At 40.8% G+C, this 144,179-nt stretch overlaps 1 protein-coding gene across 4 annotated transcripts; it reads left to right on the plus strand.

Annotated features, from left to right (window-relative positions):
- Nucleotides 1–9,648: 9,648 nt before the first annotated feature.
- On the plus strand, nt 9,649–110,213 carry BCAS1 (breast carcinoma amplified sequence 1). 4 transcript variants are annotated; one of them, XM_030533494.1, is made up of 13 exons: nt 9,656–9,810; nt 16,296–16,377; nt 17,232–17,316; nt 37,308–37,897; nt 49,218–49,361; nt 50,178–50,222; nt 60,069–60,209; nt 64,597–64,632; nt 64,994–65,209; nt 80,210–80,377; nt 94,506–94,571; nt 101,912–102,163; nt 109,236–110,213. In XM_030533494.1, exons 2-13 carry the CDS (start codon nt 16,306–16,308, stop codon nt 109,308–109,310), a joined length of 1,890 nt encoding a protein of 629 aa, XP_030389354.1. In that variant the 5' UTR covers nt 9,656–9,810; nt 16,296–16,305; the 3' UTR covers nt 109,311–110,213. The 4 variants fall into 4 exon arrangements, with proteins under 4 accessions (XP_030389356.1, XP_030389358.1, XP_030389355.1 ...); XM_030533496.1 differs by lacking the exon at nt 60,069–60,209 and having other exon boundaries at nt 9,649–9,810; XM_030533498.1 differs by lacking the exon at nt 80,210–80,377 and having other exon boundaries at nt 9,652–9,810.
- Nucleotides 110,214–144,179: the final 33,966 nt, after the last annotated feature.

Here is a 144,179-nt window from a genome sequence, read left to right on the forward strand (position 1 = left end):
AAACCTTGGTAATGCCATTTCACTCAGGCTTCAATATCATACATGATAAATTCTGGCTCTTCCAGACAGGTTGCCAAAAGGATAGTGTGTAAAATGAAAAATTAAATTAGCTCCTGTCCAAAACAGAAACTTCAACTACTCGTTTGTGACACAGTAACCCAGTAAGTACAGAGAAGATAAGGTTCAGACAACCCAGGTAAAATGAAGGAAAGAGAAAAGCTATGAGGTTCTTAGTTTTCAGAAAATACAACCGGCTGTGCTGCATTAGAAAAGATCCGGTGAATAACATTGCAGCATCAAATCCAGCTGCAGTTCTCCCCTGGACTATATTGATATTCAGTCAGCATTTGAATTGAAACAACTACTGCTATGCTGAAGGAGAGAGCTTCAGCTTCAAAGCACAACATTTGACACTTGACTCATCATCTCAGTGCAAAAAGTCATTTCAGTGAATTTCATTTAAAAGCTAAATCTGTAGGCCAGGAGACTGTTTTTGTTTTTGTTTCTACTAGCTTTGCAAAGCTCTAGTTCAACTGTCAGTTTAGGTCAGAAATGAAAATCAGCTTGGTAGCTTTTTTCATCTCTGCCCCAACTGGAAATTGGCCCATATTGCAAATGTATCAGTGCACCATTGAGCACAGCTCTGCATACTGTAGGACAGTGCTTCTCAAAGTGGTGGTCCACGGACCAGTGCCAGTCCGCAAGCCATCGGCTGCCGGTCTGCGGCGAGTTTCCTCATAAGAGCTTTGAATAAGATAACAACATGTCACTGGTCCCTGGCACATTGGGAAAAAAAATTGCCAGTCCTCCTCATCAGATAGCTTGAGAAGCACTGCTGTAGGACGCAGCAGAAATGCTGCACTGGTAGGTTAGAGCTAAGCTGTGTCAGCGCTGCGTGTGAAGTCTGTGCCAATACTGTTCCTACTGGCAGGTAGAGGTAATAGTAGCCAATGTTATTACCTCACAGCCCTAAATACTAAAATCGTTCATAAAATGTATATTAAAAAGCAATTGTATCCCCTACAAAAATGACATTTATGTCAAATATTGGTGAATTTATAGTGAGCTATAGCCATTAGGTATGCCCTTTTGCTCATTAATTGCAATATAATCTTGGATTAATGTGAGAATATTATCATTCCTTTTTATGTCACTTTTGTACATTGGCAAGTTTTTTTCCCCTTTTTAATTGATTTTTTTATAAGAAAATGTCAGAGGGGAAAATAACTAAATAAAAATATATCTATGATGCATTTAAAACTGCAAAAGGGTAAAGTAAGCCTAGTCAGCTACATGTATCCTGGATTTTATACAGTACTTGTGTCATGTCCCTTGGGATGTGAAAACAACAGTTTCTGGAATTGGGAAGACTAGCAGAAAACTTTCTCGTCCCAGTTGTAAGTCCTCCCTTATTCCTCCCAACTCACTATTTATGATTATGTCTCAACGTTGGGCCAAATCCTCAGCTGGAACAATTCAGCATAGTTCCATTGACTTCTAAGGGGTGTCAGAAATAGATAAACTAAAATCCCAAATCCTAACAATAGTAGCAAAGTTATCTTCCTGCTTATAAAGCACTTTGTATCCATTAACTGAAAAAATATTCAAGTAATCAGTAATAAAGCTTTCACCTGGCCAGTGCACTACAGCTACAGTTGTCTTGTTTGTGTATACTGTCTTGTACTTTTCATTAGCTTTAACTTACTACACCAATATTTGAAGGGAAAAAATGGTTCCAGCAGCCTTGGCCTTCGGTGACAGTTCTCCACTCTGGTAGAAGAGAGATCCATAAATTAAATAACTATAGTATCATTTGACTGTATTAGCTCACTCTGCAAAGTATTCTGTGATAGTTTGTGCAAACTGCTTTCCTGGAGATTTTCAAAGCCTTTTGTAAGCATGAACTGTTCATCACTAGATCTTTCAGAGGCAGGTAAGTATTATCCCTTTGTGTAAAATGGGGGTAATTTTACAGAAGGGGAAACAAACTGACTTGCTGAAAGCGATGAAAGGAGTTGGTTGAAAAGCCCAGGTTAGAAGTCAAGACCTTGAAGCTGATAGTCTGGTGGTGCCTGTATGCACAGAACTCTCTTAGGTGTTATGTGCTTGTAGGCAGAAGACCCACGTTGCGGAGTTGAGAAAGTAATGCTGCTCCAATGACACCATACTCCTACATTCTTGTACATCCCATACTGTACTTGCACATCCTAAACTTCACAGACCTGGTCTTTTCTCAATGTTTCTTTAGCTTGCGTGCCTATGAGCCATACATACCAATGCAGTTATGATCTTTATAATCACCCACCCTTCTTGTTAATATTGCTGCTGCATTGCTCAATAGGAACTATTTGCCAAAAAGCTAGGTTCTCAGCAAAGTGCAGATTGATATACTGCAGCCTAGACATTAGTAAGCCATTTTTTCAGAAATTGGGTCTTTCATGTGTCATTCTGAGGGGGATGATGGAAGATGTGAAAAAGAACGCTGTAGTCATGAAGCTTCAAAAGCACTGACACCTGGTGAAAATAATTATTTGGGCTTTGCAGAAGCTGTATTAATGAAGTGAAATGTTTAACATTGTACTGTTATCGTCAGTGCATATTTGGTGGGAACATAAAATGCTCATACAGGAGAATGATTGTGGTTACAAATGCCTGTTCCACCCACTAAACAACTGTACATACAATGACTCCCTGTTTTGGTTCTGACACAGTAACCTATTATCTGTTCTGGAAGCTCCCACATGAAGAAATAGCTGGTTTATATTTTGTAACGCTGTTTTAAAAACAGAAAAAAAACTTTTACTCCTGGGGCGGAAGAGGAAAACAATCTATTTCCCATTTAACAGCAGAAATGATTAATTCTTACATGAAATTGTAACATCACACTCCAAACTGTCTGTTAAAGAACATTAGCAAATGATTTTTATTTTCAGCCATGTTTCAACTGAAATATCTAGGCCAAATTGTGCTCTTACCCCCAAAGTAAACCTGAAAAGACTTCCTTGAGGTCAGTGAAGTTACTTAGATCAGTGAGATCTAAACAGTTTGGCTCTTGGTTCCCACAGAGAAATAGTGGCAGTATGGCAATAATTACTGATGAATCTGGTTTCCTAGAGCTTCCTATGCTGAAGCAACTATTCTCTGCTTTTCATTACCTATTTAAATGGCAGTATTTAAATAAAATACATCATTAACAATGTTTATGGTGTCTATTAAAAAAAATCAACTGGTTGCTGAAAGCTGAAATTCCTCTGGTTATCATCAGGGATCACTAAGCATAAAAGCTATAGCAACTTTATCCATTGCATTTCATTTGGGTATCTAGAAGACTGTCCCAGGGTGGGTTAAGTACTAAGTAAGGGACGTATGTTCAACTGACAAAATTGTCTGACCCTGGGAGTTCCCAGTCTCACTCTCCTAGCAACAATGTTACAGCTGGGAAAAAGACAGGCCATTGTTTCTTACAATATAATTTGTAGGGGTTTATCAAGTTTAGATGTAAATGTTAGCAAGGATGGTGCCTCTACCACTTCTATTGCAAGACCAGGCAACAGCCCTCAAGGTGAAAGTGTTTTTTTCCCCCTTGATATTCAGTATAAAATTTCCTAGCTTTCTTAATCCTATGGGGCCAAATCTTAATGCCTTTAGTAGGAAAAAGTCTCACAGAGATATTCAAATACCTAGGCATTAAATGTGGTGTAGAAAGACTACATAGAAGTGAGTGGGGACGTTGCTGAGTTCCACTAGCTTTAGCCCACTATGACTAGTGATGCCTCCTTATTCACCCCTTGTTTTCCTTTAGCCCTACGCTCCGTTCAAATACTTGTAGATAGTGACACTGGAATCACCTAATATGTAACTAAAGCTGCTCAGGAATTTTTTGATGATTTTTTAATTGAAATACCAAAACTTTTCTTGGGAATATATGTTTGAATAAACTCTCAGAGAGAAGGTTTCTCACGTCCAGGAGAGAATCCCTGGTCTAAGAGAGTGACCCACCCCCAGAATAGTCAATAGCCCAGTGACCAGGACATTCAACTTAAACCTGGCTCTCCCACATTCCTAGTATGTGCTCTGATCACTGAGTTAGAGAGACATTTTCTGTATAAGTAATTAAATATTCATTGGTCCAGAGAGATTTGCTCCATATCCCTGTGGCTAGAGCACTGACATGGGATGTGGGGGATCCAGATTCAAGTTGAGTGCTCTAACCACAGTGCTATTAATTATTCTGGGGCTGTCATATCTTCTTGTGGAAAAATTCCAAATGGGGTTGGTTTCATTCCAACAGGAAAGAGTACAAATTTTGTAACTTCAACTTTTTGTGAAACAGAATTATTGTCCTCTTGCCGGACTATTTGTAACTATATCAGATTCATCCCAGTTAAGTTACTCTTGAGGAGTTTTGGGAATTTTAACTGGTTTTCTCGAGATGCGCCTAAAGGTGTCAGAAATGCCTACAGATTGCCCCATTCAAGCATCTTGGGTGATAATGCACTTGAACTCAGTGAACCTGGAATTTTTCATTGTGGAAATCTTTTTATTTTGTAATGCCCATTAGTAATTGTGAATTAAACAAGCATCAGTAGGGAGTTGACTCAGACTTCATAGCTGAACTCATGAGTCATGCCACAATAAACTTAGAGATCTATCAAGGGCCCAACGAATGTTGATTCTTCTCTCACTTCACGGTCAGTGACTTTGCTTAGAGAAGATGGAAGGCTTTCAGCACCACAGGATCCTGTCCTTTGGGGTCCCTATGCAGACTGGAAAACACAAGGGTTAACTCAACCTTAGCCCTACTGACAGAAGGGGAGAAGGTGAGATGCTCATGACCCCAGCCTATCCCTCTGCCAATTGGACTGAAGGGAGAAGGACAATTTATAGCCCGTGTTGCACTTTGGTTGAAATAAGCCATTAGTCAATAAGGATTAAACTGAATCACAGCTCCACCTTGTTTTTCTCCACCATTCTCCCCTGGATTCCTTACTTAGCTCCCCCTAGTGTTGGTATGTATGTATTGTTACCTACTTACTCCTGTTCATTCAATCAGCTTTAAATAGAATAGCCTGTTAACAATTCCTACCCCCATACCAAATCAATGGGCCAGCCCTGTTACAGGATCACAGACAATGCAGGCAACAAAATGGGTGCACAAATGGACTAACTTTTTAAACCTCTCTTCAGTTATAAACATTTGGTTTCTGCCTCCATAAATTTTGGCCCTGAATAAATGAAAATGACTAGGTAGTTGATTAAAGGTCCAGCACCCTTTTACAATGTAACAGGAAGGTTTATGAAGCTGTCAGATGCACAAGTTTGAGCTGCTCTGGGAAGCACCTCCTAGACAAGATATCAATAGCGACAGTCTTATTAAAAATTCCAAATAGAAAATGCAGCACTTTTGATTGCTGGGAGATAATTGAAGCTATTGTGCCAGGACAGTACACAGTTTCCTTTCCTCAAGATGGAATTCTCTCTGGCACTTACCTTCCTCCCCCCAGACCCTCTATTGAGGGTAAATAACTGAATAATTAGGAGCATTGTGCAGGAACCACTATCAAAACCAGGATAATAGACTATATGGGCCATTGGTCTGTACTGGATATCAGCTCCTATCTCTTTCAGTGTATGAATATTTAGAATATCTTTGAATTGGATATAAAAGGGACAATAAAAGTGGTACTGAAATATTTCTCAGAAGCAGCTATGGTCTGGCAGTGGGTAATGGTACGTTAAAAGATGTCTGTGAAAAATAAAACCCTTTTAACAAGAATAAGAGTAGATTTTGCTCTCAATTATGCGAGTGGGAATTCCACTAACTTCATAAAGGTTGCTTTGAATTTACAAGAAGTGAATCTGGGCCCTCACCAAGGTAGATTCATCCCCGGTGTAACTTCATTGACTTCAGTGTATATAGGACCTGAGCACCTTGTAGGATTAGGATGATCTAATAGCAAGAGAAAATAAAAGATAAAAGACAGCAAGGCTGAAAAATTGGGATGAGGGTGAGGGGTAATAGATGGCTATATAAGAAAGAGCCCTGAATACCGGGACTCTCCCTATAAAATTAGGACATCTGGTCACCCTATGTAGGATCAGTTTGTTTGTGAACATGCTGGGAATCTGAGAGAGATCCAAACTCCATCTTTTGCTTCCAAGATGGGAGGAATTAGGATTAGTTTGATAAGGGAAGCAGATTTAACCACTGCCTCATGCCGCTGATGTCTGCAGAGAAGCAGAAAATGAACAAGCATTTAGATTAAAATGTTATACGAGTTCCACCCAGATCAAACCAAATCCAGTGACACAGTGAGGAAAAATGCCTGGATAAGTAACGGTGAAAAGAAAATCCTTTGGTAAATAAAGCAAGCAAACAGCCTATAGTGTAAATACCATGGGTTAGAGGCTGAATGCGAAGAATGTCCTGCTTATTGACAAAGAGACAGGGACTGGTTTTGTCTCAGTGTGCTATACATGATGATGCAGATGACAGTCAACATTATTTTTTGGATAACATATAGTGAATTCTGAAAAAGACTGTGGTGTGGAAATCCAGCGTCCTTGCTCTGCTTCACCTCAGTGCTTACTCAGACAATCTATTAACTGAGACTTGCCTGAGTCAAGACAGAGTAAAAAGTAGACTTAAAAACTAAGAAAATCATTGCAAGGTAAGATCCTAGATCCGGGTGGGAAAACTACAACCCAGGGGCCGCATCCGGCCCTCCAGACGTTTTAATTCGTCCCTCAAGCTCCCGCTGGGGAGAAGGGTCTGGGGCTTGCCCTACTCTGGCTCTCCAGCCAGGGAGAGGGGTCAGGAGCTTGCCCTATTCCTTGCAGCTCCTGGAATAAGTGGCATGTCCCCCCTCTGACTCCTATGTGTAGGGGCAGCCAGGGGGCTCCAGATTCTGCCCTTGCCCCAAGCGCTGCCCCCACAGCTCCCATTGGCTGGGAACCATGGCCAATGGAAGCTGCAGGGAAGGCACCTGTGGACAGGGCAGTGCGCAGAACCGCCTAGCTGTGCCTCCGCATAAGAACCGGAGAAGGGACATGCCACTGCTTCTGGGAGCTGCCTGAGGTAAGCGCCACCTACAGCCTGCACCCCTGACACCTGCCCATGCCCCAACCCCTGCCCCAGCCCTGATCCCCCTCGGTCCCAGCCTGGAATACCCTTCCACACACTGAACACCTCATTTCTGATCCCACCCCAGAGCCCGCACCCTCTCCTGCACCCCAACTCCCAATTTTGTGAGCATTCATGGCCCGCCATACAATTTCCATACCTAGATGTAGCCCTTAGGCCAAAAGGTTTGCCCACTCCTGTCCTAGATTTTAAATCAGGGAATAAATGTTAGTGTTGCTCAGAAATTTTCTGACAACATTTTTCCATCACACTGCCAATTTGCCAAAAGCAAAACACTTTGTGGAAATGTCAATTTTGATGTGTTTTTTTCCCCATTTTAGAAAAAAAATCATGAACTATTTTAATGTCAAAACATTCAGTTTCAACATTTTTGGAACAGAAGTTTTGTTTTTCATTTCAAAACAGCTTTTTTTGTTTAAAAAATTTGTATTATAAAAATGACACATGTCCAAGTGGAGCAAAGCATTTTAATTTTATTGGAAAAAACATTTAATTTTTTTCCCAGAATTGTTTTATGGGAAATGTCAAAATGTTTGTCTTCATTCTGTTTCAGAACAGAGAAAACAAATCCAACTTGTGGCATTTCTCCCAGAACGGACAATATGCTTCCTTCCCAACTTAATAAATGTTAAGTTATACCTAGTGGCTCTTTGATAATATAGGGCAAGTACAGAGAGCCATACAGCACATGCTAATTGAAATTTTTCAGTTATAATCATAGACTTTAAGATCAGAAGGGACCATTATGATGATCTAGTCTGACCTCCTGCACAAAGCAGGCCACAGAATCTCTCCCACGCACTCCTGTATCAAACCTACGTCTGAGCCATTGAAGTCCTCAAATCATGGTTTAAAGACTTCAAGGTGCAGAGAATCTTCCAGCAAGTGACCTGTGCCCCACATTGCAGAGTAATGCAAAAAACCCCCAGGATCTCTGGGGGTTCAAGCTTCCCAGCTAGGTTTCATAAGTAGCCAGGTTCCTGGTCTAATGGTCATCCCACTAAAGCTAATGGAGACCAAGTGAAACAAACAGAGACTGACAGGTTATAATGGATGTAACTAGAATTTGGCAGTTGGTTTATACTGTAACTCTGTATTCAATTTACCATTCACTTTTGAATAAGCAGTTTCCAAATTGCTGTCCAGTGAAAACCTTTCTTTTGACACAACAATCAAATTATGCTCTCTACGGGGTTGTAAACCCAGGGTGCACAGTGTTATTTGGGCAAATAGCTTAGTAAGGTTATAAAAAGCTTTAAAAAATTGTTGTTTTTTAACAAAAACAGCACCTGAAGTGACATTAGCTGTGGTGAAATGACAATCCGAATGCTTCATTGTATGGGTTGATCACCAGCAGGGATCAGGATGTGTTCCTATCCACTCCCATAGACCTGGGCCAAGGGTATATTACACAGTTATGTGGGATTTTTACTTGTGTGGTTTTCTGGTGGATGAAGCCTCTGGCATTGACACTCTTGGGGACAGCATACCAGAGAAGTTAAACCAGGGGTCTCTTCTTGTATCAAGAATAATAATAAAAGGGAAATGAGCAAGAAGGGACATGGAAAGAAATGTATGTCATGCATTAGCTTTCTAATTCAGCTGAGTTCTGAAATCGGGTATTGCACAGACACTGCAGTGCTAGAAGCAACCTGATTAATAGAGTTGAACACTTGAAATTGATAGGTTATCTGTGCCATCCTGACAGAGCTGCAGAGGGAGTGTGAGAGAGAACCTCTGGGAATGCTCCCACATGATACTCCAGTAATAACTTAAGATAATTTTCACATTGTATGTCACACCACTACTTCTTGAAGAACCATCCAGCTCCTGGTTTTATACTGTTGCTTAAGTGAAGCAACATGGTTTAATACTCTATATGTGGGGCCAAGAAACTGAAACCTCTGAGTTCTAATCCCAGCTCTGAAACTGTTTTGCTGTGTGTCCTTGTGTGAATCTTTTCACTCCTGGGTGTTCCACTTTCCCCATCTGTAAAACAGGAAATACTTATTTTGCATTGTGGGAGCACCACAGAGCCTCAGTCATGCTCCTGTACTCCATTGTGCTTAGCCCTGTACAAACCCAGAACAAAAAGACAGTCCCTGTCCCAAAGTCTTTGTAAGAAAAGGAATACTTACCTAAGAGCATCATCAGGATTAAATAGTTAATATTTCACAACGCTCTAAATTGCTAAATATGATTGCACTTTCCAGATGGAAATTTAAGATCCATCTCATCTACCCTGAACAGAAAAGCAGTGAATAATTTTCATTTGCCCTATTTTGCCAATGTGAGGGAGAATTGTGCTTTTTTAAACAGTGTTCAGCAAACAGTTGTTATTCCCGGAAGGAGAGAGAATTTATTGTTGCTGGGACAGCCCAGTGTAAGAACTCATCAGGGGAAAAAATGAAGCAAATGGATGTAACTGAACAGGTTTGCATGTCTCTAAAGTCCAGGAACAGAAAATAGTTTGACAGGGCTGGTGGAGTAGCGCACTCCACCCCTCTGTATATTTGCACCTAGTGTTAGTGAACATTCTGACAGCAGATTACTAAAGGCACAAGCCACTGCTGGCAGCTGTTTGCTAAGGGACTGCAGCACCTCCACCTGAACAGCTCCAGGTTGGCTCAGTGGTCGTGGGACTCTTTGACAAGAACCTGTACAAGGTAACTTACACTGTTATGATTTCTCCTGTATCTTGGGCTGTGCTGTTGTTTTCATAGTGTACCATTTTTACCCCAGGATTCAGCCTAGATCTGTCTGTTCTCACGTGAACTTCTGCCAAGTATGCAGCTGCAAAGAAAGCTGTGTGTTGGCTTGTTTATTCTTCAACGTGGCTGTGGCTGGTGTACGTTTTTTTATTTCTGTGTATCAGCATTTTCTATCTGATGCTTAATGCAAATTGACAGAAAGACAAAAGGAAACAGACTTCCCAAGAGAGATTCTTACCAAATTGCATGGGACTATTAAACCCTTCTTCATACTTGTTGATTTGTCATTTCCCTGGTAAGATTTGCCATGAGAGCCTGAGGTGTGACTGTAAATGCCAGTCTTAGCTAGTTTACCATTCTCGTTTGATTAATGCATGTCTTGCAATGCACTCCTGTTTTGTAAAGATTGAATGTGAAACCTTAAGAACTTTAATTTTGCACTTTCTGAAGTTGCTGTTTGAATTGTTCTAGGGTGGTTCCTGTTTGTTCAGAGTGAGTAACTTCACTCCTCCCTTGTCCCCTCCCATCCCTTCCGTTCCCTGTAAGGTGGATAAACTCTCCTTCCTTAGCTGAAGTTCAAGAGTCCTGTTTCCCTTCCCCCCTTAGAACCCAACTCCTATCCCAGCTATCTTCTGCAAAGGGTGACTGGGAGCTGGATGACTTCTGTGAAGATAGGAGGGGGGTTTCTGAAGGCCCTGCCCCAGCCCTAGTCTTTCCTTGGTTGCATATGGCTCAGATCAGCAGAAAAACTTGCTGTTCCTTAGGCATAGAACATAATTAAAAAAGAGAACTGAGCCTGATTGATTGTAAAGAGATTTTAAGCAAAACATATGGGCTGCTTCACTGCTGTATTAACTGAATGCCTGCGCTCACTGTGTACTTTCCTGTATTATGGAATGCTATATGATGCAGCTTGCTGTAATAATCTTAGATTGGTCAATAAAGGGCATTTATTTAGAGGGTCAGTTTCAGACTGGTTTCACATAGCATGGGCAAGAGATCACTTTTTATTTATTGCTTTCTCAATCTTTACTTTGCAAAACCATATATACACACAGCAGAACCAAACCTATGATTTTTGGATGGTGGGGGAAGGGAGGGTGATATTCACCCTTACATAGAGAGCCACACAAGGACTGAATTTCTCCCTTGTGGAAAATGCTATGGTTAAAAGAAAAAAAGATATTTCTTTTGGGATTTCTTTTCCCTGTTCCCAGTAGAAGAGGTGAAAAACAGTTCAGAAGAGGAACTGTTTATGAGTTGTGTCTGACTTGGATGTTAATAGTGTGCTTTCCTTTTAAATCCGGTTTGACTACATTCCTATCCTCCAGGTTTGATTGATCCTCCTGCAAGGCTACAGTTGCAACTTGATATAAAAATCTGTATCCTCTTAAAAGAAACCTCCAGTCTGATGGCAAATTTACCTTTATACTCCCTCCACAGTATGGCAAGGACTTTATTCTACAACTTTATTCCCATGATGGTGTGTGTCTCTACAAAAAATCAACAGTCACCCCCACAACAACCTAGGTCTGGGAGAAGTTTGCTAGTAAATCACATGTGGAATCATGCTTTGCCTGCATGCCTGTATCTAAAAGGTGCAAGCTCTTTGGGGCAGGGACTATCTTTTTGTTCTGTATTTGTACAGTACCTAGCACAACGTGGTCCTAGTCCATGACTTGGGGGTCTTAGGTGCTACCACAGTAGAAATAACTATAATATATAATAAATAGAAAGTGATGCACCTGTAAAATGTGAAATCTGATTGAAGACATGAGGAGAACCCAAATGGGAGCTCTGAGAGAAAAAGTGTCCATAGTTAGAGAACAGCTCTCAGACAGCGACTGACAAGATCAGATTCTGCTTAAAAGAAAACTTACAGATGATCATAGAAGTTAAAGTAAAGTTCATCTGCGGGTTCAGGCATTCAGTTAGTTCAGCACCAAAACCTCACCTATACTCTGCTTAAAGTCCCTGAATAGTACTGAGCACTTTCAATTCACTTAAATCACTGTGAATTGCAGCTGCTCAGCACCTTTGAAAGTCATGCATTTAGATGACTCTTTTATGTAGGTATCTAAATGGATTCTGGAGCCTATCTTTAGGCAACCCAAGTTCAAAAACACTGGTCTAAGTAAGTTTGCTGGTGCTGAAAGGAGCTGGCATGACAGCCTTGGAGAGTAAAGTCCGGAGAACAAATATAGCAAAGAATGCAGCCGTGCACACGTCCTCCACCCAGCAACACATCAAATCACCATACCGCTGGCCTGGAGAAAGAGGGGTTCCACCTTAATGTCTTTATTTGGGATTGTACTTTGATTTTAGGTAATGTGCTGCAATACCAGACTGGCCCAACTGCTTATTACATGGTGTTCAGCAGACAGGCTCAGCCTGTCCTGAGGGAAGCAGGTATTCATAATGCTCCTAATTGCCATTATGAGGTTTTCCTCTTAGGCACACGTAAACTAGTGTGTGCATTTTCATGCCTAATTTGTGCATTTACTGAAATTGCATGTGCAAATAACTTATTTGCATGCACAAATGGCCGCTTGGACTGCTAACCAGCCAAGTCACCAGTCAGTCACGGTTTGCACCAATTACTTGTGCACATATTATGCACTCACATTTTGTTAATGGAGCTGGGATTCAGCTCTTTTGCTAACCAGCCTTAAAAATGAGAGGGTCTGCCTTAAACTGAGTTCTGCGTCTGTCATCTGAGCTGAAATAGCCTCCTGGGAAGATGTTATCCATTCTGACTAGATGTGTGCAAAAAGATCCTGCCAAACAAGCGCTTTCCTTGGGAAATAGGTTAGGAGAAGAGAAATGGTCCCTAAATGGGGCCCTGAGCCTAGTCGCCCTGCACCTGGAGAAATTCAGCTTTGATTTGAATTGCATAGCTGACTTAACTATTTTGATAATAGACCTAACCAACCTCCTGGAGGCAATTTACCCTGCCAGGTGATGGAAATATTTGGATATTTGAAAAAATACAGCAGCTCTTTGTGAAACCTTAAGTTTGACAAAATGCATGTTGGGGCCGTAGCATCTTCTGAGGCTGGCAACCTAGTTGTATGCTACTGTTTGGCAATCTAGAGTGAAGTCAGTGGGCAGTATGTATGCTTGCAAAGGCTTCAAAGCTGGACAAGTAGGTTTGCTATGATGAACAAAAGTCCTAAAAATGGGAGCTCTGGATGCTGAGCACTTCTGAGAAAAAAAACCCAAAACAACATGGCCATTTCATTTTGAAAATCTGGCTCCAAATGTGGGTGCTGAACATCTGTCATATCAATCTTTGCTGCAGTGATATCTAAACATAATGGCAAGATTACAGGAGAGAGGCAACCACAAGTCTGTACCAGACTGTTGTGGCAAATGTAAGTGATGCTGGTTTAGCATAGTTATATGCATATGTGTTAATATAATCATTTCTACTGATGCTTAGCTTTGTCTAGAGGTGGCAGTGACCTTTCGCTTGAATATCACTTTTTCTTGAATATCAGCAACATGTATGTTTGGTTGGGGGATGGGGGCAGGTTAAAGCAATATTGGAGAATCAGAGTCATGTCCTGACTCCAGGCAATGTCATTTTGTACCCAGATAGTAACTGCAAGAGACTCATTACTTAATTTTTTCAGTAACCACATTTCCGTTTAGATTGTAGAGCAGCCATTGGTAATACATAATAATGACCAATTGTTGTGACCTGAGATAAGTCTGAATGGATAATATCACAAACACTCACATGATGGAATTTTCTCTGGCTTTTTGTGTGAGTATTTTCAACATCATCCAAGCCAATAAGGTAACAAGTTAATCCCAGCCTTTTATCAAAAGCAGCTTTCAAATGAGCTTTTACCTCTTTTGGGTTTCCATGAGATAGACAGCTGTGAATTTCAGTGTGAACGTTATTTTGATTGCCTGTCACAACGGGGCCCCATTTTGGGTTGGCCCTGAGGCTCTAAAGTAATATACATGATTAATAACAAAAGATGTTTTATTTCAGCTGGAAATATATTTTTTCAATCATATTTATAAATTAAATTCTATGTGGGAACGTAAAGTTCTGAGACTAGATTCTGATCTCAGTAATATACCACTCAGATGCAATTGAAATCATTAGAGTTGTACTGATATCAAACTTATGCAAGTGAGATTACAGTCAGACTCCAGACTCTTGTGAAAATAACTAGATACTATGTTCTTTTTCTTTGAAACGCACGTTACACCTAACACATAGGAGGGAAGTGACACACACAGTTTGCAATTATTGCTTACACTGTATAAATTGTATCGTCTGCTTGTGTGAGCAGGTAAGCCTGGTAACATTGTGCATGGATAACAGAAATAAATTCTTCAGATTCAACTAGACCCTGAATTTCCCCACTAAGATTAAGCAGTAGGATTTTAAACCACTTTTTATCTCCAGATAGCATGCTACTTTGTTGCTAGGCAACAGAACTGCCCAACAAGGACAAGGGGCCATTATACATCCATGTGGAAATGTTGGCTGTTTTCCTCAATAAGTCAAAAGTTCTGCTATATAGTTGAAATATCAGCTGAAAAGATAAACTTCTTGTAAAACTTCTCTGCAGTCTGAAGTCAGGGCTCAGTGCTACTCACAAAGGTACTCTTACTGAAGTAAATATATCAGCTATGTTTATGGACTGAAATCAATGGGATGGATTATTTCAGTGTTCACTTCAGCCCAGTATCAGGCCTTTAACAAAACACAGTAACCAAGGAGGCTCAGCCATAATCTCACCAAATTTAGGAGTTTGCATACAAAAGGAACCAGTTGTGAACTATCCCTGGGGAAAAAACGTTACTTGATGAGGATTGGCAAAACTACCCTGGTTTTGGCTTCTCTAAGCAGAATTTGGGACCTAACTGTAACCAATTATTTGAACCTCCAACCTTGGTGGCTTCAGCTACAGTGAGACCTTTTTCTGAACAAGTTTTGCAGAACCAAAGGCTGACCAACAAAGTTTAACAACTCTGGATTTCCTCCCTCTTGAATACTGAATGATGGTCTAATTAAAACACCTAGAAAAATCTCTCCTCAGACGTATATCTGTGCAACATGACCAGGGTCATGTGGGAGTAAGTGAGAGCAACATTTGGTTCTTACTGCCTAACTAAAATAATAAACTGGATCCCACATTTTCAAAGAGGGAAACATGGAACTGCCTGCACTGTTTGACAATTTGGGCCTAAGATTGCTTTGTTGACTTCTGTGCGGCACTTAGATACCATCATTTAATGGATGGAATGGGATAAAGTGGAATGAACTACGAAGTTGGCCAATGACTGTAGAACTGAACAGTCCCAAAATACTGGAGAGTTTCCTGTTTTAAGGTCTGGTCCAGACTCTTTCCTTTTTCTTTGTTTAGCATGGGCAGCATATAGGCCCTGACTCCAAGCCCATGAAAGGCAATAGGAACCTTTCTATTGATTTCAGTGGGTTTTGTTTTAGGCCCAATGTGCTAAGCAAGCTGCTCTGAATAGCTTACAGTCTAAAGACCTGGAGAGTTCAGATGATATACTGCAGTCAAAGAGAGACCTCGCTGATTAACTCAAACTTATTGCCTGTGCCTAACCCACTCACCTAAAGCCTGACCTAAAGCCCAGTGAAGTCAATAGGAGTCTCTTCATTGACTTCTATAGATGTTGGGTCAGGTCCTTAATGAATTAAACTTATTACCTAACTAAAATACCCCACCTGGACATGACCCCCGCATTTGGAGCTGCAAGTGGGTCTACACTGCTCTTGTGCCAGGGGAATTCTCTCCTTGACACATCTGGTGCCTTTATGCTCTCTATATGCCATTAGCAAAGCATGTGAGGCTGTCCGGGAGGAATAGGGGAAGAACATCTCCTGTAGGATTTGCATACTGCACACACCATTCCTCTGGCAAGAGCCAGATTCTCAAAATGCCTAGGTGCATGCTTTTTTCCTCTTTTAATAGGCCATTGTGTGAAAGCTGTTGGGATAGTTTCTCCCACCCCCTGGTTGTTTCAGTACTAGTGTACTCTGGTGTTTTGCCTTCTGTCTTAATAATGAGCAATTCCCTGCATGCCTTATGCCTTCTTTCCAGCTAGCAGACACAGGCTCTGTGCTCTTATTTCACACACCTTAACAGTTCATATAGTCTTAACAAGCAACCCAGGTGTCAGCTGCAACTAAACTTTGTGAAGAAGCCAGAAATGTATGTGAATCTTTCCCTTTTTTGGTGAGCAGTTGTCAGTAGGGGCAGCTGTATCCAAGTAATGAGTCCTGTAGCATCAAAGAGACAGTGATGTAATAAAGAAGCAACTTTCTGCAAAGCAGATGCGACTTTCTAGGAATTCTAAGGTGCCTGTGAAAACCTGTGGTCAGTTACCTTCTCTTAATTTCACAGGCATGCATCAGCTTTGTATTAATAAACTGTTTTTCTCCATAGCACAGCAAATATGGGAAATAATTTGACTGTTCAAGAAGAAGCTGAAGACCAAGATAATGTGTGCACAACGGAGAATTATCAGGTAACCAAGAAATCTTCAGTCTAATGTTCCTTGGCTACTGTTACCTTAATAAGAATGGACAAGAATTTGGGTGCCTAACTCCCTTTTCTGCTTTTGAAAATCCCATCATTTTTGTGTACAACCTTCCTATATTAAGGGCTGGATTCTGGATTCCCTGTTCTCATGTGTATAGTGTGGGAGGAAAGGCTGCACGGACACCAGAATCTTGAAGTGCAATCTTGTCCCCATTGATGTTAATAGGGAAACCCCTATTGACTTAATTCATTGAGACCAGAATTTCATTCCTGTCCCCTTTGATGGGAACAACAAAGCAATACATTCCATTGATTTAAGTGCCTAAATGCCTTAAGATCGGGGCCTTAGGCATGAAAACCCAGATTTCTAAAGATATTTGCTCCACTCAGTTTCTAAGGTTCTAAGTCAATTTGAAAATGGGACAGCTTTGAAGTCACTTAAACGCTTTAAACATTTTTACCAGGTATCTTGTGCTACACTGGTGTGTGCAAATTATGCAAATGTTTATTCTAAGGCAGGGGTCGGCAACCTTTCAGAAGTGGTGTGCCGAGTCTTCATTTATTCACTCTAATTTAAGGTTTCGCGTGCCAGTCATACATTTGAACATTTTTAGAAGGTCTCTTTCTATAAGTCTATAATATATAACTAAACTATAGTTGTATGTAAAGTAAATAAGGTTTTTTAAATGTTTAAGAAGCTTCATTTAAAATTAAATTAAACCTGGGCAGTGCGAGTGCCACTGAAAATCAGCTGGTGTGCTGCCTTCGGCACCCATGCCAGAGGTTGCCTACTCCTGTTCTAAGGCATGCAGCTGAACAATATATTATTTGATGTTTCAGGTTGTGTCTGAACCTCCTACTGGTGCTAAAAATGGACCTGCCACAATTCAGGTTGCACAGACTCTTTCTTCTGAAAACGACAAAGGTAATTCCTGTCACATCCACTCTGCTTTTGCTAGCAGCTAGGAAGATACAAAGTTAAAGCTGATGCAATAAGAAGCAATGTTTAGTGTCAGATGAAAAGATTAACTCATGTGTGAGCTCAGACTTGTGAACCAGCACTTGTGGTTTTCAAAGCTTAGACCTTTCACAAAGATTAGTTAGCAAAGAGAGCAGCTAATTCAAATACTCTCATTAAGCTGTTTGTTTAATCAGATTAGGTGTTCGCAGCTGCAAATTCCACCTAAACTATAAAGAGCTGTATGGTAGACTGAATATTTAGGACCTGATTAATCATTTTCCTAAGGGGTTAAGCCTGAGTGTAAAGACCTGGCACAGGGACATTCTATGTCTCTACCTGAGCCCAGGGTGCAGGAGGTGTTCGGGGGTGGACTGAGGATGGACTGGAGTTGGTGTAAGTGGAGAAGACAAGGAAGGAAATGAATTAGGGGTGGGAAGCAGTGTGGTTGGGACATCTTACTTCCCAAGTATTTTGTGCCCCTGCATAGCCCCATAAGAGTCACGGCAGCAAGGGGCACAAATGAAGGCAGCCCCGAAGGCCCCACCAACCCTTGCAAGCTCTGGAAGAGAGGCCCAAACTGCCTTTTCTCTATGCCAGTGCTTGCACCCAGGCCAGTGAAGGGATGAATCCACCCTTAGAGATGCTCTGAGATTGTGGGTACATGATGGGAAGATGTGTCACCAAATGGAACGGAAGAGAACATGTAACATGTTGATGGGAGGAAAAGCTTCCTGCAAGCAACAGTCAGCAGCAGCAACAGTGACACCCAGTGTAGAGTTACCAAGTGATTTCATTGTGCTCTTATGCCATGTGGGGAATGCACAGGTCACTGGCATAGAAACTGATCATTAGAAAGGGGAGGCAGGAGAATAAATGGTAGATAGTGTCAGGAGGTTTACTACTCACTGCTGGAGTGCCTCCTGGGGACCCATCAGGGGACTAGCTCTCAACAAGTCTAATGCCTTCTCCTTTGGTTGCTTGCCATGCGGTGTGTGTCTCTCACTTTCTAGACTAGATTGCTCCTGCTTCATAGCTTGGCCCTCCTGCTAAGTCACTATAGCTCTCTCTTTCCAAAGTCTCAGTGTCCCCCTGGACAATCAGCAGTCTTCTGTTCTACTGCTTAGAATGTGTCACTTCCCCACTAGCTGGTAGGGGAACTGGTCCTATCCTTCACACCAGGTTCCATCTCAGGGATCCTATGTTGAGCAATCACAATGCATGCACTTTCCCTGGGCTCCATCCTACCTTTCTTCAGCCCCTCAGGCTACTATTGGAGCTCTCTCTACTCTCTGTGGCTAGAGAGTCTGCATTCAAAGGCAGGATGCCAAGGCTTACATTCTCTAGGACTCCTCCCTCCTCTTCTCTTTCCAACTCCCCTTCTCTCCAGAGTTCCTCCGTACAGTCTTCTCCCACTACCAACTTCCTCTTTGTACTTAGCCCAGCTCAGCTTCTTCAGCCATTAGGCCTTATCAGTCCGGACTCTCCTCGAGGTGCAGTCTATCATGGAGTTAATTGGCCCTTTTTTTCTACTCAGGCCCTTGTGTGGGGTAGACACTCCCACCCCAGCTGGGTTGGAAGAATGGGTTAGAAACATGTTAAGGCATTTGAAGTGCTCCTATCCCCCCATTTCTAATAGAATCAGACCTACCGGAAATAAAATGTTTGCCTAATCTGTGTCCCTCTGACACTCTGCCAAAAGTATTCTTCAGTGGAGGTTGCAGGTGCTCAGGGCTGCTCAAGAATTGGCTCATAACACATTTACAGTCATTGTAACATACACATAAAGATATATTATATATATGTTACAATGACTGTAAATGTATGATGAGCCATTTTTTTATAAATAAAAACCATGCCAATAAAATGCCCTGAATTTAAAAGTTTATTCTAAAATTGCTAGCTGAATTCTAATGATAGTATCAACATCAGTGTGGCAGAATCATGTAAAACCTTGAAAGTTAGGATGCACTTGATATTGATAAAAGCAGCAAAGAGTCCTGTGGCACCTTATAGACTAACAGAGGTATTGGAACATGAGCTTTCATGGGTGAATATCCACTTTGTTGGATGCATGTGATATTGATAGAGGCCAGTGAAATGAGCTGAAAAAATATTGCAGCCCTGTGACAATACTGACATGTTTGCTAATGAGTTATACAGGTTGATTATTTTGATCTTCATTCAGAGTGTATGTAAGATCAAGGCAAAGAAATCAGATGGGGGAAGGGCAAAGTTTCATGCCAGATCTTCAGCTAGTATAAATCAACCTAGTTTCAGTGGTCTGGATCTTATTCTGCTCAGAATGACTATATTCTGGTCTACCAACATCCACACACATTGTTAAAGTTTCAGGATTTAAGACATATTTCTAGATTGCTAACAAGACTGGGATGTAAGGGAGGGCAAGGTGCATGGTATTGCACAGCTACCAAAACATGAGGTTATTAGTATATATAAATGATTTAGGTCTGTAACAAGGCCTATGCTTGACTTAAACATCAAATCAGCCAGAGAACTCTGCTGAGTGCAATCCCCAGTGCTTTTTATTTTCGGTGTCAGTTTCCACCACCTTCTATTTACAGTCTACATCAAACCAGCAACCGGGGGAGGGGTACACAGCATTTAGCTTCTCCAGTCTTTTCCCCTCTCAACTTCCTTCCTGCAGCCCTATATAGCCCCTGGCTAATGAGGCCTGCAGGTCCTTCCCTTCTAGCAATTAGGCATGGCATACTCAACCAGCCCCAATTAATGCATCTTAATTGGAGCTGGGCTCAGGGGCCTGGCTCAGGACCTCCTGGCCAGAACCCTATTACAAGGTCCCAAAATAAAGTGGTGTTAAATGAAAGGAAAGTTTAGAAACCAAATGACTGTTCCTTAGGGATTTCAGTAAAAAAAATGTAAAATGTAAACATTCTCTTTTATCATCTCCTCTCAACTTTTGGTTTAAATCAAGTACAATCTCACACATTGGATGAGTTTTTTGTCTGGAACACAAAAGTCAGAGCTCCAGAAGCTAATAAAATTTTTACATAATTGGAGAAAAATCAGCACACTGATTGCAAAAAAAATCACCTTGCTGACACTAAAATACAAGGGGTGGGAATGTGCAAACTCAGGCTTAGAAGTGAGCTTCCAGAGCCCTGACTTCTTTGTTCCAGACAGAAAACACATCCAATATGCATTTTTATTAATCTATGTCTCTGGCTTGATCTATAACAATTTTAGTGAGTGTCATAGTAAGAATGTTGCATATGCTCATATCCATTTTCTGATTCCTGATTATGTTCTTGGTTATTCTTGGGATATTGTTTTGACTAGAAAAATTATTAATTATTTGTGTGTAGAAAAAACTATTAGAACCTCCTTTCTTTTACATTTGTATATTAGTACAAGCAATAAGTTGAGGCAAGATGTTTACAAGTCCTAACACCCTTAACACAGGAGATGTTAGTGGGTAAAAGACCAGTAAACTAGTAAATTGATGTTTTTGATGCTATCTACAGTACAGACACAGAATGTGCTGGGGAAAGTAGTAATAACATGACTGTCCCCCAGACCTGATTAAGACATGGATCTATTTTGCCACGTAGAGGTCACCTGACTATGATCCTGAATTGTGCCACTGACTGGCACTTTAACAGTGTTTTTTATTTACAGAGATCACCCATACACTTAGTTATTAAATAAAGTAAATTCTCCAGGAGAACACAGTTTGTGTCTTTCCTCTGTAACAGGCTGCTCCTGAGCACAACATAAAATGGCAGCAGCTTTCATTAGACGTCTAGAAATTTAAAGGTACAGTACACACAAGTGAATCATAATATACATAGCTATGTGTGTGAGAGACCAAGGGGGGGGAGGCAATATATTTTGAGTTGGTCTAATAAAAGATATTACCTCATCCACCTCGTTTCTCTAATATCCTGGAACAGACACAGTTACAACAACATAGCATAGCTACAACTGTGACCATCAGGACTGTAGCATGGTTTGAAAATATGGTTAACCAAGGATTCAGTCACACCTACACTGCAAGACCAAAGCCTGTTTACATAGAATCATAGAATATTAGGGTTGAAAGAGACCTCAGAAGCTTGTCTAGTCCAATCCTCTGCTCAAAGCAAGACCAACACCAACTAAATCATTTTATCTGTGTGTGGGGCCTATCATAATGTAATTCAGCCCCCTGACCTGTTTGACTGTAATAGTCTGCCCTGGATATGAGTTTACTATTTTGTGTATAACTACAGTACATAGGTGGAGCCTTTTTTTGTACATAGAACATATGTCAATATCATATATAAATTGTGGGTGTTAGCTCAATACTTGTATGATTAACACTATTTGACTTGGTTCAGCTCACATACAGCTGGCTTTTCCTTCCTGTTTTCCAAACTATATGTGAGAAAAAGAGAGAGGAGAGAGAGAGAGAGATGCACATGTATGTGTTGAGGGATGGGGAGGGAACCCACTGGTCAGTGTGTGCTACCCATATACCTTCATGACCAGTCCACAAAGACTCCTGTCCATGGGGCTCAACAGTAGAGCAAAAGCAGAGCCACCTGCCTTTATGACCTTGTCTCCTACATGTTCTCTGAAGCCTGCAGATTAAGTCAATGGACTTAATCCACAGAGGTTCAAATCCCCAGTGCAAGAATGTCAAAAACTTGGCTGGTTTCCTCTCCCTTATGTGAGTTATAGCCAGGGAGGGGGAAATGGAGCTTTGTTTAGTTACTGATACATGCATGGACAGTTTTCAAAATTGCATACGTGCACCTCTCTTTTGCTAAGAAAGCTAGATCCCCACTGGTGTAAATATGAATTGACTTTGTTTGTGGATCTCTCTCTCTCTCACACACACATGCACACACCTCCCATTGTTACCAACATGCAGCTTTTCTCCAAATATGTCTGGGTGATGAGCTGGCAGGCAGTTAGTTAAGGTATCAGCCAAAGGTGTGGTGAAATTTATGAAGCACGGAATTGTACTTATAATCAGATGTTATTTTTCCAGAGCAAGGGAAGATTACTCCATGATTTTGAATTTCATGATTTCCCGTATTTTTTTTTATTTTTGATTCTTGGTGAGTTAATATATGAGTGTAGTAATGTGCCTACAAACTCTGTGGGTTTTTAAAAAAATAACCTAATATAAAACTTTTGCTCTGAGCCTGACTGATGTTTTATGTCAGTTTTACATCCCTCCTCCCCCCAAAATTTCATTAAACTTGCAATTTCAACAAAATGGTTATTTTAGTACCAAAAACATGCCATTTTCTTAGATTTTCAATGTAGGAATATGGTTACACACATGCTCAATCACATCTATACTGCAAGATCAAGACTTATTTAACTGAAGACAACCAGCATGTAACCCAGTCACCTGACCTGTCTATATTGTTTAATTTTAATTTTCAGAGTAATCACTCAAAGAAAAGGGCCCATTTTCACTTAGAAACAAGACTGATTTTACTGTCCCACTTTTGCTCCATAGAATCAACTACCAGAGGTAATACATAAATCTTGATGTGCAGGTAGTTTTGCATTTCATCATATCTCTCTGATACATCTTTAGTGTATATCTATGAGACACAGAGAAAACAAATGACAAATGAAATAGTGACTGTATACTCCTAATTGTCCCTGGAGGCCCAAATCCTGCAATGAATCTCATCTAGATGGATCCCTGAACTGACATAGAGCCCCACTGATGTCAGGGATCTATCTAGAGACCATTGCAAGGCAGTAGCCTAAATGTCTGATGCATTAGAAAAATTAGAAGTATGGTATGATTTAAGGCAGGGATTTTTCAGAGCTGCCTTGATGATCTGGATATTCAGTTCCTATTAATTCTAATAGGAATTGGACATCCAGAATCCTTAGGCAGCTTTGTAAATATCATCCTGAAAAGAACCCAGCGATACGTGTGTGGTGGTAACGTGCATTTTCTCAAAAAGAAGCCATTTAGGGTCAATTTTACTCAAGGTAATGAACAGGAGCGGCGACAGGGTTTTTGGTGACGCAGGTGCAGGGCCGGCTCACCGGTCCCGCGGCTCCGGTGGACCTCCCTGCAGAGCTGCGAGCCCAGGAATGCCTGCGGGAGGTCCACCGGAGCAGTCTGCCGCCCTCCCAAATCCTGGCGCCCTAGGCGGTCGCCTAAATGGAAGCGCCGGCTCTGGTAATGAGAACTTTCCCTCAATTTCAACAGGTGAAGGATCAGATCCTTTGACTTCTAAAGAATCCCAGTAAAGATGAGTAAAGCCACAATTTTCAAAAGTGCTCAGCACCAACAACAGGGAACAGATTTTCAAAAGAGCTCAGCATGTTGCAGGGGGGGCATGCTGGGTGCTGCGCTCTTTTGAAAATCTGTCTGTAAAGATCACAGTGGCACCTTATGAGTGCTGAGCACTGTCATAAGTTGGCCCTTATTTAGATGCCTAAATGAGAGCTGATCTTGTTTGAAAGTTTGGCCCCAGTTCTGGGTGCAGAATGTTTGAAAATTTGGCTATGAGCTGTTTTGAAACTTTGACTGCAAGTGCTCAGGAACAGTTGTTCCATGCTGCCAACCACAGCTTTTAAATGTCTCTTTGCTTTTCTTTTGGGAACTGTTTAATTTCTCTTCCCACCTGTTATTTTTGAAGCCTTGTCAAGCATCCTGCTACGTGCTGAGAAAGCCCTGGTTGGTAGCCTTATTGTTTCAATTCACATCTTATACAGATACAGCAGAGTGAATGTTACTAATGTTTCTCCTGCCTGGGACATTACACATAGCTATTAAATGTTGTTTCCAGTCTTATCTAGAACTTTATTAGTAAGTGAAAACTACCAGTACGTTATAGCCAATAGAAATATCTGGCCTTTGAATGGTTTTCTAGAACAGTAAGAGAATGTTCAGCTGCATTACGGTGCAAAGCCTCAATTCCATACTGTTTAGCTGTAATAAATCTTAAATAGCCTGTTAACCCCGCTGCATACCACCCGAACTTTTCAATTGCGCCCCCACCAACAATTATACATCATCTCTACCAGGTCCAAATCTTTATCTTGTTAATTTCTTACTGTGCTTTCCAACAACATCCTTACCAGGTGAGAGTTGTTTGTATTTAACAGTATATTTGGTAAATAGGTAGACTTCACACACCCATCTGCTAATATAACAAAAGTAATCCAGATAGTTAAACTACCCCCGTGATATAACCAAAGGGAATAACATTATTTGGAAGGCTCCATTGCCATCTGCTACTCATCAGTGTCGGTGGGTCGGTGACCGCCTCCTAGGTATACTGCTCCGGTAGCTGGAGGCAGAGATAAAGTTACAGTATAGTTCTATTGGATTGTAAAGCTTTTCTGCATGAACATATTGATCTAGTTTAACAGGGACTGTTGGAAAGACAAAAGGAAAGTGACACAATGGTGCTCAATAAGCAACCTCCCAACAAACATTTCAGGGGAAATTGCAGGTCAGTGGCCTAGATCCAGGCTTCAGCCCAAAGTTACACAGCTGTTTTCCAAGTCTAGAGAGCAAAGAGACACTAAACAATTAAGTGATTTGACTCCTGGATGGGGTGATCAAAAGACTGAGCAGCTGTAAAGACCTCTCCCTCATGCAGACTGAGTGAACTGGTTAGTGACTTAAAGAAGCAGATTATGCAACCCAGACCCAAGCAGTCTCAGGGGCTTGGGGCAGGGGCGGTCTATGGGAAGCTTAGACTTACCAGGAAGATGATTGGTTCAGTATTTTAAAATCTCTGAAATGCTTTTGTTCTAAATACTTTGTTTTAAGAAGGCTGCCTTGTGACTGTCATTTCTACTGGAGAGAACAGAACTGCATGTTCTGAACCTAATTCAGATCTGCTGAAGTAACCACAGTTCATATACAGGCCACTGCCACCAAGGACTGGTCTGAGATTAGGAGAAACATACAGTTCTTCCTTCCCTTCCCCCATCCAAGAAGTAACAGCTCAAGGCCTGACACCTGAGGGGTACATTCAATGAGACCAGGAGGGGATCAGAAGTACAATTAGCTTGGTAACTATAACAAATGGCAGTCTCCTCTGCTTGTCCTGTAAAATGCTGCTGCTGAGTGGTCAAATAGTTATAACATTGCAACCCAAAAATGGTTACATATCAAGAGTGCTGCTTGCATATAGTCAGTAAAGAGCACTGCGTTTGGGGTGGGGCAGGATGAAAGCAGCTCATTCGTTAAATTCACGAAAACAAGAAAATTAAATAAAAAACCTCAGGTGTACATTGTAAGGAAGCAAGTTTTGATTTGGCTAGTTAATTCTAAAGTAAGTAACAGTCATGGAGCAAAGTCATCCAGCCACCACCAGCTTGAAACTTTGCCATATAACAGTGATTCCCAAACTTGTTCCACTGCTCGTGCAGGGAAAGCACCTGGCGGGCCGGGCCGGTTTGTTTACCTGCTGTGTCTACAGGTTTGACCGATCCTGGCTCCCAGTAGCCGTGGTTCGCTGCTCCAGGCCAATCGGAGCTGCTGGAAGCGGCGTGGGCCGAGGGACGTACTGGCCACCACTTCCAGCAGCTCCCATTGGGCTGGAGCAGTGAACTGCGGCCAGTGGGAGCCACAATCGGCCACACCTGTGAACGAGGCAGGTAAACAAACCAGCCCGGCCCGCTAGGGGCTTTCCCAGCACAAGCGGCGAAACAAGTTTGGGAAACACTGCCCAATAACATAGATTTCTCAATGAGAATTTAATGCTTTAAAGAAAAAACAATGAGGAGTCTTGTGGCACCTTAAATTTAAGGTACCACAAAGCTCCTCGTTGTTTTTGCTGAAACAGACTAACCCGGCTAGCCCTCTGAAATTCTTTAAAGAGTATTAGTTTTAAAAAGGAGAAAACAAATTTACTATGCTCATAAGTGAGGCTCTAATACCTTTGAAAATAGATGATCTTTTAGTCAGATCATAACTTCTCTTTGCAAACAATTGGGGTGTGCCATGTAAATACAAACAAAGTGGGTGAGGTAATATCTTTATTGGACCAATTTCTGTTGGTGAGAGAGGCAAGTTTTCAAGCTTACACAGAGCTCTTCTGCGGGTTTATGGAAGCTTGTTCCTCACAACAGAAATTGGTCCAATAAAAGATATTACTTCATCCACCTTATCTCTCTAATATCTTGGTACCAACAACTCTGCATATGTAAATACATATAGCAGTGGGGGGCTCTTAAATGTATAGCAATTTTAATACAATAACAATGACATTTTAAATATCTGTGAGAAGAAATTCACACACACTTAGATATACTGAAAATTAATGAAAAGGTGAAAATTTTAAATAGAAAAAATCCTGCTTGTATGACTACATATTTGGAGTCCTTTAAAATGTGTATTATTCACCAGAAACACTGTAGTGACTCATTCAAGGCTATTACAGCCCATCATGCTAGTCAACACTGATGGACTTTTAAAATGTAGAATGTTTTCTGGAGTCCATAATGGCCTCATCGCAGCCTTTAAACTCTGCTCTCTCTCTGATTTTCGGTGGACTCCTAGGAGCCAGATAATGCAACTGCAGTGCTGTAATTACATTTCTAAACAAAATGTCTACATTGTTGTCATGTGCTTGTATCCAAAATAGCCACACAATCCCCATTTCCCTCCCAGACACATTTTGAACTAAATAATCAAACCACATTTTAGACTGACATGCAAAATTTAGTTTAAGAACATAAGGATGTTTTTGAATTGTAGGAAAGTTGTAATATCTGAAACAATGAACTTATTATCCTACCATCATTGGTATGTTTTGCAACCAAGTAAGAGAGACAAGGTGAGCAAGGTAATATCTCTTATTGGACTAACTTCCGTTAGTGAGGAAGATAAGCTTTCGAGCTACCCAGAGCTCTTCTTCAAGCCATGTATAAAGACAAAGTCTCTGTGTTGAAGAGGTCACCACCTAAGGGTCCAGTCTCCTAGTGATGGGAGTAGTCATATTGAAGTCAATGGACAAACTGTGCAAACAGGGATGTCTCACTAGAACAAAGAACAGGAGTACTTTTGTCACCTTAGAGACTAACAAATTTATTTGAGCATAAGCTTTCGTGGACTTATGCTCAAATAAACTTGTTAGTCTCTAAGGTGACACAAGTACTCCTGTTCTTTATGCGGATACCGACTAACACAGCTGCTACTCTGAAACCTGACACTAGAATAAGTGTTTGCAAGACTGGGTTTTAGACTAGATAGATGCCACAGACAAATGTCAGTCATGAGGGCACATATAGCTCACCAGACCTGAGATGTGTGATTTAAGGTTGAGATGTGGGTGGGGACTGTTAAAGAAGGATCTAAAGGTGGTAGCTTGAGAGATGGGAAGTGGGAGAGGCAAGTACGGGAATGAGAAATACAGAATGCCTTATTCTCCACTAACAAAAAGGGGCCAAATTAATAGCAGACAGTGGGCCTTAGGTTAAGATTTAACCAAGATTCTGGTCTCAGATACACTGTGTTAAGCCAATATGTGTATCCAGTTAGAGAACTTGTATAACAATTTATTTTTCCAGCAGACTACTATTGTTTATGACTAGTTATAAAACTCTCAGAGTGGGGTATGTAAGGGAAACTTTAGTGACTGATTCTTCAATGGAGTACTATAAACAGCTCTTACTTCCATCAGTTGAATCTGAATGAACCTTTCCTGGCAAAGGACATGTAAACATTCAGTTTTGCTCTAAAACGCTCCCTACAAAGGATAATTGTCACAGGGTCCACTCAGCACTAGGGTGCCTTTTACTAAAAGCTGTGGAGATTATTTCCTTTCAGTTGTTGTGCCCTCCTCTAGCAGGAGCCCCAGAAGTTGCAGAGATGGAGAGACTTCTTCATGACTTGGTCCTCCAGCCAGGTCACCAAGCATGTTTTCCCCTCCCAAAGTATCAACATCTCTCAGGGCAAACTGTCCCAGGCAAGCAGTCCACACTCCACTGCCTGGTATGTGTCACTTCCCCAATAGCTAGTAGGGGAACCCAGGCCTGCCCTCTATTCCATGTTCAACCTCAGGGCCCTCTGCTCAGCAGCCAAGCTCTGCCCTATCCTATATCTTGCTACTTTTCTCCTGAGATTTTCCAATTCTCCCTCCTCTTGGGGTTTGCTAGTCCAAACTCTGTCCTCCCAGGAAGAGACTGTAGGCTACTTGCCTCTATAGCCCCAGACACAGCTGCTTTCTCCCAGGGAGTGGAGTGGAGTCAAGACAGCTTAGCCTCACACCCAGCAGCTGCTTTCAGCTATTGGGTTTTAGAGAGGCCCCTCCTGCTCCCATCCATCTGAACATCCATCTCGTGTCATTAATCCCTGCTCCTCCTCCAGGTGCAGCCTGGGCAGTTAACTGGCCAAATTAGCCAACTTAACCCCTCCAGGGCTTCTGGGTAGACACCCCATCAGATACACCATTAACCCCCCCCTCTAAAAAGCTACTTCATATGGAGTTCTCTGGCTTTATCTTATCATGCAGTGGCTTGCTCAACAGCCAGCCTTATCTTTTGCCTGTTCAAGAGCTACCTTTAGCATTGCTGCTGAAAATAGAGGTTTGTCAAAAATCCCATATGTTGTCTTCAGTTTTTGTCTGCTTATGATGGGGTCTACTTACATTATTTTAGGGCCAGATTCAGTAACTCTTACTCATGTTGCCAAATAAAGGCTTGGCTACACTTGTGAGTTACAGGGCAATAAAGGAGCCCCAGGCACACTAGCTCACTACCCGTCCATTCTGGCAAGGCACATAGAGCGCTCTGACTCCACGGCTACAGCGCTCCTGGTACTTCACCTCGGCAAGTGGAATAACATTTGCTGCGCCCCCAATGGAGTGCTTCAGCACCAGTGTGAATGAGGTGCTGCATTACTGCGCTCTGATTGATCTCTGGAAATGTCCCATAATCCCCTTAAGTCAAGCGGCCACTCTTGTCATTGTTTTGAACTCGCTGTAAGAATGCTGTCGGAATGAGGATATGCCCTTTCAAAGCTCCGTTTCTGACAGCTGGATGCTTATTTGCTCCGGGACAAAGGAATGCTGCTTGCTTTGGGTTAGTGAGAGAGGTGGGGGAGGGGGGGAGGTCTGCTGCTGTCTGAACTTACAAGACAGCATGCTGACAAGCGCTCATCCCCCCAAAAACCCACTCTCTCTCCCCCCACATACACACAACATACTCCCTGTCACACTCCACTCCACGCCCTGCATTTGAAAAGCATGTTGCAGCCACTTGCATGCTGGAATAGCTATCACAGTGCACTGCTCTCTTTCGTGTTGCAAGAGCTGCTAACGTGGCCACGCCAGTGCGCTTCCAGCTGAGAGTGTAAACACTCAGCAGCGTTTTCCGTGCTGCGGTCTCCGAAGGCTGGTTGCAGCACTCTGCAACTACAAGTGTGGCCATGCCCTAAGTATTTATATGAATGAGTATATGCTAGACTGACGGCTTGGCTACACTGGCAATTTACAGCACTGCAACTTTCTCACTCAGGGGTGTGAAAAATCACCCCCCTGAGCGCAGCAAGTTTCACCGCTCTAAAGTACCAGTGTAAACAGTGCACCAACACTGGGGAAGAGCCGTGCTCCCAGTGCTGGTAGCTACACCTCTCATGGAGGTGGGTTTTTTAGAGTGCCTGGAAAGCTCTCTCCCGGCACTCTGCTGTGACTACACAAGCCACGTTAAAGTGCTGCCGCAGCAGCGCTTTAGCATTGCCAGTATAGACTAGCCCTTAGTCCTTCTCAATGAGAACACTGCGGAGCCTGTCCCTTAACATTTCTTCCTTCCCTGGGTTCTGCAGCCACATGACTTCATGGGACTATGCAAGAACTGTGATTCGTTACAGGAGTTGCAAAAATATTGTCCAATCCCAGATTTAATGTCCATGTAAAGCAAAAAACATGCCTAAATCCTATTTTCAAACATGACAAGCACTTAGGCGGCCTCATTTTCATGAAAGTCAATGAGTTTGGTTCCTAACTCATGTAGGTGCTTCTGAAAATATTGCTTAAGACCTAATGCTTATATCTGAAAGCTCTCTGCACAGAAAATGTAGTTCATCTGCTGCTCGAGGATATGAAGCACTGAACTGACCCTCTCCTGTGGTTATAGGTTGTCTCAAGTGTTTCAGATCAGGCCACTAAATTATGCTGTACCACATTTTATTTAGTCTTGTGTAATGTAGACTTTTTTAGTGAGCACTTCTGTGATTTCCTGTCACATATTTTCCATTCATCTAAAAAATTAAAGACAACCCGAAGCTATTTTCTTCTGTACTTCTCCCCGCTCCTCTTCTCCCTCCCCTGCCTTCAGTAGGAGATAATTCATTTTCCTGTAATTCTGTCTGCAGCAGACAGAAAAACATTGGGGCCAGGATTCTATTCTATCAAGTCCCTATGGAGCCCCTTCCTGAAAGGGAGCAGTTCTGATCACACTGCTATTTTTTTAAGGTTTTATCTGGCAGGTGTGATCTGAGTCATACCTGGCTTGGTCGATCGCAGAAATGATACATCAGAACTTAAAAAGTGTGTGTGTGTTTGTTTTAAAAAAAATAAAATAGGTGAAATAAATTCAGAAGAGACCGACTGGTTTTTATTTCTTTCCCTCCTCCCCTCCCCTTTTTTTTCATTTATAACTTTGTTAAAACCCCAGTCTGGGTGGGCAGTGTTGCTAAGAACTGAGATCAGGAACCAGATCCTCAGCTGGTTTAAAAAGGTATCCCTTTAAGTCAAAAAAGGTATCCCCCCTTATAGAGGGTCTGGCACTATCTTTATAATACACTATAAAATACATGTGCTTAAAGAACACAACACTATGATCAGAGACCTTGATTCTGTTCCTGGCTTTCCCGTTGATGCACTATGTGACTTTGTTGTTGTTGTTGTTGTTGTTTTCTTAATGTTCTTTGGTTTCCTCGTCTGTAAAATGGAGAGAATACTGGCCCACTATTGCAAAATGTGGAGTGATCTTTGGATGAAAAGGGTTATGGAAATACAAAATAGTATTACTCTTTTTGTTCTTTATTTTTATTATTTATTATGTATTTATTAGTTAAGCCATCGTTAAAGTACTTTAAAGACTAACACCAGCATAGAAGTGCTAGCTTTTCTTTCAGTGTTCTCAGTAAAAAGGTTAGAGTTTACTCATCCTGCGTTGTTCAGGACCTAGAGCAGAAGTTTGAAAATTATCTAAGTCCCGTTGACCTTGATTTAAATGGAACTACTTGTATGCTTAAATTTAGGTGTGTGCTTAAAGTTCGGCACATGCTTAAATGCCTTGCTGAACTGGGGTTTTAAGAGTAACAAAAAACAAACAAACCTAAAAATTTCTTATGGCATTAGGTTCTTTTGTTAAGTACTTGCAACAAGTACAAGATATGTTGCAGGGTGAAATGCAATAAACATCAGTCACTATGTCCAGTGCTGTAGATCACTGTATATTGATTTCAGCCACTAGGTGATAAGGAGTGATTTTACTCAGAGGGAGTGTGCTGAAGAGAATAAGTGTACTTGGAGCACTGGACTGGGGCTAGGGAGACCCGATGCTATTCCCAGCTCTTCTACTGGCCTAATGAGTGATCTTAGGGTACGTCCAGACTACCCGCCGTATCGGCGGGTTAAAATCGATTGCTTGGGGATCGATATATCGCGTCTAATCTAGACACGATATATCGATCCCCGAGAGCGCTTATATTGATTCCGGAACTCCATCAACCCGAACGGAGATCCGGAATCGACACGGAGAGCCGCGGACATCGATCCCGCGCTGTCTGGACGGGTGAGTAATCCGATCTTAGGTATTCGACTTCAGCTACGTTATTCACGTAGCTGAAGTTGCGTATCTAAAATCGATTTCCCTCCCCTAGTCTGGACGAGCCCTTAGAGAAGTCACTTCCCCTCTCTGTGTCTGTTTTCTCTTCTGTGAAATAGGGATAATGATACTGACCTCCTTTGTAAAGCACTTTGAGAACTACTGATAAAAAGCACTATATAAGAGCTAGGTATTATCGTTGTCCTGAGACCATACATGCTAGAGAAATACGATGCTAGCAAATGTACCTTGAGAGACCAAGAATGGAGGGCTTGAATGCGAATGGCATTTGAGAGAGAAGAGAACTGCTGGGAGATGCTGAAAGGGAGCTATTGTGCTACTTGGTATCCAATTCAATTCCCTTTGAATTTACTGGGAGCTAAGACAGTCACAAAGAGGATTCAGTGAAAATGGAAACTTCATGCTACATTTGTGAAGCTGCTGTCTAATTTTGTAACATATTTTTGCATCTGTAAAATGCAAATGTGCATTGAAATGTGAGGGTAAATGTTAGTATTTATACATTCCACTACCTGATTGCACTCAGAAATGAGGTAATTAATTGGATTTGTTCCCACAGTCAATTTTGCATCCTAACTTCACACTTAATTGCAAAGTAAAATGCGAGGTTAAGGACCCTTTAAAAAAACAAAACAAAAGCTAACAAAGAAAACCCCTTAGTTTGTACGTGAACATAGTAAGAAAGGAGATCTTCTATGAATCAGGCTGGGTGTGGAGGGTAATGCTGCTTTCCTGTTCATCTATTCCTATGTGTAAATATAGTTTATTTGACACTTGCTTCTTGGAGACAATGATTATTCCATTGATGTTAGTAACCAGCATAATATAGCTTTATTGTACTCACTGTAATACAGCACCTGAAAGTGCTTTCATAATAAGATAAAGTCCCTCTTCTGAGGAGTTTACATGTCCTGATTAGCATGCATTGCTGATAATAGACTATGAAACCTTTCATGGGTTCTCCGTTCATTTTTTATGGCTATCATGTCTCGTAGAGCTAGCTGGAAGGCAAAATTTCCATTCTTTGGAAAATTAAGACATTTACAAAACATTCATTCAGAATCAGAACAAAAAGACAAATTCTGGAAATTTCCAATAGAAAAAAAATTTTTTTTTATTTGAAACCATTGCAGTTTCATTTTGATAACATTTAGTCAGTTTATTTAGACTTTGATATTAAAACATTATTTTTAAAATATGTTATATTTAATATTTTAATATAATATACAAGTTGAAACAAAATTAATCAAAATGAGAAAGTAAAAATGAAACATTGTGGTATTATTGAAACTAAACAAGAAAGTTGAAATTCAACTGTAAGACTTTTCATTGTGAATATTTTGTTGAAATCAACAGGTTCCCCCAAACCATCTTGATTGCAACAAAACTGCAATTTGTGATGGAAACTATTCTGTCAAAAATTCAACTAGAACTAGTCATGTACTTGCTTTAGTTGGCAATTCATCTAGTCTGTTAACCAAAATTAACTACTATAAATTCATAGTCACTTGTCAAATAAAACTCATTTGTGATCATCTGTTAGTATAGTCCTGGATGACCCAAATGACCGGGGGCTATTAAAGAGTAGAAGATTCAGCTTGGAATGTCTTTGTATTTATGGATTTAAACTAGATTTTTCCTGTTGATTGGTTGGCTGTAGGCAGGAGCAGCACCAGGGTTTTTGGCGCCCTAGGCAGGGGGTCCTTCCACGCTCCTGGTCGTTGGCAGCAATTCTGCGGCGGGGGGGTGTCCTTCCATGCTCCTGGTCTTCAGGGCACTTCGGCAGCAGGCCCCGAAGCGACTGAAGGACCCGCCGCAGAATTTCCAACGATGACCGAGAGCGCGGAAGGACCCCCTGCTGCCGAATTGCTGCCGAGGGTGGCAAAATGCCACCCTCCAAAATCCTGGTGCCCTACGCCACCGCCTATGTTGCCTAAATGGAAGCGCCGGCCCTGGCTGTAGGAGTAGTATACATGGCTATTCTCAACCTTCCCTTCAAGACATGAAAAACTCCAAGCTTACCCAGTGCATCTGCTCTTCTTTTTGGTGGCATGACCTGCTTTTGCCCAGTGAATGACCAGAATTTAATACAAATTTAATACAAAATCCATGATACTTTCCAGGCCTTTCATTCCTTCCATGGTAATTAGAGACATAAGTATTGTCTTGGTTTTACAAGCTGTGTTCTAAAAAATGAGCATTTAACAAGATTGTCTTCCTATTTTGTGTACTAAAATATTTTTTTTCCTAAAAAGTGCTTGCCTATGACACATAACAGAAACAGAGAATCTTTTATGACATAAGCTTCTTTATTTCCAGTGGACTTTTCTTGGTCTTGTTATTAACTTAAAGAAAGAGAGTGTCCATTTACATTTTTGCTCTTTTTTTCTGAGTTGTCTTCCACATTCCTATCTGAGGTCCTGAAATTCCTTCTCAAGTTTTCTCTCTCTAAATTATTAAGTGAAGGTCAGATACTGCAGTCACTTCTCAGGCAAAACCCCTGAGGAAGTTCAGGATCTACACCAGGAACCTATAAAAATCTCAGTAGGTGCCTATCTGCATATTTAGGCACCTAAATAGATTTAACAATCTGGCCCTGTAAGCGTAGAGAGAGAGATCAATAGTTAGTAGACCTTAATTGATCAAGTGAGTAGCTACTGAATAATTGTATGCAAACTTCTCTTTGCATCACCAATGCTCAAACAGATGCACACTCAATATTGCAGAAGCAATTAGATAATATTGTTTTATTAAAGGCTAACAAAATTGTTGCCAGAATAAGTTATTTTCTTACATAAGCAGTAACAGGAAGGGCCTAAAATGTGAGACAATTTACTCTTTAAAGTACAGAGCTGGAAAAGGAAAAAAATCTGTTTTTTGACAAACTATAAAACACAAGCTATTGAAACACACCACTCACACCCACATCCACCCGAAGAAGGAGGAGGAAAATACCAGAATGAAAGTGGTAAAAGTAGAGAAACTAAATGAACAGGCCCTTTTGGCATCTGGTAAGAACCTCGCCTTGGTGATGAATCTCATTGTCACACCCCTCCGTTTTCATCGGCTGTTTCCTTCCCTGCTGGCAAGCCTTTCAGCAAATTCAATTTACATTTACCCTGGCATATCAGCTGACTCCTAAAGCTCTGTGTTTTTCTTGTCACTCCAGTTTATAGAAGGTTCTCACCGGCTGCTTGTTGGTAGCCAGTAGTGGAATGGAGACAGCGGTGTCTGCTGTCTAAACTAATTACCCAAAGAATTAACTTTATGACCAGAGTGTTAATTTGATGTACTTGTTGTGTATGGACCTGCGAACCTTCTCTTCTTGTCAACTGTTTGAAGTGGGCCAGCCTCATTACCACTACAAAAGTGATTTTTCCTCCCTTGGAATTCTACTCATAATTAAATTTTCTCATTAGACTGACCCTCCACCTACTAAGGCAACTCCCATCTTTTCATGTACTGTGTATAAATATGCCTACTACTGTACTTTCCACTCCATGCATCTGAGGAAGTGAGTTCTAGCCCATGAAAGCTTATGCCCAAATACATTTATTAGTCTCTAAGGTGCCACAAGGACTCCTTGTTGTTCTGTCTTTATTCTCAGAGGGGTAGCCATGTTAGTCTGGATCTGTAAAAGCAGCAAAGAGTCCTGTGGCACCTTATAGACTAACAGACATTTTGGAGCATGAGCTTTTGTGGGTGAATACCCACTTCGTCGGATGCATGTAGTGGAAATTTCCAGGGGCAGGTATATATATGCAAGCAAGCAAGCCCCTGGAAATTTCCACTACATGCATCTGACGAAGTGGGTATTCACCCACGAAAGCTCATGCTCCAAAATGTCTGTTAGTCTATAAGGTGCCACCAGACTCATTGCTGTCTTTATTCTGTATCTGTACATCACCTAGCACAATGGGGTATCAATCCACCACTGAGCTCCTAAAACCACTACCACAATATAAATAATAATATATTCATCTTAGCTACACTGTGCATGCTGCCATAGGTAGGATTTCTCTTGTGCCCTAACAAGAAAAATCTCAGCAGAGCCATCCTGTTGATCTTCAAGGACTATGATGTCTTTAGTGTGCAACGGGAAAGGATCAAAATGAAATATTCTAGGTAGCCATCATCTCAGCCATGTCACTGAACATGAACTGCTTCATTATGCCACTGCTTCTTAGGTGATACCCGCTAGTACTGTTGCCTTCCAAGCATTTCATCTGAAGTGTACAAAAACTTAAAGGCAAAATGCTAAACAAGGTAAAATTTGAGGATTTTTTTTCACAATTCATTGCCAACTAGACAACAGTCCGTTTTACTGAAAGACTGGTAATTTTGCATGGAGTTTTGGCTAAAAAAAATGGGTGCTTTCCCCAAAAATGAGCCCATTTCAAAGCAAAAATTGGCCCATTTTAAGTGAAATTTTTAAAATTTGACATTTGAAATTGGACTTTCAACATCTGAATTTTTTTTAAAGTTTCTCTGTTAAAATGGGCATTTTAGCAAATTTTACAGCAAAGCATGTTTTCATGGCACCTAGCACAATGTGATCCTGTTCTGAGTGGGATCTTTGGGCGCTGCCACGATGTAAATAAAGCAAAAATGTAGAGGGTGCCCAACTGGCAGAGAGGCCAAGTGACTTGCCCAAGGGATCACATGGAAAGTCTGTGGCAGAATAAGGCATTGAAGTTGGGTCTTCCAAGTTCTAGGCTAGTGCCCTAATCACTGGGCCATTCTTCCTCTCCTATCTCACTGTGTCTCAGTTTCCCATCTGTAAAATGGAGATAGGAATACTTTCTACTCCCTCCCCTTGTTAGTCTTTTTTCTAGTTAGGGTATAAGTCTGAGAAAGAAATAATGGGCTTGATCCTGGGCTGGTACTGAGCACCACAACTCCCACAGACTTCAGTGAGAACAGAGAACATCGAAAACTCAGAGAATCAGGCCTCAAAGCTAAGCGGAAGCTCACATTTTGTACCAGAGAACTTCACATTTACTTAACACATTGCAGTATATATTGTCTTCACGCAGGCATTGCATTTCAGAATGAGTTTATTAAAGCTCTAGACCACCACGATTAATAGGATAACTTCCCTGCTTTGCTGGATAATTGTTGTTTTATGTTTCTATTTGCAGTGGATGCAAGGACAAGTGTTGAACAGAATAATGTGGCCGTTTCTTCCCAGAAGACAATAGAGATAAGCTCCACTTCTGATGCAAATGGAAAAAATCTTGGGACTGAGGCCAAGAAACCCATGCCAGCTGCAAAATCTCGTTTTGTCTTTGCTTTTTCACGGCCTGTACCAGGACGTACTGAAGAGCAAGCTACAGACTCATCAGTTGGATCAGCTAAGCTTGATGTCAGTTCAGAGATGCCTGAAGTGAACAAAGCATCAAGTGAGAAAGTAGATAGTCCCGCAACAGCTGTGCTGGAGGAAGGGTCCGATAAAAACCTAAGCCAGGCCCCTTCTGCAGCAGAACTTAGTGACACTGAACTAAAAGCATTAGCATCACCCGAGACAGAGGATGCAACCTCATCAAAGACAAAACAAGTAACTTTCTTTGACAGACTCTTCAAACTGGAAAAGGGGAAGGAGAAAGAAAAGATTAAGACACAAGTCGAAACCCAAGAGGAAAGCCAGACTACGGAAATTCCTGAAGCCGGCATCACAGCGGAAGAGGCTGCTGGATTACAGAGCACACCAAACAATGTCCCACAGGGGAAGGCAAGTGTTTGAATGGGAATATCAATTTCTTCCTTAATGAAATCTCTTAGGAATATCAATGGTGCAGGACAGCATCATGTTCTGATGGTTGTGTGAATCAGGCAGCAAATATTCTTGCTTTGTAGTGTGACTCCCCTACTTATCAGGGAAATCTAACAATCTCTAGAAGACTCATAAAAGCTGTGGCATCTGTTTCATGACAAAATTGGTAATGTCTGACCTACAGCTTAAGTTCATTTGTATTTTTACCAAAGACCTGGGCAAGACAGCTATATTCATGCTTCATTAGTCTAGATGATGAACACCAGCTGGCTGCAAGTGTAAAAAATGTCCTTGGAGCATAAGTAACTTCCATGCTTCAGGAGCTCAGTGTCTGATATTGAATGGTTTTAGGAAATTCTTTAGGCATATTTCACATGAAGCTTATAAAATACTAACTCACTCATTTATGCACTAGCTACTTATTGCATATCATACATAAGAGATCATAACCTTTAGTGAAGACTAGAGTAGTGTAGTAACTCTTTGCACTTTGTATATATATAGTGCTCTTCATCCAAAGAATGATAATTCTTTAGAATGGATAGGAATGAATTTTGGAGATAGGGAAAATGAAGCATTAAGAAGTTAAGTGACTTGCCCAAGGTCATATGCTAGTCAGTAGCAGAGCTGGAAATAGACCTTGACTCTCTTGTATGCGCTTTATAGATAAGATCTCAGCATTTGAGATAAGCAATTGTTTTGTATCTTTAGCAATTGTTCTAACTCTACTGCTGAGTTGCTTTATACTTGTCTCAAATGTGTTGGCTTTTTTTACTCTTCCTGTAGAATAGCGGGTAATAGCAAGAAGAACATGCAGTGGTTTATTATTAATTTTATTGTATTTTTTATTTATGAAGGGCTGTCAGCACTCTGAAGTAGAATTAGTGGAATGTAGGACGAAATGTAATCAGAGTTCTTTCTGGTTTTAAATGATTATTAATAGGTTCTTAAACTTAGTGGGGCAAATCAGCATAGCTTCATTGACTTCACAGTAATGCTACTTTACAACAGCTGAGCATCCAGCCCAAACTTTTTCTAAAGGATGAGTTCAGGTTTCATCTGTAAATTTTTACACCATCAAAATTACTAGAGGTTGATTTGGCATATCATGGCACTTCAAAGCATGGCTATGTTGCTCAAAGGGCCAGCCCCTCAACAGGTGTAAAGTGGTGTAACTCCATTGTTAGCTTCAATGTGCTAATTTGCATCAGATGAGAATCTAGCTCAAATATTTTTATAACCTCTGGGGGAAAAAGACATTATAAAAACTGGACACCTGTTTACCAGAATCTATGGAGGAAAAGGCAATTTTAAGAGCAATTATTATTTTGATGGCTCTAGCATAAGTCCTCTACTTATACTAATGGTGGAATATCACTAACTGCTGCCTTAAGTAGCATTGACCATATCTCTGAACGAGGTCTGTTTGCCTTCTGAATATATTATTGCAATATTGTTTCTAAAATAAGTCTCTCTTTTTTCTACTCTGAAATCCTCCCCACCCCCTGCCCGAGGTTTTATATCTCAGTTCTGGAGGATCTCAGCCCTAGAATAAATCTATTTATCTTTTCTTTTCTTTTTTTTTTTAAAGGTTTGCCAGTTTGTTTTAAGATAAGAGTGTGAAAGAATAGAAGTTTATTGATAGCAAATGTGTTTTTGTGCCTGTCCTTCAAAAATGGTGCACATCACTGGGTATCTCAGACAGCTAATTTATAACACATGGGGTATAGTGCCTGTGCACATTTGTGTATTTGTGTTCTGACGTGGACTCGTGGAATCTAAAATCACTCACTGTTTAAGGCAGAGCTGAATGAATGATCCACAATGAATAATGTATTCAGTACATATTGCCTTTTCTTTCAGTTTGCAAATTATCCAGGGAAAGACTGATATTCTGCCAGTATTGACAAATATTTACAAATTTCTTCAAGATTAAGTCTTGGCCTAAAGCTGATTAGAATTGTTACCTTTACAGTTAAATATAAAATACACAATTCATGCTTTGTTTGTTACTTTCTTTAGATCAGGCCTAGGCCATTTCACTTTACTAGGAATGGTTTGCTCATAGGCAAAACCCCTGAGAGAAGACACAACTTATACCAGAAATAAAGAATATTTTTAAAGCTATAGCTTATGCCTGTTCCCCAAACAAAATAAGCTATATCAGCAAAACAATGTTGCTGGTATAACTGCATCTACAGCAGGGCTTTTTGCTGGCATAAAAATGTTGTAGAGAATCACACCCCTCGCTGACGGGCAGATACTTCTAGTTGGCCTATGATTCTCCTTTTTTATTTTAAGGCTTAAGCAACAACAAAGCACACATTTCAAATTGAACATTTGATTATAAAATGTGCAGTGTACAGTTCATGCTGTGTTGGTTGGTGCAAGCAGTGAAACGTGAAGCATGCATTGCACACTGCAATGCATAAACAGAAGTAGCTTTTCACTAAGAATTTGAGTTAAACATTTGCTTGTTGTGAACAAATTCTCACACATGTAAACCTCAAGCATGTGAGCGTTTGTTAAAAGCAAACATCAATGCATCACAAACACGATCAAAGTAAATTTTTCCAACTCAAACAATTAAACACTAGAAATGTTTCTTCTATTCCACAGCTCTAGTTTGGCTACTTGGACATCTGCTGCCCTTACTTATGTTGAATACTACCGTTGACCCCAATCCTGTAAAGACCAATGCAAGTGAAATGAATGGGACTACATGGAGTAGTAAAGTTAAGCACATGCCTAAGTATTTGCAGGACTGGGGCCTTAGTTTGCATATAATGCCTTTGGAATTCAGTGAAACTGCTAGTGGACTAACTCCCTGGGTCTGTAAATACTTTTAACATTAAGTTTGTGAATGGTCCCAGTGAAATCAGAAATGTGCATAGATGCTTGTAGGGTAAGGGCCTCAACTGGTACTCAATGTGAGAGTGAAACTTCAGCCTTAGCCTTGAATTTCCTGGCATTTCTTTGTATATTTGAGAGACAGAACACAAAAAGGCAGGAGGTGGGGGAGCCTGAGACCTTTTATGATGAGCCAGGAATGAACATTTTATAGCCAGATTAAAAGAGGTGATAAAAATGCTGTCAAATTTATAATTATCCTTGAGTTGCTGAGCTTTGCTTTAATTCCACCTGATTAAACTGAGGCATGGCCTCTGTCTTCAAATACACACAAACTATGTTTCCTGTAAAACTGGTCACTTTGCATGTATTATGGCAGAAGGATTAAGATTTAAAATTACACCAAATTTCTCCCAAACAGCAGCTAATTTAACTTGATTGTGTCTGCACAATGTTACACCATGAAAAAGAAACTCAAGTTATTGCTGTTGGTCATTATCGTTTTTGCTGGATTGTGATTTGTGGCCTCTATAAGAGCCTATTCTAGTCAAAGCATCACTGAAAGTGGGCACCAACAAATAACTGATAACACTGCTGGTAAGTGAAGGATAGACTCCACAGTTTTAGCTTGGGAGTTGCACAAGCATTCAGTGTTTGACAAACCAGTCTTTATTTTCGTGGTCTACAAAACTACATTCACATTATAGCATAATTAAAACAAGGACAGGATTCATGAATTGATGAAGAATTTACAATTTAAGCCAAAGAAAAGATAAATTATTTGCCTGAAATGTTTCACTGAGCCAGGATTCATACAAACAAAAGTGTTGGCAGGAATACACTCTTTTGATACGTTTTTCTAATGACTGAACTAAGATTATAGTATAAGCCCTTAATTACTCGAAAGCTTGGCTCCTTACAGAAATGCATTTACACAGGAACATTTACCCAGGAACATTTAGCTCCTGATGCTGACTTTTCTCCTATGTTATTTCCAGAGGTTTTTTTCATAAGCATGTGTCTTTGCAGAGCACATTATGGAATGCGCTGATGCAGAGGTTTTTGTGGATATTTCAATATGGCTCTAGAATGTGAGGTTCCATATTTATTATCTCCTCCTGACTTATGCTGTAAAGGCCTGATGCTGCATTCCTTACTCCAGCAAAATTCCTGTTGAAGGTAGCGCTGGGCCACAATTAAAGCTCCATATCAAGACCCAGGTTTGGGTCTGAGTTTGCAGCTTGAATGCTGACGGAGGCTAATAGTTTAGGGGAGCTCCTCATACCAAAAGGATGATTACAGTACAAAAAGGTAACTGTGTGTGAAACTGCCCACTGTCCAGAGAAAAAGGTGTCTCCTGTGAGTGCAATTTGATTATTTGCTCCTATGTGCACCTATTTTGTTGATGCAATTTAGTTGCCTGCATGTGAAAATATGATCTTACTTATGCCATGTGTGCGTGTCTATTGGTAGGAAAGGGTGATAGCGGATTTAGTTGTGCTTTGTGGCATGTTGGGTTTTGAGATGGCTCTAGATAGCATGGTGCCTCACGCTCTTTACATCCTTCACCTCTCTCTACACTGTGTAGTCTGGCTCTCATAGAGAGTGTTTCAGGTCAGCAATGAGACGCATTGGAAGGGCTGTAGGAAAGTAGAACACTTACTCCTAGTTGACTAATGATGGTGCTTGGTTGTGTGTGTGTGTGTGTGTGTGTGTGTGTGTGTGTGTGTGTGTGTGTGTGTGTGTGTGTGATTTCTATTTGAGTGTGTGTGTGAGAGAGACAGAGAGAGAGAAACTCAGGTTAAAGTCACTAAACAATTCTCACTGAAGTTCTTTTGCTGATGACTCCCGTTTCAAGCACTCTGCGGAGGCTAGTTTTGCTTAGCAATGTATATTCTGTATCCTGTTTGGGTTTTTTTGGTCTAGTGCCTCACACTTGACTGTCCCTTTCACATCTCAAGTAGAGTTAGTTTTTATCACGTGTCCAGTACCAATATACATGGCATCCTTGGAAGAAACTGGCACAGACTGCATGTGTTTTGCAGGGAACATATTGTTCTTGGAAAGGCTTTGGCCTGTAATTGGCTGCTGTACAAACTATTGTGTCAGGTCCTTGCAAGAAACTTCCAAATAGCCTGTTAAAATGTTCTGAGCCATTGCAATGCATATCTTTCTATGGTAGATTTTGCAAAATGGTGGCTAGAGATTTAAGCAGGTAAAATCCTGTTATTGCTAATGAAACTTGTGAACTTAACTCCTTGCATACAGGTCTAAGAATGTACCCCACTTTGTGCTCACTTCACAGCACCAAAGAAGCTCTCTAGTAAAGTTTTTTAATTGCATTCATGATTTCACATGCTCAGAATTCCTCACCCCTCCTCCCCTAGCCCACCACTTGCCCATACAAATATATGTTCCTTTGTAAATCATATGTAAATAGTTCTTTTAAAATTCCATGATACAGAGGAAGAAAATCTCAGAAACATGACCCAAAGGAATATTTCTTTGAAAAAGTGGAGACTGATAAAAAAAAAAGCCTAATGGCAGGTTGATAGAAACCTCCTGTGTGCCATTATAACACCAGCTAGTCCTTTCTCTCAAGGTATTTCAGAGATACCACCTATTGAAGATACATTGGCAACTTTTTTTTTCAATTTTGTGCCTCAAAGAAAGTGGGAACATCATCTCCTAATGGCTATTACTACTTTGTGTCACTGTTTTCTCTGCCTCTGGTAAATCCATACAGCAGTTTCAAGAAAATATACTGTATTATTATAAGTTGTTATTTGTACTGAAATAACACTTACAGACCACTACCAAGATCAGGGCCCCCTTGTGCTGGGCACTGTAATTATTGAGAGTGTGTGTATGTACATGCATGTCTGTGTGCAGACAGACAGCCCCTGCTCTGAAGAGCTCCATCTAAACAGACAAAGGGAGAAATGTAATATTAATGTCATCCCCACTTTACAGATGAGGAATTATGCTCAGAGAGATTAAAGCCCAGACTTGCAGAGGTATTGAGGTGCCTAAAGATGCAGATAGATGATTAACTCCTTATGACTTCCAACAGGAGTTAGGCGCCTAATCTCCAAAGGTGCTTTTGTATCTACAGCTAGGCACCTATTTGCATTTTTAGGTCCCTAAAAACCTTTGTAAATCTGGCCCTGTGTGATTTGTCAGGAAGCCTATAGCAGAGCTGAGAAACAAACCCTAATTTCCCAAGTCTAGAGCCTACCCTACTACTCAGAGATTTCTGGTGATTGGATTTCCATGAGTGTCCCTTTCTCATCTTGTCCCTCAGTGCTGTGCAAGAGGTGTGGACAGGCCCTGTATCAGCACTTGAGCGATGCTGGAATGTTCCAGAATGGTGTTCTGGTATTTCTGATGGGGTGTAATGAAGGGGGAGCACAATGAAGGAGGGCAGGAAGCCCAAAAAAGGGGGATAGGGATGCTGGGTCCCCCTCCCACTGCCAGGTCTGAGCAGCAACCCAGAAGCCATGGCTTCTCATCACGGGCATGCCCAAGGCAGCAGTGTGGGGCGGCTCTGCAATGAGGGATCAGTTGCCTGCATCCTCACCCAATGGGTAGCCCCTGCTGGCGTTCTGGCACTGTGGGCTAGGAGGGGAGGCCAAGGCATGGCCAGGAAGGGAGGTGGCAGCTGCTGGGTCTACACTCAGAGCTGGCCAAGGGGGAGGCTTGGGCAACCCTTCACTGTGTCCTGTGCCTGCCTTCCCTATGGTCAGAACCACAGGCACCCCCTTCTTCCCCCAAGGATGAGGGAAGGCCCATACTGCTGCACAGGCTGAAGGGTCCTGGCAGGAGTATAGAGCCCTCTCATCCCCCTTTTGCTGCCAGTGAGCACGTCAACTCATAGTGGTGACATCAGGGCTTCTTTTTTTAGGACTCAAGCACAGCTCTATATAACAGTCTTCATGCTAAACATCCTCCCCCCCCCGAGCAATTAACAGTGGTCTGCTCCACAAGAAGTGGAGGTACAAGGGCACAAGGAACCTTCCTTCCATACCCTCCTTATGCCCCAACTTATGTAGTACATCTAGAGACAAGGCTGAATTCAGTCCCTGTGCTCTCTGAGTGCAAAAAACCCCTTCCTCCCTACTCAAAGGGGAGGTGCTTGCTACCCATGGGAGTGGCAGGGAGGAGATGGGGCTGGGTCCCCAATGCTCCCTGTACCAGCCCATCAAGCAGGATTGTAGCACAGGAGGAAGCAGATTCCACCGATGGCTAGTGAGCTCCTGTGCTCACCCTGGGGCAGACAGCTTGATCTAACTATAAGTAAACGAATCAATATGAGTTCAGATGCATTTGTCTGCACTGTACTGCACTCATCACTATAGACACTAAAGTACCTCCTCAAAATGCCAATATTTACAGCCTCGAGAGGAGGCAAACTTAGTTGAGGGAGTGAAAAGGGCAGGATGTCCTAATGCATTTGAAAATGCCCTTCAATTTTAGTTTATTTAGTTCATTAGTGAATATGTCACCAAAGGGTACAGAAATATTTCTCTTTCTGCTGGTTTCTTTCCTTTTTTCATTCTAATAGCTGTGTGGAATAGAGGGTAAAAAACTAGTAACTAATAAGATCTTAGGCCCCAAGTCAACAATGCATTGAAACAGTGCTGAATCAGAACATCAGTGAACTGAATACATCTTACATCATTCCCGCATGAAATCTCTTCTCTTGCCATGCTTTAGTAGATTATAATTAGAGACGGTTGAAAAATTTTGAATGTTCAAAATTTGTAAAAATGATTTTGATTTTTTTCCAATTATTTTTACAAAAAATATATGGATTGTCAAAAAATTGTAAGTTTGATATTTCCAAGAAAAAAATGAATTTGTTTTGCAAAAGAGTTTCTATTTTTTTTATTATATTTAATAATGAAGCTTTGTTTCTGAGATGTAAGCAAAAATTACAGAAAACTCCACAAACCCATTTAACAGAAAACAACCCACAAGCGTTAAAGGCTCCAGGCTCCATATTGGTTATCTGATCTCTGAACAGACTTTGCATGTGTTGTCATTCCTTCAAGCATGAAAGACTGGAGTCATTTAAAGCCAATGGGGTGTGCTGTTTGCCATGGAAAAGGAAGAGCAAGAAGAAATGGCAGAGTTAGTAACAGGTCTCTGAGCTGTACTTTGGACCCTGACCTGGCTGCTGGTCTTTCTAGTGTACCGTGTTGGTATTTTCAAGGCAAACCTTATTAATTATTATTATTATTAATTATTAGTATTTAAGAACAACAAAATCTCTTTCTTTGCATCTCATACTAGTTTGTTTGATGGTGCTAAAAGAAAGCAAACTGACAGTGGGAACAACTGCCTGGTGGCCTCCTTACAGCATGCAGTAAATGAGAGCTTACGAGAAAAGGAGGGTGGTGCATTAATAGAGTCACTAGTAGGCAAGACAGCTATTCAGTTTGGTGAGGAGGCTACTCATGCTGGGAGGGTATAGTGCATCCCAGGCTGCACGCTTGCTCCCAGCAGAAATACCCATTTCCAAATGAACGGCTACTGAGCATCTCCTTTCTATAGTGTGGATAACACCACAGTCTCCCCATATGCCATTCCCCCATGCAGAAAAGCAGAGTGTGCATCTCAACAAAGACTCAATCCTGTGTCCATTGATGTTGATGGTAATGCTGCCATTGACTTCAACTGTGCAGGATCAAACATTCTATGTAAATCTCATCTCTGCGCTCTATCAGCATCAAGCAAGAACTTAGAACAACAAGAAGCCCAAGGTATGAAAATAACTTCATGTCCAGAACCACCAGAGCTGATTGGGAAATGGAATATATAACTAGCTATGTGACTTTTTTCATGAAGTAACCTGATTTCCAACTACCAGACATTAAGACAGAGAGAACTTAGGACCCAGATTTTCCAAACTCTGCATGTGCAAAAATGCACAGAAGTAAATGCCTACTTTGCAAATGAACAGTCAATGTGACATGGTAATTTACACACTGGGGGATGAGTGAGGATCCTAGTGTCTACATATAAAGACTAAATTGTATGACATATTAAGGAAAAAGGACAAAACAAGCTTTATTGTTAAGTGTTTAAAAAAAAATTCGAAGGATGATTAACTTAATTACCTGAGGGTTCAAAGGCCAGATATTTATCTAGTGTAAATAGGCATGGCTGTGCTGACTTCCACTATATAATTATGATCTATTTAGAAAGGAGGCGCATTTCTCAGTCCTTAATCAGAGACATTTGATACAAGCAAAGTACAGAAAACTATCTGGATTAAAATTATATGGGGCCCAATTTTCAGTGGAACCTCAACCCAACCTCAGCTTGTATGAACACTTCTTTTGCATACCCAATCCAGCAGTCCCATCTGTGTACTTGCATACCTAACTGGTGGGACTTTTGCTTTCTCACTGTGATCTTCTGTTAGAGATACATGACAGGTGAGGTAATATCTTTTATTGAACCAACTTCTGTTGGTGAGAGAAACAAGCTGTTGAGCTTACACAGAGCTCTTTTTTTGGGTTCTTGAACAATCTTCTATGTCCTGCTGCTCTTCATGTAGGCTTTTGAAATGAAGACAATTAGGCCATCTTCTCCTCTCCCCTTTTGCAGCATGGAAAGGTGCAGAATTGCCCTAGACACATGGAGTAGGTGTGGGGAGGCCCTAAGGAATGAAAGATAACTATGCACCCACTGTGAAGTTGCTTCTTGTCCCTCTGGGAAAAGCTCAGCTCCCTCAAGATAAGTGGATATGGGCAGCCCAAAAGGGGAGGAGTTGAGGAAACAGCCTGTCTCTGTAATGTGTTCCCTTCTCAGGATAGAGTGCAGTTTGAATCATCACCTGTTATTGTTCTGGGCAGAGAAACACAAGCTGAGCACTCCCCCATGCCAGGAATTGTCAGCTGACCAGTTATAGGCATTTCTGGCCCTCAATGCCATCACAGACAGCACTATGGAGAGGCTAGAACAGGGGAGGGAACCTGGCTTATTGTTTGTGGGGTCACAAACTCTAACTCCTAAAAACTTTACTCATGTGATCAGTCCTACTTACTGCAACAAGACTGCTCACATAAGTAGGATTTGCAGGAGCAAGCCCCAAAAATAGATTATTAATGGAGAAAGGGAACCTGAGTATTAATAAAGTGGGGAAAGAAGAATATGCCCAATCATTATTCAAAGAGTCGTTTATATGTAAGACACTGTAAACTGAAATTGAATTCACTCATTTTCATGTGTATAAATCCATAGAGTTGTGATTAACTCTCTTTAGTGCTAACAATTACAAAGGTATCTACTAGGGGCAGATCCCTAACTGGTCTGCTTTCACTTTGCTAATCACACTGTTATTTGTTAGTTACAATGAGAACCACTGCATTTGAATTGTCTGCTAACTGAGCCCCTAAAGCCCAGAGCCCAGTCCTGCAAGGTGTTCAATGTCCACAGATTTCAGCGAAGATGGGGATGGTCAGTACCACTCAAGATGCACTTAGGACATTGCAAGATCAAGACCTAAAGATGTGTGAGGACTCATGCTTTTATGTTATTCCTTTTAGGTCTTCATGTAAAAGATATTTGGGAAGGGGGAGGTGAATTTTTTGCACAGCTCTTTAGATAGTTTATGAGTCATCAGTGGTGCCAGAATTGTAAATTATGAAAACAGTCTAAGGGCCACATTTTCTAAGAGTTCCAGATTTTCAGAAAAGCTTAACATGGATATTGCGCTCTTTTGAAAATCAGGCTGTAAATGTGCTAACAGCAGCTACTAAGCACTTCTGAAAATCTGGCCCTTATTCACTGCCTGTATGAGAAGAGCTTCTTTGAAAATAGATTCCCAATTCTGAGTGTGAGCATAGGAAGAACTGTCCTGATTATTCTGTTTAGAAAATCTGGCCCCTCATACATGAGAGACAGCTCTGTGTGGCTTAAAAAGCTAGAGTTATTGTTGATGTTTGCTGGTGGTTTGAGAGGCTTTTTTAATATTGTTTGTGGTTTCTAGATAAAAGTTATTTCTGGAAATTGCAGTATATTGAGGAGCAGAAGCTTTCTTTGTATGTTGTAATCAGACATTGCGGCTTCAAAGGCCAAAATCTCAGCCATTTGTTACCATTCACAAGTGCTAAGCCATGTTAATAGAAAAGGGGGGTTGTTTTGGATGCCGCATGCAACTTTACTTGCTATGTGTGTTATATTCTGTAGCTCAGAACAGTGTTCCTCTTGCCAACTGCAAATGCTTGGTACATTAGAAGAGAGGGGCAAAAAGATTTGTATAAATGCGCGATTGTTCTGAATATGTAGGCTGGGTAAGTATGGTTGGAATTGGGGTTGTGACTCTTGAGAGCAGCAGGATGCAAATCACAAGTGTTACTTTTACATTCCACTGGAAATTAAACAAACTGGGTCTGAAGAAACTGTGCTCCTTTTTTAGGACATAGACAATTGCAACCAAAAAGCCGTGCAGCAAGGCTCAGCAGGTGTCAATACTGAGGAGGCAGCAGTAAAACAAGAGAACCCCAAGGCATTTGCCACAATAGACAACAATAATTCTGTCATGAGTTTCTTTAAAATGCTGGTAAGTTTTTGCCTTCAGTTTTGCTCTATGGGGAACACCTTAAAAACAAAGACTGCTTATTAAATTCCAATCTATATGCATTTATGAATATCTAATATGTTCATTATCTTGGGTATCAAAGATTAATGTTGTAAAACTGAACTGATGCCTTAGAGAATGCTTAGATTGATAGGGAGAGAAAGAGTCTGTGCCATAGTTACTTAATGGTATTGATTAGGAAAATGTCCTCTACTCTTATAGACTGTTTTAGAACGCAAGTCATTCAGTTCTGTTAAAAATATTTTCCGTGACTTAAAACTTGCTTTGAAAATGTCTAAACATACAAACAAAACAATCATCACTTACTGACAGCACAAATGTAAGTCAAGGAAGAGACAGGAAAACCATTAAGTACAAAGAAGAAGAAGAATTGTTAATGAAGGAGAAAGCTGGGTAATGAAAATACTAAATTAGCAATGCAAAAGGACAGCAAATGCCATAGGACATGATTGGGTTCACCTTTAGGGAATAATACAACCTGTAGGTTTGTCTAATGTATTTTTTATTTTGATTTTTTATCTTTTCAGACTCTGTCTCAAAATTACATTCAGGAAATGAATTCACCTCATATTAATATGCTATATGTCTTTCCTATTTGGAAAGCAAAGTAGACTTTGCTATTTGTAGGTTACATGTGTATTCTTTCCCTTATTGTCATAGATAAGCCTGTTAGGTTCTAACTAACTGAAGAAATTTCAGATCTTTCCTACTGAAAGAAGTTGAATTTGGACATATTTCATCCACTATTACAGTATTTTGTTTTCTCAAATATTTAAGGTTTCACCAAGCAAATCAGAAGCCAAAAGTGACTCTGAGGACAAGGTAGGCAGTTTGCTTGATGTTTTTCTCTCTGTCATTACCATTACAGTGTGCTCAGACTGGCTTCAATGCTATCCTTTCTTCTCCTGTGCCTTCCCTTCCTCTGTACATGAGGTTACTGTTTGTTGTATGAAACAAACAGTAACCTTTCAGAAATAAAATAAAAAAGAAGAAAGATGACCATAGACTAGTCTATTTTTTCCATTCCGTTTCAAATACTGTGTTGAATGTACTACTTAATCCACTTCCCATGTTAGACGTTTGAAGTTGAAATAGTAATATTGTTATACTGGAAGTTATTTAGATTCTCAAACTAGATGAGTTTGGGATTTCTGGATGAAATTCTGGCTCCACTGAATTTAATTGCAAAATTCCCATTAACTACTGCAGAGTCAGGATTTCTTCATGATTTTGGTTATACAACTGTGCAAAGCTGCCAGTGAATATAGATATTTTTTTTGAGGCCCTGCATACAGGGCGACATTCTCACCTATTTGTACAGAGGGTCACAGTAGTCCTTCAGCACAGCAGAACTGTAGCTACTCTGTGCAGGGTGTGGCCAGCTGTGGATCAGGTCCATAGGAAGATGACAACACATTCTGCTCTTGCTGGAGCTGGGGGTCTAAACCAGATGCTATTCGTGGGAACATGCCCACAAGCGGTCTGATCGAACTCCCATTTTAGTCAGTGGGAAGACTTCCAGTGATTTCAGTGGGAGCAGACCTGGCACCTTCATTGGTCACAAGTATCTATACTAATAGCATGCTGTAGTTGGAGGGGCTGTACTATTCCTGTAAGTAGCTTAAACCTGCACCCTGCTCCTGGTTTGTGAGGTAAATTCTGTCCCCCTCCACCTCTGTATAATTCCCTCTTTGATTCAAGCATTAGAGGACATGGGGAAGTGAGAGTCAGTTTCTCTATGATGATTTTAAAATAGGATAGAAAGAATGTCCAGACTCTTCTAATGTAATACAGCGTGCAGACTGCAGTCTCTCCTACAGTGACATTGCCTTTCCACTGCCTAGCAGCTCGTGAAAATCAGCATAATCTACATAGGCACAGACTTTATTGGAGTTACACTCCTTTATACTAGTTGAAGATATGGCCCATTGTGCCAATTTCTACATGCTGTTACATCTAGAGTCTTGCTGCTGAAGGTAGAAGAGTTATTCTGGATTTAGACTGGTGTAACAGAGCAAAAATTGGCCCATCAAATGGATGAGCTACAGTAATCGTTGTTGTTGTAGCTCTGTGAAGCATTATTATGGTAGTAGTCTTATTATTGTGCAGATCTGAAACCTGGCATTGTCCAAAGTGTGTACATATAATTTGTGAAGATTGCATATGTTCTGGAAGCTGTTTTTAAAAGCACAAATCATTCTAATAGAAACAAGTATGCCTTGAAGGACTGCTCTTGATCTCATTTTGAAATCAGTGTCAAAAATCCTAATGGCTTCATCAGTGGCAGAATTGGACCATCAGAATGTATAATGTAGCCTACAGGAAAACTGTTGACAGTGTGAATTAGACAGGAATTCCCGGTGAACCTGGTAATCAGTTCATATGACTATAACTAAATAACCTCCTATATTATTTTTATTAATTAGATTTTATCAAGTGCATTCAGAGAAATAGCATAAAGAGAATAAAACAGTTTAAAAAGTAGCATTGGACTTCTGTATATTCAGTAATAAAAAATAACCGTTAATGTATTTCTTCTTTTATACCAATTTCCTGATATTCTTTATGTCCCTTTAATTCTTAACAACCAGCCAAATTTTGACAGTTTGGACATGTAATAGATCATGCACACAATTACCTAACTTGTCCACACAACTCTGTCAACTGCCTCTAACTACCAGGGATGAAATTTTCAAAGGAGCCAACAGAAGTAACGCACCCCAAATCCAACTGAATTTCAATGAGATTTTGATACCTAGCTGTCTCAGGAGCCTCTTCAAATCCCAGCCTACATAGAGAGTTGCATGCCTGACTTTGTGAAAACCAGCTTGATATTTCTGCAACATATGACTGTAGATACAGGCACACTGAAATTTGGAAACAAATATGCTGTTTGGGTTTGGTTTGCTAACACGCCTGTAAAAGTAAACATGTCCGGGTGCCTCTAGCAGGATATGAAAATCAGCCTTTGTGCACAATATACAGAGATTGCTGGGAGTGCTTTCTACAAAGAACACATTTTTACTTCCAATAATCTTTTTTCCAGAATTAACACCGTGACTAAGCATTTAGATTGGCAAGACAAATAAATCCTCACTTCTGGTGAGAAATCACATTTTCACCCAATTTAAGAACAAAATAAAATAAAAAGAAGATGTGTTTGTGTGTTTGTTTTGTTTTGCACTAAATTTTATTTCCCCCTACCCTCCCATTTCAAAATCACTTTGGTAGGAAAAGAGCGAGGAACAAATAATGTATTTCTGATAGCGATGAATTCATAATCAATGATTTTGCTCAAAACAGGAACTATGGCACTTTCACCATATTAAAAACTCTGTCAGCAAACAGGAGTACTAAAATTTGACGCTAGTTCTAGTTAGGGCTTGGTCCTCCCCTTAGTTAAATCAATGGGAGTTTTACTATCAACTTCGGTGGGAGCAGGAGCAGCTTTTCTTCATGAATACAACAGGGAACAGTTTTTATAGTGCAACCACTTTGTTCACAGAATAAGTTCTCTCTAAGTATGTGTCTTCATTGCAGAGTTAGCCCATACTCTTACCTGCGTGTTGCCCCTAATTCCACTCGTGACCTCACCCAACTTCGGTTGTGCTTTCAATCCAAACTAGCTGGCACAGCTGGTACTACAGGTTAGAGTCCAGGTTCCACTTCATCTCGAACTTGTAACCCACCTACTTTGCAGTGAGGATGCATTTGAGTTCTGATAGTCCTCCAGGGTCTTCCCACAATCCCCCCCAGGACAAACAGATTCTCCCACAATTCACTAGGAAGGAATCATAGAGCATCTCTTCTTACTGCAGCACAAGAACCATGGGATATGCCCCCAGAAGTCTTAGTGACACACAACTGTGTGCAGCACAGTGATGACAAAGTAACTTGGATCATAGAATCATAGAAGATTAGAGTTGAAAGAGACCTCAGGAAGTCATCTAGTCCAACCCTCTGCTCAAAGCAGGACCAACCGCAACTAACTTATCCCAGCCAGGACTTTGTCAAGCTGGGCCTTAAAAACCTCTAAGGGTGGAGATTCCATCCCTAGGTAACCCATTCCAGTGCTTCACCACTCCCCTAGTGAAATAGTGTTTCCTAATATCCAACCTAGACCTCCCCCGCTGCAACTTGAGACCACTGCTCCTTGTTCTGTCATCTGCCACCACTGAGAACAATCTATCTCCATCCCCTTTGGAGCCCCCTTTCAGGTAGTTGAAAGCAGCTATCAAAACCCTCCTCACTGTTCTCTGCTGCAGACTACATAATCCCAGTTCCCTCAACCTCTTCTCATAAATCATGTGTCCCAGCCCCTAACCATTTTTGTTGCCCTCTGCTGGACTCTCTCCAATTTGTCCACATCCCTTCTGTAGTGGGGGACCCAAAACTGGACGCAGTACTCCAAGTGTGGCCTCACCAGTGCTGAATAGCGGGGAATAATCACTTTCCTCGATCTGCTGGCAGGGCTCCTACTAATGCAGCCCAATATGCTGTTAGCCTTTTTGGCAACAAGGGCACACCATTGACTAATATCCAGCTTCTCGTCCATTGTAATCCCCAGGTCCTTTTCTGCAGAACTGCCGCTTAGCCAGTTGGTCCCCAGCCTATAACAGTGTCTGGGATTCTTCCATCCTATGTGCAAGATGCTGCACCTGTCCTTGTTGAGCCTCATCAGATTTCTTTTGGCCCAATCCTTCAATTTGTCTAGATCACTCTGGACCCTATCCCTACCCTCCAGTGTATCTACCTCTCCCCCCATCTTAGTGTCATCTGCGAACTTGCTGAGGCTGCAATCCATCCCATCATCTAGATCATTAATTAAGATGTTGAACAAAACTAGCCTCTAGACCAACCCCGGGGCACTCCGGTTGATACTGGCTACAACTAGACATAGAGCCATTGAACACTACTCATTGAGCCTGATGATCTAGCCAGCTTTCTATCCACCTTATAGTCCATTCATCCAATCCATACTTTTTTAACTTGCTGGCAAGAATATTGTGGGAGATCGTATCAGAAGCTTTGCTAAAGTCAAGGTATAGCATATCCACTGCTTTCCCCATATCCACAGAACCAGTCATCTCATCATAGAAGGCAATCAGGTTGGTCAGGCATGACTTGCCCTTGGTGAATCCATGTTGACTGTTCCTGATCACCTTCCTCTTCTGTTGAGTTGAATCACACTGTAATAGGATTAGCTGTTTTTTTACAAGTTGTTATTGGCCAAAGTTATCCACTTGACTGGAACAAATCTGCCTTCAACTGAACCATCTATTCAACCCTATTCAACCCTTCACAGTATTCCTGGACTTGTCCCATTATATTCAACCATTTAATAGAGTGATGGGAATATCAAGAGCACTGCAGAACAGAAAAAGGTAAAGAAGAACTGGTCATTGTTAATCTTAATAGCAAACTCAACTATCATATAACAAAAGATCCAAGAAATAGGATGCAACAGTTAGAGGCAACTACAAGGAAAGATCTAGGTGTCAGGATGATATCTAATTCTATGTCGACTTCAGAGCTTCCTGCAAAATACTTCATATTATCCTGCATGATCCAGTGAACAATAGTGTCTTTCATTTAATTGATGGCACTGTAGGCCAAACAATATTTATTGCTTTGGGACCTGGATCACTCAGTGTTCTTGTGGTTTCTATAAGTCAGTCAACTCTGATTGGTCAAAAGCCTGTGATCAGTTGGTAGTTTTCATTTTGGATTTGATTGGTCTAATCTGGCATGTTCATACTTTTGAATGTGTTAGGCCTGATTTTGACTTCATTTGTGTAAATATAAATATAAATCAAGAGTACCTTGTTTGCAATAAATTAAGTTACAGTGGGATAAGAGATCAGAATTAAGCCCAAGACATTTGCAAATAGCAAAGAAAACAAATGTAGATTTAAATAAATATATTCAATAAAAAAATAAAATGTAAATAAAATAAAACATTTTACCATCCCACCTAAAATGAGATTATCACAATGGTCCCTTCTGGCTTTATAATCTATAATCTTAAAGAGCATGTATAATACACTGCACGTTTTTATTGAACACCACTTTACTTTCATACATTTATAAAATGGTTGAATTTTTCTAAGAGGTGGATAAAGGAGAAATCTTAACTGGTGTTACCTGTGAACTCTATAGAGTATTGGCATTAATGTTATTACATTAATGGGGTTAATTGGGTTCAGGAATAGAATTGGCCAAAAGTTGTATGTATGTGTTTTTTTTGTCTTTCAGATAATAATTATTAATGCATTAGCTGCTTTCTTAAGCCCTGCAGAACTATTTACAACTGCTCTCTTTAGTTCAGCTACCCCCAACTCGGGAATGATTGCACGGACAAAAGAATGGAATCCTGTTTGTCTGACAACTAAGGGATTGGGGCACTGACAATAAATCAGTTAGGTATACCAGGTGGTCTAATTTCCCAGATGTCTTGGTGAATAATCCAGTCCCACATGCATCCTCTCCATGGAGCCATCAGGATTTGGTATGTGGAAGCGCACACCCCCCTAACTGGTCCAAATGCTTGGAAGGAACACTGTGAATGTCCACACTTCCACTCAGAAAGTGTCCAAATATGTCTTCATGACCACAGATCAGATGGTACTCCTGATGTGTCTGTAAGGGCAGTGGGCCAAGTCTGGTGCTCAAGATCACTCTGAATGGCCATCAGCTGGTCATTCAGGAAATCCTGAATTTCTAAACATACTAGATTCCACTGCAATGCCTTCCCAGCCTCAGTGATATTCAATGTCATCTCTGTTAGTAACTTCTGGGTCATAGAACTAAGGGTGGAAATGTAACTCACCACCTCTAGCCTGTACTTGGGTTAGCTGAGCTCCAGAAATAAGGCTAGTGGCCTTTTCTAGTTGGCTCGATTTCTTATCATGTTCTTGGCTTTTAATAATATTCCAAATGGCTGCTGCGCTATTGGCCCCATCCCATAGGGATCCGGTCAGGTCCCTCTTCTTCCAGAGGAAATAACCCAGGCCCTCGGTTGTGCTAATTTAATGGCAGCCCCTAGTGTTGTATTAATCACAGTCCATTGATATCCTAATACATATCTTTTTGGTGTAGTACTATATTACATCTGTTGGTTGTATACCTTTAACTAATCTTAGGTACTTTCAAGAGGCATTGACATTAATAGCCTAGGAGAGGGTGTATTACAGAGTAACAGGGGAGATGGCAGGGGCAACAAGGGGCCTGTGGTACTTGTCATTTTAAATCCAATTAGGGAGAGCAATACATACTGAAGGATTTATCCAGAACACAGGGCGCAGCCTGTAGAACAAACCCCAAAATCCAATTAATATCACAATCCCAAGCATGGGTCCCACAATTTTTTTTTTTACCAGTGTATAATTCTTTGTTTCTTCACCAGGGTCAGTTTTTAATGTCCTTTCTAGTCAGGAATCCCTGGACTTTGGCAATTTTAGTGGAGTGAGTGTTTCTTCTTCTTTCCTGAAACAGTCGTGGTTCAGCATCCTACAGGGAATAGGTTACCAGTACACTACCCTGCAATGGTTTTGATTCTTCTAGAAAAATTTAAAGGCACAGTAGATCTGTCAATGGACAATGGAGAGGTTACTAGCACTTCACCTTGTACTTTTTCCCTGCTGTCCAGAAGGCACAGTGGAGCTAGAAGGAGAAATAGGCTAATCATCAGTAGGAGAATTCTCCCGATGTGGAGGGGTCTTTTTGCAGTGAGAATCATGGGTCCAAGCAGTCAGTCTTTGGCACTTCACAGCGGTGTTGGTAGTTCGCAGGACTTTCCAGCGTGGAGCCAGAGCAGTCTTTCATTGGTGGACTTTTACATTGATCCAGTCTCCTGATTCCAAGGAGTGGCAGGGCTGCTAGGATCTTTGGGTAGCGCTTCTTTACCTGTGAAAAAAGAAACCTAACACATTTCATTAGTGCCTGGCAGTGTTTTGCAGATCTCATAGCTGCTTGGGCACATTCAAGCCCCCCCCCCCTTTTCTTGGTTATTAGCCAAGTCTTAGCTGTGAGCAGTGTCCTTGAATGGAGCCAGTGTCTTATCTTCAGTCTGCTAGCTATTATTTTTTTTCTTTCCAGTTAACTTATTCTGTTCTTTTTTCCTTCTTCCTTTTTGGCTTCTTTTAACCTACAAAGGAAACTTTCACTCTTCACTCATACGCCTTTTCCCAACAACGAACACATAAACATTGCCATTATACAGTACATTAGTCTTATTATTTAATGTATGCTACATATACCCTTCTACTAAAATAACTTTATTATAGAGCTTTGGAGCAACAAGCCAGGACAAGCACACCCACTTTGAGAAGTTTATTCAGTACAACCTTTAGTCCAATAGCTTCCCACCATCCCCAGCCCTCTGGCTAGGAATCTGAGGTAGCCAGAAGGATCCCATGTACAATATGGGGAGTGGGTTAACCTTTCATGTCCTTGCTCCCAAAAACTGTTGGTATGCAAACTTTAATAACAATTTTTTAATTAAAAGATTTGGCCAATGAAGTTCCTTTTTTTTTTTTCACTTAAGCAAATGTGTTAGACTTTAGTATATCACATTTTCCTGATTTATCCAAACACTTTGTATTAAGAATGCTGCTGTTATTTTTCATGCTGTATCTGTTAATCACTCCTTTAATTTTAAGGACCTTCTCCCAGACCTTGGGTCATGGTTTACTGGCCATTTCCGTTCAATTGTTAAATGGATTATTTTCTGTCTGTTCTTCCCATGTATTGTTTGAATAGTAATACAATGCGTAAAATGTCTGTATAATGCTGTAACCAAAGGTTCTGCTGTCCGTAAGACAACTCAGTACCTGTCTCTTCAGCTTGATCATAAATTACGTAACGGGCCTGGTAATCTGGGCTTGCCAGGCCCGAAGGGGGGATTGTGAAAGCTGGCTGACCCCCCTTAATAGATTACAAGCGGCCAGTGGGTGGGAGGGGTGAGTACTGCTCATGGACACAGTAGCCTGAACTTTTTCACTCTCTCTTTTCCTCTGCCTCAAAGCAGGAAGATCCTGCTCCAAACCAGTCAGTACTACCCAGATAAGGGGAACATGAAATTTTACATGTGTAAATGTGTATAAAATGTGTATAAAAGGTTCGTGAAATTTGTGTAAGACAGTCTTTTGTACCAAGGTACAGGCTCTCCTTTTTCTGCAGAATAAAGCATTTTTCCTTATCCCTGTCAGGCTGTTAATTGGCTCTCAGCTAGACAGACCCGATATTTCGGTAACATATGGTTTGCAAAAACATGCTATTCTCTATTTTTAATGAATAAATTCAATAATTTTTTTTCATGAAACCCCCCCCTGAAAAACTTAGTCTGAGAGGATTTCCCCGCCACCACCACCACATTCTCTCTCTTCCTCTTCCCTTCCCACATCTCCTCTTATTATTTTGCCACTGAGAAAGATTGGGGTGGAGGGATTAAAAACTTGGAAATAAATCACAAATTTGGGCTTGGGTTTTTTTCCCTTTTAAAAACAGGAAAATGTCAACAACATCCAAAATACTGAAGAAAGTTTTCAGCTTTGAAAAAAGCCATTTTTTATCTAAGAATTCCAAATGAAAACTTTCATGCAGCTCCACTCAAGAGGTTTTCCCAGACAGGTTAGCTATTTTAACAGACCAGCCTTCCTCAGACAGTCAATGTATTGTAAGTGGTTTTGCTCTGGAAATTTCAGATGTTTGAAGCCATACTTCTAGCTCTGGTATCAGAGAGTAGGATACTCCTGATTCATTCTCAGATTGGAAGATCATTTCCAGAAGCAATGTCCTCTTAAGGGAATATACAATGGAGTGACTTTAAAATGTTTACTCCCTGATTTAAGAATGTTAGTACCTGCCCACTTCCTAATTTTCTCTGATTTTTTTCAACATGGCTGGTAGATATTTGCATAAGTGTTTTACACATTTCCATATATCTCAGAATGTTTTGCACATGCATTTTACATTAATGCAAGATTAATACATCTTTATTATTTATACATATTATTCAGAAACCTTTTTTATATTATCAGCAGTACATCATTAGAAAAATCCTAAATAATAAAGATAAACCCTGACCCTGCAAAGATTTGCACACTCACTTAATTTTAAGTGCATGAATAATCCATCTGAACTCAAAGGGACTATTCATATGCTCAAAATTAACTACATGCTTTAAGCTTTGTAGAATTGCGGCCTTAGCATAATGATGAATTTGGGGCCAAATTCTGATCTCATTTATACTAGTTTAATCTGGAGTGAAATTAATCTTGGATTTAATTGGTGTAAGTTAATTCAGACTTTGGCCCACTGGACTCAGATTAAACATTCACATACAAATTCATCTCTCATTTGTAACTCTGTTCAAATCACCTAAATTCCACTGAAGTAATAGAAGGAGGTTTGCCAAGTGATGACTGTCAAATTTTGCTACTGTTCACCTAAAACAAAGTCCATGGGAACTGAGAGAGAACTCTTAAACAAAACATATAACATTCTTTTGGCATGTTATTGTTCAAGTGGATGAAATGAAATGTTTGGCTTTAATACACCACATGTAAGTGTTTTATAATGTATTAATTAATACTTAATTATATATAATTAATAATGCATTAAAGGAAATGGAGTATGTAATAGACTATGAATGCTGTTGCACAAAAGGAATCCAAAGTGGAAAAGGGCCATGGTGGGCATCCCGCTCAGAAGACAGCAGCAGAATCCCAAGCTAAAGGAGCCAAGAAAAAGAAGTCAGAGAGTCCCAAGTTAGGACAGAAAACATTTAGCAAACTCTTTAGGCATAAGGTCTGTATATGATTCTAGCAAAAGTGGAACCCTGAACAGTAACAGATGGCTCTTCTCGCAGGGTGAAGTATTAAAATGATTGGATTTAATATGGTGCAACTGAGATCGGAATCTGGTCAACCCTTAAATAATTTGAAAAATAATTACATGAGCATATACCTAAAAACCTATGGGGAAAAAATGTTTTGCCACATGGAAAAACTTCCCTCATATACCATCTGTGAATTCAGGATTCTGAAAGAATCCCTCTAATCCACTAAAACCTATGTTCTTTTATTATTGTAATAAGTCATTAACACTAACTAAACTTACAATGGCCATAACCAGAATACACAGAAGATTGGTACTGACAAACAATGAATTCTGGGGGGGGGCGGGGCAGGGGGAAGATTTCCTTCAATGGGATACTAGCTCTAAGGGCCCAATCCAACTTCCACTGAAGACAATGAAAAAATTCCCATTGACTCAATTGGTCTATTCACATGCTTAAGTAAGGCATGTGCATAAATCCCTTGCTGAACGGGGGCCTATAACCCCAAACATGAATTCAGTAGAGCAGGTTCGAAAATGCGATATTTTTCCTCTGAAATGCTTGAATGTTCATTGTAAAACTGAAATATTTTTGGCTGAAAACTGAATTTTGTTTTTGGTTAAAAATATTTTTCATTTTTCCTAATGAAAACTTGAGGAAAGCAGACACTTTCCCTTACAAAATTTCATGTAGCTGAAAATCCAGTTTTTCATAGGAAAAAGGAGTGTTGACAGAGAATTTTCAACCCAGTCGTAGTATTCAGTGTGTTAGATCTTAATTAAAGTTTTTATCTTAACAAGGACGATCAAGATTTATGTTGTGATGCACTGTGGCTGAGAGGCAAAGAACAGTAGCATTATATCCCAAAGAATGTAGAATCAGAAGTCTACACTAAAAGGAGGGAGTTGACCTGAGAGACACAACTTCAGTTACATGAATATCATAGCTGAAGGTGGCGTATCTTAGGTCAATTTACCTGGCTGTGAGGACAGCGGCGAGTTGACCGCTGCTGCTCCCCCGTCGACTCCGCTTCCGCCTCTCACCGCAGTGGAGTTCCGGAGTCGACGGTAGAGTGATCAGGGATCGATTTTATCACATCTACACTAGATGCGATAAATCGATCCACTCAGATGCCCACTTGGAATGTTTTGGGAGTAGGGGACTTTTATAATAAGTAGCTATGTTAAGGGTTAGAGGTGGGGAGGAACCCCTTCAAAACTAAAAAGAACATTTTTTTCTCCATTGTTCACTAAAAGTTCCATGTTCCTTCATTTTTTTCTAGTCTGGAAATGTTCAGTCTCATTAAATCTCATGGAAGGGATGACAGTCTTGCCGCTGCAGTTAAAACTATCGGGCATTGTCTAGACTAGGAAAATAGGTCATGTTTTGAAAACATGACATCTAGCATGTTTTAACTAACACATTTTTAAATAGTGTAGAGTATTTAATGCATTTAAAATATGTTAGCTGGTCACAGTCTACCCCCTAGACCTCCCACGAGTGTCAAACATGACTAGCTAATATGTTTTTAAAAGGTATTTATAAGTGCACACTTTTTATGTTGAATCTCACTCCTCCTTCTGTGGGGATTTTTTTATTGTGTTTTTCAAAGTGTGGGGGTGTTTTGTGTTTAAATATAAAAAGAATTACCACACTATAAAACCAGTGTAAGTAATATTGGGACTACAGCTTGTGACACTCTCCAATGAAAAAGGTAGAAAGTTCAAAGTTGAGGCTAAAACCACACCCCATTAGTTGTGGCAGAGGTCTCAAATCAGGCCACTACCTTCTGTGCCACCACAGCAATGTCAGTCCTTTGTGTTGGTTTGCTTCAAAGTCTGAAATTACTGACATTAGTAACTTAACAATGGAGTGCCTCGTGTCTTAATTTCTGGTCCTATGACATGACAAACTGTAATTTAAACATGACACATCCTTTTAGGCAATTAGATAAAGTACTAATATATTTTAAATGATGGCTAATTGGTTTAATGAAATGTAACTGTGAACACTTCATTTTGAGAACACTTGGCTACTCGGAGTTTTTTGCATTTAATAGTCTTGTTAGCTTCAGTAATAATCCTGAAGTATCCATCCTAACTGAAAGAGGATAGCAATGGTTGAGATTTTTTTTTAAAAATCCATTGTTTCTCAGTGCTGTCACTTCTATAAATACTAACTTCTAGTCAAAATAAGCATATTTAAAAACAAGTTTCAAATGTTGCTTGTGAGCAGTAACTGGAAACATGTTAAGCCTGGTACCCTGGGATTTTGATAGCTTTGATGGGATTCTCCCAGCTGAATCCCTGCGCATCACTAATTTCAGATCCTGAGTGTATGTCGCTTTATGCTCAGATCTAGTTTTTAAATACAACTTGATTGACTTATGAAATTCCATCTGGGGTGACGAGAAATACTTAATTAACTTTCAGGCGCTACAGTTGAAGTCAGCTTCCAGCATTCAACCTGGAGTTCTGTAAATTACTATGGATCATTGGAACTAACCACAAAAGGGGAAGTTCATGTCTCCAGCAGAACACTCACACCTGTTCTTTCAAGAAATCTCCCAACAGCATGGCAGGGTGCCTAGAATTAGAGAAGCACAGAGCATTTGCCTATATTCTAGTTTATTGCTTCTCTTCCTTTTACAGAATCCAGAATTTCCTAATATAAGCTTCCCTATAATTTGGAGTGAGCAGCTCAAGGGTCATGATAACTGATTCCGTGAAGTTTGGATCTGGTTGCATAAACTGCATGCTGCAAGGCTGCCAGTGTCACAATAAACCCAAAGATCACACTTGTCATGTGAACAAACTCCCAGATCAAAAAGCAAATCCCAGCCAAGACCACTGAGTTTTGCCTGATTTTTTACATAAAATTATAAATTGGCCCTGGTAGGGAACTCTGTAGGGAGGAGGGGTGGGGGCAATGGAATCAACCTCCAACCACCGGTGCTGCCTCTCGGTAGCCACAACACTGGTTTACAGACTGGAAATTCCTAGCCCCTGGGTCCACATAAGTGTGGACCTCCTGGATTCTTCCCTAGGCTGCCCCAGTGGTCTGCTCTGTTGATCATATTCAGAGATGCTATATTCCAGGCACACTCCATGGCCTTTAGAGTGCAGAGATGCCCCACTGTGTGACCATTCTCTCTTCACCATCCCCTCCCCCAGCGTAGCTTTACTTCAAAACGCAGGTGCTTTAAAGGTGTGTGCAGACCTTCTGAACTTAAGTAAATGTTATTCCCTAACGGTCTCAAGAGTACAGAACATTTTCCCTTCAGTACTGAATTAGGGCATAGAGTGCTTTGAAAAACTCTGCAATAAGACCTGATGCTCGAACAATCATCACAACAATAAAAATCAACTGTCACTGTCCTTTGTAATGGGCATAACTCAAATATTACCCAGGCCTCAAAACAGAAATTAAAAACAAATATGACACACCTTATATAGCCCAAAATCCATCCTAGACAATTCTCTACATCAGCCATACATAGTATAATCAGATCCAGCTCCATTTAAAGGCCTGATTAAGCAATTATTGCAGCACTATTTGGAATATCTTATCTGCATTTTGCTACAAAATATAGACCGCAGTATAGCATTTATCACTCAACATTTCTTATCCCAGAAATTAAGACCCAGATTTTCAAAGACACCATTTTGCGAATAGTCCCCATCTGTAAACATAAGCCAGGGTTTGTACACATGCATTGAGGGTTGCATGTGCATATGCAGGCAAACACACACACAAATGTGTGCCTTTGAAAAGCTATGTCTACTTTTCTTTTTTTTTTAATTTGTTATGACTTATACTAGGAAATGAGTTGGAGATTTTTTTTTTCTTGAAATTACAAGTCTGTGAAAATAAATGCACCAGAACTGGCCACAAAGCACCTGACATGAAACTCCAGTGTTTCTAAAGATATAAATAACTGGGTGGGGAAAGGACACAAAATGCACCAAATAAAGGTGACTGGTGTACTAGTGGATGAGTTTGAGTTTGGTGATTTCCATAAAGTAAGTATGAAAGCCCAACACCTTTTTGTAGCCAGCTCTACTCCAGTAAGGTAGAGCTGATGTAGTGTGTATCATAGTCTATTAAAGGGCAATTCCTGTAGGTCTGGCAAAAGGTTTATTGCTGGAGCTGCTTAAACTACAGCTGCCTTGTTTCTTAAAATGGGTAGGTAGAAGCAGGGGCATCCAATTCAATTTCCATGGCAGCCGGAGTCTGGACTTTTGCACACACAAATATTCATTGAAAAGAAAATGATTAGAGATACAACCAATTCCTAAATTGTGAAGAATGGTATTGTTCAAAACAAATTTGCTTTTGTGTTTTGTTTCCCTTTAGTCTGCAAAAGAGGCCCAACAGACAACTAATACCCAAGTGAGTAGGTTTACTTATAATCATCCATATATGATGCTGTCATTTTTTAACTGTCACTGCCACATCCAGTCTGACACAATGTATGAATGTAACAGTTAATAGTCTTTGCAATGGATGGATTTCTACTTCATTTACATCTTCCTTGCCGTGAGTTCACTGCATTACTTAACTCTGAAGTGTATGGCAATGCAATTTGTATGAGTGATGCTGTACAAGTTGTGTTGCACCATGTTATATTTCTTGGGTAATTGTGGTTTATTGGGTCATAGCTCTTGTCATGAGTGATGCTTGAGTGTGTTTTGAGTCTGTTTTCCTTACAAAGTTTTAATGATGCTGTAACAATTTTTCTGTATGTCTCTAGGGTGCTGAACAACAGCTTGTCACCTCTGTCCATGTAAAATCTGAAAAAAATGCCCCTCCTGCTCAAGAATCACAGCCGACAAAGCAGAATGCAAAAGCCTCTGAACCTGCAGCTCAGCAGCAGGAAACAGCAGCAACTACTGAAGCCCCTAAAGATATGACTAAGGAGAGATCTGCACCTACTTCCACACCATTGAGCAAACTCTTCTGGAAAAAGGTATGTCTAGATTTCAGAATTGTTTCCTCTGCTCCCCAGTTTTGGGAGATAATATAACTAGACTCCTGATGAAGGAACCAAAGCCAAGAAGTTAAGCAGAGTCACATTTTTAAACAAGGTTGGTAAGTGTGAATGTCTGTGCAGTTACCACCATTGTGTATGTGCTTTGTGCAGTTGCATGTGCAAATGCCTATTGATGGTTATTTGCACATGTATTTACTTTACTAGTGTGTGGTTATTACTCTTCTGGAAAAGTCCTATATAATTTAATAAAGAGTAATAACTTTCTGTAGAATTTTTGAACTAACCCTATGAATAGGTGATATAAATCTCTATTAAATGATATAGATTGGTTTAAAAATCCTTTAGAGATTATATTATTCCTTAATAAATTCTATAGGTTTTTAGAGTAATTTCCTTAGAAGTCTATTTCTTTTTATAGGAATCACTTGATTTATTTGTTTAACTGTCTGAAAATCTGTCCCTCTCTGGGTCTGTTTCTTCTACTGGGTTTCAAACAAGAATGAACTTGCTTATATGTTTGTGGGTTCAGATTGACCACTTGGGAGCCCTTAGTTAAAACAATATATTTGATAGAAACTAGCAGGAATTATGAAAATTAAACTGCAATTTCTATGGTTCTTTGTGATACATATACAAAAAGCTGAGCCCTTTCTAATTTTATTTACCAGAGGAACTGCACTAAACTATACTGAATCATAGTATTGTGAGTAACTGCCCTCCTGAGCTACTATTCAGATTTAGATGCCAAAAATGAAATGCATGAGCTTCTTTGTCTATAATTTCTGTGCTGGACAGAGGAATTGGAGACATAATTTGTGATGCCACTAACACTGAACATTTATGGTGCTTACTAGTTCACAGATGAAGCAAGCATGATTTGCTTGTTTCATTTCACATCCAAGGCAGTTTAAAGCAGTTGTCTGGGTATATTATTTTGCTGTGGCATTGGATGAATCAGGTATTTGTAATAAAAGGAATCCTGTAAAGTGAGAAAAGAGATATCTGAGAGCTTTCATATTGTTATGGAAGCCATATCCACTTTCTGAACATATTTGGCTCAGCTGAGATGCATACTGAGCCTCAAGATGGGATAAGAAGAGAAACAGCTGAAAACAAAGGGACAAATCCATTATGTTGTGAATCCATTGACATCAATGGGAGTTGTACCAGAAATTCACTTCGTCCAAGTTGTCAATTTTTAATAAATAAGTAACCTAGTCTACTGTGTAAGAGGAAAGAAGGGAAATGGAGATCTGTCCCTGAACATTAACTCTCATTGAAGATTTATGGGCCAAAATTCCATTAGGACTAATAAATGAGATTCTGCAAAGCCTCTGCACTAGGGGAGTCCCACTAAAGTCTTCTCCTGAGGGCTTCAATTGGACTCAAGTAGTGCAGAGGCCTTCTGCACTGTGGTGAGTTCCATCCAGTGTGAATATCAGCTTCCCTCACACACCACAACCCCGCCCAAATATGTCACGCCCAGGCAATTCCCTCCATTTTTTTTCTTTCTTTTTTTTAACCTCTGTCAATCTGAAGGGAGACTGAAGGGGTTTAAAGACATCTCAAGATCCTTCCTGGCATGTGGGACATCTTTGAGCCCACAAAAAGGGCTTGACCATCCTACTTAATGTTCCTTGTGGCCCTCAAAATTTGGAACAAAAATAAACACTATTACTGCAAGACAAGAGTCCCACAGGTGCTCTGGCTCCATCCCCACTCCAGCTTTGGGTTTATGATGTTCCTCACCATCCAAATGGCTTTGGGTGATTAGAGTGGAAATTTGCCCCAGTAGTGGACAGGGACTAGAGAGAGCTCTGAATATCTCTGTGCAGACCTAACATAGACTGCAGCAGATATGGGTGACCATCAGAAGTTTGAGTATAGATGGGCCATCACCAAATGTCTGACTCTAAAGACCCCTGAACTTTTCAGGTCTTTGAAACCTGGACCCAAATTTTGCTGCATGGGTCCATTTCTGCCTAATTTTGAACTATCCAAACTTCCTGATTCTGCAAACTTTGGCTGGAAGACTTATGAGAAACAAGATTTGTTGTGAGATTTCTGGTCTTTCCTGCTTCCAGATGGGATAGAAATATCATGAGCTAACAGGAGCCAAATAAAGGGATAATGAAAAATAAGAGAAATTGGGGAAATTGCCCAACTTTTACAAAGTTCAGAACAATTCTGTTTTGAATTTTGTCTGAAAGCCCTGTCTTGTTTTTTATTTAATCCAAACCAGTGTTTGTCTAGCTTTAGAAGTCTCTTGACTTTTCTCAGACAAGTTGAAAAATATTTGCATTGTTAGCTGAACAGGTGTTATTTTTAAATGTTTTATTTTCTCGGTAGGAAACAAGACATATTGTAATTACTTCATAATAAAATTCCTGGCTTGGCTTTAATGATTGAAATAATGCATTGCACCAGTCTACAACTCCCTGTGGGATGTTCATGTTAATTCATGTTCCCTCGCTCGTTCTCACTGTAATGTAGCTGATTTAAAAATATATGAAAATATATCTTTTGTCTCCATTAATGAACTAGTTGTTGTCAAGGAAAGGCTGATTGTCATGGAAGAATTATTTTATCTTATCTCATACATGGCAGGCACAATCAAAATTAGGCTAATTAAAAATATGAACTAGGTTCTCAGCTGGTTTGAATTAATTCTTCATTGATTCCAGTGGGACGATGATAAATTACATCACCTGAGTTTCTGACGCTATATTCTGTTAATTTAAAATAATCTTTGGACCCAGTTCTTCTCCCACAGACACTGTTTTACAGTCATTGAAGTTTATCTTGTTTACAGGGGTATAAACCAGTGGGAAATTTAGGCTCTTTGTCTTTTGAAAATCTTACTCTTCTCTCTGTTTGAGAAATGAGTACTGTAGGTCAAATCCGAACCTTACATTGGTGCAAACTCCATAATAACTCCATTGATTGGACCAGGGAGAAATGAATTCAATGGAGTTACGAGAGAAATAAATGGATGTAGTTGAGAACAGAATTTGGCCTTTATATTTGGTTGGTTTTTTAAAAAAATTTTTACCTGTTTGGTTTGAATGATTATCCCTTACCAGCAAAAGATTTGTGTCACTTCTTTAGGTTTTCTTGATAGAGGAAGATATTCTATTTCCTTTAACCAGGAATCTTGGTGACCTAATCAGCTGAGGCCAAAGAAATGCATAACTGCATAAAATGATTAGCCTCATAGGTTAGCCTGAAATTCAAGTTGCTTTGCTTGTCTCTAGAAGGAGCTTTCACTTCAAAATAGAATGAATGAAGTGACTGTCAACAGACTGTAGTTCTAATGCTTTAATTAGAGCTCGGCAAACAGTGCAAAATAATATCTGTGAATGCTTGTTTAACTTTCCAAATTAATTCACTTCTGCTGTGTTTGGCCCCATTTTCTGATCACTTTCCAGGAATATTTTCACAAATGGCTGAATGTTTGCCAATGTAGCCTAATTTTTAAGCAAATGATGATTATTAATGGACAAGCAAATTTTGCATTTGTAATCACAAGTATTTGCACTGGAAACCTGATTCCAGGACTTGAACGTGTCTAGGCATAGAAATATACCACATGGCCATTTTGAATATAGAATAATTACAAACCAGCTGCAGGCTAAGAAGAATTCGGGGAAATTGGTCAATAAATTATCTCAAATAATGGATACATTTTGGAGGGGAAAATCACAGTTTGAAGCTGTTACAGTTTTGATGTCATAGATGTAGCAGCAAAAGACCTGCCTTTGTTACTTAGATGGGAGGATTTATCTACTGACACTATAGCCAGCAACCCAGCTGTCCAGCAGGTATGATAAACATGTACCAAACAGCACCCTTCAGCACTGAGTCATTAGCATGGGATTTGCGGAGCAAATAGTAGCTGAAAGGTGGGTACCATAGAGAAGGAAAATGAATATTTGGGTGGAGAAGGTGGTTATAATGTATTACCTAGGCCTTATCAAGTCCCTGAAGTGCTTTGTCAACTTCCATTACAGAATGTACTACTGGCAAAGTTGCATGGGAGTAGAGGGTGAGGGTATCATCTGAACTCTGGTCCTTTTATCCTGACTAGAGGGGCCAAAGCAACATAAAGGGGCATTAAAAGGGAAGTTCCCTTGTGTAATAACTGGGGAAGACAGGCCCAGCTGATTTCTGAGGAGCCCCTTGGAAGTCCTAATGCAGAAGGCATGCTAGGGATGGGACGGGTATCAAGAACTGGGCCATAGCATATAGCACTATAGTGGTTCTAGACAGTGTCACCTCCCGTAAGCAGGCAGGGACAGGCTGCAGTAACTTAAACAGATCCTTTCAAAGTTACACAGGGGCCACTCAAAATCAGAAGGGCACAAAAGTGGCTTAAAGCCATTTTACTTCTCCCACTGAGCTATGAGTTCTACCATGTGCCTCTTAAGTGGCAGAGATCAAAATCACACCCAGCTGCATTTTTTTAAATTAAAAAAATTGCAAAAGATGAGCTCATTAATTAATACTTATGCATTAAAAGAAAATATAGTTTGGTTTGTTAGCTAGCAAATGCATGGCCCAAGAGAAATAGAGTCTTATGCCGGGTAGAGATTAGACTCAGGTAGGGAGCACCAAGCTGAAGCTGCCATACGAGGATAATACAGAAGGCAAGGTATAGGATTTACTTTAAACTTAAGAAAGGCTGCTCAGTAAATGAAACAAAGCCTTAGAGCCAGCTCATTACATCAGGTCCAAAAATAAATGACATTTTCACTTTCACTGCATTTTGTATAGTACTAACATAAAAGAAAACACTGAACTGAAAACTCCTAGGTACTAGTACAACATCAATTACTGAATTGTAGGAAGGCTTGAAAGTCTTGTAAGTCAGAGGAAGAATTCAGAGTTTAGACAATAACTTATATGGATACCACCATTACCACTTTTGCTAAGTTTTTATGGGAAAAGGAACAGAGAACAGTATCTTATAGGAAGTAGAACAGTACTTTCCAACTAACAAAGAAGCAAAAAAGCTGTAAAATCCTGTTATAAAACACAACAGAGGCCGAGAAAATGATTATTTTAAATAACAAAAATACAATGGTAGCTCTGTAGTAGTAAGGCTAGTGGGTGGATTTCATTTTATTCCTTCAAACAAGGTATTTGCCTTGAAATGCTATTCCAAGGTATGGGCTTGCACTCTGCAAAGTCTGTTTTCTCTCTTTTTAAGAAATTTAAGCTCAGCCACATTGATGCAAATCAGGAGACTCTTGACTTTTGTGAAATTAATTCCAATTTACCCCAGTGTCACTGACAGCAGAATTTCAATTTATAAATCCAGAAAGCTCAGTCAATGTAATTTATGGCTATAGGAATATCACTGTGTATTCAAGATCAATATAGTTGTTCTACCTATAATATATTATTACACAAATTGTAGATTCTGCCTATAAAACTAATCGCAGAGCATAGTGTCATTTTTAATTTTTATTATTGCTTTGTTGAGTAAAGAGGAAGACAGGCCTGTACCCGAGAGGAGAATTTACGTTAAAGTAAAATCATTCAAAGTTTATTGACTATTCATCTTTGTCAGGCTCTTCCCATTAAACTTCAGCTGCTGTCAAGAGCATCTCTCAAGATCTTTGGGATGGTAAATGGGAACATTTCTTCTGGCCTTCCATCAGAAGTGGATAGTTAAAAGAATGTCAAAAAACCCTTGTAATTTGGAGAGGTTGTTTTGCCTTTGGAAGACTGTGCACAGCACACTCTAAAATTAAGAGGAGTTATATCCATTTTGTAACGTACTGTCAGATTCCAGGAATCTGCAAACAGGGGTGGCTCTATGTATTTTGCCACCCCAAGCACGGCAGTCAGGCAGCCTTCGGCGGCATGCCTGCAGGAGGTCTGCTGGTAACGCAGATTTGGCGGCATGCCTGCGGTCCCGTGCCTTCAGCGCACCCGCCACCCAATCACCACCAAAGCTGCGGGACCAGCGGACCTCCCGCAGGCATGCCGCCAAAGGCTGCCTGACTGCCGCCCTCACAGCAACTGGCAGGCCGCACCTCGCGGCTTGCCACCCCAGGCACGCACTTGGTGCACTGGTGCCTGGAGGCACCCCATCTGCAAAATGTAAGACAACTCGGCCTCTCTTACCTTATGGGAATTTTGTGGTGCCTTTAAAGTTTCCTTTTATATAATGCCAGGTTTGCATATCCTGCTCTGACTCTTCTTCACAAACTCTGATTTCTAATTTAGTCAGCACTATATGTAAGAACATCGACAGACAACCTACTTAAAGATAATCTCTCTTTAGGAAGCCATCATCATTCCAGCATTTTCAACTGTTGTTTTATAAGTACACTTTGAAAAGGCTACTTGTGGTTTCAACCACCATGAACATTCATTGTTTCACAAAATAGCCTAATAAACCCTTCAGGACCCTTCAGAATGTTCCAGGGCCTAAAAACATACCAGGTATAATGTTCAAAGCCATCGTAGTGACAGTTGAACAGTTTGTGTACACTGCACAGCCTTGGCTGGAATTGCTATGCTGGCATAGCCCCCTGGTGGAGATGCAGTATAAGCCATCAGAAGTTTGGCTTGCATAGCTACACTACCTATTGATGATGTTAGCTAAGCCAACAAAAACCCTCTTCTCTTGACATAGTTGCATCTACACCGGAGATTTTGCCAGCATAACTATGTCAACTGTATAATTCAAAGTTTAACCAATTGCTTGATTATTGCAGTCTGATATTAAAAATATAACCAAACAGCCAATTTATTGTCTAAGGACAAAGCAGTACAGTACAGGAAAGAGTTAGTATGTCACCAATCCTTCCAGGAAGTAGATTCTTGCAGGGTGTTCAGTTCACCGACACAGAAGGTCTGTTCCCAAAATATTCCTCCAAAACTACTTGTATTTATACCAAATAGTGTTTACAAGTTAGAGCTTTCCATACGTCACTGACTTTTAACCCACCAGTCCATAACCAGTTCTGTCCTTTCATTATCGTTTGTTTTGGACAGTACATCCCTGGTGCCAATGGGTGTTGAGGCACATCCCAAGCCTGTACCAGGACAGAACATTTATGTATCTTGAGTTTGACAGGTTTCCTATCTGCCGATGCCAAAAGCTGAATTGTACTATTAAAAGATATTGTAGGATGTATACTTTAGCATAAGTAAGTAAACAGAATACAATTTAGCATGACTTCCCAATACTCTCATTTAATATATACTCTATTTATACCAGGTGCATAATACCTATTAATGTGTGTCTGGGGGTGGGGCATATAAGCTATTGGCTAACAGCTGGGAGGCATGATTTTTTTTTTCACACTCCAAGCAAACATAGTTTATGTCAGCAAAACTCTGTAGTGTAAACTAAGTCCCAGTGAAAGATACTTGTGCCCTTCTGAAAATGTTACCTATGAGCAATATTTCAATGAAGATCAGAGTTTGCGGCACATCCTGCATTACTCCAGACAATATGGTTCTATCTTATTAAGAAAAACCTTGTGATGGGCATGGAGTAATGTCTTGTCTATGCTGCCAATAGCATTGGTAGTTCCCACAAAAGAAAAATCTAATCATTTATAACTCCTGATTTCTGGGGATGTTCTTACTGTGTTTTGTGGGATTGCTGCTTTGCCGCTCCAAATTGAACAATAATCCCAACAGGTTTATATTGTCCATTACTAAAAGAAATCAACTTAACCTTTCTCGGCACTGTATTATAAAAGTTCATAGGGGATAAAATACCACCCTGTGAATGGACTTTAAATCCTACTTACAATCCAAATCAACGTTTCAGAGCCTCTTTCTAGAGCCTGTTGAGCAACTATAAAAAGACACCATTTGGGATATCCAAAGTCAGGGATCATAGACCACTGTCCTTTTTGTCTTAATCTTACTCACTTACATTGCCCCCATTATCATTGTGTCAGAATCACTCTCAATATCCCAGTGAAGTAGGGAAGTACTACTAATCCCATTTTACAGATGGGAAACAGAGACATGAGGCTTGTCTACATGGTGTGTTAGTCTACACTGGTGGAGGTGTAAATTCCATTGTACACCTGTGTGTTGCATACTAACTGTCCATGTGGACCCTGCTGGCTTGCACTAAAAATTCTCTGGTGAGCATTGTCATAGTCCCAATACATCAACATGCACTGGGGAACTTTAAGTTTGAGCCAGCGGGGTTCACACAGTGTGCCACACACTGGTGTACACTCGAATTTACAGCCAATCTGGTGTGGACTAATGCAGTGGTCCTCAACCAGGGATCTGGGGCCCACTGAGGGGCCCCCAAGCAGGTTTCAGGGGATCCACCAAGCAGGGCCGACATTAGACTTGCTGTGGCCCAGGGCAGAAAGCCAAAGTCACACCACATGGGGCTGAAGCCTGGGGTTCCAAGACCCGCCACCCAGGGCTGATGCCAAAGCCTGAACAACTTAGCTTCACAGGGCCTCCTGTGGCAACAGGCCCCAGGAAATTGCCTGCTTGCAACTCCCTAACACTGGCCCTGCCTTTTACATGCAGATAAACATGGCACAGGTGGGCTGTCGAGTTTTTATAGCATGCTAGCGGGGCCTCAGAAAGAAAAAGGTTGAGAACCCCTGTACTAATACATCATTTCAACAAGCCCTAAGACTCAAATCCGCAAAAGATATTTAGGTGCCTAGCTCCCATTGCAGTTCAACCTCCTATTGTTCCCTGTTCCTCTTTCAATAGAAAACTTAAGTAAAATGGTGAGGGGGTGTGTGTAAATTACTGTCTGATCTCTGAATCCCTCCTGGGCCTAAGTGACTTGCCCAAGGTCATACACAAGGTCTGTGGCAGAGTATGGAAGGCTCTCCAGAATCCCAGGCAAGTAACCAGTAGCCCATACTTCCTCTTGAGGTTTAGTGGTATGAAGACAATAACTGTTTAAATATTGAATATGTTATTGGGTATTAAGCCCTTATGAGTCAGCAGGGTTTCGAGAAGATAAGTCTTCTATAAAAGATTTTGGTTTCCTATGTCTGGTGCCCTCCACCCACCCATGGATGGAGTCCCTACTACAGAGCCCAATTAGTCATACTTTGCAATGAAAGTAAGAATTTGCTTTGCATGTAAGTGTGTAAGTTTAAAAGCTTTTGCATTCCATTGAAACATCCTGAAACTAAATAAAGCCAAGCTTCGGTATGTCAACCAAGAGGTTGAAATAAAACTGGAACTTAACAGAATTACAGCAGCCATTTGGAAACTATCTTCATAGTTATAGGAGTGACATTTCCTTTGTGATGTCGTGGCAGCAATGGAGTGAATTTTGCTGTTTGTACAGCAGCTCTAGTGTGCACTTTCAGTTTTTATTTAAAAAGCACAGCCTGAAGGAATTTCATTTTCTGGAGTGAAGTATTTTAAAATAAGATCTGAAAGTTAAATCATCATTAGAGAACGTAAAGCATAATAGAAGCCACAAAATACGAAAGGTCTGAACATTACAGGGCTGAGGGAAAATAAGTAACTCTTAAATACGTTTTGTAAGTATAACACACAAAATAGGTCTTGACAGAATGAAGGCAGCCATTTTCCTATCTCATTCATCATGCTGAAACAACTGGCCAGGCCTGTACTTCAGAAGCTGTAGAGGCGTATCTACAGTATAGAATGCTATAGGAAACAGAGAGAGGGAGAGTGTAGTTTGGTCTACACTTGAAAGTTATATCAGCATAGCTATGTCAGTCAGGGTGTGAAAAAACCACAGCCCTGACCAATGAGGCAATGCAACCATAACCCACAGCATAGACACAGCTATGTTGATGAAAGAGAGATTCTGTCAATGTAACTAACTTCATTCAGGGAGTTGATGTTCCTACACCAACAGAAAAACCTCTTCTGCATCTATACTTCAGAGCTATGCTGGCATATCTATGCCAATATGAATCTCTGTAGCATACACAAACCCTGTGACTCAGGCTGACAAAAACACTATAACAAAAACACATGCAAGTGTACATCTAATATGTATCAGAGGGGTAGCCATGTTAGTCTGGATCTGTAAAAGCAGCAAAGAGTCCTGTGGCACCTTATAGACTAACAAACGTATTGGAGCATGAGCTTTCGTGGGTCAATATCCACTTTGTCAGATGTGCATCCGAAAAAGTGGGTATTCACCCACGAAAGCTCATGCTCCAGTATGTTTGTTAGTCTATAAGGTGCCACAGAACTCTTTGCCACATCTAATATGTACACACACATCTAGTAACAGCACTCAAAATGGCTCTAGGGATTTCATCTATCAGTGACTGGCTAGATGCAGGGGGTGAAATCCTGACCCAGCTGAAGGGAATGAGAACACTCTCATATTGATTTCAGGAGGGTAAGAATTTCACCCGGGATGATCAATTAGCACAGAAGCTCTGACAATTGCAGTACTGGGTTGTGCAAATTAGGCACACAAATGTACAACCTCTAAAGTGCACACAAAGTTCTGACTGAGAGTAGTGGATCAATGTGTATGTAATATAAAGTATGAATGCGGTAGTAAGGGGTCATTATATAATAACATTATATAATAACATCCACATTTGAAAAATAATTCACAGTTCTGACCTGAGTTCCAAAGCTAGCACATAGCTAGCATTTAAAAACAACTAGATTTGATGTATATGAGTAAGAATAAAGAAACCCTGATGTGATAACTGTACACAAAGCTTCACCTCAAAGAAACTATTCCACGTCAAGTTAATGGAAATACATTAAAAGCTCTGAAAACTGTAAAGGGGGTTCTGGTGTATGTGCACAGACATAGGCAATTGTACAGGATTCTTTCCTCATAATAATTATAACCAAATTATTATAAAAATGTCATTCTTAATAGCAGGCTAAAAACTGCAGACAAGGCACCTTATAATTTCTTCAGGAACACTATGGGATGCCTAATTAAAATGTGTATTAGCAACATTGCCCAAGTAAAATGAGAGATTTCATATGCAGTTGTCATCACTGCAAATTAGATGTGTATTTTGTACATGCCTATTTTTTAAAATATCTGGCTCTATAATTGCATTTAAAAAGTAGGTCTGATTTATTTTTAAATTGGAAGTTTTATTTAACTTTCCTAACTCTAAGTTTCCTACTCTTAAATTGTACAGTCTAGTGACCAATGAATAAAAATACCTCACTATTGTAAGCATTGTGTTGTGAGGCATGGAATATTCAACAAATTAATCCCTCTGAATGGCTGATTATCTCATAATATTTTCTAACAGACAGCACTTCTGTCTTCCTTCCTTCCCTCCAGTATTTGGCATTTCCTTCCAGGATGCAATTGTTATCACTAGAGAAACTAAACCCCCTGCACAGAAAGCGCTTGAGAGAAAATTCATTCCAGCTGCAGCTGTAACAGCAGTAGCCGTAATAGGATCCCAAATGCTAATCTTTGAAAGATGAACTCCTAGAAGCTAAGTCACTGCCTTACTGAGCCACTCTTCCAGCTCGCAATGAAATGGTGAAATGATTGTGTATATTCATAAGGCAGATCAAACAGAAATACAGATTAAAATTATTACTAATGATTAACTGTTTCATTAACTTTCATACATTTAAATTCTTTTCACAGAGTAATTTTAAAACATATTTTAGGTGTACACAATCATTTCTATAACAGGAACATTGCAATTAAATGTAATGCTGGAAAAAGTTACGATTCTGAACATCTAATCTTGATTCCTATCAAAATACTGTTCATCCCAATGAAAAAAGAAAAAAAATACCCAGGAAAAGAATAGATCAGACAAACTCATGTCTAGCAATATAGCACAATCTGTTTCAATGCATTCTAGGAAATCTGAGGCTAATTTCTCTGAACTCATATACTGTCCAAGTCTGTCATACTTACATTGGAGGGTGCTGTTAGTGGTATCATTGCAATCAAGGGGATTACTTGTGTGGGAAGGTGCTATGCAGTGTGAATCAGGGTGGCAAAATTGGGCCTATGGATACTTAGGGCACAGTTGTGACCGTGGCTATGTACTGAGCAGGGGAGTAAGGAGGTCAATACACACATTCCAATGGCAGCATTGGGATTAGAAGAGTCTTGGTTCAGCCCCTCGAGTGTGCTTTCTGGAACAGTGGAGCAGGGGTGGCAGGGGAAGTTATCTGCACGTACAGGGCTGGCTCAAGTTACCTTTCTCCTGGAGCTTGGGGAAAACCAGTAACCAGACTGTGACTGTCTGGTCCTGAGGCAGCGTGACTATGCTCTTGGGGGCTTGTAGCAAAGCTGCAGTTGACCTTAATGGGTCTAAGTGATCATAACAAAATCATAACAGAGGGCGGTGTTGGCAATGGGGATAAACAATTATAGAGCTCCTGTGGGCCCTTCACATGTGCGGTGCAGAGAGCCTACAGCCACTTGTCATTCATCAGCTGAAGTAACAGTCATGGGGAAGGGGGGGCTGTGCTGTAGAGCCTTTGAGATGGGGTGGGGGTGTGAAATAGATTTCTTCCCCTGCAACCCTCCCCGCACCAGTCTCCATGCATTTCACCCACAAAAGGTTGCATTATATCCAGACAATCAGCATTATTTACTGCAGATTATTCATGCACTCCGCCAACCCCATTTTCAAAAATTCAAATGATGTGCTTTATACCATGGGCACCTGTGTGTGCACGTTACAGCTCCGCTCTGTGCCCAGGACACAGAGGATAGCAGGTGTTACAGCCTATAGCAATAGAGCCATGGCTGTTTAGTTCAAACTGAAGCAGCTCATGCTTTTTAGGTCTCCAATTCAATCCCCCGTGTGTAAGCCAAGAGGAGGTCATCATATAGGCACACTCATTAAAAGTAACTATACAGTGTACATAAATATTGCATGCATGTCTATAAATTGTTGTGACACATTTACAGTAGTTGGTTTGTACAATATTTTAAATTATATTCACTTTGTTGGCAATGTAAGCAGCAGGTCATGTCTAAATGTCAACGTCTAGTGTAACTACTTTCATTTTAATTCGGTGTTTAAGGTGCTGAATGCAAAGTAAGATGCATTTATGATGTTATGCATCATTCTGCAATTGGCCGTAAAATGCTGCAAAGGCTGGGTTCGGGACAAATAATTTGGGTTAGTTCCATGCTAATAGTTTGGTCTCTAAGACAGAAAGGAAGGTGCTTCTCTAGATGGCGACTAGCATCAGAGGGGTAGCTGTGTTAGTCTGGATCTGTAAAAGCAGCAAAGAATCCTGTGGCACCTTATAAACTAACAGATGTTTTGGAGCATGAGCTTTCGTGAGTGAATACTCACTTCATCAGATGGTGACTACGAGTTCCAAATTAATTAACTTTTCTTTAGTGCACAGGAAAAAGTCTTTTTTATTGTCTAGCAGAGCAGACAATAATGAGGGTGCTGAAAGCCACTGAACCAAACTGTAAACCCTGGATATGATGGAAACCCCTTCAAGCCAGGGCATGCAGGAGCACCCCTAGTTCCAGCACCTATGTACCTGGGCAGTTATAAAAGAGACAACCGTCAGCCAAGGAAATTCACGTTTAGCCCCATGTCCCCATGGGATCTGAAGCATCCATACATCGATGAGGCACCTATGTTCCTCCTAGTTGTGTTCTCTGTATTGTGCAGTTTGCATTGCTCACTTGAACAGAAGTGTGGCCCTGAGTAGGCTGTGGAATGAGGCATTCAAGTGAATAGACATCATTTTTCATTAATACTTTAGAGCTCATTTGAACCCCAATCCTGCTAAATGCAGAGCACCTCTTGCAAATTGCTGAGCACACGCTAACTTTCATGAATTCCAGTGGAAGCTGAGCACACTCAGGAGCTGTTCTACACCCAGGGCTGGCTCCAGGCACCAGCTAAGGAAGCAGGTGCTTGGGGCAGCCAATTCAAAGGGGCAGCACTCCGTCTGCTATTGGGGCAGCACATCCAGGTCTTCGGTGGGAATTCGGTGGTGGATCCCTCAGGACCCGCCAAAGTGCCACTGAAGAATGGAGTGGCGCAATTGCCGATCAGCTTTTTTGTTGTTTTTTTGTTTTGTTTTCACCACTTGGAGTGGCAGAAAACCTGGAGCTGGCCCTGTCTAATCCCCATAGGATCAGATTCTTGGTAAGACAATGGATCTGATTGTCTATTACCTTGCGTCTCATGTAGTTATTTACACCTGTGCAGAGTGTGTGTGTGTGTGAGAGAGAGAGATAGAGAGAGACAGCACTACTGATATGATTGACTGAGAATTCTGAGTCTGATGTCTTTCATCCACCCCACATTTCGTTTGCACTGGTGTGAGTGACTAATCCAGGTGAAAGCCAGTGAAGAATCAGACCCACTATTGTTTTCACAAGTTATTTAATCTTATTCCCATTTTTGTTTACAACCCCCTGGGCCAGATCCTCCTCTCACTCATGCCCATTTTATAGAGGTATAACTGACTTTTGTGAAATTACTCCTGATTTATACCAACATAAGTGTTCACATTCTTTGTTGAGTAAATTTTTGTTTTAAATTTTGAGAAAAGGTGAATATTGTACTTGGGAATTTAAGAAAGCACTTTTTTCAGGAAAGTTCTCAAACACATGTCTGACAAAGTTTGTCCTTAAATCCCACTAATTTAAACATTTTCTTGAATAGGTATGGACTTAAGCACATGCTTCAGTGCTTTCCTGACTGGGGGCCCTAAATAGAGTGACTAGATAGCAAGTGTTAAAAATTCGGACAGTGGGTTGGGGGGGGTAATAGGTGCCTATATTAGAAAAAAAACCCAAAATTGGGACTGTCCATATAAAATCGGGACATCTGGTCACCCTGGCCCTAAAGGATGTAATACAATTCATAGAATAATTGTACCTGATGTTCATTCTTTCTGTATAGAATTCCTGCATTTCTAATTTGGGACATCATTGTTACATTATAACAGTATTTTTAAAAGTACTGATTCAAAGAGTATGACAGATGAATGATTTTCTGCCTTCTTGATATTTGTCAAAAATAACCCTAGACTGCACCAGAAGACACAGAGGTTGTAATCAATGCAAAAGTGGAGGCATCTTTAGAAGCAGTGGCTCCTGACAAAGATGAGACTAAAAGCCCAGAAACCACAGAAGTAAAACTTAGAAGAGAAGACAATAAAAACCCCAAAACAAACCTGAGGAAGTTTTTTAAACTGGTAAGCAAAGTCTTTGAACAAAAGGATCTGAGGGAGCCTTGTTCAAAACTTGTGGATGGTAACTTTTTAAACAATTCTCATAATGAGTTTACAATTCTGTTTGCGTACAGCAACGAAAGCTACATATGTAAGTAATGGAGACAATCTTTATAACTGACCAGAGGCACGTGAATGCTTTTGCAATACTCTGAAAACATTTGTGTGCTTACTTTGCATGTGAAATTACTATTACTGCACATAAGATATCATCATTTATATTTCTGTAGAGCCCAAAATGTGCTAGGTGCTGTAAAAGTGTCACTCGTGTTTATTTTGTGTTACATATCTCCCTCTAGTGGCTACTCCATGAACATTTATGGGTCTGCTAGAACTAACAGCTCCTAAGTAGCAGAGATAGAGCCTGATCCAAAGCCCATTGAAGTCTTTTAACTAATTTCAGTGGGCTTTGAATCAGGCAGCTAGTTCTTCAGGTCAAAGATAGAGGGTTATGCTTAGGTCTCAGGCTCAAACCCCATTGTCAGCCCCACTAGGGTTAGCGACCTAGATACAGCCCCTTACTTCACCAGTCTAAAAAGACAAAATCAAAATATAACCCGCAACTGCTGACAAAGTGGGTGGAAATGGGAACAACATACAAGGAAGTGATCAAGATAATAAGTGGCATGTATCTTCTTATTTCCATGGACATAAACCACTATCATGGTGAATGCACATGCAAATGACAGTGTAATAATCTAACCGGCAATTGTACACTCATTCACTGCAGTTGAGGTCACTTCTTCAAATGATCCTAAAGAAGCAGAAAAGAAAACAGTCCTAGTATAGAACTAACCTGCTGTTCTGATTAAAACACTATCACATCTGGGACTTTTAATAGCATTTTATTTGTTTTGGCAAGGTGGTTCAGATGCTGTTTTATTGGTTAAGTAGTTACTTGATATGGAGTAAGAGCTGTATAAAACTTAGCTTTTATCTGATATCATATAATGGCTCAGCCTGTCAGAATGGCATGTTTTGAAATATGTGCATGCGTAATTGTGGAAACTGGCAGAAATTAGGTGGATACACAGTTTTTGGGATCTGAGCCATTATATGGATCACCCTACATTCTTTTAACAAGTTAAGTATGCATTTGGCTGGACCACTGCACTTCTTATTTGAAAATACCATTGCCAGAAGTGAATTCACAAATGTTTTTCAGCACATGTGGATTCTTGGGTCTGCTCCAGTTGCTGAAAGCAGCTAGAAAGCTGCTTTAACCAATTCACTGAGGATTTATAAGGGATATCCAGGGGGCACAGTGCTGAAAGAGCAACTTTGCACAATCTCCTGGTCCTAGACCCCTGTGCACTGGGTATTTCTGGAAGAAAGAAGCTGGTTTGTGCATCCTTATGCTTCTGAGATCCCCAGCTTCCAGAAAGGTAGATCTGAAGATTTGGGAGAAATGTTTACAGTAGCAGCTACAAGTACCAATACAGGATCAGAGCCCGATTGTGCTAGGAGCTATGCGGACATGTAATTAAAAACAGTACTAGCCCCAAAGAACTCACCATTTTGGTTGTGACATGATGAAACATGTGGCTGAGACAAACAGGAGAGGAGTGGAGATGAAGACAGTAAAGAGAACAAGTTCTCATACTGTTGTCCGTTAGGTCTGATTGGTTAACCAATGCTTGGGGCTTTGCGGGTTGTTTCCATTAGGAGGCGAAATTGATGATGGAGTCAGGAATTGCTTGAGTGCAGTCTTGTTTGTGTACAAAGAATGTACACGAAGTCCTGTTTCCCTGAACACAGCAGGCTTGCACTGTCAAGCCTCTTTCCAGTGAGCACTCTGCCCCAAAGCGCTCTGCCTCTCTCTGCTTCTTCCTAAGGCCATCCTAAAAGTGCTTTTCTGGCTGTCTCCTGGCTTTTGTGCTAGCTTTCTGCTTCTTTTCTGACACACACGACATATTCAGTACTACAATCCAATCAAACTCCATGTTTCCACTATCGCTCACTGAACAAAGAGGGATTTAATTGCTTCCCCATGTAGACTGAATGGAAGGCATCCAGCACACCATGCAGATTAGCAATACAATTAGGATCTAGTTTAAAGAACAGGAGTACTTGTGGCACCTTAGAGTCTAACAAATTTATTTGAGCATAAGCTTTTGTGGACTACAGACCCACTTCATCGGATGCATGTAGTGGAAAATACAGTAGGAAGATATATATACACAGAGAACATGAAACAACAGGTGTTACCATACACACTATAAGGAGAGTGATCAATTCAGGTGAGCTATTATCCGCAGGAGAGAAAAAGAACTGTTTATAGTGGTAATGAAAATGGCCCATTTCCAGCAATTGACAAGGAGATGTAAGGAACTGAGGGGAGAGGTGGGGGGATAAGCATGGGGAAATAGTTTTACTTTGTGTAATGGCCCATCCACTCCCAGTCTTTATTCAAGCTAGTTTGATAGTGTCCAATTTGCAAATTAATTCCAATTCAGCAGTCTCTCGTTGAAGTCTGGTTTGACTTTTTTTGTTGTAATATTGCGACTTTTAGGTCTGTAATCAAGTGGCCAGGGAGAGTGAAGTGTTCGCCAACTGGTTTTTGAATGTTATAATTCTTGACGTCTGATTTGTGTCCATTTATTCTTTTACATAGAGACTGTCCGGTTTGGTCAATATATATATATATCTTCCTACTGTATTTTCCACTGCATGCGTCCGATGAAGTGGGCTGTAGCCCACGAAAACTTATGCTCAAATAAATTTGTTAGTCTCTAAGATGCCACAGGTACACCTGTTCTTCTTGCGGATACAGACTAACACGGCTGCTACTCTGAGATCTAGTTTAAGATATTCTAAAGTATCTAAAGGAGTTAGGCACCCAACAGCCATTTAATTTCAAAGAGAACTGGGCACTTAACTCACTGGGGATTTATTTTTTTTTTAAATCCCAGCTCCAGCCCCAAATCTTTGTTTGCATATGGACATTTGGTAATTGCACATAAAAATGTGTCACCCAATTGATCATGTAAGCTTGCAAATGAATGCCTACCTAACTCATTAGAAAAGCAAGCCCTATGAGTCAGCAGCCATGATTCAATTCTGAGATTACCATAACTTCAAAACATCTCTCCTACTGAAAAATAAAAAAAGTAGCACTGGTTAAATATAAAGCTCTGTTCCGTGCACATCTTAAGTCACTATGGCAAAACAAACAAGACTCTGTTAAAAAGCACTAGATGTAACACTGCTCTAATCAGAGCAAGGAGTTGGTCTTGGCTCAGTTTCTCTGTTTTCTGCTTCTTTAAAAGAGGAAGAAGCTGATATATTATCCTCATTGTTAAGGAATAAAAACAAGGAACTACAAAGATGACAAATATCCCCTCCATGCTGGAAATAGAACTGTACTAATTGCATAACTGAACCTACAGTATTTTGAACTGTTTATTGTTGATTTAGTCCATTTTGGTGTATCCTATCATTCCCAAACAGACCCTTATTTCCTCTGTTGTTCTTGAAGTATGTACCAAATAATTTCACTGAATGATTTTCACTTTATTGGCTACTATCCATCTGGTTGCCTAGAATACTAGATATTGAGTAGGCATATTATTTGATGTGTGATTGGTCACCTAAGTTGCATGGTGTTATTTCTGCTCTCTAACTGGATGAAAGTTTTTAAAAGCAGAAGGGTAACAAATTCATAGATTCATAGACTCTAGGACTGGAAGGGACCTTGAGAGGTCATCGAGTCCAGTCCCCTGCCCTCATGTATTGGTTTGTCAATGTGAATTTTTGAGGCAAAGATGACATTGGGAACTACTGTTTAATATATCATTATCTGCCCATCACCATGGAACTCTATGTTAATTTATTCATTGGATAATCCATAGTATTCAATTTTGTGACTTGGTATTATATCTGTTATTTTTGATGAAAACCAGTGCTTTTCTCAGGAATGAGTAACTTTATGTTACTAGTAAAAATAAATCCTTCCTAATATTTGCTAGTGGTAGGTGAATGAATAGTGATTCATAGATTCATAGACTCTAGGACTGGAAGAGACCTTGAGAGGTCATCAAGTCCAGTCCCCTGCCCTCATGGCAGGACCAAATACTGTCTAGACCATCCCTGATAGACATTTATCTAACCTACTCTTAAATATCTCCAGAGATGGAGATTCCACAACCTCCCTAGGCAATTTATTCCAGTGTTTAACTACCCTGACAGTTAGGAACTTTTTCCTAATGTCCAACCTAAATCTCCCTTGCTGCAGTTTAAGCCCATTGCTTCTTGTTCTATCATTAGAGGCTAAGGTGAACAACTTTTCTCCCTCCTCCTGATGACACCCTTTTAGATACCTGAAAACTGCTATCAGGTCCCCTCTCAGTCTTCTCTTTTCCAAACTAAATAAACCCAATTCTTTCAGCCTTCCTTCATAGGTCATGTTCTCAAGACCTTTAATCATTCTTGTTGCTCTTCTCTGGACCCTCTCCAATTTCTCCACATCTTTCTTGAAATGCGGTGCCCAGAACGGGACACAATACTCCAGTTGAGACCTAATCAGTGCAGAGTAGAGCGGAAGAATGACTTCTCGTGTCTTGTTTACAACACACTTGTTAATGCATCCCAGAATCACATTTGCTTTTTTTTGCAACGGTATCACACTGTTGACTCATATTTAGCTTGTAGACCACTATGACCCCTAGATCTCTTTCTGCCATACTCCTTCCTAGACAGTCTCTTCCCATTCTGTATGTGTGAAACTGATTGTTCCTTCCTAAGTGGAGCACTTTGCATTTGTCTTTATTGAACTTCATCCGGTTTACCTCAGACCATTTCTCCAATTTGTCCAGATCATTTTGAATTTTGACCCTGTCCTCCAAAGCAGTTGCAATCCCTCCCAGTATGGTATCGTCTGCAGACTTAATAAGCCTACTTTCTATGCCAATATCTATGTCGTTGATGAAGATATTGAACAGAGCCTGTCCCAAAACAGACCCCTGCGGAACCCCACTTGTTATACCTTTCCAGCAGCATTGGGAGCCATTAATAACTACTGTCTGAGTACGGTTATCCAGCCAGTTATGCACCCACCTTATATAGTAGCCCCATCTAAATTGTATTTGCCTAGTTTATTGATAAGGATATCATGCGAGACCGTATCAACTGCCTTACTAAAGTCTAGGTATACCACATCCACCGCTTCTCCCTTATCCACAAGGCTCGTTATCCTATCAAAGAAAGCTATCAGATTGGTTTGACACAATTTGTTCTTTACAAATCCATGCTGGCTATTCCCTATCACCTTACCACCTTCCAAGTGTTTGCAGATGATGAACAACAAACTTTCCTAACATTTTTCAACTAATAATCACATGCTTAAATATGTAGGAAGTGTTTAGGATTCCCCAGCTATTGTCTAGAGCTGGGTAATTATAGCTTCATGTCTCTCCACCTCATCCTGCTCCCCTTGCATGATCTTCCACTCCAGGGGGCCACATGGAGGGAGAAGTTCCTGTGCTCCAGTTGTGCTTGGTACTGTACAGACATATGAGATGTGTGTGGTGGGGAATCTCTTTGAACAGAACAGCTGGGTGTTATGGGGACCTGTGCTAGTAGCTGTAATTTCCACTCAAAGGCTATTCGATTTCATCTGTACGTCTCCCTGGGAAGGACACTATGGGATGTCTGACTGAACAATCAGGCCCACGGTGCTTGGAGTGTACTTTTCCACTTTTCACTGCTGCCTATATGCCTCCTACATGTGGGTGATGAGTTTAATCCTTAGCACCTGCTACCTAAAGCTCCAAAGCTAAAGCAATGACTGACGTGTTTAGATCTGTTTTATAAAACTCTCGCCTACAAAATAGGAGAAAACCCAACCTGTGCCAAAATGTGCTTCCTGATACTACACCTAAAGAGTAATAACATGTGACACTGTGGCAAGGAGGCTACTGGAGCTGTGAAAAATGACTAAAAGAAATACCCTCAGCTGTACAAGATGTGCCACACGCTCGAGACAGGCCACCAACTCATCTGACACTTCCTTAGGAAAATCTCCTGTTCCCCTGTCATGGGTAGAACAGGTAATAAATCCTTAAGAGATAGTATATTAAAAAATATTTATTCAAGGCCTCTGATACTTAAATGACTATTACAAGGGGAATTTGTATCTGGAATGGAATGTTGCAGGGCCTCATGGTTGCATGGCCACAAGTTTCTTGGCTGGGTAGTGGTTTATCTCTAGCTTAGCTGTGGTTGTTACATTCCTTTAGGCAATAGATGTATCATTACAATTATTGAAGTTGTTGAAGTAGAAACTTTCTTATTTTTAAATTGATTACCTGGGTTTCTGTTTTTTCCCCTTCGCTCGTGGAAGGGGATCCAAAAGGCTCTCGCTTCCCCAATTGCCACAAATATACGAGATTTTGTCTATGTTGTGTTTCATTTGACACCTTCAGGTTAACTTGATGAGTCAGAAAAGTAAAGAGATCCTTCACCTCTATTTCCTGAGGTAGGTGAACAAGGGAACAGTCAATAAAAATGTAAAGCAGCAATATTAAGCATTATTCAAAAGGAAATATTCTCTCTCTCTATATTATATAAATGAATGAATAATTTACCAGTAGAACTCTCTGCTACAAGATATCATCAGGGCCACGCGTTCAGCATGATTCAAAACCAGAGCATATATTTATATGGATAATGAGAACATCCACAATAAATAAGAACATCCACAATTATATTATCCCACGAAACAAAAAGAGATATTAATCTTGAAGTTTAAGAAAAGGATGGTCTTCTATTTAAGGCTATGGACTAGGATTCAGTATATCTAGGTTCATTTCTGGCTCTGCCACAGATTTCCTCTGTGACTTTTGTCATAAACAGATAACTAAGGGTTAATGTCTCTTTCACCTGAATCACCTGACCAGAGGACCAATCAGGAAACAGGATTTTTTCAACTCTGGGTGGAGGGGGGGTTTTGTCTGGGTTCTTTGTCTTCGGCATGTATGCTCTCTCTCAGCTATGAGGGGATTTCTATTTCCTGCTCTCTAATCTTCTATTTCCAAGTTGTGAGTACAGAGATCATGTATTTACATGTCTATAGTTGCTGGAGTGCTTTGAATTGTATTCTTTTTTAATAAGGCTGTTTATTCATATTTCTTTTAAGCAATTGACCCTGTATTTGTCACCTTAATACAGAGAGACCATTTGTATGTATTTTCTTTCTTTTTATATAAAGCTTTCTTTTAAGACCTGTTGGAGTTTTTCTTTAGTGGGGAACTTCAGGGAATTGGGACTGCAGCTCACCAGGGAATTGGTGGGAGGAAGAAATCAGGGGGAGGTCTGTGTGTGTTAGATTTACTAGTCTGACTTTGCATTCCCTCTGGGTGAAGAGGAAAGTGCTTTTGTTTTCAGGACTGGAATTACAGAGGGTGGACTCCCTCTGCTTAGATTCACGGAGATTGCTTCTGTGTATCTCTCCATGAGCACCTGGAGGGGGGAAGAGAAAAGATTTATTTCCCTTTGTTGTAAGACTCAAGGGTTTGGATCTTGGGGTCCCCAGGGAAGGGTTTCGGGGGGACCAGAGTGCCCCAAAACACTCTAATTTTTTGGGTGGTGGCAGCAGTACCAGGTCCAAGCTGGTAACTAAGCTTGGAGGTTTTTAATGCTAACCCCCATATTTTGGACGCTAAGGTCCAAATCTGGGACTAGAGTTATGACAACTTTAGACAAGTTACTTAATCTCTCTGTACCATGGTTCCCTATTTGTAAAATGGGGATATTATCATCCCCAACTGGTGGGGTGCTGCAAGGATTGTTTGTAAGGTATTCAGATATTATGGTGACAGGGGTTCTATACAGCCCTAGATAGATACAAACGACCAAGCACTAGCCTATGGTGGGTTATTCCATAATTGGAAACTTTACAGGGATTCTAACACCTTCCTCTGTCAGTAAAGTATGTTCCAGATGGAGGAGTTATTTACCAGTTGCTCTTCCTCCATTAAAAGGGAGCAGATGTGGAGAATTATTACTTTTGAAAGAAAAATCAAAGATCCTGGATTCAATTAACTAATCCCCCTGCACCCTGAGAAGGATTCTTAGCAAGGGAGCGGACAGTCAGTATTGTCACCATAGACTTCCAGGATTGTATGAAACCTGTTGGGAGAAGCTACTGCAAGGGATCAGTAAATGCCATGCACCATAGGCATGACCCCTTTCCAGTTTCTGCAATCCACTTTTGGGCAGTGTGGGCCTTCCCATCAGCATGGAGGTAGCAGTCACTTCCCATAACAATAATCTCCCTGATGGACTTTTCACACATGGGGGTCCTGAGCCTGGAGCAATTTGGCAACTTGAGGACAAAAACCAATGGCCATCCAAAGATTATTCAGAATGAACCATTTATATGCAAGAATGGTGGAATTTGTCTTTTTTTCATTGGAGGCAAAAATCTGGTTTTGAGATGTTATGAGCCTACAGCAGTTTTAGTGTTGCTTCTAGCATTTTGGTTGAGCAGAAGAGCTCTTTCCTTAATGGAACACAAGAGACAACCTTAGAGTCTTAGGTTATTTGACGAAGATTTATATAGTTTATCTTTGATTACTAGTGACAGAAGGATGTCCCTATTTTTTCATAACTCATAGATTAGTTTTCCACAAAGGAAATAGAACAAGTTATTATTTCCTGTGTGCCTACTGAGAAATGCCTTGGACCACATGTTCTGTCGTCTATGGTCCACAGGATATTAGACACTGAAAATATTCTTACGGCCCCTCAGTTGAGCAAGGAGAGGAGAGATTTGTCCAATATAGTGAGGGCAGAGGTTGATCAAGGCTAACCAAGGCCTGAGTAGAACAAACTTTTTGGACTACCTGGGTGGACGTTCCTCTTTCTCCTAGACTAGATTCTTCCTGTCCGGTTCCTGCTCTGGATGAAGTCCTTTCTTTCTTCTATTCGTGAGTTCTTGATTATTCTTTTATACAAGAGAGTATAGGAAGAACATCTCTGGTCCACCTGCTGTTCTGCTTTTGACCGAGACAGGTTCCCCTGCAATCATATGATTCCAATCCCAAGGAATCCATTCTTCCTTAATTCACTGTGAGTGAGAAGAGTACTAATAACAGTCAGGGGGCAGAGTGGGGGGTGGGGGAACGTGGTGCTACTCTACTCAAACCAAGTTTTGCCAAGAGCATAACCCTCACTTACAAGTCAATAGTAGTTGGGCTTTTCTGCTAAAATTATGAGCATCAGTATGGCCTTGTCTACACCACAAAGTTGCAGCGCTGGTGAGGGAATTATAGCGCTGCAACTTAGGAGGTGTACACACCTGCAGGGCATCACCAGCGCTGCAACTCCCTGTTTGCAGCGCTGGCCGTACACCCGTTGAAACTCGGTGTAGAGGATCCAGCGCTGGTGATCCAGCGCTGGTCATCAGGTGTAAACACTCACCAGCGTTTTTCTTGACCTCCGTGGAATAAACAGGTATCCCAGCATACCAGAGGAAGCCTCTCTGGTAATCAAGCAGGTCTCCTTCCCCGCGGTTTGCAGGGGGGTTCGGGGAACGAGAGAGCAAACCGCGGGGAAGCAGGTCTCCTTCCCCGCGGTTTGCTCTCGCGTTCCCCTAACCCCCGTGCAAGCAGATCTCCTTCCCCGCGGTTTGCAGGGGGGTTCGTGGAACGCGACAGCACACCGCGGGGAAGGAGACCTGCTTGCAGGGGGGTTCGGGGAACACTGGAGCAAACCGCGGGGAAGGAGACCTGCTTGGGGGCGGGGAGTGTTCGGGGAACACTGGAGCAAACCGCGGGGAAGGAGACCTGCTTCCCCGCGGTTTGCTCTCGCGTTCCCCTAACCCCCCTTGAAGCCGCCCAACAGCGCTGCAGTGTGGCCACATCTAACACCACTTGCAGCGCTGGTTGCTGTAAGTGTGACCACTCTGCAGCGCTGGCCCTATACAGCTGTACTAATACAGCTGTAACAACCAGCGCTGCAAAATTGTAGATGTGGACATACCCTATGTCTAACATTCTGGACATTTAGAACTATAAGGGCTAGAAATGTGTGTGGAGTTTTTTTAAATGAAATACTGTCAGAGTAATTCATAATGTCATAGATAATAAAAAAGCTGAAAATGGCTGGCAACTTAAAAACTGGACAGTAGGAGACTGCAGTGATGATTGAACCTGATGATATTCTGAACAAAAAGAGCTCTGAGCCATGCTTGTTGCTGTTTCCATTGCTTCACACTGACTCAACAGACATTCTAGCCTTCAGAATGATGTTTGAGGTTGTGTGTGCTAATTGTGTTGTATTGTGCTGGGAGACTTGTATGGATTTGTGTGGGTGGTGGATGAGAGGTGTGTGCTGCTGTGAGGGACTATACGTGTTTGAGGTTATTGTGTTGCTGTGTGGTTGGCTGTGATGGTGTGTCCCCCAGAGGGGTTGTGCTGGCAGATTTATGTTGGTTTGTATGAGTGGCAATTGGGCCCCCAGCTGTACAATCTCCCTCATACAACCAATGAAATTGTTGCATGCAGATTAGCTATAGAGAAAGGATGGTATTCGGTTGAGTTACCTCTGATATCATAATGGTCTTGGACTCTTAGCACGGCACAGCTGTACACCATACCTGTACATCACACGGATGTAATTTGTGAAATATAAACGTATGAGAACTAAACATTGGACAGTAACAGACCATGAAACCCAGTTATGATTAAATCTGGCGATATTCTGAGCGAAAAGTGCTTCTCAGTCATGCTTGTAGCTGCTTCCCTCATTCCACACTAACTCACACATTTTAACCTTCAGAGTGACTCAGAGAGAGACAATCCTAAAACCTCATTATGTAGAGTAAATACAACACCACCTACTGGAGTCAGTAGGGAAGGGCTGGTAGGACACACCACCAAGTACTGACTCACTCCAACCTCTTATAACAATATTAAACATAAAGGAATGTCAGCATTATTTTGCTCGAACTATAGGCCACATCTGTAATCAAGCATGGATCCAAAATCCTGACCTGCCACTCAGGCTTAATTGATCAAAACAAGTATGTATCATATGCCATGAATATCTACAGATATTATGAGGAAACTTTTGAACAGTATAAAATTTCTCTCCTTTCTCTGACCACAATGAGTGGAGCGATAAACCTGAGGTCAATGGAAAAACTGGGATTGAGTTCTTTTCTATGGGGGGGAAATTGACTGGCATACCTCAATGACTATTAGCCAGGTTGGGCAGGGAAGGTGTCCCTAGCCTCTGCTAAAAGCTGGGAATGGGTGACGGGCTGGAGCACTTGATGATTACCTGTTTTGTTCATTCCCTCTGGGGCACCTGGCATTGGCCACTGTTGGAAGACAAGGTACTGGACTAGATGAACTTTTGAACTGATCCAGTATGGCAGTTATGATGTTCTTATGTTCTTACCTATTCCAGAAAAACTATTCTGCTATAGCTATTCTGGTATAATTTAGATATTCTGGAATAACTCCTTCATGTGGACATTATTCTGAAATAAAAAAGTGATTTTATTTCAGAATTATTCATCTGCATCAGAAGCAAAGTAATTATTCCGGAATAAAGTCACATGTTGTTTCAGAATGGAGTGCTCATGTGGGGAGTTATTCCAGAATAACTATGCCAGTCAATTTCCCAGTGTAGTCAGGTCTTTAGAAACAACTTCCTCTTAAGTATAGATATAGGTATTTTACACTGACCCAATTCTAACTAACAGTCATTACTCACAAAAGTGTAGCCTGTATTTAGCAAAGCTGTTCCCTGTCCCCACCCTGTCCGCTATCTTGTCATGTTGACCCGCCTTCCTTGTCATGGAAACACTTTCAGAAGCCCATCAATAGCAACCCTCAATTGGTTAAAGTGGGACACAAGAAAAGAGCAGTTCTTTAGGGTGAAGTCTTCAGGTAAAACTTCCCTTGAAACAAACGGGAATTTTCCCTGGGTAAGGATTGTAGGATTTTGCACAGTGGTGGGCAACCTGTGGTCTACAGTCCATGCTGCTTCCCGCAGTTCTCATTGGCCAGGATCAGTGAACCACAGCCACTGGGAGCTGCGGGCAGCCGTGCCTGCAGATAGTCAGTGTAAACAAACTGTCTTGCAGCCCGCCAGCGGATTACCCTGACAGGCTGTGTGTGGCTGCAGGTTGCCCACCACTGATTTAGCCCATGGTTAACTATGCTCCACTGATAATTAGTCGTTTGAGTTATGAGAGATTACTGAAAGTTTGTTAAGTTATTCTCCTTTCCTATGTATAAAAGGCAGTAGAGTGACTCCTATTTTGGTAAACTTACTTATTGTTAAAATTCATCTTAAACATATGTGAATAAGAGTCACTGAAATAGAAATGCAAACTCGATCTTATCGCTGTACAATCATCATACACCATAGACTAGGGTACTAACTTTGATGTTACAAAGATCACACATTGCTTCCTCTCTCCCATTTCTTCAACCTCTCCCACAGATAGTAACCATCATTAATATAACTAGATAACTGATCAATCAAGCGAAGACCTGTTCCTAAGAGAATAATGCTTTCCCCAAATTTGGTTACCCATAATAAACCCCTTTAAAATCTTTAGCTTCTGAACAAATTCCTATTTAGTATTGATTTTCAACAGCTAGAGAGAAAAGAAAAGAATCATACACCAAAAAGAGATCTTTGCTATGAGATTGCACTCAGGATTGAGCTGATAATGTTGTATAGCAAGTGATAAATCTACAAGCTGCAGAAAACCACAAATCCGCTTAGTCTATCTTTAGAGCAAAAGTCACATCCTTTCATTGTTTTCATTGCACTTATGCAATGAAAAATGAAATTCAAGCTTGGGAACTTTGAAATACTGGGGTTCACTTTATACTCCATGGCTAAGCAATGCATAACAGAATATCATGTTATATTATTGGAAACAGAACCCAATCAGACCCTTTGACGTATTTTTACATTGTTCTAGTAATTTTTTAAATATTAATTTCAATCTAAAACCTAACCCAAATTTTAATGAATCCTTTTGTCATATCCATCCATAAAACTAATTATATATCTTATAAAAATATGGGTACATTGGATCATTCTTTTAAAATGTAATTCAGAGTCAAGGTTTACTTTGAACACGTCAACTGTGCTACAGCCTTGGGGTCTACTTTGATTATTCTGGCCAAGAAGAGCTGAGGCCAAGAAAGGTTGTTGCCTATATGCACATGCTTCTTTGAGAGTTAAGGCATAAAACAGAATACGTAATTTGGGGTGGGAAATGTAGAGCAATGTTGAAAATGTGCAGATCTCAACAGGTTTTAATTGTCAGCCGCAGCTTTAAGCACATATGTAGAAATAAAGTACAAGTACAACCTCTCAAGAGGATAATCCTATAAAGGTGAGTTGTCTTAGAGCTGTAAGCCAGAATCATGTCCCTAGTTAACTTTGATGGCAGGGATGATAGCACCATCCATCACACTTATCATACTGCACAATCATGAATCCAGTGAGATGCTGTTCATATAGTACAGCCCTCAAAGGAAAATTGCCTTCCAAAAGACTACAGAGCTGCATTGAAATACATATGCAAAAATTTATCTTGGAGATACAGCCATGGAAGGGGATCCATTTCAATAGTGTTTGCAGATACTTTGAGATGTGATGGTTTTGTTTTGCATTTACGCTGTTAGGAATGATGTGCTTAAATTAAGCCTTTAGACCAGTGGTTCCCAAACTTGTTCTGCTGCTTGTGCAGGGAAAGCCCCTGGTGGGCCAGGCCGGTTTGTGTACCTGCCGTGTCCGCAGGTTCGGTTGATCACAGCTCCCACTGGCTGCGGTTCGCTGCTCCAGACCAATGGGAGCTGCTGGAAGCAGCGGCTGGTACATCCCTCGGCCCGTGCTACTTCCAGCAGCTCCCATTGGCCCGGAGCAGCGAACCGCAGCCAGTGGGAGCCATCATCAGCCGGACATGCAGACATGGCAGGTACACAAACAGGCCCAGCCTGCCAGGAGTCTTCCCTGCACAAGCGGTGGAACACGTTTGGGAACCACTGCTTTAGACTTTTGAGTTAATATTGAATCGATGCTTAAAGCTTGGAAGACCTATATTCCTTTGTCATTTTAGTCAGTCAAAAATGATGGAGGGGCTACCAGTTCAGAAGAGGTAAATGGGCCAGACCCCAGTCACCAAGTAAGTGTTTGGATTTATTCATCTCTTGGTGATGGATTTCACTGTAGCTTATTTCCCACTTATGTATCTGATTGGCTTTTTAGTACAAAAAATCACTGATTGTAAAAAGATGGTATCATGTCCATGGAATCTCTTCCGTTCATTGTTGCTTAATAAGGATGAATGAAGGTTAAAAAAAATTCTACATGTTTTTCATTTTCATAATCAAATAATTAGTAAAATGAACCAATTTTTATAACCTATTTTCCTTTACAGCCTTTATGCTATTTGTTCACTTAGGTTATTTTCTAGCGCTTCACATGCACTATTGGAGAGATTATTATTTTCCAACAAACACTATGGAAGAAGAATTAAATTTAAATTAAAACTTTCACTAAAATTTAACAAAAATTAGGAAAAAAATTCTTTGTTTTGTTTTTCTTTAAACAAAACCTAAAGCGTGAGCCAAAACTGTCCGATCGTGTCCCTTTATATTCCTTATTGTGCCAAGATTTCTTTATAAAATCACTGACTTTTCTAGTAGAAACTCAAAAGCTGTCATCTTTATTATGAGCCAGATCCTCAGCTGGGGTAAATCAGCAGACCTCCATTTAAGTCACTAGAGCTAAATCAAATGACAGTAAATAAGGATCTGGCCATGTATGGACTGTTATGGTTTTCTGTAACTCAGTAGCAAAACTAAAGCTGTGATGAAACTTGACCTATCAGACCTTCTTTCTTCATTCTCATTTTTATCATCAGGAAAGTGTTTTTCTGCTGTGTAACATCCACTGATAGTTTAAGCTAATCTTAGCTGATTATTCTCTTATAGAGATCACAGAAGATACAAAGTCTGATTCTCAAACCTTTGTTCTTATAAGCTAACAATTCTTTAGTTTAAGCTAATCTTAGCTGATTATTCTCTTATAGAGATCACAGAAGATACAAGGTCTGATTCTCAAACCTTTACTCTTATAAGCTAACAATTCTTTAGTTTAAGCTAATTTTAGCTGATTATTCTCTTATAGAGATCACAGAAGATACAAGGTCTGATTCTCAAACCTTTACTCTTATAAGCTAACAATTCTTTACTTACAATGAGGCTTCTCAGATGACTACCGTCCTGGACTCATATTCTGTACTTCTTTCTTTTTCTTTTCTTTTAATTGTCAGTTGCTACCAATTACCTACCATATTTCTAGAAAAAACATGTATGCATTGGGCCTGATTCTCCTCTCACTTACACGGAGGAGAATCAGTCCATCGTTCACTTTATTTTAATATTTTTGCCTGTTTTTAACTGGTTATGCTGTTGTATCAAACACTTGCCTTAATTTATCTTTTCTAGTTTTTCTTGGAATGCTCTGATTCCATTTCTCTCTTCATTACTGACATGTTGTATGGGAAATAACTTCATTAGGGGACAGATCCAGAGCTCGATGAAGTCATCAGGAATCTTCTTACTGACTTAAAAATCTTTGAATCAAGCCTCAGTAAAACATGGCAGGAAAAATACTGTCCTGTTAATCTTTTTTATTACTTTTTTCTGTGAGAGTAAATTAACTCCAAAAGTAGTAATGCAGTTTGTCAGATGAAGATCAACCTTTAAAATGAGAAACATTAACATGGTTCATTATTCATAGGTTTCAGTTTGTATTTCCTGATGTCACTCCCATCAATATTAAATGTGTCAATTTCCTGCCTTTCAAGATTAACATGAAACACCTCAAAGAGATTATCTGATTTTTTTCTGCTTGGTCTGAAAAAAAATACTACCGATATTGTTTAAAGTGCTTTTTCTGAGTAACATCAAAGGCCAAAATCTGCTTGCTACATTTATCAGAACACTCCCGTTGAAGGCAGTTTGGATTTGGCCTGAAAAACTACAATAAACTATCAGGAACTCACACAATTGGATAAACATGATAGGCCAGAATCTGCCCTAACTTTACAACCTGTATGATCCCATTGATTTCATAAGGTGTTAATCAGGCCTAGACTCTGTGCTCACATTTTGGAACTTAGGCCTAGTCTGCACTTAAAACTTAGGTCAACTTAGCCATGGTGCTCATGTGCGTGAAAAAATCCAACCATTGACTGCTCTAGCAATGCTGACCTATGTTGATGCCACTGGGTCAATGGAAAAATGCTTCTTTTAACCTATCTACCATCGCTCAGGGAGGAGGAATTCCTACAATGACGGAAGCAATTATACCACCATATACCTGTAGGGTGGACATGGCCTCAGACATATCCCATGTTGTAGCACAAGAACCTTTGTACTTTGATTATTTCTAGTTGTTCATGCAGGTCTGCCAATCCACTAAATAATGACATTAAGAGGGACAAGTATCTTGTCAAACAAAGCAGGAGGCGAGCAAATGAGTGCTTCTCGTTTGACATTGAAATTAGTCAGAATAAGGATAGACAGAATTAAATTTGTTTTTATGCAGCACTTTTCCTTGCATTCCTTGCACGCTCAGAAACCCCATTTCTAAGTTTTGGGTGCCCACGGAACACATAAAAACCAGCTTTTTTACCCGATATGCAATTATTTACAAGATACAGTGTAGTGTCTGTGTAGATAAATCCAGCAGTTCCTGAAGAACTCTGAGTTTGCCTTAAGAATATTCTTTTTTCCTATGAGACACAGCTGGCCTCAGCATGGTGTATAGTGCTGTTGCTCAAACTGCATTATCAACTCGATTATAGCTCTAAATTTGATGGATTGGCTTATTGTGCCACAGCAGAGTGAGGGAATTCCAGAGAAATGATATAGGTTTGATTTTATGTAAAGGCTGAGAAATCAATATATGAGCAAGCAATACATAGACATACTACCTACCCAAAAGAAAAGGAATAAGGGTTCACGGTTGAAAATAAAGATAATATAACTGAGGCCATGTCTGTAAGGACAGCACTGCAGCAGCACAGCTATACCAATACAGGTGTGCTGCTGCAGCATGTCTGGTGAAGATTTGATGCTCTATGTTGACAGGAGAGAGCTCTCCCGTCAGCATCATAGAACCACCTCCGCCAGCAGCAGAAGCTGTGTTGTGACATAGCGCTGCGCACATGAGCGGTTATGTCTTTATAACTTATTTTGCTGGGGGGGAGGTTTCACACCAATGACATAAATTATGCCAACATAGGCTATAGTGTAGATGGCTTGGTCTACACTACGCGTTTAAACCGATTTTAGCAGCATTCAACTGATTTAATGTTGTACCCGTCCACACTATGAGGCCCTTTATATCGATATAAAGGGCTCTTTAAATCGGTTTCTGTACTCCTCCCCGACAAGAGGAGTAGTGCTAAAATTGGTATTACCATATCGGATTAGGGTTAGTGTGGCCGCAAATCAACGGTATTGGCCTCCAGGCGGTATCCCACAGTGCACCACTGTGACCGCTCTGGACAGCAATCTGAACTTGGATGCAGTGGCCAGGTAAACAAGAAAAGTCCCGCAAAATTTTGATTTTAATTTCCTGTTTGGCCAGCGGGGAGCTCTGATCAGCACGGGTGGTAATGCAGTCCCAAATCCAAAAAGAGCTCCAGCATGGACCGTACGGGAGATACTGGATCTGATCGCTGTATGGGGAAACAAATCTGCTCTATCAAAGCTCCGTGACAGAAGATGAAATGCCAAAGCGTTTGAAAAAAAATCTACAGGCTACACAGTGCTGTGTGACAAGCGTAACGGGAAGCCAGAGACTCAAATGGACGCTCATGGAGGGAGGGGGGGGGGGTACTGAGGACTCCAGCTATCCCACAGTCCACAGCAGTCTCCGAAAAGTATTTGCATTCTTGGCTGAGCTCCCAGTGCCTGTAGGTTCAAACACATTGTCCGGCGTGGTTCAGGGAATAGATCGTCAATTTACTCCTCCCCCGCCCCACGTGAAAGAAAAGGGAAAGAAATCGTTTCTTGACTTCTTTCAATGTCACTCTATGTCTACTGAATGCTGCTGGTAGACGCGATGCTGCAGCAGTGTAGAGCAGTATCCGCTCCTCTCCCCTCCCCGGTGGCAGATGGTGCAGTAGGACTGGTAACCGTCCTTGTTATCAACCCGTGAGTGCTCCTGGCTGGCTTCAGGTGAGGCTGGCCGGGGGCGCCTGGGTGAAAATAGGAATGATTCCCGGTCATTCCCAGTAGATGGTACAGAATGGCTGGTAACCCTCCTCATCATAGCAACTGGGGGCTGAGCTCCATCAGCCCCCTCCCTTTCATGTGTAAAGAAAAGATTCTGTCCTGCCTGGACTGTCATAGCACTGGGAGGCTGCCTCCCCCTCATTTTATCTCACTAACAAGTCACTGTTTCTTATTCCTGCATTCTTTATAACTTCATGACACAAATGGGGGGGACACTGTCACGGTAGCCCAGGAAGGTTGGGGGAGGAGGGAAGCAACAGGTGGGGTTGTTGCAGGGGCACCCCCCTTGAATGGCATGCAGCTCATCATTTCTGCGGGATCTGGCTCGGAGCAGCTGTACTCTCTGATACACTGCTTCTCTAGCACACTTGCCCCATATTCTAGGCAGGACTGACTATTTTTAGAAACCATAAAAGGAGGAATTGACTCGGGGAGTCATTCTCATTTTTGCCTTTGCACCCCAGGCCGACCTCAGCCAGGGGCACCCATGATAGCAGCAGACAGTACAGAAGGACAGATAACCGTCATCTCATTGCCAATTTACACTGGCAGCAGACAGTACAGAACAACTGATAACCGTCTCTGCTATCATGCAAAAGCAAATGAATGCTGCTGTGTAGCGCGGAGTATCGCCTCTGTCAGCAGCACCCAGTACACATACGGTGACTGTAAAAAAAAAAAAAAAAAAAAGCTGAACAGGCTCCATGGTTGTCATGCTATGGCATCTGCAAGGGCAATCCAGGGAAAAAGGGCACGAAATGATTGTCTGCCGTTGCTTTTCCGGAGGTAGGAATGACTGACGACATTTACCCAGAACCACCCGCGACAATGATTTTTGCCCCATCAGCCACTGGGCTCTCAACCCAGAATTCTAAGGGGCGGGGGAGACTGCGGGAACTATGGGATAGCTACGGAATAGCTACCCACAGTGCAACCCTCCGGAAATCGACGCTTGCCTCGGACCATGGACGCACACCGCTGAATTAATGTGCTTAGTGTGGCCGCGCGGACTCGACTTTATACAATCTGTTTTATAAAACCAGTTTATGTAAAATCGGAATAATCCCATAGTGTAGAGGTACCCGATGTAGCCTTAGTCAAGGAATTAAGTTGTTCAATCTTAAACAGCAGGGGAATTGGCATGGATATAGAATCAAAGTTTCTCTGACCTGCAAGATTTTGGTGTGAGCTGTACATATATAGTAAGAATGTAGAGAAACTGGAATGGATCCAGAGGCGAGTAATAAAGATGATCAAAGGGATGGATTGCAAGCCATATGAGCAAAGGTTGAACTGGGTATGTTTAGTTTGGAGATTAAGGGAGGACAAATACTTGGAAGGCTGCCTTAAAAATGGAGAAGAGTTCTCTCTTGCCCCAGAGGGCAGGACAAGAGGCAATGGGTTCAAACTACACCATAGCAGATTTAGGCTCTGTCTACACTACAGACCTTAAGGTGGCATAGTTGTACCACTGCATCTGTGCTGCTGTAAGGTGTCCCATGTAGCCGCTCTCTGCTGGAGGGAGGGAGCTCTCCTGTCGGCTTAATTAAACCACTCCCAATGGTAGCTATGTCAGTGGGAGAGCCTCTCCCACCAACAGTGCTCTCCAGACAGGCACTTTTGTCGGTGAGACTTATTTCGGTCGGGGGGGCAGGGTGTTTTTTTCTCCACATCACCGACCGACAAAAGTTTTATTGACAAAAATGCTAGTGTGGACATAGCCTTAGATTAAATCTCAGAAAAAACTTTCTAACTGTAAGAACAGTAGGATAATGAAACCGACTGCCTAAGGGGGTTCTCAAAGCTCCTTCACTGGAGGTTTTCAAAAGAAAGCTCAATAGCCATCTGTCTTGGATAGTTTAGGCACAACAAATCCTGCAGTCTTGGCAGGGAGTTAGACTAGAAGACCCTTGTGGTCCCTTCGAACCCTGTGATTCTATGATGAAAAGGAAAGAGGGACTTATGTGAAATAGACCAGTTGTAGTATTGCCAACCCTAGGAATTCAAAAATCATAAATCAGGCCCCCAAAATTATGTGATCAGCTTAAAAATCATGAGGGTTTTTTTTAATAATAGATTTTGGGTTCTTTTTCTTTGTCTCCTGGTTTTTGAGCCTTTAGAGTTTATACTTTGAAGTTTCTCTGTAACCATGATAACTAAAGACTTACTTTGTTTTTAATGAAAGCTCATATTCTCTTGTAATCACATGATTCCAGGATGTGGAGCTTTAAGAAAATCAACCACTACTATGAAACTCACAATAAAATCAGAAGAGTTGGCAATACTGCAACTTGTTAAACCATGAGAGCATCTCCAGGCTGCAAGGGCCAAATTTGCAGATGGCCTAAATATGTCTAATTTGTATGCTCCACTACCATGATTCTTTTTAACTGAATAGATGTCAATATAGTTTTGACAAGTCTTATATGATGCAAAAAGAAATTCCCATTTGCAAGCAACTGTTTTAGCACAAATGCAACCTGTGGTTGCAGTAATCTGCAACCACATAAACTGACAGAATCATCACGTTATTTTATTTGTTCTTCAGATCTGAATCTTGATTTGTGAACTTTGACCCTCTCCAGTTGTTTTCTCAGTTTGAGTTCTTGCCTTCACTCTATTTGTCTGCTCTGTAATGTTGTTTGTTGTTTTAAGGAATTCACAGTGTCTCCTTTTGCAATTCCATGCAGCATTTTCTACAGCACTGGACTTCCATGGCCAAATCATGGCTTGTTAATCACCTGGTGGAGTATTGTAATTTTATAGATGGAATATTTTTACCTCTGCTTCAGGCGCCCTGCTACCTGTCTTTGTTGCTCCTTCCCTTGCACTTTTGAGCTTCTATAGTGACTTTGCAGCTTGGGATGCGGAGACCGTTATATCTTTGCAGCTGTGACAGCATGCATGTAATTCTCTAGATCTATAAATATACAGTCTTTTCTTTTTTTAAATCACATGCTGCTGCCTGCTAAAGAAGCTTCACCGTAAAAATATATAAAAATAAAGGCTATGCAGAAAGGGCCTGATCCTCAGTCTTTACTCGCATAAGTGATTCAGTCTCACTGGGGCTACTGTCCTAAGTAAAGGCTGCTGAATCAGGCCCGAGCTCTGTACATTGGAGGTGGCCTTTGATTTTTACTATATTTATGAACCTCCTGCCAAAATGTTTATATTTTCCACTAAAAATAACCATTGTTTGAAACTGCTTTAGACATCAGGCTCCACAGAGAGGCCAGGCGCCCCAACGGAAAGTGAACCTGTGGGCCAGAAGAGCAAGGAGAGTTCAAAAGACAAAACGTCTACAACAGAGTTGAGCAAACAGGAAACCCAAGATCAGCAAGACTCCAGAGAACAGCAAACCATAACCACCGCCTCAATCCAGAATGGAGGAGACACTGCAAAGGACTCCCCCCTCAAGAAAATAGAGAAGAGACAGTCATTTGGAGGCTTTTTTAAGGGCTTAGTACGTTAAATTAATTTTTGCTTTTAAATCGGGATTCAGCTGATTTAAATGACAACCCTGCAAGCTGCCTCTTGTGAGCAGACCCCTGCACTGGTACACGCTATTAACTTCAATGGGGCGGCACTGGAGTCCACTTACACGGAGCAGCTTTCAGGATCAAGGCCTTACGGCAGCACATTTTCAGCCAGAGGCAGGGGAAAATGGGAACACAGCTGCCAATCAACATTTAAGCAGATGGAAAATATCTTGGGAACATATGTGTGGATTTTTCTTTGCTACTTTATTGTGTGGCATTTCACACCCCTGAAATTTAGATTTTTTGGGAAAATTATGTTGACTGAACATCTGAACTCTCATGAGCTTGGGGGATGCTTGCACATCTAGTGCTTGTTCGGGGTATAAAATGGGTATGGCTACTTCTGCTTCCCTTCTCTCATTCATCTAGTGAGGCCTTGGTGAGCAAGGTTGTTGTTGTTGTGTTGGTCTCAGGATATGAGAGAGACAAGGTGGGTGAGGTAATATCTTTTATTAAATCCCCCAAAGAAAAACAATGTGGGTAAAACCAGACAACCACTAAGCTCTCAAATAACTGACACAGAAAAAAATGATAAGACAGAAATACCCTAACACCTGCGGGTGAATGCTTTTTACAAAACCATCACTCTCCATATCTGACCTCTCAGTCCTCATCCTCAAAGAAAAGTTGCACTACACCTTCAAAAGATGAGTGTGGGAGCTAAAATTCATAACCTTGCTAGACATTAAAAATCATGAACGGAGACACTGATTTTCTGTCGCATTACAACAATCTGCAATCTACTAATCCTCCTTTGTCCTATGACTGCAGAGGTGTTCATTCCCCACTTCATTGTGAATAGTCTCTTGCAACATGTGTTAACTCCTTATGCTTAACAATCTGTCCCACCTTGTATTTAGCTGGGAGCCTCTGATTACATTTCCCAGACCTGAAGAAGAGCTCCCTGTAGCTCAAAATGTGTCTCTTTCAGCAGCAGACATTGGCCCAATAAAAGATATTACCTCACCGGCACTGTCTCTCTCATGGCGAGCAATGCAAAAGCTAGTTCACAGATAGCCACTTGCCTCTGTTAAGAAGCCTTCTCTCTAAACAAACAGTGCCAAGAACAGAGGACTCAAGCATTTTCTAGTAGCTTTTCATAAAATCAATTGGCAGGAAGCAACTTGTTCTGCTCTCCCTACCACAACAGACAGACTGAGTACAATGTGCTGTGGGATCACTCCTGACTTCAGACCCTCATCCAAGGCTAGCCACATCTTTTTACATTCCAAATGGACATTGCCAAGAATACCCACTGCTGGGAAGAACACAAAACGATGAGGTCACTTTAGCTGTAATGAATCTGGTTGTGATAGGTTAATTTTAAACCTTTTTTTCTCCCCGGCTCTGCTCATAAGGTGGCTAGGAAAGAAAATAAAACTGAGCCAACCACCACTGCCTAGAAGAGGAAAAAGCAAGTAGAACAGAATTTAAATTGACACTGATTTGAAAACTAGCCCTTTTCGAACATTACATTATAAAGTTAAGCTGTTGTTCAGAACAATATGACTCAGTTTGTGGCAGATGTTTTTCCACATCATAAGGAATGTTTGTTTTACATTCATTTCACAGAATTGTGATCTATCCTACACTGTGCTAGTTTCATTACAAAAAATTTGTATATTGGCCAGGGAAGGAGACCGAAAGAAACTTAACTCTTTCTGCACGATCTCTTCATAATAACGAAGCCACTTACATATATGTTAAACAGGGGGGGGGGAAATTGTATCATTTAGAGGCCTTGAGTGAAATCCTGGCCGCCTTAAACTCTGGGGGTATTTTGCCATTGAAATCAGTGGAGCCAGGATTTCACCCCAGATGTTCAGGGATGCTAAGTATAACAATTTCCATTGACTTCCATTCATCTGCAGCCAGTGATTAATTCATGCTGGGACTTGCCATGGTTGAGCCCCAGCACCTCTAGGCTTGGCAGTTCATAGGCCCAGCACCACTGTGCTCGCCACATCAGTTATGAAAGTAAAAAATTGCTTGAGCTGCAGCACCTCTTTCATTACAAATTAAGCCCTGTCTGCAGCTCCCACTGAAGTCAAGGGTAGATCTTGTTGCTCAGCTTTCTCTGGGAGAAGCAGGACCTTGTTTATACCTACTGTTTGTATCTTGTACAAACTGGTCCCAGTTATTAGATATGTGCTTCCGAGTGTGTGTGTCCTTTCCACCCACCCAAATCTGTGTGCAAGTCTCCAATATGCACAAGTATATAAATGTGTGTGTATGCACCACATGACTGACAAGCATACAGTGTGTTCACGTGTCTGGAAAACTCAGCTCATATTATGTATATTTGAAACCAATCCCACTTTGGCCAACAGCAGAATTTGAACCTGAAACCTTCTGGTGTAAAACCGTGTGCTTCTATTGCTTGATCTAAAGCAGTGCTTCTCAAAGCCGGTCCGCTGCATGTTCAGGGAAAGCCCCTGGTGGTCTGGGCTGGTTTGTTTACCTGCCGCGTCTGCAGGTTTGGCCGATCACGGCTCCCACTGCGGCACCCAGTGGGGGCTGTGGGAAATGGCACGGGATGAGGGATGTGCTGTCCGCCCTTCCCGCAGCCCCCATTGGCCTGGAGCAGTGAACCGCGGCCAGTGGGAGCCGTGATCGGCCGAACCTGCAGACCCAGCAGGTAAACAAACTGGCCCAGACTGCCAGGGGCTTTCCCTCCACAAACGGCAGCCCGACTTTGAGAAGCACTAATCTAAAGGATTTAGCTGGCAGCTGTAGTAGATTTGTTAACCTCTTATGTGAACTGAGGAGAAGGAGTCCTCACATGGGTTACAAGTTGACCAGGCAAATATTTACTACCTCTATTGTTTCTAGAGATAATGGAGAATTGCATGGTTTGAATTCTGCAGAAATTAAATACTGTGTCCTTTCTCAGTCAAAATTCTCACTGAAGTCAATGAGTGAAAAAGATAATAATTCTTTATTTTGTACTGTGTCATTCATACAAGCTGCATCCAGAAACTTTTCATACAGCTAGGCCATATCTACACTAGCACTTACATCAGCAAAACTTTTGTCCCTCATGAGTGTAAAAAAAACTCACCTTCCTAAGCGACAAATTTTGCTGGCATAAGCACTCATGTGCACGGCCTTGTGTCAGTGGGAGACGCTGTCCCACTGACATAGCTACCACCTTGAGCTGGTTTTATTATGTTGACAGGAGAGGTCTCTCCCATTGGCATAACATGGCTACATGAGCGCTCTTCCTGCAGCACAGCTGTATTGGTACAGTTGTGCTGCTGTAAGCTTGTAAGTGGAGACATGGCCTTAAATAGCGATAGCATTAGAATAATTGCAAAGAGATTAGGAGGCAAACAAGAGAATATGTTTTTATATGAAAGTCAGTGGGGCAGGAAGATTTCTCAGACACAGAGTAGAGAAGGCTTTTGCACCAAGAGAGGTGAGATTGTGTGCAGAAAAAGAGGGATACTGCTACAAGCAAGTAAAGTGAAGGGAGAATAAAAAGAGAGAGTCTGAGATATTTTTCTTTGCTACTTGGTATTTCTCTTGCCTGATAATATTTTGGCCATGCAATGCATCATTTTCTGTTGCATTAACAGAGCCCTAAAATACTCTGGTATCTTTCCTCTTTCGTGAGCAGAATAACTCCTTCTATATGTATGTATATAGTGGAAAGGTTTTAGATTTATAGTTTATCTGACCAGTTGGCTAGCTCTTCAACTGGGAAAGACAATCCATTACCAGATCTTGCTGCACAGAGGAGAGGATGTTTTGACCTCTCCAGTCAGGAAGAATATTCAGTGTTTAAAACAGAAGTGTTCCCCAGATTGAAATATTTGACAGCATAATACCACTCCTTCAGACATTTATGACTCAATTTTTTACCCATATCTAAGGATGTCAATCCCCAATCCTTCCAAAGACCAACACTTTACAATATAGCAATGATAGTTCTGAGGAGACCCAACCAAAAAAAGTGGCAAAGTCCACACCACAAATTGTAATGGTTAAACTCAGTGTTAGACTATACATAAACCACTCATAGTATCGTCCATTCAAAGCATCAGTCCAGAAATCTGGCAACAGTTTCTCTGATAAAGTGCTGAGCTCTGGACTGATAAAATGGGGATAGAAGATATTTTAGCAGAAGTGGAGGTTCTCTAGACCTTACTTGTCTCTATTGTGCATTTTCATGGCAAAGTCCACTGGATTGTCCCCTGAATTCTGGCCAGCTGTTTTAAAAAACGCTCTGCCCTGAAAGTATTGATTCTTCTGGAAAAGGATACAGTATAACGGGAACGCAATGTGCAGGGATGCACTAGATTAGAAAGTTGAGATCAGGCATCTGTTCCTAGCTACTAGTGGAACAGATTATGCTATTGACAAAATTACAGCACCGATAGCACAGGTCTGTCAGAGAACAAAGGTCACTGACTATCTGAATTTCATTGAAAAAAGCTACACAATTCTGTGTCTGTTACATAAGCAAAAGAGGAATTCACAACATAAACTGCAAAGGAATTTAGGGTAGAGTGAGAATCAGGAAAATGTACATTTACTAAAGCTTGGGATTAATAGCCTGATTTTTGGAAATAGGACAACTCAAAATAAAATAAATGGAACCTGTAGGTATTCCACACATGAAAACATTCTCAGGAACTATCTGAATCAGTCTCTTCAGTACAGTGTGCGCAGAGGCAATGCTTTTGTTGAGTGCGCTCTGAATCAGAACTGCCATTCTATCATTACAGTCCTGATCTCACACTTAGATACAATCCAAATTAAATGTGTTACAGGGTAGCCCTCAAAGAGGCTGCCCAGGAATAACTGAGAGCAGAGTTTGGACTGATGGGAACCATGCCCACGTATCTGAGGGCAGATCTGGGACTTGCTTATTACAACAGAGGTATCAACACTTTGTTTCATAGACATAAGAGCCTTGAAAATTCTAGATAAGAAGAATCACAGACCAGCGTCCTTTCCAGCTTCCAGTTTTATTTAGCAAGCCACTTTGAAAATTGGTGCAGCGATCAGGATGTACTATAGGTGAACATTAATAAATGATGCTATTTGGCAAGTGTGCTAAGTCAGTCAAAATAAGTTCACTTCTCGCCTGCAGTATTTATAGGAAACAGGGCAAACAATAGTATCTTATTTCTCAAGTTAATGTATTTATGCATTGCACAGACAGTTACAGCTGACAGACTTCAAGCTAATCATCTAACATTGGGAAATCTTTTAATTGATGTTCAGACTCTTTTTACTGGCTCAATTTGGAATGACTAGCTTGTTTTGTGTTGATTGATAATTATGGTCAACTACCAATGTTGATGCATTTAAAAAGACAGCTTGTGCTGCCTGCAGGGCATAACCAGTTAGAAGCCATCTAGTTCTAGACACAGTGGTTCAAATTCAACTTTGGTGTAAGCGGGGGCAACTCAGTTACAATCACTGGAGTTGCACCTGCCTGCATCTGGGTCAATACAGATTGCACAGGATAGAACAGTGCCCTCTTTGGCCAACTGAGGTGATGGTGGTGATTCTTAAGAGTGGAGAGGTGTTATACTGCAATTTTTTAGAACTAGAAAAATAAAATGGCCAGCAGGTCAATAACATGTCAAAGTATCTGCTGTTGCTTCACGAGCAAGGGGGAGGATTCCCTAACCATGCTAGTCTGGCTAGTTTTCGTTTCTCCCACTTCTCTGTGAAACTGTATGTCCCAGAGTGCAACTCTCCATGCATTATTGGTGCCACCCTGTGTGCACGTCCTCTTCAGGCAACAGACCCACTGCTGAAGTTGTGAGTGATAGATGTCTAGATTTTCCAATAACGTACTAAATATACACAGTTTGACAGAATGGTAGGTATGGCTATGTAAGCCTAGCTAACACATAGCACTGGTCTACTGCAGGAAATCTTTTAACTGGTTTTAAATATGGTTTACGAAACTAAATTTTAAAATGGATTAGCTGTGTAGTTTAGACATGGGTTTGGATTGAGACTGTTTAAGAAGCCTGTCCTTCAGAATTATTCAACTGATTTTTGCATATTTCTATTTATTGTGCTGGCTTCAAGATGACTAAAAATGGGCCAGGGCACCCCAAATCACCTAAAACTGGCTTTACAGTATGGTTTAATTGCTTGGAAAATTTCACCTAATGTAAGAAAGAGCCATGTCTGTGTTGTGAATAGAACTGATGCAACTTAACCATGGTTGTTATAATCGGGACAGAGAAGTGTCATGAACAGTTACCAGAACAGTTGGGTTTGTAGTGTAGACAGGGCATTACAAATGCAATATCATTATGGCATTTTCAAATATCTATATACGTAAATGTTCCTTTAAACTGGGAGCAGAACTCCTAAGCCTTTTTGAAGAGCTCTAGTATGGGTGCAGTCAGGGCTGCCCAGAGGATTCAGGGGGCCTGGGGCAAAGCAGGGGAACTGCGGCACTTGTATTCACCCAGCGGCAGTCCGGGTCTTTGGCAGCATTTCGGTGGCAAGGTGCCCTCCAGTCACTCCCTGTCTTCGGCAGCACTGAAGGGCCCCCCACCGCCAAAATGCCACCGAAGACCCGGACCGCCACTGGGCCAGGGCTCACGGGGCCCCAGCGGGGCCTGGGGCAAATTGCACCACTTGCCTCCACCCCTCTGGGCGGCCCTGGATGCAGTAACCAGTTTAGACAATGATATTTTACTGAGAACTATTCTTGTACCACAATAATATAGCATGGTTGGTTAGTGCAGTTCTCTGAAAACAATAACCAGAGAGAATGAGCAAAAGCTATGTTGAGGTATAGTTGTGGCTTGCACCATTTTACTCCCATTGTGGGGAGTGTGCAGATGTGGCTCCAGCTCTCAGTAGTATTTAAAACTGATTAAAGGAGGAGAATTAAGGAGAGAAGAGAAGTAACATCAATGGAAATGTCTGTTTGCAAAGAACTAAAACATAATTGCAGATGTAATTGTTCTTTGGCATTGTTCAATTATTTTTACATTTCTATATATTCTTCCTCAGGGGCCAAAACGGATGTCTGATGCTGAAGTGCAAACAGATCCAGTGTCTATTCTACCTGCTGGAAAATCCAAGTAATTAATATGCTTGGCTGCTGAAGAATCATCCACTCTCTCTGAGCTCCCTTGCAGTAAAGATGTCTCATTATTTTCCTTTATATGGTCGTCATCAAAAGAGGGCCATGCTGAAGGCTAAAGGCAACGTTTGTGTACATTTGAGGTGTATCATTTACAGAATTTGTTCATTAGACGTTAGTAAGTAACTGTAAAGGTCACTGAGAAACATTCTGTAATATTATAATTAAAGGGAGGTCATGTGAATGATTTTTAAGTCTATGGGGGTGAGAGAAAGTATAGGTGAGGTCAGCAAGTTGCAGTGAAAAAGATGAATAGCAGAGTAAATGCATGTGATGAAAGGAATGCAGTTTTTGTGGCAAAGCAGTAAACAAAGAATTCTCAGCTACAGAGCTTTAAAGCAGTCATGAAAAAAATCATATTTTGATAAAATTTATATTTAAAAGTAAATACCAACCAATCCTTATGTAGTTTGTCATTATGCTGTAATTAGCAAGGTCTGCAGTATAATAGAATCAGTGATTTTAAGATTATGCTTCAGATTGGTCTGCATATTATTAATGTAAATTAAAAGGCTAAAATGCAAAGACTTGAAATGATTTAAAGCACAGGTTCTTTGGCTTGGTGAGGTAGAATAACAAATACAAATACTTAAACTATTCATAAAGCACAAGGGGGCGCTAGTATCTCCACTATACTACTAATTCAGAGGATGTCTCTACAATCTTATGTTAATTTTTTTCAGATTTAGAAAAAATAAAAACCTTAGTTGTTTTGTCAGTTACTCATCTCCATTCATATTTGTAATTAATCCTAATAAAAAGCAACCCTAAGACTGACCAGGATTCTCTCTTCTTTACCAAACTCTTGTAATAATCAGGGTTAATAAATTTTACAAATGATTTCAGATTTCTGTGGTTAATTAAACCCTTATACTAACTCAAACAGGGAACTGTGGGACTGACATTTTAATGCATAGTAGCATCTGAATTATAGATTATTAAATCATACATAAATCAATATATAACCAAATGTGTTTCCTTTAAAAAAAAATCATTTGCATCTTTAGTCCGTAACTGAAGATCTTTATACATGGACTCAGGCTGTCCCTGTTCTTTGATCATTGATATGGAAGCAAGGATAAATTACACATCCACACCATGCTTAGCAGTGGAATAAATATGTCATACTCCCTCAGTGCAAGAATCGATTAGAACTGAATTCAGATTTCAAACTTCAGTCCTTTCCAGATATCATCATTGTAGGCAGATGGATTCTATAGCATCTGCAGAACTATATTCCTGATTAGTATTATGAAAGAAGAGGTGAAGAGATCTGTCTGTCTCATTAGGATCCTTTGTAGGTAGAAAATAATGCTTCAGTAGGCCTCTCAAACCCATAGTCTTACAACTGATTACCAAAACTAGTGCCAGCATCAGAAAGCTACAATGGTCTTTTAATAATTACAGCACTGTCTGTTCTTCTCCCAACCACAATGGGCCTTTAATCTGACTTCATGTATAGTGATATAAATCAAGAGTAATTGTAGAAAACCACTATATGCGTCGTGGGCCTGATCCACAACATACTGGTTTTACACCTATATTATTCTATTGACTGCATTGAGTTAATTCTCATTTACACTGGTGCAAATGACAGGAGAATCAGTCCTGTTATATCCAGCTTGATCAGATTTAAGTTAACGTCCCATTTTCTCACTGTTCCACTTCACACAGGAAAGTTTAATGTGGCACTAAACCAGCAATAAGCCTGCTACTTTCACTGATGCAAGGCATGTTGATACCAGCATAGCTGCAGCCACAATAGAGGTTGTAGCAGAATAACTCTTTCAGTTACAAAAAAAACAAAACAAAACAAAAGGTCACTCTCCTAAGCTGACTTGTTATAAAGCTAAAAAGTCTGTATGAAGGCCAGACCTTCCTTAGAAGAGAAATTTATCTCTACAATGGAATCAGAGAAGTGACTGCCACACAGAGTAGTATGAATAATGTTTGTTTGTTTTTTGTTCACTGACATTTTTAGGGGGGGGAAAACATTTCAGGTCTTTGGGGGGGGGGTACAGGGTGGCACAAATAAAAAGTGTAAAAAAATAATTTGAACATTTTTATTTCAACAAAATCTAAACATTTTATTTCCATCTCAACCTTTTTAAAGTCAAATTTAAGGAAATTTTGAAACCAGTCACATTGAAACAATTTTTCAGTTCAAAAAAGTCAAGAGCGATTGCAGATGACCTTCATGCCACTGAGTGGCTAATACTGACGAAATAGTGGTTAGCGTCGGCAGGGCCCCGTTACACAGGAACTACCCCTTTCATTTGATTCCCCTCTGATAACAGGAAGATTACAAGCTCTGAAGAAGCAGCGTCAGCCTTCTCATAAAGCAGCACAACATGCAGCCCTAAGAGGGAAAAAAAGGTCGTAGGGGACGAATACACCATTCAGTTGAGCTTCCTTGATCCCAGTGCCATGTTACTAAATTTAAATATTTTTTAGATGGTAGATGTTCACATAAAGTAAAGATTGAGAGCTTATTCGGGAGGCAGGGCTTTGTTAAAGCCAGAGCCAAAGACAAAGGGAAAGGTTGCTAATGTTTCTTGGTTCCCAGACCAAAATACTGCGTTGAGCCCCAGTTGTCAAGAAATCACATGAAGAACTGTACTGAATCAGCTCTATCTTTATATTTAAGCTTTTGAATAGCAAATCACACTACTTCAGAATGTTGCAAAATATCCAGTGATCTTAAAGTAGAATTTTTAAAGAAATAAAAATTTAAAGCCAAAACTGCTGTCTGGGGAATAAGTAAACTTCCTAGGAAATGAGTTTAAATAAATAGCTGCCATTCGCATAAGAAATGCCTCCCTGCAACTGACAGTGATTTATGGCCTGCCCTCCATAAAAGAGCTCATTCAACAGTTAAGTTGTTCTGCGCTCCACAGCCATGTGTTCTGCTCGTTACAGGATTAGTTTTCTTTCAGCCAGGCTATGCACTGGAAATGCAGAAAAACAATTAGATTTTTCAACCTGCAAACAAATTCTCTCTTTGAAAAAATTGCCAGGTGCCCAACTTTGTTAAATGAGAAGAGGCCAATAGTTGATATTTTCAAGCCTGGAATTGTCCTGAGCTGACTCAGTAGCACAACGTGAGCAAACCAATGTAATTTCCAGTGTCAAACAGTCTGATGTGGATTTTATGCAGAAATAGAAGCGGAATTTTAAAAACAGCTAAAATATGGAATTTGATTTTAGTGTTTTATTTCTATACTAAGTATTGCCTAGAGACCTGTAAAAAACAGAGCCCCATTCTTCCCCCCAGCTGTCTGGCTGCCTGCATCTAATGGTTGTCTTTTGCCTTCTATTTAGACAAGTCTTTGGGGCAGAAAGCATCCTTTTTGCTGTGTGTTTGTACAGCACCTAGCACAATGGGGTCCTGGTCCATGACTGAATCTTGTAGGTGCTACAGGAATACAAATCAACAATTGTGCTAAGCACTGTACAGACACAGACGAGCTCCTTGCCAAAGAGCTTAGGCCCAGATCCACAAATGGCTCTTAACTTCCATTAAAATCAATACTTTTGTAGATCTGGGCCATACAATCTAAATAGGCAAAGGGTGGGGAAAATTAAGTGTCATTATCCCTCTTTTATGGATGGGAAACTGAGGCACAACAAAATTCAGACTGAGTGCTTTTGAAAATCTGACCCTAAGTGACTTGCCTAGAGTACCTCAAGGAATCTGCAGCTGGGAACTGAACTTGGTTTAAATGGGTCCTAGTTCAGTGCCGTTCCTGCAAGATCCTTTTCTGATTCAATTATTAATGCTACTGATATTACATTTTTTTCCTCTGGCTTTCCCTACATGTGGGTCAAGAAGAGGAAGACTGGTTTGTGACTAGAGATCAAGATAAAGTTCTGTAGATGCTTATATTTAAAAAAATGCATGTTGTCCAGGATGCTACTGAAGTGAAATCAAAAAGAAATAAAAACTATTCAGTACATTAAATAAAGTAGATTAATTATGGAAGCTTTGTGGCATAGATATTATTCCTATAACATTCTTATCTGATAGGAAAAAAAGCTTTAATAAACAACCAAACTGAACTTCATGCAAATGTAGAATTGCTCATGGTGTGTGCCTATACAGGTGGTGGCTCTGCTGAAGATTTACACCTTATTGTATATTTAACATTTTCATATTAGGGCATGTCTTCACTAGCAACAGCAGCAGTGCTTTAATATGGCTGTGTAGTCACGGCACCAGCATCGGGAGAGAGCTCTCCCAGCACTATAAAAAAATCACCTCTACAAGGAGCGTAGCTATCGGCACTGGGAGCGTAGCTATCGGCACTGGTGCCCTGTCTACACTGGTGCATTACAGTTCTGAAACTTGCAGCGCTCAGGGCTCTGAGTGAGAAAGTTGCAGCACTGTAAAGTGCCAGTGCAGACAAATCCTTAATAACCACATAGGGCCTGGTTCTGGTCTCACTTAGGCTTAGGGTGACCAGATGTCCCGATTCTATAGGGACAGTCTTGATTTTTGGTTCTTTTTCTTATATAGGCTATTACCCTCCACCTCCATCCCGATTTTTCACATTTGCTGTCTGGTCATCCTACTTAGGCTAAGTCTACACTACAGACCTTACAGCTATACCTCTGCAGCCGTAGGATCTCCCATGTAGCCACTCTGCCAACAGGAGAGAGCTCTCTCATCAGCATAATTAAACCACCCCCAACAAGCGGCGGTAGCTATAGCACTGTCCACACTGGCGCTTCTATCACTGAAACTTATGTCGGTCAGCCCTATATGTCTACACCAGTGGTCTCCAAAGTGGCGTGCGTGCACCCCAGGGAGTGCGCAAGAGGATCCTTCAGGGTGTGTGGCAGGAGGAGCACCACCAGAACAGTGCTGCTTCAGAAGTTTGGGCAGCTTTTTTTTTGCTTCGGCAGTTCGAGTGGGAGTCTGAGCGGCTTTATTTATTTATTGCTTGGGGCAGCAAAAATAGTAGAGCCGGCCCTGCAGCGCGGCACAGGGTGCATGCTCAAAAAATGTTTACTGATAAAGGTGCACGATCAAAAAAGTTTGGAGACCACTGGTCTACACTACTGCAGTAAGTCGACCTACGCTACGCAACTCCAGGTACGTGAAAAATGTAGCTGGAGTCAACGTACCTTAGGTTGAGTTACTGTGGGGTCTACACTGCGGGAGGTCGATGGGAGAAACTCTCCCGTCAACTTACCTTACTCGTTGGGGTAGAGTACAAGGGTCGACTGGCATGTGATCTGCTGCCGATTTGGCGGGTCTTCACTAGACCCACTAAATTGACTGCCGGTGGATTGATCTCAGAGCGTCAATCCTGGCTGTAGTATAGACATAGCCTGACAAAAGTTTTACCAACAAAAGTGCTAGTGTAAATATAGCCTTACATTGCACTTAATCAAAAGCATCCTTATGTGAGTCAGATCCGAATCCTATCAGATCAGAATCTTACCCATTGTGTGCAATGGCTTCTTTGCTTTAAGAGATTAGGAGCCAGATTCAGATCTGAGATCCCAATCTAGCTCTGCAAGTGGGTAACAAAGCACCGGCCAGCATGTGCAGATGAATTTCAAATTGCAAAGTGAGTAAGAGCACCAGTTTATATGGTTAAGCTGCTGTCTGTTGTGCCTATAGCAGTTCACAAGATTCATTTCAGCTGATTTACAAGACAAAATCCATTGTTTAATATAACAAAAATAGTACATCCTTTGTGAAGTGATAAGCAGAAAGTGCTACTAGCATCTGCAGAGGGATTTGGCCACGTTTTGGGGGTTACATGTGGAACTGCTCTAAGGGCTTGTCTACATCAGAAAGTTGCAGCGCTGGTGAGGGAGTTACAGCGCTGCAACTTTGAAGGTGTACACATCTGCAGGGCACCACCAGCGCTGCAACTCCCTGTTTGCAGCGCTGGCCGTACTCCCGTTTTGTCTCGGGTGTAGAGGATCCAGCGCTGGTGATCCAGCGCTGGTAATCCAATGTAGACAGTTACCAGCGCCTTTCTTGACCTCCGTGGAAGGAGGAAGCCTCTGGTAATCAAGCTGGTTTCCTTTCCCGGTTTGCTCTCTTGGTCCCGGAGCCACCCAGCAAACCGCAGGGAAGGAGACCTGCTTGCTCGGGGTTCCGGGACCGAGAGAGCAAACCAGGAAAGGAGACCAGCTTCGCCGCGGTTTGCTCTCGCATTCCCGGAGCCACCCAGCAAACCGCAGGGAAGGAGACCTGCTTGCTCGGGGTTCCGGGACCGAGAGAGCAAACCGGGAACGCCGCGGTTTGCTCTCTCAGTCCCGGAGCCACCCAGCAAACCGCAGGGAAGGATACCTGCTTGCTCGGGGTTCCGGGACCGAGAGAGCAAACCGCGGCGAAGCTGGTTTCCTTTCCCGGTTTGCTCTCTCGGTCCCGGAACCCCGAGCAAGCAGGTCTCCTTCCCTGCGGTTTGCTGGGTGGCTCCGGGACCGAGAGAGCAAACCGCGGCGTTCCCGGTTTGCTCTCTCGGTTCCGGAACCCCGAGCAAGCAGGTCTCCTTCCCTGCGGTTTGCTGGGTGGCTCCGGGACCGAGAGAGCAAACCGCGGCGTTCCCGGTTTGCTCTCTCGGTCCCGGAACCCCGAGCAAGCAGGTCTCCTTCCCTGCGGTTTGCTGGGTGGCTCCGGGACCGAGAGAGCAAACCGCGGCGAAGCTGGTTTCCTTTCCCGGTTTGCTCTCTCGTCCCGGAACCCCCCTTGAAGCCGCCCAACAGCGCTGCAGTGTGGCCACATCTAACACCACTTGCAGCGCTGGTTGCTGTAAGTGTGGCCACTCTGCAGCGCTGGCCCTATACAGCTGTACTAATACAGCTGTAACAACCAGCGCTGCAAAATTTTAGATGTAGACACGGCCTAACTTCCATATGTGCACTTGAGAATATCAGTGAAGAGCCTGGAATGGCTACAGACTCCACCTTTTCTGGATAAACACCCTAGGTCTTTACTGGCAGTTTGAGCAGTTTAGCCATTCTGACAGCACAAAAACAGGAAATTCTGCATCAGCCCTGACTAAGGCTGAAGATCCCTCAGCATAAAGCATGCATTATTATTTGTTGTTTTTTAAAAAAGCCACACCAATGAGAAGCCTTGGAGAATAAGTCTCTTATCAAGACTCCTTAGTTTTACTTAATCATTTCCTATTAAATCTGTTGCCTAGTAAACCATTAAAAAGAATTCAAGCTACATGAAAGGAAGCATTAACCATTTGTGTTTAAATCAGTAAAGAACAAAGTCCAAACTTCTTCCTTATCTCACCGCACTGTGTACAGGTAATGCAGCACTGGAGGTATTTGAGATTATCCACTCTTATCTAAGGATTTTTTTTTTTAAACATGCAGAATTTCCTGAAAGAAGAGAAAAGCACTTTCTGATATTGCAGTCTGTTGACTGCATGTATCTTTAGTACAGCAGGGCAGGAAGCAGAACTCTGATGTAAACAAACCCCAGACCGTTGACAAGTTCAGATCAAGATTTGAACATTGAAGATCCACCTCAATTAAAGCACTTAGAGAATTTTTAAATAAATTTTAACCCTAATAAATTCTTCATTACAAATAGGGGAAAGGGGATGAATTTGCAATAATTTAAATTTTTCTCACATAAAGTTTATTTTTGTCAATTTTTTCCAACCGGCTATAGGGCCAGATCCTCAGTTGGTGTAAGTTAACATCACTGACTTCACGGAAGCACATTCATTTGTACCAACTGATGATTTGGCCCCTACTAGTTATAGGTCTCAGTCCAAACTTGGGATGAAGAACAAACAGAAAATTATAATTCAGTGACATTAATTGTGGATGATCCCTGCTTGTAGTGGAGTGATGCTTTCTGTATCCATGATATAGTATGTCCAGCCTAAACAACTGACAGTTATAAAAAAGAGGAATGATGTCTTGAGTATGCCAGAAGGAAAGCTCTGCTGGCTACTTAACACGACGGGTTCTGCTTGCAATGCAAAGTTACTCTATGAATTGGCCCTTCTTTGGATCTGTGTTATAGGGTGCACAGAGCCCATGCTGTCACAGACATTAAAGGATTAACAGCTCCTCAGCTGGGGCTGATTGGTAGCCCTGCAAAAGCTGGAGAGATAAAAAGGCTGCAGGGCAGAAGGGAGAGATGGCTATCAAGGAGCCCACTGAGAGCAGGGGTCTTCATCAGTGGACAAGTGGGAAGCTGCCCAGATAGTCGGACCTCCAAAAGAAGAGGATCACAGAATGTGAGTATGGGAAACAGCCTACAAGAGACACATAGTAGGAAGCAATAAGCGATGGGAGAAACTGATTCCAAGCGCTTCACACAGGATCCCTAGACTGGAACCCTAGGTTCCTCTACCAGCGCTAGTCTCTCCCCTCTCAGGGCAGTAAAGCCTGAAGAACAAAGGGATCTGAACCCCCAAAAGCCAGACACTACTGACCCTTCACTACTGGTCTCCTGACCCACAAGACTATTTACTGCCCTGAGAGGGGGTATACTATTAAACATCTGGCTGGAATCATAGTGAGGTATTACCAGATGTGAGTCTAAATGGAGATTGGGCAAACAAAGGGGAAACTGAAGCAGACTTGTCCTAACACCCTGAACCAAGTTGGGGGGGACGCCATTGGCTGAAGAAACCCCAACAGACAGTCCATAGGACACACTAATAGTATATATAGGCTTCCTTTTGGAAATGCATGCTGAACAGACAATTAAAATAATGATACCTGTGCTGCCTAGAAATCATAGTTGCCCATAGGCTTATGCTGCAACCTTATTTAGACTGAATAGTCTTTTAACTATCAGGCAATATCTCTGGGGCCAAATCCTACAAATAGTTGATTAGAACATTGTACATATCAATAATGCTGTGTTGCTTGGCCATCTGTGTCCATTTGACCATACAGAAGTTTACACAGTGATTAAAAATATAAGATAGCAGTGAGTAATATCTGTGGTATCTTCTCTGAATGTTGACACACCCAGCCAAATTCTGCTTTGTTACACCGCTGTAAGTCTAGAGAAACCCCAAAGACTTCACCTGTGTTACTTCAGATTTACACCACAGTAATGAGATCAGCATCTGTCCTACTGTGTTCAGACATGGAATTCATAGGAACATCTCTCTCTGCAGTTTTGGCTAGTTAACTTTATTTAGGCTATTAAGGAAGAAGAAAGGAATTGCAAATAGGAAAATTTGCATGTAAAATGAAACTTGTCTCAGAAGCAAATTTTTAAACACACCTATTTGCATTGTTGGAAAAAATGTGTGGTTACCACATCACCTGCCTCCACCCACTGTAGTTACATAACTCTGTGTGGAAGATAGCTAGAAACACACACATCTGCTCACCGAAGGTGAAATTCTCCCACCCTACCTAGGCTCCGGAAGTTCAAACCAGACCTGCCCTGATTCTACTGTATCTCAGGCAGTGGGCGTGTCCACAAGGGTGGGACACTGTAGGAGCTCTCTCCAAGAGCATGAAAAGTGGTATTATTGAGAGCAGTCTGGAGGAGTGGTGGGGATTTTGCCAGCAGGTCAGTGGCCTGCATGACTGCTGGCCTCAACCTACACCTGGATATGTTTATGGGGGTGGGAGGTAGTGGGTGGCATGTAGCAGACCATAATCATTACTACAGTGCAGCAGCCATATTAGCAGCTGCAGCCTATTGGTGCAGATGTCCTGCAACCTGTCTTTATCCCTACGTTACTTTTCTCCTTCCCAAAACCCTTTCACTCAGGTTTTCTGCAGGGGACTATAACTTCCCTGTGAGCAAACAGACTTCTGTATATTCTACAATATTTCTTCTGAATATCGGATAATAAACAGACAGGCACTTGCTTCCACCACCCAGCAAGTGATATCAAATCATCTATGAATATATAATGCTTTGCTGATGAGAACCATGCAAATATCTAGGTAAATGAATAGATAGCTTAGATTAAATACAGCTAGTCAAACAAAATGATTTCCTCAGGCTACACCAGCTAACAAGAAGACCCTAGCTATACTTAAGCTACTTTTAACTGCACACATAAAAACAACAGAACAAAGACCTTGTCTGCACTAGGTAGTTGCATTGGTTTAACTAAACTAGGTTTAAAATTGATCTAGGCAAACCAGTGCAAATCCCTAGACTAGACACCTAAGTTAAATCTGAGAAAGATTTAAAATTATTTAATTGAGTAATGGAGGCCTTAGAAGAAATGTACTCACTCTTTGTATGTATTTATTTATTGACCTAAATATGCTAGAGGTTGAATAGACACAGAAAATACAAGGTCCCTGACTTAAAAGGGTTTTCAATTTAAATTGGCATTGTGTAGGCATAGAAAGAACATAAGACATTGAACATCAAAGGTATGCAAGGTTCTTTGCAGACATCCTAGCATACAATTTAAGGTTGAGGGATAGGATGAAACAAAACGCAGATAACCAAGTGCTCATGTGTTAGCATTTAACAGAAATAACAGAACCTGGTTACTATTTTGAAAGTCCCTTCTTTCTTTTACATTTAATTGTACCTGGAATCTCCAAGTCCTGCTTTAAAATTATCACACAATCTCCTGCTGTGAAATATCAGTACAATGGCAGCTTTCAAGACGGTTCACTGGTATGGAGATAGAGAAACAGGCATCGTTCTACAGACTGATTTGAAATTGAGCTCAATATCAATAGCTCAAAGTTGGGTGCCTAAAATTAGGCCTTATCTAAACTAGAAAGTTATAGCACTTTAACTGTGTCATTATTGTCGGCTAATGTGGATGCAGTTACATCAGTATTGAGGTGCTTCGTATTAGTAAACTATTCTTGTAGGGAAATAAGAAATAACTATAGCAATATAAGGCACTTTCATGCTGGTATAATGACATACACACAGAAGCTTCTAAACTAAAAACCACATCCCTCACTAAAACAGTGATACCAGTAAAACTTTCAACTGTACACCACGCCTTAGCCTCTCCTAAATCTGTATTTAGGCACTAAAAGGGGTGGGGGGGCTGATTTTTCAGAAGAGCTGAGCACCTGCAGTTCCCCTTAGGGACAAAAGAAGTGGCAAGCTCTCATTGCCTCTGAAAAGCAGGCCACTTTTATTTAGGTGCCAAAATATGGATTTAGGAGCCTAATTTTAGGCTCTTATGTTGGAATAACTTATCTAGGTCAATATTAATTTAAAGGTAAACAACAATGCTAAAATGTAACTTGACTCAGGAATACACGAGAGAGCATACAGCACATATTGCTTCTCCCTGTAAATTCCTGTGTTTGATGCTCAAAAGACATTTCAGAACTACTCTGTGGCATCACACGGACAGCATTAACACACACGGTTGCATTGGACATACTGACATCTTTGAAGTTAGAGCGATAAATTCTGGAGTGTCTTTGTCAGAAAGTAGAGAATTTACAAAGGGGTAACGTTTTTTTAAAGAGGACGTTAAGCTTTCGATGGTGAATGTTCTCTTCAATCTTTTTTTTTTTTTTAAAGTGGTGCCTTTTAGCACAGATTTCCACCCTTGCCTCATTGTTTATATTAGCACTGAGGTTCTCCTTTAACAACAAACACATTAGATGCTGCACACTTCCTTTTAAATGTATGGCATTCCTAATGTGAATGACTTTAAAGGGAGTGACAAAAGGGGCCTGAAAAAGAGATGTTGGGCCTGTCTGTTTGAAGCATGTCATTCGGAGTGGTGTGGAAAGGGTTAAGGAAAGTCTCAATGGATTCAAAAGTCTTCATTCTTTCACCGACATGTGACAATCATTATGGCTGACTCAAAGTGAGGGGATATAAAATGGACACTGAAGTACTTAAAGCATATGCTTTTGTCAAGGTGCCATATGGTGAGAGAGAGTTTATTTTACTTTAGCCCTGAATTAAGTGTTCATCCTCATGTCTCCTGCAATGGTGGTTAGCTTAGAGACGCTATGGATCTGTTTCAGCTACCAATGGAAGAAGTGAATATACTTTCCTCCATTTCCATCAAGTTTCTGCTTTGTTTTTCCATATTTAGGGGGAAAAAAATCTTAACCACTCTCAGCAGGACAAGCATTGGCATTTACTATTCCTAGTCAATTACACAGGCTAGTTGCTTTTTACTGCTTGGAAATGAGCACCACTACAATTACAACTGACCACTGACAGAATTACTTGTAAATATTTCTATTCTAGGATAGAAACAGTTCTTCAAGTTTTGCATACGATATTCCTTAAGCTTTTTTTTGTTCACAGATGTCTCTTTACATGCACACAATCTACCAAGATTTTCCGAGCAGACTCTGATTTTGGGTGCGTAAATTTTGGGGTGCCTAATCTGAGAAATCTTAAAAGGGAGCCAGTTTTCAGAAAATCTTGAAAATCAGGCACTTTTAATGTTCCTTAAATTGAGCATCCAGGAACTGGGATATCCAAAATCAGTAGTCACTTGAAACTATTTTACTCACTCTGGACCCAATCCTAGCTCAGCACTCATTTTGCCAGATTAGCAGAATGCAGGGTAGGGTCCTATATACTTTGGAAAAATACACTATGGACCCAATATTTATTTTAATTACACTGCAGTAATTCCAGTGATGATTTAACCTAGTAGAGCTCTGATGGAGTTATTCCAGATGTATACAGGTGTAACTAAGATCAAAGTCTAGCCTTATATTATCAGAGCTGGTGTATTGATACTTCCTTCTACCCCACAATTTGAGTTGTTTTGCTCCTCCCATTACACTTGTCATGCTCACTTGTTTGGGGGGAGAAATACAAGCCATAAACTAATATTAATGAGTGGGGTTTTTCAGGAGTGCCTAAGGAAGTTAAGCATCCAATTCTCATTAAAAGTCTGTGGGAACTGGGCATGTAAATCTCTTAGACAATTCTGAAAGTCTCACTGAACAGCCTTAAATTAATTATTGTAACCAATGGCATTAATTCATAATTAACATACACACTGGACCGCTCCAGATTTTCTAAATCAGTTCTTTAGATATTACTGCATAGCCAGCAAGAAAATTCTCTACTGGGCTACAATGAAAGTTCGGATTTGGCACGGTAAGGTAATATCTGCTTCCAAAAATGATTTTCCCATTTAGATGATGATGCTATTCCATTCAGTGCAAATAACTGAAGCAAGTGATAGAAGTAGTACAGTTTCTTTTAACTGAAGTCAAAACGTTGTGATTTGAGAGTTGGTTGGTTGTCTGGTTTATAACAAAAAAAAAGCCTCTGGAACCCACTGGAAGAGGGAATTTGTGGTCCAGCCAGATTGTAGCATGTTTATATTCATGGGGTGAGATTTCATAATGCACTTCTTAGTGCAAAAACCCCAGCCAAGCTAGAGGAGGCAACTAGCACAGCTTTAAGATATCCTTGTGCCCTGCTAATCCTGGGCTGTCTAGAAGGCCCCTGGCATAATTTTGACAGTCCTGGGATTCTATCTAAATTACAACGGCTTCCCAGGCCACGTCTACACTACAGCATAAAATCGAAATTATTACACCCGGTTTTATAAAATTGGTTTTATAAAATCAATTTTACGCATCCACACTAGGGCACATTAATTCGGTGGTGTGCGTCCATGGTCCTAGGATACCATCGATTTCCAGAGCAGTGCACTCTGGGTAGCTCAGTAAAAGAATGAGACCAATAACTTTGATTTCCGTCCACACTAACCCTAAATCGATATAGTAATATCGATTTTAGGGTTACTCCTCTCGTTGGGGAGGAGTACAGAAATTGATTTTAAGAGCCCTTAAAATCGATTTAAAGTGCCTTGTAGTGTGGACGGGTACAGCGTTAAATCGATTTAATGCTGTTTAAATCGATTTAACGCTGTAGTGTGGACCAGGCCCCAGGCCTGCCCTATGGGCTGCAGCCGTGGCCCTGATAAATGCTACATCCAGGCTTGTGATGGTGTCCTCCACAGTACCTGCACCAGGAAATCCTTCTTCACTCCAGTGTTAGGTTTTTAAGGAGTTCTTGTGTTACTCCACAGGCTTTTACCTGTTACAAAGGGGCCAGAACAGATATAAGGACCTTGTCCATAATTTGCACCATAATCCTATGATCTCTCAACTCCATTTACTTTAGTGAAACACTGTTCAATCTCAAATCAAGTCCTTGGTGCTGTTCAGAATGACCTGCCAGGAACATATAAAATGATTTCTATATATGTTTCATCTGTGTATGTATAAGCAGACTCTCTTGGCATATATCATAATCCAGCCCTATTTCCAAAGGACAGTTCTGATAACAACGGACTCCCAGGAACAATATTTCAGGCACATCTAAGTTATGACTCAAATGAAGTGAGTGTTCTGGTTACATGCATCCAGTTAGCCACAGCTTAGTCAAAATAGCTTTTTTCCATCTCAAATTTTTCCCTATTGCTTTTTATAGAAATTCAACTTTTCAATATTAAAACTAATCTTGAGATGTTTATAGTTTAATATCCGGCCTATGAGAGGCTTATGCATGAGCCAAATAATGAACATGATTTGAAGTCTAGGATTGTTGTGTTCTGTAGCTCAGGCAAGGCTGGTTGTTAAAGGGAGGTGCTGATGGAGAGAGATGAACTGCAAACAAACAACTGCAGAGCCATATGGGCTGACTACTCCCAGCAGTAAATTATTAAAGATGGAGCTGATAAAAGCAACACTAATATTGAAAATAATGTTATTGTGTGTGTTTATATTAAAACCACAATCCTTTTTATGAATGGACGGTGGGAAAAGCTAGATAGAAACATGCATTTTATACAGAAAGAGCCAGTCTCTTTAGGGTCAAAAAGCAGATCAAAATTTTAAGCTCTTTAGGGCAAGAATGGTCTCTTAACTCCATATTTGTATAGGTGCCTAGCATAATGGGGCCAGGTTCCTTGATCTAGGCCTTAGAGTGCTGCTGCAATATAAATGACTAAATAAATGTAATAAGTACTAGCCAACACAATTCAAGAATCTTTGACTCTGCTCAAGGTTTTGACGCTATTCTTTCAAACACATTACAATTATTTAGAAGGTGTGGATTGGTTCTCATCTCAGTTAAATTGACATTAATGGCGTTACAGCTGCATAAAATAGGTGTACGTGAGACTGGAATCTGGCCTCACATACAGCTCCTACAATATCACAACATGGTAATTATCCAGAACCTGTGTCAGAAATGCAGTTCAGTGCCTGGTCACAACAAGTGGTAAAGCAGAAAGATGAAATGACAACTGCAGAGATGTATAGTCTGTCTGCTTATTTTCCAGTGAATAATTGAAATACCATCCAGTTTCATAAAGGTTGTACCAGATCATAGGATCTCCCCCCACCACCCCGCAAAGGCAAGACTACAACTTTCCTGAGTAGCTTCCTCATGCTGCAGTTGAACTCCATTCTTAGTCATTAGATGATGATTTGAAGTCGCAGCCCAGTTCTCCCACTTTACTGCTAACTTCCCCAACGTCTTTGCTTCCCTTATAAATGCTTTATGCCTTAGCCCACGTCCAGACTAACCCGCGGCATCGGCGGGTTAAAATCAATTGCTCGGGGATCGATATATCGTGTCTAGTCTGGACGCGATGTATCGATTCCCGAGTGCGCTTACATCGATTCCGGAACTCCATCAACCCGAACGGAGTTCCGGAATCAACACGGAGAGCCGCGGACATCGATGCCGCGCCGTCTAGACGGGTGAGTACCTCGATTTTAGAAATTTGACTTCAGCTACGTTATTCACGTAACTGAAGTTGCGTATCTAAAATCGATTTTAATACCCTAGTCTGGACGTGGCCTTAGACATGGTCTCTAAACTAAAGCAGAAATAAAAACACTATTTGTGTTTTCTATTATAGAACATGAGAGTTTTCCCAGATTTTTTAAAAATTATTATTTTCAGCACTGATACATCTTGTTTTTTCTGCTTTTTGCGCCAGTAGATTATTGGAGTTGTTCTGCAGTATTAGTTCAGTTTGTTCCTAACTTTTACTGAGGTTGTGAAGACCCTGAAGGGTATTGCATTCTATACATTCTGTGTTCTTATACCTTTATATTGCAGAGTATTATAGATGATCTCCCAAGTTTAGTAAACCATGTTATGAACTTACCATCAGCACAGTGACACCACTTTGAGCAATAAAACCTCACAAAAAAGTGTCTGCTGTTCTAACAGGACTAGGGCAAACTGTGCTATCCAGAGAGACCTGTCTTTTTGAAACAGATTTTCCATGAACTGCTTTTGTCAGTGCATGTGTGTATGCATACTCTCATCCACACAACCCCCAGTTTCTAGGGTCTCATGGATTAAATTCTCTAAAGTACACATGATCTCATTGTTTCCAGGCCTGTCTTCCTGTGGTACTGTTGTGCACAACTGCTTTTCTTAGCTGTAAATACAGATATTAAATACTGAATAATCCCAATTCTTTCTCTCTTCCAAAATGGAATGATTAAAACAAAGCCACAAAGCTTCTGTGTTAAATGTCTTCTGAGACAGGAAAAATAATGACTTAAAACAGGTTTCAATTCTATTTTTCCGGAGACAGAAGTTGTTTCCACGTCCTGGCTTGTTATTGTGTTCATACCAGCAATACAGTACTCAGCATGTACTGTACATTATTAATTGTTGGCAGGCTTTGTTGTTCGTCCTGCTATCTGAGCAATTTATGGGCCATGCCCATTGTATTAACACAGTTTCCTTCTACTGTTGCTTAATTTCACTTCCCTCTTGTTCTTATTGCCTTTCCCCACCCACGCTATCATTCCAAATGTCTTCCCCCAGTGGCCAGTAGAGGGCAGTTGGATTTAGTTTCTTAAGAGCTGGAGTCACTAAAACTATTTAGACAATTGCACTGCAATCTTTTTACCTGGTGATTCTTTCTTGTAGAAACTGAGGCTCAGAAAGTAGGTGAACCAAGAAGAATAAATAAAAGCTTTATATCTAGATCAGCAGGATAGAGAGAAGGTGGCTTCAGGTCCCTCAGCATCAGATGTGATATCACTGCATGAGAAGACAATGGAAGACACCATTTTGGTAAACTCTGTGCTTTCTAGTTTCTAAGAATCTTCTTCTCACAAAGAGAGGCAGATGAGGGGCTGCTGCACCGATGCATTCAGACCCTCACACATTTTCATAATGAGCAAGACTAGCCCCTGTATTATTTCACACAGGTTCTGTACAAGAACAACACTTCCACAGCCCCAACAAAATGGTGGCACATCCTAAGAACTGTGGATGATGTGGAGCAGCAGCATATTTCCACTCCTATTTATCCCTCTTTTTGTCATCTTTGCTTTCCTTTGGTAGAAGGTACAGTTCAACCTCTCTCTTGTCTCTGGTAATCACTGCACCATGTACTTGTTGATGGTTGTGCCCACTTCCCCTGTGTGAAGGAAGATAGTATTAATATTAGATAAATATCAATATTTTCTCCTCAGAGTGATCTCTGTTCAGCAAAGCACTTGAGTATGTGCATATTCAGGTGAGCCCTTAAGCACATGCTTAATTCTGAACATGTGCTGAAGTCCCATTGACTTAAAATTAAGCAAGTGCTCCCCTGAATAGGAAAGCTTTTCTGAACCAGGGCCTACCAAGTTGGAGAGGAATGGACAGATAAACGGAGACTTTGACAACGAGGGGCAGGGGAAGACACTACAGAGGGGGACAAAAGAGTACGGCAGCTGTCCCCTCCCATTCTCTAAACATCACTTCCACAATCTGTACAATTGTGAAATCATTAAAAATTGCCACAATATTCATGTCAAAGTTTGTGTTTGCGTAAAAGAGACTTCAGCTAAAGTGAGCAGTACAGAAATGACAGGAACTATATGAAACAAGGAAAATGTACTCCCCCCCCCCTTCAAAAAAGCCAGTTAACCTTTGTCAACCCCCTGGCTCCTTCTGTTGCATTACACCACCACCACCACCAAAAAAAAAAAAAAGTGGGTCTAAAGAACTAGTGTTACTATATCATGCTGCATGGAAACAGGTTTGTGATTAACTTTTTTCTCCCCCCTCTTCTTGTCTTTCTGGCCCATTTGTGTATATGTAACATTTATATAAACAAAATTTTAATAATAAAAAATAGGAGAAGGTTGCACTCAAAACAAGAGATGGGGTGAGAGATCGACTGCTGTTTGCAGTGAGCAGGAAACTCAGCTGCAGTGAGCTCATTTACTTACCTGTGTGCTTCACCACATTGCTTTGAAAAATTGTGACATATACTTATCATATCCTTCCTGGAAAACAGCTCACATTCTTCTGTATAAGACCTGAGAAATATCTGTTACTGAAAAAACTTTTCTACCTACCAATGGCTTCTAAAGAAGAAAACAATACTATTAGCTATAACTAATTGACACTATTAATGCATGCTTCATGCAAAATGAATAGGGTCGACGACTCTAAAGATTGTAAGCAGTTAAGCAAAGACCTATACAGTGTGATTTTTCAGAACTACGTGTCAGAGGTACACACCATTGCATGACCAGTTTGTGTTTGCAGTTATTTGTGATTGCATGTGTAAATCAGGTAAGTGTGTAGATGGCTAGTGAGATGTATAACTAGCTATTTGTATGCATGACTAACCAATTTCCAGGTGCAATTGTAGCAATTGCATGTGTAAATTAGGAACACAATTGTACGTTTGCCTGCATGTTACAACAATCAGACCTTAGCCAGTACTTCAATGACTAGTGAAAAGAAGGCCTTGTCTACATCAGGAAAGTCAAAGATCGATAATTTACCATCTATGTAGTTCCCTGGGTTGTAGCAACAGTGAAAGCAGTAGTCTTGACAGAAAACAGGTGTTTTAATCACTCTGACGTCCATACTTTCCCAGAGCATACTCAGTCCCTGCTCGAGCAAGAAGTGACAAATGTGCCTCAATATGCCAATGTTTTCTGTATTATTCTGCAAATGTATTTGGGTTTTAAAAACACAACTGGGACAACCAGTGTAAAAAATGTTTTTACCAGTGGAATCCCTTTGTCATAAAGAAATATTTATCGTCATACTTTAGTTGTAAGCTGTTTCGGGTGGGGACTGTCTTTTTATTCTGTATTTGGACAGCACCTAGCACAATGGGGTATAGATCTATGACAGACTCCTAGGCACTATGGCAGTATTTCCCAAACTGGGGTCGCCGCTTGTGTAGGGAAAGCCCCTGGCGGCCGGGCTGGTTTGTTTACCTGTCCCATCCACAGGTCCAGCTGATCGCAGCTCCCACTGGCCGCGGTTCGCTGCTCCAGACCAATGGGAGCTGCTGTAAGCGGTGCAGGCCGAGGAACGTACTGACCGCCACTTCCAGCAGTTCCCATTGGCCTAGAGCAGTGAACCGCAGCCAGTGGGAGCCATAATCGGCCAGACCTGCGGACTCAGCGGGTATGCAAACCGGCCCGGCCCGCCAGGGGCTCTCTCCGCACTAGCGGCATCCCAAGTTTGGGAAACACTGCACTATGGTAATGCAAATATTTAATTGAGAAGGGGAGGGAGCTTATTTATGTATAATAAACCCAAACGTTTCTCAGTCAACTCTTACTCACGAAAGGCAAATGCCCAAGCACTTGCATGAAATTAAACTTCTAAATAAAGATGGGTCTGAGAGCTATCTGTAAGAGTCTGGACCCCAGTCATGTCACCCTCCAAAATTCCAGATGTGCAGATTCAGTCTTCTGGTTAGGTTCCTACAGAGAGCGACAGAGTCCTGGATCCAGTTCCAAAGCCTGGGTGGGATGTGTGGGATTGGGACCCATACTTTAGCTTCAGAGACAGATGTTATCTGCTGCAGAAGCCCGTGTTCCATTGTGCAGAGGCAGTTACCACTAAATAAAGGATTCTCTCTTCTGAGTGTTTTGGGCTTCCAGTTCTAGGAGATAGGTATATCTCAATAATTCCCATTTTAAAAAGGTGGGGGAGGGATAGCTCAGTGGTTTGAGCATTGGCCTACTAAACCCAGAGTTGTGAGTTCAATGCTTGAGGGGGCCACTTAGGGATCTGGGACAAAAATCAGTACTTGGTCCTGCTAGTGAAGGCAGGGGGCTGGACTTGATGACCTTTCAAGGTCCCTTCCAGTTCTAGGAGATTGGTATACCTCCTATTATTAATTAATTAGGTAGGATCCACTGTTCAAGTTCAACATTTTGTTGGGTTGGTGAGTATTTCAGGATACTGGCACTGACCTGGTAGAATACAGTATGCTGGGGTCTCAAGAGTGATACTGATAGATGTATCAATACAGGCCTGTTGTCCAGAGAAATGAGAGCAGTCCCACGATCTTTAATCACATGGCTGGCAGGGCTGGGTGAAGTAATCAGGGTGTGAACAGGTACTTATGTGAAATGGAAAAAGAAAGCAAACATGGTGCTGGGCCTTTGTGCTTATAATTTCATTTTTAAGCCTTGAGAAGTTTGATCAGACTCCAAAGCTGCATCTGTAGCTAACTGTCTATTGGAATCACATATCATAATAGATAACAAAGTGTAAATGGCTCGGGGAATCCTGTCACATTTCCACTCGAGCAGCACTTCTGCCAGTGAAGTTCGTGTACATAGGTCATGGTCGCAGCAAGGAGGAGGTGGCAGAGAATGGGGAGTGTTGAACAAAGTCTAAGGCCACAGTTCTCTAACGTAGCTGCTCTAAGCTGAGAGGAGAGAGGTCTCCCATTGGCTTAACTACTCCAGCCCCTGCAAGTGGCAGTAGCTACATCAGCAGGAGTGTCGCTCAGGTGGGTGATGTATTCATCCGCCTGAGGGACATAAATTATGCAGACATAAGCTGTAGGATAGACATAGCCTCTGCTAGCAGGAATTAAACGCCCCCATCAAACAATGCAAAGAAGGAGAGCCCTCTCCTTGATCGATTAGAGAGCATAGAGGACAGTCAGAGACTAACTCAATCATCCACTTTCCAAACAGACTATCCAGGCAGGCACTGGCCCTCCGGATTGTGCTTACACACATGCCCGCTGACAAAGTGACAAGAGGTTTCATTGACTCACGGAGTATGTCCATACTTTAGTCATAGCCAGGGTAAGGCCACTTTTCATCAGACAGAGCCAAATTCATCCCTGCCAAAACAGAATGCACTATGCTAGCGATGAATTTGCTGACCAGCTCTAGTCCGTTTTACGTCCACTGAAAGATCCCATTTATCTACTGCTGTAAGACAGCAGAAGTAATAACCTGTTGCCACTAAAATCAGTCAGAGGTACAGAAGGGAGTAGAAATGTTGAGCATATTTTAAAGAATCGCTTCTCTGACTATAGCCCTGCTTTAATGAATGAAAACTTGAAGCAGAGTGTAAATAATTTATATTGTGTTCAGATACACAATGTATGTGGACAAACTTCTCTGCTTGCCTACTCCAACTCACTGAGACTGGAAACACACATACACACCACTGCAGATCTGCTTCTGCCTAACAGAATGCGCTGGGCTACTCTGCTTCTAATAAAGATTTCCCAGCTGTTAACGTAGTACCAAAGCCTAAAGATCAAATAAGCATGCAACTTATCTCTCAGGGTCTGAGTGCTGGTTTTATTATTGCACACAATGGATGCAACATTGTGAGAAGAGTGCAAAATGCTACTTCCGACATGCACCATGCTTCTGAACCTATTGGTACCGATTTTTTTTTTTTAAGTGATACCTGTGTTCTTGGAAAAAGAAGGTCTTGGCTCTGAGAACTCTACGCTCATTTTAGGTTTGTCAACACAATTCTGCGAGAGGAAAACATGTTACTCTAGAGTACAACTAAGGATGCACTCTGCATAGTGCTGAATGATTCCTTGCAGGAAATACTCTCAACTCTAAATGAAGTAAATCCAAGTTGAGAGGGGTTAGTACTTTGCAGGGTCAGGCCCTTTTAACAAGAAGCACCAAGGTGGATAGCAGTGATAATGTAAGTGAAAATTAACTTTAGGAAAACTAGTTTGCATAAAATGACAACTAACCTGAATCTGAACTAAGAGGTTTGAAAAGTTCAGAGCCCTTTCTCCCCTTCTCATCTAAATAATTATTCATTGTTGCTCACGTCACATCTGGGGTGTGCCTGGGACTGCCATTTGTATAAATGGGAAAATTTGGGATAGGTGGATCTGTTGGATAAATAAAAACTTGATAGAATAAGGTAATAAGCCATTTTTAGATTTCACTGATTCACAGTAAATGATTTATCTAATTTAGCCTTTTCTTCTGTTCCTAAAGTCTGTTTTTGTTTCTTGTTTTGTTACTCAAAACTATTCAGCAAATGGTTTATGTAAACAAATGTTAGCCTATGGTTTGTTCATGAACTAGCCAAAAAGAGAATTCATTGTAATTCATTTTTCTTGTCATGCGTTTGGTCACGTATCATTTCTGTTTCCTGATTGGATGACTCAAATGAGATATTGGGGGGGAGAGTTCCATCTGCAAATTAGCTATTAGGCAAATAATGAAAATGGATTTTCAGAATGGCCATAAGAACACTTCTGGTAGTGAATGCTCTACCTAAATATTTATTCATACTAGGATTCATGCAACTTTTATGTTCACTGAACATAGTTGTGTATAAAAACAGGCTCAGTTGCAAGCAAGCAAATAAATGGGTCAGTATCAAACTAGTTAATATCAGTATGTTCTCTCTACAAGTATAGTTAAAAACACCATTTTACTGTGTTGGCCAGCACTAATCTATGAATCTTTGTCCATTTGAGAACCTAAACCAAAACTTTAAATTCTGGAAACATTGGGGCATTTTTGGAGGTGTTAACCTTTCTTCATTTCTTTCTGGGATTCTGCTCCTAGGATTGCTTGCACAGATTGGATAACTACATACCAAATGTCTATTAAGACATATCTGTGTGCATACACAAATTAGAGGTATAAGTATGTATGTAGGTACCACATACAGTTGCATACGTAAGCTATGAAAATCAGACTTTTCAGCTGAAATGAGAATATTGGAAGGAATCAGCACACATCTCAAGCTGTAGTGGCACAGTAGTGAAACAAACCAACAGAAACTTTTAATCCTGTCAGATTAATTTCTTTTAGCATTAACAACTTTCTATAATCCTAGCTTCATGGTTCAATATTAGTTGCGTCAATAATGTACAGTAAGGAAAGACATACTGCAAGATCAGATGAGTGAAAAAAGCAAACATGCCAAGCTACATGTCTCCCAATAAGAGACATTTTGGAGATCTCAACATTTTCAGATTTGGAACAAAGCCAAATTTTAAATCTCAAAATTCTTTGCAAAATAGAACTGCTATCCTCTACACAGCTGTAATAGAAATATTTTCCATTTTTAAATTTCTAATGAAGCTCAATTCAAATAAATACCACAAAAGAACATCTATTGAAAAGCTCAATGGAAAGCAGTGTAAATTAACTTCACTGTGTACAAAAATTGCTTTTATACACAGGTGTACAAAAATTACTTTTATACATTTTAAAAAGGGTCAAATCAATCCCTCGTGGAACTCCATTGACTTCTATGGAGAAACTTAAAATCTGATTTTGACTTAATAAGACAATAAGAATGATCACTGTATATTCTTATTACATATTTCCAAGTTGTCGTTCATTCAGGGAGGCTATCCTTTCTGCCCCTGTGAAATCACCAATTGGTATGTTCCACATGTAGCTATTTTAGGCAAAAAACAGGGGGACTTCCATTGTTGCAAAGTCAGTTTTAGAAAATTATTTTGTAGCTGGATCCCTGTAATCATGAATGTTTTGCCCCCAGCTCTCACATACTTCATCCTGGGCTTAGTCATCTGCATTTCCCCAGAACAGCACAGCTGTCACAATGGTTCATAGCTTGAAATTCAGCCTTGGATATAGCTCGGTCTTGCTCCTTATAGTATATTCTCCAGTTCCTCATCCAGTCTGGTTTTAAAATGACTCAAGCCCTTCCGCCGCCTCCTTCTCCCCCCTGTTAACAAAATATTCCAGTCTAGAAGATTTTATTGCTATTCAGCCTCATTTTCCCTTTGGTCAATTTCATTCTTAGCCTACACTATTCATTGCACTCCTTGCTGCTTACAACCTTAAATTGTTTGTAGACAATTATCATCTCCTCCCTTAGTCACCACTTGACCATGTTTAGTTCTTTTACCCTTTTCTTAAAAATAAATCCCTCCAGAAAGCTAGTTACTTTTGTTGCCGCTCTCCAAGTTCTCTTGACATTGTTAATAGACCCCATAAGGATAAGGGAGAGTGAGCGGCTGCTGAAGCATTCTTTGTGAGGGCCCCTTTCTTTTGGAATGCTCCTTGAGCCTGGTCCAAAACCCCTAAACCCAAGTAGCCTTCCACAGGACTGCTGCAGAATCCACATGTTTCATAGTTACAGGACTATGGTAGTTGGAAGGGGATTTCTATCTAAGGCAGAAAGTGAGTGGGCTAGAGATTTTAGTTAATATGGGCATCTATCAAATGCTGACTACTATTAGAGGTGATTGGGGAGTGGGAATGAAGGAGAAATGCTGCTGCATTCACTCAGGCCCTGAATGAACAAAGATACTTAGATGTATGCTTATCTTTATAAGACACAGGGCTCAATCCTGCCAAGAGGCAAGCATGCTGCTTTGAATCCAACAAGGCACTTGTTTTGACTTTAAGCATGTGAAATCTTGTTGACTTCAACTGAGCTACACAAGTTTACCCCAGCTGTGGAGAACAGTCAGAATGAAATGCAGAAAAGAATATTCTGTGTGTAACAGCCTCATTGTTTGTATACTGTGAGAGAGGTAACGTTTGAGTTAGTTTCACTCAAGGTTTCGTAAGTTTGGGTGTGTTCCTCCGACTCAGTATGGTAAAGGCAAAACAAGTCAGGCTCTCTGTATGCATGCGGGTTTATGAGGATTTGTCCAACCATCTGTTATGAAAGCATGAAACTCAGTCAAAAACAAAACAAAAACTTTCTAGCTACAGTAAAGAAGACTCACCTGGAGTGACAGGTTTGTAAAACCTATTAAAGTTTGGCAAGATATGTATCAGCTTTTGCTTCTCTCCTCGCCCCTTTACCTAACTTCTCTAGGTTTCAGTGTGAAAGATTTTCCATAGACCTAATCATAACTTCTGAAAGGCTTCACATTTCTTTAGTTATTACTGTCTGCCCTCATTAAACAGAATATCCATCTGCTCATCAGATATGTATCTTCCATTTGGCAACCTATAGTGCCAGAGTTATACAGTAAGAAGTCAAAGACTGATATGGTACCAGCTCTGAATCTCATTATGATATGCAATAAGGGCAAAGGATACTAAATATTGACCGGCCAAATGACCTATCAGGGTTTTCCAAATATACGCCCAGTGCTTCCCAGAGCGATAGACAATTTGGGAAAAGACAGTGCTTTCTATTGCTATTATGTAACCTCATTCGTCTGACCCAAGACAGAGAAAATCCTAAGCCTTCTCAGGGCTGGAAAATATAAACTCATAAACACATGCCCAGAGCTCTCCCACTGGGATTCATAATAGTACATAAATTATTTATAACAAAGGAGTTGCCCTGGAATTAGAGCTAGAGAATTGGTGCAGTTTTGAATGGAGTTGAGCCCATTTACACCAGGTATGGATTTGGCCCTAAATTCCTATTCTGGAGAGCTATTACAACACAGAGATTGTTTGGCTTCAGTCACAACATTGAATGAAGCTCAGTAACAAAGTTTTTGAAAACCCAAACTGGAAAGGTTCCCTATTCCTTGTTCCTCATTATGGGGCAGTGCCTTGGGTTTGCGACAAATTAGAGCACAGCTGCCTGCTTGCAAGCAGCATTTGACACCAGCCCAAGCTGCCTTATTTACATACAAAGCAATTGTTAAAGTAGCTAGATGTGAGAGAGAACACCAGCCTGTTCTCTCTCTCTCTTCCTCCTTATTCACTGTGCCAGTTTCAAACAAACAAAGTTTGTAACACCAAGTTGCAAGAGGTTGTGGGGAATCAGTCTTGCTCTTTTTTATTTCCTTGGCAGAAATGTTTTGGGTTAAAACAGGAAACAAGAATGTGCAGCCCATTCCTATCTGAATTTAGCTCCTAGTGGTCTGGTCTTTTCCTTTCAAAACATGAATAAGATCAAATATGTCAGCATGTTAGTGTTTCAATTTCTAATCAGTTCATGAATGGCAGGAAATTAGCTTGCTTTCCCGAACATCTGATCCACTTCTGGCTCGGAAGGTTGGAGGCAAATGCTATCTGTCCAATGTAAATAGTGAGCATCGGTAATAAATATACTTTTCAGTTTTCAAACAGATTCCCATAACTGTTGCACATTCATCATATTACACTACAGCAGAATGCATTGCATTCTCCTCCCGCCATAAGGAATGATATCCTCTGTTAACAGGATGATGAACTGCCTCAGACTGAGGCTCAGGAGACAATATAACAGGCCTGTATACTTGCTGGATACCTTGGAAGCTAGTACAGAATAATGCTTAACATTTTTCAGGTAACATTTCCAAAAGCTCCTAAATGGCTTAGTTTCTAAGCCCCATTTTTGAAAGCATCTTAGGCACTTAGGAGTCTAAGGCTTTGTCTACACTACAGAGTTAGGCTGAAGTAAGGCAGCTTATGTCGACCAAGCTCTGTAAGTGTCTACATTACAATGTTGCTCTTGACAATGGAAGTTGCCTAATAACTCCACCTTTGCGAGACACATGGTGCTTAGATTGATATAGTTAGGGTGACATAGTGTCTGTGTAGACACTGCATTTCTTGGCTGTCAGCCCTGCATGGGGCTCGCAGCTAGAGCGCCACACCCTGGGGCCAACAGTCCAAGCTGTCAGCCTCCCATCAGGGCTCATAGCACCCTACAATGCCTACACAGTTAAGTCGTTGGAAGCGCTCCTGGTGAGAACACGCACCACTGACATAGGGGGTGTAGCATGGACATGAGCCACCGCAGTATTTACCGCTATGGCTTTACATTAACCTAACTTAGGTCAACTTAATTTTGTAGTGTAGACAAAGCCTTCGTCTCATTGAAAGTCAATGGGATCAAGGGCCAGATTTTCAAAAGTGTCTAGGGGGATTTACAAAAGCACCTCAGTCTCATTGACTTTCAATAGTCATTAGATGGCAAACCTGCTTAGATACTTTTGAAAATCCCAGGAGGCATGTATCTGCATGCCTAAAGATCTTTGCAAATCTGATCCTGAGTCACTTTTGAAAATGGGACTTAGGAGCCTAGGTCACTTAAGAGGTTTAGAAAATGTTATCCTTCACCCATAAAGCTGCAAAGCTCTTTAAAAAGGCGAATAAGAATCATAAGCCTCATTTGGGGAAACTGAGGCAGAGAGGTGACAGCAATTGCCCATGAGCCCACTGACCTCAGTATCAGAACTAGAACTCAGATCTCCAGATTTAGACGACAGTGTCCTACCCACTTGCCTTCACTGCTGCTTGTAGGGCCATTTGAGCCAACACACACCAACGTTGCACATTTAATAAAAAGCAGCGCTACCACTGTGTGTAACTATTCTGTGTTTCTAAGATGTGCTTAAAGGTGATCTAATGACAGTAAAAGCAACATTGCCTGCTATTACCAGCACTGCATGAGCAACTCCTATCAATAAACTTTAACCAAAAGGTAAATGGGCAACCCCCCCACAAAAAAACCCTGCCTCACTGCTACGAAATATTAGAGCATTAAAGAAGCCAGCGTATGCGTCAATAACAACAGCTTCATAATTCTTTGTCTCCTAATAAAAGGCACTTCTCTAATAGTTTCATTTCAAATGCAGTGCTCTGGTGCCAGATTGAGAACCTTTTATCTGCTCGGTAGGATCAATCATTGCTTTGCTGTCTTTAATCACCTAGAGTTGTACTTTACTTACCTGAGTAGTTGAGCAATAGGAATACTTGTGGAGTAAAGCAACAGTGGGTGAAATGCACCCACCGGCCAGCACAGGGCACACAGGGCCAGAAGGGAGACTCAATATTGTGTAAAAGCAGCAAAGAGTCCTGTGGTACCTTATAGACTAACAGACGTTTTGGAGCATGAGCTTTTGTGGGTGCATGTATTTATTGTGTAAGGTTTTCCTATCTCTTCACGGGGTGAATTTCAGTCAGTGGGAGGAAGGGTGGCAGATTCACTATCTTGAGTATCCTGTACAATTAGAACATATGACAGGACTAGATTATGTAAGAATTCCTGATGCTGGGGTAGCTCTATTGAGCACAGTGTCAAAGTGATCAGGTAAATGCACACTAATGTAAATTAAAGATTGCACAATCTAGCCCAGAATTGCAAAAGTTGAACTTGCACATATTTGGATTTGCCATTACTTATCGAGATGGAATTTCTCACTCTCTGAAGGTTGATATATTACGTCATGGGCTCTTTTCACCTACTCTGCCTTTGTTTTCTGAGTCATAGAGGCCTACTCTTCCAATATGCAAGGTAATGACACAGTAATCACATCAGACTAGTAAGCTTCTGTAGATGGGGAAAACCTGACTTATGAAAGTTTGATTTGTTGTTTTTGCTTTGGTCACAGCACAGTATGAAGTAGCTGTGAGTTCTGCAACTAATAATTCTACCACTGTGAGAAAATACTTTAACAAAACTGTAAGATCTTCAGGGCAGGGACTATAGAGCCATTTACATTTGCAACGGTACTTACATAGCTAAAGATACAGACAGATGCCGAGGAGGATTTTTCAAAAGCACTATAGCAGGGTAGGTGCCTAACTTTCATTGGGTGTTAGACAACTAACCTGATTAGGCACTTTTAAAAATTCCACTAGGCATCAATCTGCATCTATAGGCATCTAAGTATCTTTGTAAAAACATGGACATATGTTTGCGTAGGTGTTTGTTCAGGGCTCTGCACAATGGAAATCTAGGCCTGTTTGGGTCCATTAAGTGCTACCACAATAAAAATAAATTTTGGAAGAAGCAAACTAACAGCTAGATTTTGATACCCTGAGTCATCTTGCAATCAACTGGAATCAATATGGAGGAAGATGGTACTTTACGTGCAGAGTGGTGGCAATAACTGTCCCTAAATGATCCAGATTATGATTCAATATTATCGAGCAAAGTTCTGCCACCCTTATTCAGGCTGAGTAGTACCTTGCAGGATAAGTACAGTAGTCCTGTTGAAATCAATGACAAAACTCAATTGAGTAAGAGTGGCAGAATCTGGCTCTTACAAAGCACTGTAAATGTGCGTTTGTGCTTTTGTTAAACAATCTTACCAACCAAATTCACGAAGCACAATTAGAGAACTATAAATGTCACCTATTTATAGCCTTTGAAAAATTCTTATTCGAAGTTATGTTAAGTCATAGTTTGAAAAAAAACAAACAACACACATTTGTCTGGCTCTGTGTGTGTTTTTAATGAGATTCTAGATATTTTGCCTGTGTGTGTTTGTGTGTGTTTAACGGGGTATATACAGTGTGTACCATTCTACTGTAGATCTGTTTCCCCATCTCACACACATTTATTTTGCATAATATTAGCACTAACCTTTGAATCACCCACATCCTGGTATGCATCACCACATTTTTCTTATGAAACAGAAGAGAATCTTCGCGTACTCTCTGACACACACAGTGATAAATTGCATTTTTTCTCCTCTGTTTCTCTGTGAAAAAAGGACTGTGTGGGAAAATTCTGACACCAACTCCTACTTACTCTTCGGAGGTATTGTCTATAGAACAGAAATTGATATGCCCTTCAAAAGCCATTTTTCTCTTTATGGTATGCAATTTACAATGCCTGCTTTAAAAAAAAAAAAGACTGAACATTGTCCCAGTTTTGTCTGTTTCTCACTCAGTGTTAATGATATAAAAATCATCTTCAGAACTCTGTGGCTTTGTCTACACCTGTAAAATGACCAGAAGTAGACAGTGCTATGTTACTTTTCCCCTTCTGCACCAGGATTGTAAATAGTTTGCAGTGTTGACAACTCTCATGATTGTATTGTGAGTATTTCCATATTTGAAACTAGTATTTATTTTATTTTAGTATTTCTTAAAGATTCAGCTGCTGGAGTCAAGAGATTACAAGAGAATGTCCGCTTCCATTAGTGCAACATTCCCTGTGACACAACAACAACATCAACACACTAGGACTGAGAAGAAGGAAGGTCCAGTGGTAGGGCCTTAGTCAGGGACTTCAAAAACCTGGTTTCCGTTGCCTGCTCCACCACAGACTTCCTGTGTGACCTTGGCCATGTCACTTAGTGCCAGAATTTTAAAGTGCATAAAGATACTTTTTAAAATCCTAATGTGTATTGACTCAACAGGAGTTAGGCACCGAGGTGGTTTGAAAAATCTTGTCTTTATGCATACCTTTAAAAATCTGGCCCTTAGTCTGTCAGTGGGACGTAGGTACCTAAATACCTTTGAGGAGCCGGGCCTCAGTTTCCCAGATATAAAATGGGGGATAACAGCACTTACCTTACATAAACTCCTCCTTCTTCCTTTAGCCTAGCTATCACCTTGAGTAGGTTGATTACTTGTATCAACAGAAAAACCCTTTCCATCAACGGCAGAAACATCTATATTATAGTGCGACAGCTGCCACCGTTCCCAAAGTATTGTAGGTATACCCTCACATGGGGGGCATAAAAGTACCTGGACAGACAGACGGAGCAAATTTCCCTAATCTAGATAAATCCTCTGAGACTGAATTGGTTAATCTCTAAATTCCTACTCAGGAAAAACTCTCGTGAAATTTGTTTTTGGGCACTGTATTCCAGATAAACATCTCTAATGACATATGTGAAAAAGCATGAAGGAAATTCCCTTTAGCTTCATGTTCCAAGTATTCCTTACCTTTTCTAGTAAACAAACAGAAACAAAACCCAGGCCCCCCCCCCAAGTATACATGGCCTATGTATAATAACTTTAATCATGAAAAAGCCTGTATTGTAGCCCATTGATGCTTTGATTAAAAAAAAATGGCTGTAGCTTCCTTTTAACTAAATCCTATGTGTCTGGCTCCAAAATGGATACTGTAATGATCTGAACCAGCAACAAACATCCCTTAAAAAAAGCAAGGAAGACAGTCAAATGAAGCCACAGTGTAAGGATTCGGAAGAAGAAATCAATTGGCTGTTAAAAAACAAAACAAAACAACAAAAAAACAAAAACTTTTTCAAGCACCCTGAAGCTTTATTGTCAGTAATTCAGTACATACCTGACCAAAAAAGTTGTCTAACTGGTTTTGTTTCTTCAGCTGTACTGAACTAGGAGAAGCAAACAAAGACAACATTTCAATCAAGTCTAACTCTGACATTATTTTCAAGTAAATATTTATAATCATTGATGATGTCCCATCATCTCAGAGAGAGGCTGGGATACCAGAGTTTTCTGTCTAAAAGTTAATCATTGCAGTTTCTGACAAGGGGTGGGAAGTGTAACATTTACTACCCTTCAGTAGGTGTAAAATATTTTGAAAGTAAAGAAAAAGCTGATGACTTTTTCTCTGTGATGGAGCTGGTAAATTGACAGTTTCTCTTCTATCTTTAATATTCAACCAGGTCAATTATTTATGTTATCAAAGTGTCACAATCTCAATGCAATTTGCACTATTTTTTTTTCTTAATTCAGAAAATGGACTGCCAAACAGTAAGATTCTTTCAGCTCTGTTGTTATAAACAAATGCTTAAGGAAATGAGACCAAACTTTATTTCAGTTTCTTTTACATGTGAAACTTCCATTAAGAAGAATATAGTAGTAATTTATCTGCTCTGCAGTTCTCAAGATGAAGTTAGTAGAAACAGCTAACAAGTTTGAGGACATGTCAAAAAAAATCTTCTCCCCCAACTGGCTGTTAATAACCCCCAGTGCAGCATTAGCTTTCTGCCGGTTTTATTGTGACATGGCAACTTCAAAGTAATTGTGTGGTTGTGATTATCCAATTGCAGTTCTCTGCAGCAGCTGTTAAAACTTAAATTGAAGAACCATTACATCAGACATCATAACGTAGAGCTAGGCAAAATAATATGTCAACTTATAATAGAAAACTTCAAACTTGTATTCATTCATCCATTCATTCTTAGTCAGGTAAAACTAAAAGAAATTAACTGAAGGTGGAGAAGGGCCTATGAAAGTACTAATCACCAGACAGAATGGAGACAGCTTATCTCTTTGATCAACAGATACTGGTTTTAAATCACAGGTAAACAGTTCTAAAATGCATGAAACCACTCAAACTTTAATCACCTACATAAAAGTATTTTTTTACCCATTGTAATTGAAAAGGGAAGGGGAGGAGGAAAAGACATGTACCTTTTAACAAAGTTACTAGGTCACCCTGCAAGATTATAGAGTACTTGCCACACCCACACTAACCTTTTGCTAAATGCAGTATTGAATAACTGAAAGAATAGAGTGAATGCATATACATTTTTATAGGTGTGTCTGCAAAATATGAGTGGTTTGACAACTATTTATCTAGCCCAGTTAGTCAGTTGCTCATGCTAACACACACATGCAAACACTCATGTTGGTCCCTATTTAGAAAAGCTGAATATTGGAAGAAGCAACTATACCACAGATAGGCAACCTATTGCATGAGTGCCAAAGGCGGTACATGAGCTGATTTTCAATAATAAATGAAGACGCGGCACACCACTTCTGAAAGGTCGCCGACTCCTGAACTATACTTTGTATGAGTGTAGAAATAGAGATGAATTTGCAAAGCTTCATATTTGTTAGGGCATGTTTGCTTTGTTGAAAAAAGGGTCCCTCCCTCCTGCATCATTTTTTTTTCAAAGTGTGATTATTGCTAGTAATATGCTAAGAACAAACTCTAAGAACAATGGATGAAAGCAATGGAAACCCCGATGAAAGCTTTTCTTATAGTCATTAAACTAGCCTTTTATTTACAAATCTACTGCACCCTAGAAACCTCCCATCTTCTTATTGATTGTTTATAAAGAATATTTTCCCTTTGCATTTGTCACTGGGGTTATCTATATTGTTAATCTAAGAATAAGGAGACTCTTTATTTGCTATTTTAAAAACCTGCTTGCAGTAAACTCTTATTTAATTTCCTTCCATAGTTCTTTCCATGCTGTATGAGTAGAACCTGCTACTCTTCTATGGCCCTATCTAGACTGGGGTCTTGTCAACACTGGAAATTTGACCCACAGACCTAGAACAGAGCTACATCAGTCAATTTCTCTATGTAGGCAAGTCCCTATGAGATGTATATATTCCAGCTGAGTTAATTTCAGTTCTGTAAATTTAACTTGATGTAATACCCATTTTAACACCAATAAAAACATAATTTAACACCTTCAGCTTTTTATTACATAAATACGGCCATGGGTCAGACCGAAGGTCCAGCTAGCCCAGTATTGTGTCTTCCAACAGTGGCCAATGCCAGCTGCTCCACAAGGAATGAACAGAATATGTAATCATCAAGTGATCCTTCTCCTTTCACCCATTCCCAGCTTCTAGCAAACAGAGGCTAGGGACACCATCCCCACCCATCCTGGCTTATAGCCATTGAGGGACCTATCCTCCATGAATTTATTTATTTATTTATTTTTATCCTGTTATTGTCTTGGCTCTCACAACATCCTCTGGCAAGGAGTTCCACAGGTTGACTGTGTGTTGTGTGAAGAAATAGTTCCTTTGTTTGTTTTAAATCTGCTGCCTATTAATTTCATTTCGTGGCCTCTAGTTCTTGGGTTATGAGAGAGTAAACACTTCCTTATTTACTTTCTCCACACCAGTCATGATTTTATAGACCTCTATCATATCCCCTGTTAGTTATCTCTTTTTTCCAAGCTGAAAAATCCCAGTCTTATTAATCTCTCCTGATACAGAAGCTGTTCCATACCCCTAATAATTTTTGTTGCCCTTTTCTGAACCTTTTCCAATTCCAATATATATATTTTTTGAGATGGGGTGAGCATATCTGCACACAATATTCAAGATGTGGGTGAACCATGGATTTATACAGAGGCAACATGATATTTTCTGTCCTATTATTTATCCCTTTCCTAATGATTCCCCATGGTCTCTTTGCTTTTTTGATCATCGCCACACATTGAGTGGATGTTTTCAGAGAACTGTCCACAATCACTCCAAGATCTCTTTCTTGAGTGATAACAGCTAATTTAGACCCTATCATTTTATATGTATATTTGGGGTTATGTTTTCCAAAGTGCATAACTTTTTGCATTTATCAACACTGAATTTCATCTGCCATTTTGTTGCCCAGTCAGTCAGTTTTGAGAGATCCTTTTGCAGCTCTTTGCGGTCTGCCTCCTCACTGTTTACCCCTTTTTCCAGATCATTTATTAATACGTTGAATAGGACTGGTCCCCGTACAGACCCCTGGGGGACACTACTATCTATTTTTCTCCATTCTGAAAACCAACCATTTATTCCTACCCTTTGTTTCTTATCTTTTAACAAGTTACCAGTCCATGAGAGGACCTTCCCTCTTATCCCATGACAGCTTACTTTGCTTAAGAGTCTTTGGTGAGGGACCTCATCAAAGGTGTTTTGAAAATCTAAGTATACTATATCCACTGGATCCCTCTTGTCCACATGCTTGTTGACTCCCTCAGAATATTCTAGTAGATTGGTGAGGCATGATTTCCCTTTACAAAAACCATGTTGACTCTTCCCCAGCAAATTATGTTCATCTATGTGTCTGACAATTTTGTTCTCTACTATAGTTTCAATCAGTTTGCCTGGTCCCTTGCCGGCCTGTAATTGCTGGGATCACCTCTGGAGCCCTTTTTGAAAATTGGCATCATATTAGCTGTCCTCCAGTCATTCAGTACTGAAGCTGATTTAAATAATAGGTTAGTTCTGCAATTTCACATCTGAGTTTCTTCAGAACTCTTGGGTGAATAACATCTGGTCCTGGTGACTTATTA

The sequence above is a fragment of the Gopherus evgoodei genome, chromosome 14 (genome assembly GCF_007399415.2).
Source record: "Gopherus evgoodei ecotype Sinaloan lineage chromosome 14, rGopEvg1_v1.p, whole genome shotgun sequence".
In the NCBI taxonomy this organism is placed as follows: domain Eukaryota; kingdom Metazoa; phylum Chordata; order Testudines; family Testudinidae; genus Gopherus; species Gopherus evgoodei.

Excerpts from the sequence above, each read along its gene's own strand:
- BCAS1 (XM_030533494.1), top strand. The coding sequence starts at position 16,306 with ATGGGAAATAATTTGACTGTTCAAGAAGAAGCTGAAGACCAAGATAAT. Across the intron at positions 64,633-64,993 it reads AACAGACAACTAATACCCAA|GGTGCTGAACAACAGCTTGT; the intron begins GTGAGTAGGTTT and ends GTATGTCTCTAG. Across the intron at positions 80,378-94,505 it reads TGAGGAAGTTTTTTAAACTG|TCAGTCAAAAATGATGGAGG; the intron begins GTAAGCAAAGTC and ends TTGTCATTTTAG.